Raw genomic sequence first — 142081 nt, forward strand, 5'->3', positions numbered from 1 at the left:
AAACCTTTTTCACTAGGAGGGTGGTGAAACACTGGAATGCGTTACCTAGGGAGGTGGTAGATTCTCCTTCCTTAGAAGTTTTAAGGTCAGGCTTGACAAAGCCCTGGCTGGGATGATTTAATTGGGGATTGGTCCTGCTTTGAGCAGGGGGTTGGACTAGATGACCTCCTGAGGTCCCTTCCAACCCTGATATTCTATGATTCTAAGGAGCTGGGAGAAGCTCGGGGAAGCTCAGGGGGGCTGTTTGAGGTATTGGGCAGGCAGCAAAGGCAAGGATGGCATGGGCTACACCTCAGCCAGCCCCTCCCAGATCTGTACATTGGGGCACTCAGTACAGGGGTCACGGGGAAGGTCTCGGTCTCTGCTGTGCAGGAGGCTGACGCGCCAATCCAGTGGGCCCGTCTGGCCTTAGACTCAATGGCTGTACAGATTCCTGTGGTAACCAGCGCTGACCCCCACCCTTGGGTGCCAAAATCCTCCTAGCTCTCCCACACGTACCCAGATCCTAATCCCTCCTCCCACAGCTGCCCAGACCCTCGGACTCCCCCTAGCATTCACTCCCGAGCCTCCATCTCCTACAGCCCAGCAGCCAAGTCCCTCTCAGCCCCGTCCAGCTTCTCATAGCCCCCCGCGTCTCCAGCAGTGAGCAGCCCAGATGTCTCCCACCCACTGAATCCTCATCAGTTGCTCGTTTGGGCAGCTCTGCGGGGAGTCCGGCAGCTGGGTCAGGACAGACCTAGGGTTGCCAGCATGATAATATTTAAAAACTGGACACTCCAGTAGGAGTGCTGGAACCTTTCCTGCCCTGAACCTTCCCCCGAGGCCCCACTCCAGCCCTGCCTCTTCCCCCAAAGCCCAGCCCCTGCCCTGCCTCTTCCCCTGAGGCCCCTCTCCAGCCCTGCCTCTTCCCCCAAAGCCCAGCCCCTGCCCTGCCTCTTCCCCTGAGGCCCCGCCCCGTCCACTCCTCTTCCCCTCTCCCCCCGTCGGTCAATGCTTTTCCCCTCCCACCCACTCCGCCCGGGTCAGGGAGCCACAACCACCCAACGCAAGTAGAAGGCAGCCCCGGCCGAGTAGGGGCTGAAGCAGATGATGACCCAGTGCCTCCCCCGCTTGAAGTAACCGGACTTTGCGTATCCAGTCAGTAGATCTGCCTGGACACTGCCAGGTCCCCTTTTTGACCGGACTTTCTGGCCAAAACTCGGGCACCTGACCACCCTAGGCAGAGCAAGTGTCTGTACTGGTCCAGTTCAGCCATGTCAGGCCAGGAGAGGGTCAGTGTGATGGGGGCACTGGGCATATTTCTGCCTGACATGGGACAGGAGCAGGCCAAACCAACTTCACATGGGGTAGGATGCTCTTCCCATAATGCCACTGGCAGGACTGACCGGGAAGCCTCCTGATAAACAGATCCTGGTGAATTGTTTTCTTCTTTCAATGGCACAGCATGTCCCCTGGGGCCAGTGGCATTCAAGTTCAGAACAGAAGGCTCTGGAGCAAACCGTGTGGTGGGGTGGAGGATACAGTCTTCTCTGTGTCACACTGCAGCTGCCAAAAGGACACAAGTGAAACCCAACTCCATGATGAATAGGCATGGCCCAGCAAAGGTCACATCTGCATACGCTGCCTGGAGCACAGAGACCTAAAGGGCAGGTAACACTGTGTTTCTTTCCACTGAAGACACAAACACACTCTCTTAGCTCTTGCAGTAAACAGCTAGGAGAACCCTGGGCTCACTCATGATCTGGGTGCCATCAAAATGGGCTAGGAAGGTCCAAACAACAAGGGAAAGCCCTGAAGAACTGCTCCAAGAATGAGAGCTTTTCTGAAGAATCCACGACCTCCCTGGGTGAGTCTCCCGGCGGGGGGCAGCATTCTCTGTTCAGTCACACAGGCTGCTTACAATAGATGGCTGGAAGCACTGCTCCGGTTGGCGAGGCAATGTGCACCACCTGGTATTTTTGTCATGGTGTCTCCTCTGCCCCAGACCACTTGTGCATCTCATGCGCTTGTTCAATCTTGTCTCGTGGATTGGATGCTCTTTGGAGCAGGGATTGTCACTGGTTCTATTTTTGCCCAGCGCAATGGGGCCCAAAACCGGTTGGTCTCTAGGAACTAGCATTATCTGAATGTTAAATAGTGTAAGCCCTGTGGCCAGAAACTCCAGACAGGAAAAAGCTCACTACTCCCTCTATTGATGAAGAAGGAAAAGTCATGCCATAGAGAACTTTGTTTGCATAAGCTATCTACTCACAATTCCTCTAGTGACACTCAGGGAGTCACCATAACTACACTTGAACTTGGATGTTGGGGGGCAGTGGTCTCCAAAAGAAGGCCAAAAGAAAAGAAAAGAGTTTTTACTTTATAATAAAAAGCTTTTAACTAAGGACCCAGAATTCTACTCCAGAGTCAAGAGTGCTTTTTGGTTCTTCTGTGGGGACTTCACTGTGAGAGAAAAGGCAGGTTGAGAACTTTGCTATGAGAGATGATACAATAAACAGCTATATAGTTACCCAGAGCTAGCACCTTAATAAGTCTGAGCTACTAAGGGTTAGGCAGTGACATCTCCAGACAAGCAGCCCCCTCAGGAATGAAGATGGACCTGCACAAAGACACACGGACTCTGCTATTTCCTGATCCCAAGCGTGCATGGTGCGGTGGGTGGGTGAAGTGGTGCAGCTACAGTAACTCCTCGCATAACGCTGTAGTTATGTTCCTGAAAAATCCAACTTTAAGCAAAACAATGTTAAGCAAATCCCATTTCCCCATAAGAATTAATGTGAATAGGGGGGTTAGGTTCCAGGGAAAAATTTTCACCAGACAAAAGACTGTATTTTTATGTATATATATATATAGTGACAAAGTTCCTCCTCTGCTTTAGTGGGTCCTGCGCTTATTGGTGGATTTTCTCGCCTCAGAGGTTCACGGCAGCCCTCAGTTTGGACACTTTCGTGGCTCAGATCTGCCGTTCGCTCAGTTAGCCTCATCACTGGCCAGCATGAGGAAAGGAAGAAGAACAATCCCCGCAGTCTCTGCTGATCCACCTAGTGGATCGGGGAACAGGCCAGAGACCTTCCCCTCCGGTGGAACCCACAGTCCAGTTCAGCTCCTCCAGTATCAAGTAGGGAATTGGGGGGATGGAGGGATGGGGGGAACCCAGGCCCGCCCTTTACTCCGGGTTCCAGCCCAGGGCCCTGTGGATTGCAGCTGTCTACAGTGGCTCCTGGAACAGCTGTGTGACAGCTACAACTCCCTGGGCTACTTCCCCATGGCCTCCTCCCGACAATATATATACAGTACAAGTTTTAAACAAACAGTTTAATACTGTACACAGCAATGATGATCGTGAAGCCTGGTTGAGGTGGTGGAGTCAGAGGGTGGAAGAGGGTGGGATATTTCCCAGGGAATGCCTTACTGCTAAATGATGAATTAGAACAGCTGAGCCCTCAAGAGTTAACACGTTGTTAATGTAGCCTTACACTCTACAAGGCAGCACAAATAGAGGAAGGGGAGACAGCAGGGCAGACAGAGACAGAGACACCCTGTGTGTGTGAGAGAGAGAGATGTGCATTGCCCCTTTAAGTATGCTGACCCCACTCTATGTACACTGCCTTTTTAAGTAGATCAGCAAGTTGAGACAGTCCCTGCTGCCAGAACGCTCCCTCCGTCCTGAGCCCTGTCACGTGTCTCCCCCGGCTCTATGGAAATGGGGTAAGCGAGGGGCAGGAGCAGGGGAGAGGGGGACACCCTGACATTAGCCCCTCTGCACAGCAAGGAAGAGGCTCCCGGGAGCAGCACAGTGGGGGGAGGGACAGCTGAACTGCCGGCAATTGGAAGCCCGCTGGGCGGCTGCCGCAAGGGAACTTAGGGGAGCTGATGGGGGACTGCCAGTCCACCCTGGTTCCAAGCTCCCACCAGCTCACTCCAAGGGGCTGCTCTTCCTGCAAGCAGTGGACAAAGCAGGCGGCTGCCAAACGTTATAAGGGAGCATTGCGCAACTTTAAACGAGCATGTTCCCTAATTGATCAGCAACATAACAACGATACATTAACCGGGACGACATTAAGTGAGGAGTTAATGAAAAGGACAATCATCTGGGGGATATTCTCATCGGCAGGTTACTGCTCAAAAGTTACTGGAAAGGGGGAGGGTATGTTGCTCTTATTTTGACCGCATGTTCTGTTGCTGTGTTTTCCCAAGTTCATGACTGTTCCCTTTCCTCTTGTCCAGATTTCCTTGTCTGCTCACAGTCCCAGAGAACTTGCAAATGAAGACATTCTGCCTATCAAGGGTATCCACAGAGGGTCTAATTTCCCCAGGTTTCTGGGAGGGTTGGTTTAGTTATTTGTCCAGAGAGACCAGAGCTCTATTGAACGTGGCTGAGTGCTGCCGTTCTCCCCCAGGCAGGAGTGTTACCTGATAAAAAGAAAGAAGCACTTCAGAGCTACTTCCAGAGACCCCTCTTTCATTTCTATCGGGCCATATGCGGCTCACCTCGGAAGCGCTCCAGGGCTTTCCCAGAAGGTTCCGATGGATTAGAGACAGGAGGACTCTGCAGGATATCAGCGATTCCAGCCTGTATTTCACACCCACACGCAGCGGCGCAGCACAGTGGACACCCGTCAGAGATGGTGCATGGCTACAGCTGGTCAGAGGTTTTCCCGTGAAACATTCTTCCCTTGGAAAATATCAATTCACCAGCCTCAAGGCATTCTGTGGAAACGTGGATTCCCATGAAATTTCAGTGGAAAGCAGGCAGCTTTCCTGCCAGCTCAGCCATCTCCCCGAATCCTAGGCAGCCTGCCTGGTGGGCTTCCAGGCTCCCAGCAGCCTGCCCAATCTGGGGCTCTCAGGACTTCCATTCTCCCCAGTTTCTGGGGCAGTTGGCTCCCTGTGTAGCCCCAACTCCCAGTTGATTGGTGGTTTACCAGGTGGGCTGCTGCAAGGCCAGGTGGGACTGGAAATTTTTGAATTCAAGCATCGGCCCCCCCTTGGCCATTGGGGCACCACATTTTTATAAAAGCCTTTGTTTAAATATTCCCCACGCACTGCAGCTGAATGCTGGTGCTGCTGTAACCTACCCCCAGAGGGGCACTCTGCCCAGGGGCTGCGTAGAGAGGTTGAGGGGTGTCAATCCCTCAATCACCATGTGTAACACCACACCCCTGGGGGGCTGTCGGCGGCAGGCAGAGAACGTGGGGCCTTGAGCCTTCACTGCCTGAGCTAAAAGCCCCCACTCTCTTAGCTAAAGCTGCAGCAGACTCCTCAAGGCCTGTAGGCCCCAGCCACCACTACAGGGGCCAGAGCCCCGCATGGAGTGGGCACAGGTCACACCCTGAGTTCGCCTAACCAGACGATCCAGCAGCAACTAGCACAAACATGAAATGACCCCTCCAGCCACGACACGTTACAGTGCACATGGGGTGGGAGCTGACCACCAGCACCTTTGGCGGCAGCGGGGAAGAGAGAAATTGTGGGATTGCCCTGCCCCCTGCGTTCCATCGGCACCGCATCAGTGCAGGGAAAGCCTGTGGCATTCGGGGGGGAGCTGTGCCTTTAAGGTCTGAGCTTCCCAAACAGAGGGTCTGGCCAGGGCGCTGGGAAGATCTTGTTGTTATGGACAGCCAATTGGAACCAGACCCAGAACAAAACAGACCTAGGGCAAGCACTGAGCAATCACTTCACACCACAGGGCAAAGGCAGGGGGCACCAGAACTGGGGGTGCTGGGGGTGCAACAATGCTCCCTGGCTTGAAGCAATAACAGCAACTAAATGCATGGCTTCAATCCCAGGCAGTGTTTGTGGTTTTGTTCGGGGCTTTCAGCACACCCCAGCAAAGGCCAGGCAGAAGTGCCACAAGTCTGTCTGAAACATGCGAAGCTGGAGAGGGAAGTGCCTGCCCAGTGCTGCGGGAGGTGGCTCAATGAATCCAGACTCATGCTGTTGCCTGCAGGAGGATCTGGCCCAAGGAGGCTACGCTTGTGTCACTTACACCTTTGTCGGTGTGCAAGGGTATGTCTGCACTGCAGTGGGAAGGTGTCCGTCCCAGCTGGAGGAGCCATACCCACGCTAGCTCTGATCAAGATGCTAAACACAGATGTGTAGCATAGCGGCAGGAGGGGCTGGCCGCCCTGAGTCCTGATGGGCCCTCCCGTCGCTCCTGCCACCATGGATACACTGTAGTTGTTAGTGCGTTAGCACAATCAAAGCTAGCGTGGGCCGGGCTCCTTGACCTGGAAATTACACCTCCAGCTCGGGCGTAGTGCGACCCGAAGGGAGACTTCTTTACACTCCCCTGCTCCTACTGACACATCTCTGCATCTGGCCCAGGGGTGGGGAAGATGCACTCAGCTGCATAGCCACGGCCCACATCTGAGTCTGTGCTAAACCAAGCCCCTGGGGCTGTCCCGGCAGGGCCAGATTTACATCGACAGGAAAGTCCTGTCTTGCTTCGCCAAAGCGTTGTCATTTTTAGCACTAAAGAAGAAGCCAGTCGGAGAGTTAGCAGCGTTTCTGCAGCCGCAGCTCAAGGCCGGGGCGTTGATGTTTTCCTGCCATTTTATCTCAGAAATGGCTTCTCCTTGCAAGAGTCTGGCAGCTCTCCGCACCCAGCTCTGCCTGTTAGTCCTGATCACAGGTAGGGTTTTCACGTGTTCTTTAATCTTACCGGGGCTATCGGCTGGTGCCGTCAGCATTAACTCTTTATGGGAATTATTCCTAAATGCAGATTCTGCCAACAGAGTATTGAAATCTCTCCCATTGCACCCGGTCCTGGGTTGGAACACTGAAGAACTTCACCCAGAAACGGGATCTCAGCTATCACTCACTTGTTTCTAAGCTTTTCAGCCCAAATGCCTTCCATCTTTCAAATCATTTCAGCATCCGTTTGCACACAGCAAACATTTCCCAGGAGGGCAGGACCTGGATTTCACAGCACATGCAACAAGGCAGGAACTCTGGCTGCAGGGCTGCCCAGTACGGTGAGACCCCAGGGAAAGAAATCAATAGCCTAGGTGATGCCCTTGGCATGTCCAGGCTCTGCTTGGTTTCAGTCCTTTGCTCGCTAAGGCGATAGCCGCGTTTTCACTGTTGGGCTCTGCAGTTCTAACCCACAAAACAACCAGCCAGCAGAGAGAAGGCTGGTGCCCCAGTTTAGGTCCCTGGCTTAAGATGTGTGAGATCCTGCTTCAATTCCTTGCTGTGCTACAGGCATCCTGTGTGTCCTTGGCCAAGGTATGTCCGGTTTCTGTGTGTTCTGTACAAGGGGTCTGGAGCCCTGGCCTGCTTCCCAGGGTGGAGGCTAGAGCCCCTGACGCTTGGGGGATGTTCAGATGCTGCGGTGATGGGAGCCAGGTAAGAGAAGCGAGACCCTGCCGAGTTTTTTCTTGGGAACCTTGCTAAGTAGGCAGTGTGCCATCCCCCTTGTGCATAGAGCCGGAGCCCCTCCAGGGCTGGGAAATGCTGGGCAGCTACAACTTGCTGTCCAATGTGGCTGGTGTATTGAGCTCTTGCTGTTAGAAACCTGGAGTAGCAGTGCATGAGCACTGGGCAGCTGTTGCTTGAATTAACTGGAAGCCCCACTCTTCCCACAGAAGGAGGAGGTGACAGATGGTTCGGGAACATTAATACACAGAGGCGTCCGCTCATACAAACTTTCACAAACAAGGTGAACAGCAGGGGCACAGCTATAGCCTGTCAACATTCACTTTCTATGATTAAACCATGACTATGAATTGTTATTACCGCAGCCGAAGGGGCAGGGAGCTGGCAGATAACCACGGAGCAAAGCTACATGTCATTTTGCACCTGACCACCCAGATCAATTTTCATAGAAATAGCAAAGGAGCGAGCCGGGCACTGGAGCGACTCAGTAAACAGAACAGCGCTTCCTGCCCACCTGCCCCACGGGGGAAGTGGTGCAGCCGCTGTAGGATGTCGGGGGAAATGCTGGGTTGGGGCTGGCTAGCTCAGGTTGCAGGGCGCAGGTTCTTGGCTAGGGAGGAGAGTTGCAGGCTACTTTGGGAGCTGCTGGTGTAGGGCACAATTGCTGCTAGGAGTCCAAGGGTGTGTCTACACAGTGATAAAAAACCTGTGGCTCTGAGTCCAGGGCAGTTGATTCAGACTAGGGCTGTGGGGCTAAAAATAGCAGTGTAGACAGTCCAGCTCGGGCTGGAGCCCAAACACCTATGCTGCATTCTCTAGCCCTGCAGCCAGAGCCCCGTGAGCCCGAGTCAGCTGACCTGGGCCAGTCGCAGCCACGCTGCGGGTCTTTTATCACAGTGTCGCCATGCCCTGCATTCCAGTCCCACACCAGCCCCTCCTGGGGGACGCAACCACGTTAATGATTTATTTACACAGTGCCCGCCAGGGCATTAGCACTTTGCACAACCAAGAGAGAGACTTGGCCTGGGCCCTAAAGAACTGAGTCTGTGCTTCTAAGTCAATTAAGCTAAACCAAATTCAGGCCACTTTAATTCTGAATAAGAGTGTCCACACAGGGATTAAATACGGTTTAACTAATTCACTGTAGAAGTTAATTTGGATTAACTTTGTGAGTGGCCCCATGTAGACAGGCCCTAAGACATACAAGGGGTGTGGGGTAAGGGTCATGGTAGGGAGACCAGGCAATTCCTGCCCTATGGGCTCCACTTATCTTGACGAGTCTGTTAAAGTTGGTTTTTGCAATGCTGGAGCTGTTGAAATAAGGCTGGAGCCAGACTCTAGAGAAGCTAGTGATGTGGGGTGCTTAGCTGGGCTCATGTGCTAATGGCTTTATCCTCACATCCCCCTGGGGGAGAAGGGCTCTCAGCCCTGGTTTACAGCTGGGGAGCCAAGGCCCAGACGGACTCAGTGACTTGCCCAAGGTCACACAGTCTGTAGCAGAGCAGGAGACGGCTCCCAGTCTCCAAAGTCCCAGGCTAGTGGCTGAACCATCATGCTAGCCAGCCTATATCAACCCCAGCACGGTGCAGTCCTGAGTTCACTCAAGCCCCAGGCCTGGCCTGCGTCCCACCCTGAGTCTCAGCCCTGTGACAGAGGACTGGAGCAGCTCCGCCCCGGGGCCGTGGCTGCTCAGTGCAGTGTGTGCTCACAGGTGTTAGCTAGTTAATGCTCAGGGCACCCGCTGAAGGTAGGTGAGCAAGGACTGTCCCCTTCCCAAACGCCAAAGCCAGCCAGTGAGTCAGTCCTGGAGCACACCTGACCCTCAGCCCCAGACGTGTTCCCCCAGCCCACGCTGCCTGCTGCCCCGGAGGAAGATTAGAGCCAGAATGTCTGGGAGAGTCAGGCCCCTGGCTCCCATAGCCCCTTGAGCCTCCAAATGCCAGTGACGTTTGCATGGTCCCTGCTGAGCCCGGGATTATCTGGCAGCGGAGGCTGCTTGCTGAGTGCTTCCAGAGAGACCTCTCTGTACTACACCAGCTCTGAGCTGCTTTTTCTGTTGTTCTCCTGTCTTTCAGGTGAGATCTCAGCCTCAAGAAACAACAGCCCGCGGAAGTCAGGTCAGTACAGCTGAATAATATTGTTACAGTGAATGCCCTCGTTTGTGACACTTGTGTTTTGCCTAGTGCACCTCTGAAAATGCAGCAAGGTTAAGAGAAAATGAGTGTCCCAGTGAAAATCCTCTAAAGCTGAAACTCAGCTGGTGGCTCCAACCTCTAGTCCCCAGCTGCAGCCACCTGGTGGACCCTAAGGGCCAGATCTTCCATTGGAGTGCTGCTTTACACCAGCTGAGGGTCTGACTCTCAGAGCTTGGGACTGGAGAGATTTGTCATTGCCTGGATCACTTTTATTCTGTTCTGCAACAGAGTGATTACACTGATGCAGTCCAGTGGAAAAGATGAAATGCTCTGCTACAAAGTACAGGACAGAAAAGCACCCAATCAAATGGAATTAGTAATGATCAAAAGTGATTTTAAAATACCCAGAATGACTGCTATAACACTACATGAAAACCACTCCTCGAGATATTTTGAGAGGATGAGTTAGCTAAGGTTCCTAGCTACTGCCTGTCTCTTTCCCATTATAGTAAATTCCCTATTTCATTCTTAAATATGTTTAATGCTTAAGCTGTTGCAAAAACTTATAACCCAAACCACTACCCATTTCTCTATTAACAATTTATAATCAATATGTTCCTTTTTGAATAGCCCTAATAATGTGAAAGCAATTCCCAGCCTCTGTAAAATTTGCATATTTTCCCTTACATTTCAGTTCCTTCAGCTCCACTTGTTGGTCACATGTGGACTTTGGCTACAGAATTTGCCATTTCCTTAGAGGAGGGGAACCACAGAAGACATTTGTATCTGAACCAGCTTTTGCTCTGAGACGGTGTTTACACGGGAAAGTTGCAACTATTTAACATAAATCTGTTCTTAATCCAATTTAATTAAATCGATGCAACCCCCTGTGTGGATGCTCTTATTTCAAGTTAAGGGACTGGCTTATTTTGGTTTAGCTTAAACCTGTTCCCCATTGACATAAGCAAAGCTGAAAAAAGCCACTGTACCAAAATAAGGATGTCTACAAGGGGTTTGCATTGGCTTAACTTTATCGGTTTAAATTCACTCCTTAGCTTAAATCAGTGCAACCTTCCCATGCAGACAAGCGATGAGACAGCCGCATTCATGAGTCTACATCTACTATGCTGCTGAGCAATGTCTGTACCAGTGCATGCTGAGGAAATCAGGGCAGCTCGCCCAGAGTGCCTGGGGGACATGCACACAGAGCAGCATGGAGGACAACGCACTCTGGGCTGTCTGGCTCTCTGCCTGCGGAGTCGGGGGGAGGAAATTTTCTGGGGTACAGAAAATCTCCCTTCAGTTCCCATATCAGCCAGTGGTCTCCTGTATGCCCTCAGGCAAGTCACTTGACTTGCCTCGCACCTGAGCTGCCCCTCTGTAAAATGGGGGTAAGAGTCCCAGCTCAGGGGTGTTGGGAGGCTAAGCTCTATTAGTGATTTGCTCTGGGTTTGTGCGGTGCCCAGGAGGGCCATGACTGGGGCTTCTAGATGCTACTATAAAACACAGTGAGGGGAGCTGTGTAACTACCGGCCACATAAGTTACACAGGCAGAGTTAAGAGTCTCGTCTGCACACTACCACTGCTACAGGCTGGCTACAGGAGGTCTGTCATGTGACTGGCAAGGGAGGCATGACTGGACTTTTCCCGGGGTGTTGATCCCAGGGCCAGCCTGGCTGGGGAGGGCAGATAACTACGGTAAGAACCAGAGACCCAGCTCTTTGTTCTGTGTTGGTACAGCGACACCTGGCACCATGCAGCCCCATGACTAGCCACAATGCAAATCAATAACAATGATCATAATAACAGAATTAGGGCCAATTCATATACCAGTGTTCCCTATGGTTCCTCTCCTCAGAGAAAATAAACACTGCAGTCCCAGTCAGCCTGGGACCGAAACGTCTTCAAGAGCTGCAGAGCTGCTCGTGAGACAGGAATGCTGGGAACGAGCTCTGACAGATTGTTCTAGGGCCATTTATGGATCGTCAAAGGGAACTGCAGTGCACATTTGAATGACTTGGGTTCTAGGCAGTGGTATCTTACACCAAAGGACCCTTAATGAGACACACTCCATAACAGAGAACTGAGCTAAGACTACTGACGATAAACGTAATTTTATGGTGCTTTTTGTTTGATACTGTTTAAGGCGTAAGCTTTGTTCTGTTGGTAGTGTCCTGCGAGATATCACGGGGGCTAGTAACAGAGGTTTTTCCTCTCTAATGCAAGCTGCTCGCAGTTACTAATTTGGCTATTTGACTTTCTGTCTTTTCCAAATTATTTGTTGTTTTATAATTATGAAAGGCAGGAATAACTTGGAAGCGATAAAATCAAATAGCTAAATTAGCAACTGCAAGCAGCTTGCATTAGAGAGGAAAAGCCTCCTTGAGTGTTTCAAATGAGTAGTGGTTATTCATGATTTTCTGAAGCAGCTGAATTAAATGCTACTTATAAGGAATAATTGAATAAAAGTACAAGACTGTGTATATGTAACGCAGCAATTTAGTATTTACTGCTAAAAATTCCTATGAATGGCTTCAGAATAAGCACAGAATGGATATATTTCTTCGCCACTTCATAGAAATGTAACCGTTGTGCAAACTGTAAATAATTAAACGTAGAGCTGGTCAAAAATTTTCCATTGAAAGTTTGTAATGGTGGTGTGCAGTGTAAGATGCAGTGAACACGAGTTAATTGTGCTGTGCAGTGCAGCGTGCAGTGCAGCATGCAGTGGGGTGTTCAGTGGCAGGGAGTTAATGGTGCTGTGCAGTGTGAGATGCAGTGGACATGAGTTAATTATGCTGTGCAGTGCAGCATGCAGTGGGGTGTTCAGTGGCAGGGAGTTAATGGTGCTGTGCAGTGTAAGATGCAGTCAACACGAGTTAATTGTGCTGTGCAGTGCAGCATGCAGTGCAGCATGCAGTGGGGTGTTCAGTGGCAGGGAGTTAATGGTGCTGTGTAGTGTAAGATGCAGTGGACACGAGTTAATTGTGCCGTGCAGTGCAGCGTGCAGTGCAGCGTGCAGTGCAGCATGCAGTGGGGTGTTCAGTGGCAGGGAGTTAATGGTGCTGTGCAGTGTGAGATGCAGTGGACATGAGTTAATTATGCTGTGCAGTGCAGCATGCAGTGGGGTGTTCAGTGGCAGGGAGTTAATGGTGCTGTGCAGTGTAAGATGCAGTGGACACGAGTTAATTGTGCTGTGCAGTGCAGCATGCAGTGCAGCATGCAGTGGGGTGTTCAGTGGCAGGGAGTTAATGGTGCTGTGTAGTGTAAGATGCAGTGGACACGAGTTAATTGTGCCGTGCAGTGCAGCGTGCAGTGCAGCATGCAGTGGGGTGTTCAGTGGCAGGGAGTTAATGGTGCTGAGCAGTGTAATAGCAAGTACGTGTGGTGTGGGGGAGTCACATCAGTGGTCTTGTGAGAACCTCGTGCACATATTGACTTTCTTTGCATTTAAGGCCCTAACTGCCAAGAGTGCTGACAAGCTTTGGCACATGCCCTGTGCCTGATGCACACCCGAAGCTGGAGCTGTGCTTGGTGCACACAGAAGCAAAGCCACAGTTTGCACACGCACAGCATTGTAGTCCTTCTTATTGCATTTTATGTCAACCTACATTTCTGCATTCGGTGAGAGTTTGCCAGTCGTTTGCCAGGAAGCATGCTGTGTTAGTAGCCCTAGGATGATCCCTGTTAGCCCACAGGCATCACAGGGAACCACTGGAGGAGCTAATAAGATGCAATGTTATCAATTTACCTCCTGGCCTGGTTTTGTCTCCTCCTCAGATATGTTCTGTTCAAACTTCCGGCAGCACCCTCGTTACATAGCTGCCAAAAAGAACACCCAAGTTCACTTCATCTGCCATTCCCGCAACTCAGCCGATGTGCAGTGGTACAAAATGACTGGACATGACAAAACCCCCCAGATGATCAATATGAATGACCCGAGGGTGAACGAGAACAGGAGTGAGTCATTTGTAATGATCACCTTCAGCAAAATCCAGCCTGAAGACAACGGCATTTACTTGTGTGAAAATAAGAGCCTGGCTCGTGATCTGGGACGGATACGCACGTGTGGGAGTGAACTGAGAGTAATAGGTGAGATGTGCTATCACTGTCCCTGCCTAGCCCCAGCCACACCCATCTGTCCCCATACACACTCGTCTCTCTCTCTCTCTCTCTATCTATCTATCCCTATACACACCCGTCCATCTATCCCCATACACCCTATCTATCTATCTATCTATCTATCTATCTATCTATCTATCTATCTCTTATGGATTTTTTCAAGTTTTCTACTTAAAACCTTTGGGCAGGATTTTCAGGGGCACCAAAGGGATGTTGGCATCTAGCTCCCACTCCAATGGGATCCCTTATGATTAAGGCTATGATTTTTTCAGGGAGGTCGACGAAGTCACGGAATCTGTGACTTAATGCATCCGATGAAGTGAGCTGTAGCTCACAAAAGCTTATGCTCAAATAAATTTGTTAGTCTCTAAGGTGCCACAAGTCCTTCTTTCCAGTCACCTCAGTGACTTCAGCCCATGGCGGCCAGGAGCTGCGGGGTAGTCCTGAAGCTCCTGAGTGCCACAGGTGGCAGAGGGGACCCTGGCGCTCCAAGCGGCCCCCACACATAGGTGCGGGAAGTAGGGGTGCGGGGGTGCTGCAGCACCCCCAGGTTTTATGCAGGGTCCCAGGTGCCAGCTGAGCATGTGGGGTCTCAGCTGCTGGCCCCGCTCCCAGCCACGCACACGGGGTCCCGCATCATGGCTGCTGTCCTGGTGCCTGGGGGCCCTGGGCAGGATCCTGCTGTCCCACTCCTGGCTCCGCACATGGGGTCCCAGCTTCCGGCGCCACTCCTGGCCACATATGCAGGGTCCTGGCTGCCAGCCCCACGCATGGGGCTCCGGTACTGGCCCCGCCCCTGCCCCAAGCCTTGGTCCCCTTATCCCTGTCTGTGTCCCCCTCCCCTCCTGGAGCCACGGCCCTGCTCCTGCCCTCAGCTCTGGTGGGGGGGGGCATGAGGTAAAAAGTTTGGGGATAGTTTTGCTGGTTTTCAGCACCTCCACTATAAAAAGCATTTCAGCACCACGGTCCCCGCAGCTGCCTAGCTGCTGCACGCAATGTGGGGACCCCGCAGCTGAGCTCTCCATTTTGTCATAGCTATTTTTAGTAAAAGTCATGGACAGGCCACAGGCTTTTTTTACTAAAAACAGCCATGACAAAATCTTAGCCTTAATGATGGTGCTTTGAAAATCCCCGTCTGACCCATTTACACAGCAATACAGAACCCCCTGAACACATTAGCAGCCACGCAGCAAGAAGGGGCTGCGACCCACATCCCAACAGCAAAGGAGCCCTGCATCTGACGCCGGGTATGTCAGGCTGGGTTTGAATTTCAGTAATGCGTTAGGCTCTTCCCAACCCTGGTTAATTAAAGGGACCGTTTGGGTCTTCAGCCATTCCCATTGTGGCAATTGAGCCCCCAAGGTTCTTTGCATGTTTTCTGACTTATTTCAGCTCTCATTTCTCTCTCTCAAACCCCCTTCAGAATATGCTCTCGTTCAACCACAAGCCATTGGGCTAGATGCAGGAATCCATGGGTCAGTTTCTCTGGCTTGTATGATGCAGGAGGGCAGACTAGAGGATCTAATGGCCTTTCCTGCTCTTAAAATCTATGGATGTATGTGACTCTATGAATCTATGTGCTGGAAGCTATGAAACACAGGAACAAATGAGCAAACCATTGCTGCGACTCTCAGCTGTTTCGGGCAGGGACTGTGTCTGCCTCTATTTCTGTACAGCACCTTGCATAATGGGGACAAGCAGGAATGAGGCCCATGAGCGCAATCCCAGGATACACAGGAAATGATAAGACTATTATCATTCCAGAAAGGTTGTGTAAAAAAGCCCCTTTTCACACTGTAAAATACAAGAAGTGCAGAGAACTCGCATTACGGGTGTGAATACTCACACTACAGGTCTAACTTACACCTACCAACCTGAGGACGTTCAGCCTGGAGCACCAGGTGTCTACCTGAGAACAGGCTGCTTACCCTGGAGAATGAAGGTGCCAGTCATCTCTGCAGTTCAATGGGGCAAGTACCATTGCTGGCATGTCCCCCATACTGTAAGCTCTTTAGGGCAGGGACCATCCCTCTGTTCTGCATTTGTTCAGCGCCTGGCACAATGGGATCCTGGTCCATGATGGGAGCACCCAAGTGCTACCACAATCTTCTTCCTTTCTTGCCACTTCCCTATTTGGGGTTGGGGACTTTTATAGCCTTCTTCCAAAACTCGTGATTGTACGGCTGGCTGTCATGCAAATTGGTGTCTCTAACATCTGCTGATGTCTGCTCCACGTACCTAGTCTTTGGCCTCCTCCTTGCTCGTCTTCCATCCACAATCACTGCAAAGGTCATCCTACCAATAGCACTCCCAGATCTCCACTGGACACAACCACACCAACATATCCTAGCTTCCATCAACTTGTCCTCAATTGGGGCAATCCGCATTAGGTCCTTCACAACCTCATTTCATTTCCTATCATAGAATCATAGAATATCAGGGTTGGAAGGGACCTCAGGAGGTCATCTAGTCCAACCTCCTGCTCAAAGCAGGACCAAGCCCCAACTAAATCATCCCAGCCAGGGCTTTGTCAAGCCCGACCTTAAAAACTTCTAAGGAAGGAGATTCCACCACCTCCCTAGGTAACTCATTCCAGTGTTTCACCACCCTCCTAGTGAAAAAGTTTTTCCTAATATCCAACCTAAATCTCCCCCACTGCAACTTGAGACCATTACTCCATTACTATCACAGCATGTCCATCCATTTAACCATCTCAACATCTTCATTCCCATGGTAGGGAACATACTTCCCCGTAATTGGCCAAGTCTCTGTCCCCTACATGAGGATGGGTTGAATTACAATGTTTATACACCCTACCTTTTAACTTGATTGCCATATTTTTATCACAGAGAACTGGGGTCAGCTCCTGCCATTCGCACCAACCAGCTAGTCACTCCCACAATACAGGTAATAAATAAATGAATAGATTCCCCAGGCCAAGAGGGACCACTGTGATCATCCAGTCTGACCTCCCACATAACACGGGCCAGAGCACTGCCCCAAAATAACTCCTAGAGCAGATCTTGTAGAAAAACATCCAATCCTGATTTAAAAGCTGCCAGTGATAACCAGGACCCTTGGTAGGTTGTTCCAATGGTTAATTACTCTCACTGTTAAAAACGTGCCCCTTATTTCCAGGCGGAATCTGTCTAGCTTCAACTTTTCCACCCATTGGATCCTGTTAGACCTTTCTCTGCTAGATTGTCTATTACCAGGCATTTGGTCCCCATGTAGGTACTTACAGACTGTGATCAAGACACCCTGAATCTTCTCTTTGTTAAGCTACATAGATTAGGCTTCTTGAGTCTATTGCTACAAGGCAGGTTTTCTAAACCTTTAGTCATTCTCATGGCTCCTCTCTGAACCCTCTCCAATTTTCAACATCCTCCTGGAATTGTGAACACCAGAACTGGACATGGTATTCCAGCCGTGGTCGCACCAGAGCCAAATACAGAGGTAAAATAACCTGTCTGCTCCTACTCAGAATTACCTTGTGTATACATCCCAGGATCCCATCAGCTCTTTTGGCCACAGTGTCACACTGGGAGTTCATGTTTAGCTGATTAACTACCATGACTCTCAAACCCTTTTCAGAGTCCCTGCTTCCCAGGATAGCCCCCCTCCCCCATCCTGTAAGTATGGCCGACATTCTTTGTTCCTAGACGTGCACATTTACATTTAGCTGTATTAAAATGCATATGGTTTGTATGTGCCCAGCTTACCAAGTGATCCAACTCTGCTGAAGCAGTGCCCTGTCCCCTTCATTGTGTACCACTCCCCATGTCATCTCAAACATCATCAGTGATGATTTTATGTTTTCTTCCAGGTCATTAATAGTATCATGGTAATTAGTGTAAGACCAAGAACCAATTCTTGCAGGACTCTGCTGGAAACACACCTGCTCGATGCTGATTCCCTGTTCACAGTTACATTTTGAGACCTATCAGTTACCCAGGTAATAGGAAACCCTAGCTCTCCTGGCCAATGGCTCTGTGACTGCCTCCAGTCGCTCACACTTCATGGTGCTGTTCTGGGTGCCGTCACACACACATGGGAGTAGCATGCCCAAGGCACTGTGCTGAGGGGACAGCGCCTGCTTTATGTCGGTGCCAGGTCTCTGGTGCAGATACCACCAGTTCACTGGAAGGCCAAGAAAAGTCATTTGGACACCTTGCACTTGTTGCCGTCCAAGCATGTCATGTTCAGAAAGAGCTGTTTGCTGCCCTGAGTGACCCATGACCTGGCTGCCCATGTGGTGGTGCTGACAAGGACCTTCCACTTGCAAGCCCAGCTCTATGTGGCATGGGGAGGCCGCTTGCTTTGCTCTCTGGGCAGCATTTCAGGGAGACATTCCCCATCCCCAGAGCAGGGCTACCCATGGAGCTGGCCATCCCTCAGCACTCACAGATCATCTGCCATGCCCCCAGATCACAAGATGGGCTTAAAATCATGAGATTTTAAACTGGAGTTCTTTTTATTTCCCTTCTGGGTCTGGATCCTTTAGGGTTCATGTCTTCAGACTTTTATCCATGACCAGGAGGGCATGTACTTACTTTTAAAAACAAACCAAGCAAACATAAAACCCCCCAAAGCTGACACTCTTATGTATTCACCTGACTCCCAGAGCTGGGATTAGCACCAAATATCATGAGACGCATGAGAAAATCGCAATAGCAGGTGACATTGCAGGCTAGTGGCTCCGTCCCACCCTTCAAAGTGGAGCCCTAAAAGTTCTTCACTTATTTAAGGCTAAAAGTCTGTGTCTTTATATCCCTATGTCAGATTATGAGTGCCCCCCATCCTGCCATGTTGCAGACAAACTGAGCTGGCTTCCTGCACTCGTGGAGAGCCAGACAGTGTTTTGGAAAGCACTCAGGACTTTAGGGCACCCAGTGGCAGCATTTTGGCAGGGATCACTATCTCCTGGGGCTCCAGGACTTTCTGAATCAGCTCATAGCTCCCCCCTAATCTGTAACAGGAGCTTTCACCCCAGGCTGAGGTACAAACAGGCATCAGCAGGTCATGCCCTTCCATATTACTAATTGTGGGGAGGGGTGTCCCAGCTGGATCTGGGCTAGATGGATGGGGCAAGGGGTCACAGTATGAAAAGGGTATGAATCACTACTCCTAAGGTAACAGGTATCAGAGTGGCAGCCGTGTTAGTCTGTATCAGCAAAAAAAACAAGGAGTACTTGTGGCACCTTAGAGACTGCCCAAATAAATTGGTTAGTCTCTAAGGTGCCACAAGTACTCCTCGTTTTTTTTACTCCTAAGGTAGGAGAGGGTATCAGCAGCAGAGAGAGGTAGGGAGAAGAGCCGATGGGAGGTTACAGCAAACAGCAGGTCAGGGAAGCTCTTGAATCAACGGGGAGGTTTTTCTCCATCAGAAAAGCAAGTCTGTGATGCTCATGGGGTGCAAACGGGGCTGTCGTGAAAGGAAAGCAGGCATTTTTCTTTCTTTCTTCCTTTCAAGAATTCCCTTTATCAATTTTTGTTTTCACCCGTTCACTCACTACTCCATGCAGAACCCTGGGATGTGCTCTGGAGCCAAAGTCAGGGGCTAGGCGGCCCTTTCACGCTAAGTTCCTCCTCCCAGGCCAGAGGTGGGCAAACTACGGCCCGCGGGCCACATCCGGCCCGCAGAACCCTCCTGCCCGGCCCCGGAGCTCCTGGCGCGGGATGCTCCTCCACGGCCCCTCCCTCGCTGTCCCCCCTCCCCTGCAGCCTCAGTGCACCGTGCCACCGGCTCAACGCTGCGGGCAGCCGGGCAGCGTAGTTGCAGAGCCGCGGTAAGGGTTGGGTAGAGGGCAGGGGAATTGCGGGTGGTGGTCAGGGGGCGGGGGTGTGGATAGGGGTTGGGGCGGTCAGAGGGTGGGGAACATGGGGGTTGGGTGGGGCAGGGGTCCTGGGGGAGCAGTCAAGAAGGAGAGGGGAGTTGGATGGGGCAGCGGGAGGCAGTCAGGCGCAGGGGTTCCGGGGGCAGTCAGGGGACAGGGAGAAGGGGTGGTTGGATGGGGCAGGGGTGCCAAGGGGGCAAGTCAGGAATGAGAGGGCGGGTTGGATGGCGTGGCAGGGGGCAGTCAGGGGTGAGGGGTCTGGGGGTGGTCAGGGGACAGGGAGCAGGGGGTGGTGGATGGGGCAGGAGTCCCGGTGGGGGCCGTCAGGGGACAGGGGGGTTGGCTGAGGCAGGAATCCTGGGGGAGCCGTCAGGGGGCGAAAAGCAGGCAGGGGGAGGGGCAGATAGGAGGTGGGGGCCGGGCCACGCCTGGCTGTTTGGGGAGACACAGCCTCCCCTAACCGGCCCTCCATACAATTTTGGAAACCTGATGTGGCCCTCACGCCAAAAAGTTTGCCCGCCCCTGTCCTAGGCCCTTACAGCTGTTCTGTAACAAAACTCCAGCCAGCTCCTGCTCCTCCCATCTGGGAGAGGCACTGAGAAGGGTTCAAAGCGCCCCGTCCTGCCGTTGCCCTGTTTGTAGGTTTCAGCACCATTAAGCAGGTCCAGAGACGGAACAGCGTGAAAGACATCATCATCATGATCCAGACCATTCTCCTGGTCATCTTCGTGAGCGTCCCCATGCTCCTGCTCCTGGAGAAAGTGAGTATTGGGCGCCTCCTACTGAAATGTGCCTTGACCGCCCCACACTGCGAGGCATCTTGGAATGTCTCAGCACGACGTCTTGGGGGACCATGTTCCTAGGCCTGTCTGGGCACCGTCATCCCAGGCTCCCAGCCATCGCTCTGAGACCTGCTGAGAATGGGGAGAGGTCTCCTGTATTTCCTAAGGGGCAGGGAGCTAATGGCCCTGGAGCCAGGACAGGCATATCGCCTTCGCTGGGGGGTATATAGCTGTGTCACAAGAGGCTTCATTTCCATGGTGTCTATTCAATCAATGCGCTCTTCCTGACAGCCTCCTCTGAGAAGTGGGTACCTGGGCTAGGTCCCCAAGACAATGCAAAAGATGGAGGAGGATAGCTAGTCCCTTCCACCCACTGCTTCGCAGCTGCGGGGGAGTTATACGGGATATTGCCATCTGGGCCCCACCCCAGCTGGCAGAGCCATGGAGGAACAGCAAGGGGTTGCACTGCCTCACCCTGGTGGCCCCTCGTGGCTGTCGAAAGGTGTAGGCCAGGGACGTCTACACTCCAGGGGCTACAGAGCCACAGCTACACTGCGGGAAGCCTGTAGTGTAGACACACCACAGCGACAGAAGCGGTTTTTCCGTCACAGTGGGAACTCTACCTGACATGACGTTAGCATGACGGAAGCAGTCTGCTATCGATCTCGCTGCGGCTACACTGCGGGTTAGCCTGGCACCGCTGCGGCACTCAGCGGCTGTGGATTTGTCACATCCCGAGCACCGCAGCTATGTTGACCTGAGTTTTAAGTGTAGACCAGGCCTCAGGGTGGAACATCTATCTTCCTTTGCTTGGAGAAATAAAGCGTTTAGCCCCAGGGAGCCCTGGAAGCATCTGGAATGCCCCTGGGAAGCTCTGGGTCTAGTGGGTTAGGGGTATAGGGCAGAGATAGTAGGGGGAAGGGGGCAGAGTGAGGGCAGCCGGCTTCAGCAGTGTTACTGAGCATGCTCAGCCCATGTGAGCAAATCTGGGGGATGCATGACCCTGCATGCCCCCCCATGTGTTGCCTCTGATAGGGGTTCAATGATGTCTCCTGGCTCTTCCAAGGGAAACTGTCATCAAGTGTCTGGGCACTGGCGGTGCATACCTCAGGCTTAGATCTGGGATGGGGCTGGCATGGCTGGGAGCGGAAGCAGGACGCCGGTACCCAGGCTGCTCACTGTTATCCCTGGCACCTGGGTTGTTCTGAGTGCATCGCGTAGCTTAACCCGGGTTGGTTTACATCAAGGATTCAGTGTAAATCCAGGACATCGCAATAGGAGACACGCCCAGGCCATTCACACACAACCGTGCTGAGCGGGTCTGTTCTTGGACAGCCCCACTTCACCGAGGGCACAGCTGCTTGGCCATGCCCTGGTTTTACACCCACTTGGGACACCTTTGGGGGAAACATTTAACGACACAGACATTCTGATAGCAGCCCACGGAAGAGCCCAGAAATGGCAGGACACAGTGGTAAGGAATATCACTGTATTTACCCTGCGCTTCTCCCCTCCCACTAGGGTGACGGCAAGGCCAGCTCTGATGAGGACCATACCTACGAGGTAAGTTAACAATATCATGTTAATTAGGTTAATAATAGTTAATATAATAGGAATATTTTTGAAGCAGTGAGCTGGGCAGGGCGGCTCATTTGTTAGGGGTTTCAGATGTACATTGCGAGCTGAAGGGGAGGAGGAGTGGATCTTTAAGACTGACGTCCTTTCTCCCAAGTGTGTGTTGTGTATTGGAAAAGTGGTGCTGAACAGTTTTTGGAGTGGGGGTGCTGAGCTGCACCACCACTTATCCCTGTCTGCTCCCCTCACCGTTCCCTAGAGCTGGGACCGGGAGCAGGGCTGTGGCTCTGGGAACGGGGCGGGACACAGACAGGGGTAAGGTGGCAGAGGCTGGGGCCACAGCTAGGAGTGGGTGTGGAGCCCCTGGTGTGGGGCCAGCGGCTGGGCAGGACCCCCAGGGCCGGCAGTGGAGCCCCCGGGCATGGGGCCAGTGGCTGAGTGAAACCCCGGGCTGGCAGCCAGAACCCTGCATGCAGGTGCCAGCAGCCGGTCCCACCCCCGGGTGGTACCCTGGAGCTGGCGGCCGGGACACCACATGCGGGGCCAGCAGCTGTGCAGGGACATGGGCTGGCGGCCAGGACCCCAGGCAGCAGGGACCGGCGGCCGGTGGCCAGGACACTGGGCATAAAATCTGGGGGTGATGCAGCATCCCACGCACCCCTACTTCCCATGCCTATGTATTGGAGATAAATAAATGCTAACAAAACCATGCAAAACTAAGCGTTTCAAACGGCCTGCCTCAAAATCCCCTCTCAGATGCAGCTCCCTGACTTTTGGGCAGTCAGTGCCACTAGTTCTCCGGTCATCCACAGAGTCTGCCAGGGTAGAGAAGGCCTGAATTTCTGTCTAAAATAAGCCGAGGGAAACAAATAAACCCTTTCAGGTTCTCTGTAAATCATGAAGGAGGAAAAAGAGGCACCAATCCATTATATCCCTGGGAATGAGCCTGAAGATGGCACTGCCAGGCCAGCCTTGGAGATGGGAGGGAGGGAGGGCTGGGGGCGAGGAGTCAGCTTTGGTAAAGCTCTTCTGCCAACTAACGTCACACTGAATTCCCAATTCTGCCCTAAGCTCAGCTTGTGCAGCAACAGGTGAGCCAAGGGAGGCGCCTGGGCATATCTCAGGGCCGAACCAGGTCTCTGGGAACGTTTCCTTCTCAGTGTCCCTCTTCTTTGCACAGGGCTTAGAGATCGAACAAACTGCCACCTACGAAGACATTGCACCTCTGCGGGATGTAAAAGCCAAGTGGACAGTTGGGGAGCATCCAGGCCAGGAGTGAGGGGCTCTGCACCCAGGCGACTTGCCTACCTTAGTGGCACAGCTTCTTGCACCCGCTGTGCCTGCGAGCTACCCACTGATGCCGGAGGGGATGGGATTCCTGGCTTCCTGCCATGGGCTGTGGCTGTTACAGACTGACGTGTGGCAGGAGCACATCACGAACTGCAACGAGATGATGAGACGCTGCCAGGAGCTCCCACCTCCCTGCCGCACCCAGCTGCCTCCCATGACTGTTAGTAGAGCTTGCTTGAGTTTTTGGTGTTATATATTCAGTGCTTGCTTTTCTGAGTCTGTACCCAGGTCTGGATGGGAACTGGCCAGGATGATTTTAGCCTGGAAGTTGCTGTTCTTATCTCAACCCACAAGCCCCTAGGTGCATGTACCGAAATTAGTAGCAAGCTGCCACTGACTGGCAGCAAACAGTGAGTTAACCTCAGCCTGAGTTAGGCAGCAAAAAGAAACTGGTACGTTTAAAGCAGCAAATCACTTGAATCTCTTAGGCCCTGGGCCTAGGAAGGAGAGACAGGTTTGCAGAGACGACACATTCACAGAGGGCTGGAATGTGATCGCTTTAGTCATGTTGAACCGAACCTTACACCGCGTGTGAAGTTATTACAACTCCTTGTAGCAAGGTGCTACTCAGCAGGAATGAAGTTCTACCAAGTGTGAGTTAGGGCATCCCAGCAAAGTGTGGAAATTTTGGGATCAAAATGTCCAACTGCTTTTTAAAGTTTTAATAAACACAATAAATCAGTGTCCTACTCGTCCTGTTACCACCGGCCGGAGTCAGACTGGCTCCTTACTGCACAGTGCGTGGGTGAGATGCACAGTCCAGGGGCTCTCTCATTGAGCCACTTGTCTAGGTGCGTGGGCCATTATCATGATGCTGGGATCTCAGAGAGGTGCTGTACTAAGGAACACCAACGATTATTTCACATCAACTCACACACCAGAAGAGGTTTTCCATGGACTGGAGCATGGAACATTCCTTCCGTGCTAATAATAAGCCTGCTTAATATCAATTAAAATTCACTGATTTCCTGCTCCGAGCAGCACTTTAGGCCCAGTCCTACAGTTTCTGCTGCACAGGCCTGTGACAGGTTGGGTCACAGAAACCCCCTTGGGACTGCCACCTGATGTGCTGAGACTACCTCTGAGCCTGTTTTCCCTGGCACCGTGGGACTTCAGTACCCTGCCTGGTTGTGCCAGACACACTAGCCTGCTGCAACACGGACCCAGGTCTGAACCACATCCCCCAAAAGCTGCAGGCTTAACTGAAAACACCTTAAGAAGTGCTCCTGTCTCTAGCACCCAGATACCTAGTTCCCAGTGGGGTGCAAACCCCAAATAAAACTGTTTTACTCTGTATAAAGCTTATACAGGGTAAACTCATGAATTGTTCACCCTCTATAACACTGATAGAGAGATATGCACGGCTGTTTGCTCCCCCAGGAATTAATTACTTGCTCTGGGTTAATTAATAAGCAAAAAGTAATTTTATTAAATATAAAAAGTAGGATATTTTTTCATAGATATTAAGGTCAGAAGGGACCATTATGATCATCTAGTCTGACCTCCTGCACAATGCAGGCCACAGAGTCTCACCCACCCACTCCTGCAAAAAACCTCTCACCTATGTCTGAGCTATTGAAGTCCTCAAATTGTGGTTTAAAGACTTCAAGGAGCAGAGAATCCTCCAGCAAGTGACCTGTGCCCCATGCTACAGAGGAAGGCGAAAAACCTCCAGGGCCTCTTCCAATCTGCTCTGGGGAAAAATTTCTTCCCAACCCCAAATATGGCGATCAGCTAAACCCTGAGCATATGGGCAAGATTCACCAGCCAGATACCCATGAAAGAATTTTCTGTAGTAACTCAGATCCCACCCCATCTAACATCCCATCACAGGCCATTGGGCCTATTTATCATGAATATTTAAAGATGAATTAATTGCCAAAATCATGTTATCCCATCATACCATCTCCTCCATAAACTTATTGAGTTGATTTAAGTGGTTCCAAGTAATAACAGTCAGAACGAAGTAAGTTACCAAGCAAAATAAAATAAAACACACAAATCTAAGCCTAATACAGTAGGAAACTAAATGCAGGTAAATCTCACCCTCAAAGATGTTCTAATAACCTTCTTTGACAGACTAGACTCCTTCCTAGTCCGGGTCCAGCAATCACTCACACACCCGTAATAACTGTCCTTTGTTCCAGTTTCTTTCAGGCATCTCTTTGGAGTGGAGAGGCTATCTTTCAAGCCAGCTGAAGATAAAATGGAGGGGTTTCCAGGACCTTATATAGTCTTTCTCTTGTGGGTGGAATTCCCTTTTTCTCCTGTGTAAAATACTCTCCACAAGATGGAGTATGCAGTCACCTGGGCAAGTCACATGTCTATGAATGATTCGGCTTTTTGCAGGCCGACGCCATTGTTTACGTTAGTTTAAACGTTCCCAGGAAAGCTCAGATGTGGATTGGCGTCTCCCAAAGTCCATTGTAGGTTAAGTGTTTCTTGACTGGGCACTTACTGAGAATAGTCCTTTCTCAAGAAGCTGAGAAAATGATTCACTGAGGCTACTTAGAATCAAAACACTTCAAGATATAAGTACATAGCCAATATTCATAACTTCAACTACAAAAATGATACACACATGCAGACAGCATAATCATAACCAGCAAACTACAACCTTCCCATAGACACCCCACTTGGCTTCCTCTGTACAAGACCTGGTGCAACCATAGGACCTTGGTTGCAACAATGATCTATATGATCACAATTCATGTCAATAACGTCACAGGACCTTCCATTGCAAGAGGAGAAATTTTACTGGGTGGAACGATACCAGCAAAATTTTGCATCTCGCTCACCTCCCCAGGCCCTTTAGGTTTGCCTGTACAGTCTGTTTAGAGCAGCTGCTCTTTGTAGCAGGGGCGTGTCTGTGAAGTGCCATGCAGGCTGGTGGGGCTGTACAGGCAGGGACCAAAATACAGTCGTGGGCACTGAGCTCTTATGAGACACATTAGAGCAGATGTTCCCCACACTGCACCAGTAAGATGCACACACCCATGCCAGTGATTTCCGAGGGGCTGGCTGGGAAGGGAGTGCTGGGCCTGTTTGCAGCTGCTTCTACAGGCTTTTGCTGCCAGGTGAGCCAGGAGGTCTCTAGCACCGCCTTGTATTCATGGAGGGCCCAGCAGCCCTGGCCAGGAACAAAGCCTCGTTGACCTAGGTGCTATACCGACACATGGAAAGGACAGTGCCTGCCCCAAAGAACGACGAGGCACAAAAAGTAAATGGAACAAACCACTGACCTGGGACAGAGCCGGGGGGTCTGTCATCAGAATATACAATCCTTTGCTGGTCGCCTGCCAACCCTCGTGGCCCATTTACCATCGGCTGCCAGCAGCAGTGAGGAGAGATCTGAAGGGAGACATGGCAGAGGCTTGTGGGATCTGGTCAGGGATGTTGCTTCCTGCACAAGGGGCAGTGCACAAGAGGCTGCAGAACTGCCGATGGGCGCATCAAAGAAGCAGCTGGTGTAGTGGAAGAGCAAAGGAAGTAAAGGAAGGCGGCGAGAGATGACATTTTACACAAGCAGGGGGATGGGCGAAGCTGTGCAGGGCCTTCCAAGTACGGCCCAGAAGCTTGTGTGTGAGACGCATGGATCAAGGGGGAGCAAGTGGGAGTCTCAAGGAGGGGTGTGACACAGCAGGGCAATGGGCCAGGAGGGTGACTGTAGCAGAATGGGCCGTATGAGGACCAGGCAGGTACCAGGGAGGTGGAGAAGAGGCTGCCCTGCTGCAGGCAGGAGGTGATGAGCGTTCTAGCCACAGGACAGGAAAGGGTTGCTCTTCGGGAGGATCTGCAGGAAGAAGCTGTAGGATTTGGAGGCATCCTGGGAATTCTTGGCTGCATTTTCTTTCCAACGACGCACATCTGCCCACAGCCAATACCTCGCTGTGGCTCTAAGGGATCCAAAGAGCTGCAGTTTCGGAAGCTTGTGCCTGGTTGCACTGAAGGGAGCTAAGCACCCGTCTGTGCTCTCCTAAGAACCTTTCCATGGGAGCCATTGCTATGTGGTTGTCCCAGAGAAGCTATGTGATTGCAAACATGTATGGGGAGGCGGTGTCCAGTAGATGCAGCCCACCCCAGGGCAATTTCCACAACCCTTGCCTACAGAACTGACTGAAAACTGGCCTCCACTTTGGTGAGTTTGTTTTCAGCCTGGGGTCCGGCTCTCAAGGCACGAGAGACCGAGTGTAACATTAAGCAGCTTTGGCTAAAGCATCTGGCCCTTTACACAGCCACCGTCTGTCGTTACTGCTCACTGTTGAAAGGGTCCTGGCCAGATGGTCCCATGCACACACTCCTCTCTTGGATTTACCCAGCACTTCCCAAATACAGCACAGGTGAGGCTGCTGACACAGTATCTGGTTTCCACGGAATGGGGCTTCTGGCAGATGGGTGGACAATGTCTTATTTCTGGAGCACAGATTTTATATTAACAGAACAATAACATGCAAACAACCTGTAATTGCACCTGTACCCTATCTGTCAGCAGCTGCCCACAACAACAGTGTGTAACCCTCCCCCCTCAGACACATGGGCCACATGCTGCCTTCGCTGCTACCTGTGTGGCCCTGCGAACTACCGGACCGAGAACATCTGCCAGAGAAGCAACTAGAAAGCCGGAAGCAAATGGAGTCAGCCAGCCAGGGCCTGCTTTGCACAGTGCTGAGCACTCCAGGCTCCCAGCCTGGACAGACAGATGGTTGCTCTGCTCAAGTTAGAATTACAAACGGAAGCGTGGCCGTTGTGGCCCAGGCAGTGACAACAACTAGTCACCCGAGTACAAGCCCTCCTGATCCCCGGGTCTGAGCTCTGGTGGCTAGCCCATACCGTCTCCCAGCTGCAATGGCCAGGCTGCTATTGTTAACACGCTAGCTCAAGTGGAGCTGGCATGTGGCTGCCTGCCCGGTGTGAGAGGCACATGCCCAGCTGCGGTGCAGATGTACCCACTGAGGCCAGCTTGCGCCTTCAGTGTTAGCACCCCCGAGAGTCAGGCCCCAGCTGCGCCCACTGGCCAGTAAACAGAGCATTTTCCCCTGGGCTTTCCCAGCACAATGTCTGCTTGGAGAGCAGGGGGTGGAGAGTTTGTCATTCAGAGCCTACCCCAGCCCCATTACCCAGCTGGGATCTTCGAGCCGGCTGTGGGGACGGCAGCACCAGCCGGAGGAAGGGGGGCTCTCCCCAGACAAGGTGCAGGGGCAGAGTGGAAACCTCGGGGCTGCAATGGCCCCACACTCACACATGCCATGATAAGGTACCCACAGGTCTGGGATACTGAGACGTGAGAGTAACAGACTTGACCCAGCCCCAGTGTGAACAGCTAATAAGGCACGGACTGACCCCTGCTCACACCGCGGCTACGCTGTGCTAAAGCAGATCAAAACAGCACCCTGGCATGTGCGATCCCCAGGGGTGGGGGAGGGGTGGGTTCCTGCTCTGTGCAGTGCCCAGGGGTGGGGGAGGGGAGGGTCCCTGCTCTGTGCAGTGCCCAGGGGTGGGGGAGGGGCAGGTCCCTGCTCTGTGCAGTGCCCAGGCTGGGGGAGGGGAGGGTCCCTGCTCTGTGCAGTGCCTAGGCTGGGGGAGGGGAGGGTCCCTGCTCTGTGCAGTGCCCAGGCTGGGGGAGGGGAGGGTCCCTGCTCTGTGCAGTGCCCAGGCTGGGGGAGGGGCAGGTCCCTGCTCTGTGCAGTGTCCAGGCTAGGGGAGGGGAGGGTCCCTGCTCTGTGCAGTGCCCAGGCTGGGGGAGGGGCAGGTCCCTGCTCTGTGCAGTGCCTAGGCTGGGGGAGGGGAGGGTCCCTGCTCTGTGCAGTGCCCAGGCTGGGGGAGGGGCAGGTCCCTGCTCTGTGCAGTGCCCAGGCTGTGGGAGGGGAGGGTCCCTGCTCTGTGCAGTACCCAGGGTGGGGGGGGAGGGTCCCTGCTCTGTGCAGTACCCAGGGTGGGGGAGGGGAGGGTCCCTGCCCTGTGCAGTGCCCAGGCTGGGGGAGGGGCAGGTCCCTGCTCTGTGCAGTGCCTAGGCTGGGGGAGGGGGGCAGGTGTGATGGGTTTCCCGGGGTGCAATCTAGAACTGGGGTACTGCTGAGCCCTCTGTATCACCAACCTGGACTCCCTCTCACACTGTAATGCTGTGACATGCTACAATCCTCTCCAGGTCCTGCACTTGCACAGCCATCCACAGGTGGGCACACAACCAGCGGAGTTACATGAATGATCTCCGAGACACTCATGAACCAACAATAGAGAGGCTCCAGACAATACCCTCAGCTCCCCAGGCTAGGACCCCACACTTGTACCATCTTGCCCTGGTCAGAAGCCTGGCCAGTGTAAGTTTATTTCCCAGTCCGCCACAGGTAGTGATCAATGGCTCCATGTCTAGTCGGCAGCCAGTATCAAGTGGAGTGCCCCAAGAGTCGGTCCTTGGGGCCGGTTTTGTTCTATATCTTCATTAATGATCTGGAGGATGGTGTGGATTGCACCCTCAGCAAGTTTGCAGATGACACTAAACTGGGAGGAGAGGTAGATATGCTGGAGGTTAGGGACATGATACAGAGGGACCTAGACAAATTGGAAGATTGGGTCAAAAGAAATTTCAACAAGGACAAGTGCAGAGTCCTGCACTTAGGATGGAAGAACCCCATGCACCGCTACAGACTAGGGACCGAGTGGCTCGGCAGCAGTTCTGCAGAAAAGGACCTAGGGGTTACAGTGGACGAGAAGCTGGATATGAGTCAACAGTGTTCCCTTGTTGCCAAGAAGGCTAACGGCATTTTGGGCTGTACAAGTAGGGGCATTGCCAGCAGATCAAGGGATGTGATCGTCCCCCTCTATTCGGCATTGGTGAGGCTTCATCTGGAGTACTGTGTCCAATTTTTGGCCCCACACTATGAGAAGGATGTGGAAAAATTGGAAAACGTCCAGCGGAGGGCAACAAAAATGATTAGGGGACTGGAACACATGACTTATGAGGAGAGGCTGAGGGAACCGGGATTATTTAGTCTGCAGAAGAGAAGAGTGAGGGGGGATTTGATAGCTGCTTTCAACTACCTGAGAGGTGGTTCCAAAGAGGATGGATCTAGACTGTTCTCAGTGGTAGCAGATGACAGACCGAGGAGTAATGGTCTCAAGTTGCAGTGGGGGAGGTTTAGGTTGGATATTAGGAAAATCTTTTTCACTAGGAGGGTGGTGAAGCACTGGAATGGGTTACCTAGGGAGGTGGTGGAATCTCCTTCCTTAGAGGTTTTTAAGGTCAGGCTTGACAAAGCCCTGGCTGGGATGATTTAATTGGGGATTGGTCCTGCTTTGAGCAGGGGGTTGGACTAGATGACCTCCTGAGGTCCCTTCCAACCCTGAGATTCTATGATTCTAAAAAAGGAAGTGGAGGTGCACCAGCTTTTGTACACTGAGCAGATTCCCCAGGCACTTCAACCAAAACACACTGTTTTAAGTAAGATATAAAACCAGGTTTATTAACTACAGAAAGAGATTTTTAGTGATTATAAGTAATAAATGTACAGATCAAAGTTAGTTACCTAAGAAATGAAAGTAAAACCGCAATCTGAATTCTATAAACTAGACAGGATTTGAATCAAGCAGTGTCTCACCCTGGTAGATGGTATAGTTCCTGCATATATAGGTTGGGATTCTCCTTTCCAGCCTGGGACCACCTCCCCCATTCAGCCTTTGTCCTCCGGAGGTGTTTCCAGGTGTTGAGTTGTGGGGGGAAGTGAGGCCAAATGATTAGGTCATTTCCCTCCTTTATAGGAGGAACTGTAGATCTTTTGCTAGGATTTGAGTCAAGCTATGTCCATTGTTTATGTGCTATCACTGAGAGGTTTTCATTGTACACAGCTCCTGTGATAGTCCTTGGTAGTGTGGATTCCCCTTAATGGGCCATCAGCAGCATCTGGCTGTTACATTATTGTACCTGAAAGGTTGGTTGTTGGTGTTCCCAACCTTACACCATATTTCAGTAACACACACATAGCAAAACTTCACATACAATGATAGCGCATATAATCCAACAGGATATTAATGTTTAACAGATCAAGACTTTTAGAATGATACCTCACAAGGCATACTTCGTAGCAAGTACATCATAATCATATCACCATGATAAATATGGGGGTGCCAGGGTATTGATTTGGGTACAGAGTGTCACAGTGGGTCCCTGCTCTGTGCGATGCCCAAGGATGGGGGAGGGGCATACTCCAGCTCTGTGCAATGCAGGAGGGAGGGGGAGAGGAGGGTCCCTGCTCTGTGAGATGCACAGGGGTGGGGGAGGGCCAGTATCAGAACTTCTCAACATTGTTTTAACTCTATAGCTGAATTAGTCAGTAATTCGTTGTAATTAAACGGTCACTGGTTCACACACCCAGTAATTGAGCACTGACTGATTCTGTAATGTAGTATGTAAATACTACAAGTCACTTACGGATGGGCAAATTCTTTCACCCAGAGTCCAGCCTGGGATTTGCAAGGGCCCCAAAGGAGTTAGGCACACAGCTGCCTGTGCAGGGCAATGGGATTGGGTACCTGAATCCCTTAGGCCTTGTCTGTGCACCCAACTTGCACCAGTTCAACTCAGTCATTTTAGAACTGGACTCAACAAGGCTGGTGTGAATGCTTTGCTCACTTCACATTGCGGGCATCCTGGAGCCATTGGTTTCACTGGGAAAGCTACACTGAACTGAGGTGCTCTTCACCTGAGATAGGAGCATCCATTGGGAGCTGGCGCGGATCTGACAGTACTCACCCAGCCCAACCCTTTCTCACCTCCACGGGCTTCCTTCAGTCTTTCCTTCAGACTGGTGGGGCCAGACGCTCATTAACGTGCAGGCCCCTTCACACTCTCCAGCAGCCTCAAAGGATGTGTTACCTGGGATTATCTAATTTGGGGTAGAACAGCAGCGAGGCTCGGCAACTCACTTCTGGCTCAAATTCAGCGCCAGGCTGCCCCACAGGCTTTGGCACAAGCTGCTAACCTGTGTTAAAAGCCAAGTTGCCGGGTCTTCACTTCTATTGTAACCTGGGCGCTAACCCAAGTTAAATACACAGCAGCTCTCTTTGCAGCGCAGACCTGCCCTTGCAGTGAGCGTACGTGGCCCCGGGATGGCCTTTGCCATTCACCCTCACTGCAAAGATCTCGCTGCCCGCTCCCCACCTGCTAACTGGAAGCAACCTGAGGCAGGGCTGACTCTTCCTGTGCGTGCACAGCACCCTGCCCAGAGGGCCCTGTTCCCGGGAGGAGCCTGTAGTCGCTGCTGTCACACAAATATACTGCGCCCCCACCCACCAGCGTGCTAGAGTGTTGGGGGCAGGTCGGAAAGATGCAAGAGAGATTTTGCACTGACAGTTGCTTCACGGGCTGGGCTCGTTTCCTGCGACTCACTGAACCCAAACCATTTCTTTCCTGTTGTTTCACAGAGCAGGGCTAACTCTGTCCCTTCCGCAGGCAGGAAACAGAGAGAAACTGCAACACGCCCTGTGTGTGCAGCACATCCTGTGTGTGCAGTGCGGCATCGCTGGGGGAAGAGACAAGGAGCAGCCACCTGCCCGCTTCCCCCCCAACCTGGGCCAGCAGGGGCGCAAAGCAGCCCAGGAGCCGCTAGGGCCTCTCTGCCATCCCCATCCCAGACACACCCTATCCAGAGCCTGGGGAGCGGGTGGCTCAGAACCTGCCTCAGGGTCACTAACTCCACGCATTCAAAAACCCCGAGGATGGCTTACAAATCATGAGATTTTTAACAAGCAACGAATGTGGGGTTCCCCGTCTTCGCCTTGATTGTGGAGCCCTTAGGGGCCATGTTTTCATCCTTTTCTCCAGATCTGGAAGGGGGGTTCAATGAGATTCTCATGTGCTTACATCATTCCTGGACCTGCGGCTTTAAGAAAAACACTAAACAGCATGAGACTCATGCAAACTGCAAAAGCTCGCAGCAATGCCAGGGGGATCTGGCAGCAGTCCCTATACTTGGGTTGCCGATTACTTTCCATTAGAAAGGATTCTTGTCGCCTCTCCTTTGAGAAGCTCTCCCGCCTTCCTTGTTTGCAGCAAGTCTTTGATACTCAGCCGGGGGACAGCCTTGGGACTCGTCTTTGTTTCATAAAATCCTGTTCTGCTATTGCTGAGATATAAACTGGAAAACAGCCTTTCTCAGGAAATTTTTGGCACCCCGCAAAAATAAGAACTAAATCCACATCCATTCAAGAGGGCTGGGCTCCTGCCTCCCCCAAAGCAGCAGCAGCAGCAAATGCGCTGGGCTGGGCACAGCTGGGAGCTGCCAGACGAGCTGCAGTGCCGAGGCTGGAGAGAGAGCAGGACTGGAAACCTCCCCCAGGACCAAGCCCTTGGCCCCAGTGGCCCATTCCCACCCTCTTGGGATAACACAAGGGTCTGGAGTTCCCCCAGTTCTGGAAGTCGGGGGAGACAGAGAGCACAGTGAGCCAGCTCCCCCCCACCCCCAACCAATCAACCACCTTTAGATCAAGCACCTGGGCCCAGCAGTCCATTCCCGCTGGAATAACCCCTTGCCTGGCCCCAGATAATGTAATCCTGTAGCCCCAGTGTGAGCAATCTGTGCGGAAATGCTGATGGCTCAGAGTTAAAACTCTGCTGATGATGCACAGTGAGGGGCTCATCACTGTGCATAACAGAATCAGGTTTTTCTTTGTAAAAAACCCCCTAGGATGTTGCCTGCAGTAAATCGACGTTACAAGACAGTTATTTCGGGTGCTTACAAGTTTGGAAATGCCAGCTGTACAGCTTCTGGTTGCTTGTACAGCCCTTGTTCTGCCCTTTGGGCGCACACACCCGGTACAGTCTATGATTACACGATCCCACACGGGTTTCCCATTGCACCCCTGCCTCATTCAATACCCAGGACACACGCACAAGGGGAAAGAATGAAGGTTGCATCAATCTGGCACTTCCAAGTGCTTGACTTAGCAACCTACAGAATGTCCTTGTAACGCAGGTCGCTGCCTTGGTGGTGTGTTTTCAGTACACTGCCGCTGAGTGACCCCCACTGCGTGAAGTGCCATACACACACAGTTATGCTGGCTGGACTTCCCAGCGGGTTCCCTCTCCCCAAGAGCTGAGTCTTACCCAGCACCTGACAGCTGGGCAGGGCACCTCCTGTCCTACATGCACCTGACACAGCCTGACATCTGCAAACACACTCTGGAGTGGCAGGAGAAAAACACCCCCAGATGCTGCTGGCTCCAGAGTTACCAGATACGCGGTGGCAGCAGGATCCAGCACTTTCCCTGCCGGGGGCCCTGACATTTACTCTCTGACATTGTCGCGCCTACAGGATACAAACACCGAGTGGCTTCCAGGAACACACTATACTCGTCCTCCCAACAGTGTTTATATTAACGAGCCTACGTCAAACCTTGCATCCCTGGATCCAGCACCTGCGGGGCTGCTTGCCCTGGATGATGAGCCCAAAGGAGAGTTGGATCACATGTGGGGGTGCAGACCAAACCAGATGGTCCCCAATGCTTTTGTCAGTAATGTCTGGTGGGCCCAGGACATTGCATGGGAGTGCCATGAGAAGGGCCCCAGTTCAATGGCCAGAAGCAGGGAAGACAGGGGCAGGGGGCCTTCAGGAGAGACCAAGAGAAGGGTGGCAAGAGATGGTGACTGCCATGCAGACCTTCTAACACCCCCCACCTCTCCGCTGCTCCCCCAGCTTCACCTGAATAGCAGAGGCACATGTAGATTCCCCTCCCTGCACTCTCTGAAATGAGGCCTAGCAGCTACTTTGACCAGCCACCTTCCCTCCCTCACTAGCCCTCTGTTTAGACTCAGTGAAATTTCACACTCATGGATGGAAGACTGGAAATTGCTTCTGAACTAGTCCTTTTTTCCCACTGAGCAAATACCAGGAAACCTGGGCAGACCCCCCTGCTGTGATGCCCCCAACACTCTGTATTCCTGATAACATGTCTTGCGCTGGGCTCTGGGAATTGCTTCGGGAAGAAGGAAGCTCACTGGCTGGTTTTGCCCTCAATTCACATTGCCTCCTGAAGAACAATGCAAGTCCGGCTGGCTGGGAGACTCCATCCCGCCCTGGCAGATGAAGACCTGGCCTCAGTTACTCACGTCTTCGTCACCTCTCGGCTGGACAGCAACAATGTCATATTCCTGGGCATGGAGACTTCTGCATGCAGAGAACTCCAACGAGCATCACACACTGCAACGCCTCCCCTCAGCCACACAGGCTACGTACGACCAGTCCGCCACTCTCCATGCTGGCTTCCCTACAAGAGCAAATCACATTCAGATCCTCACGGCGCTCCATAGCCTAGGCCCAGGATATCTAAAAGGCTGCCTGAAACTCCAGGGTGAAGACTGTAGTCCACATCTTCACTCCTCTGGCCCAGTGGAACTCTCTACAACGAGAGTAAAGCTTATTTGTGCAGGAGACGGAACTTTCTGTCAGTACTGATGCAAGACTGTCAAGCGAACTCCCCCAGGAACTAAAGCCCATCGCAAACCTCCCCACCTTCTGTTCCAAGTGCATGGTACATTTCTTTGACCTGCCATCTCTTACAAACACACAGCAACAGATGTATTTCAGAACAAAAACAAATCAACAAAGAAACAAAACAAAACCGTCCTCCAGAAATCCAAAACACCCTACCAAAGCAAGACACTCCTCTGCCCCTCTTCTCCCCTGGGGAGAGGATGAGAGAACAAACAGCACATGTCATTTCATGCACTACTGGAAGATGCTCAGATACAATGGTGATGAGCACAGTATCCCAAGCACTGATATAGACTAAAACAGAAGTCCCCATTTGCAGTGAAACTAAGTGCAGCTCCGCTACATAAATCCAAGGCTTTGTAACAGAATTTAGGTCTAAAATGCTTTAGAATACCAGGGGCCTAACTAATAGGTTTTGGATCTGGTTTTGCAATGTACAGGGTGAACAATAGACAAGCACGTGGGGGGAAGCGGGGGCCCCTTTTGCTGGATCTGTCCCTCCATCCACACTGCCCATGTTTTAATACACAGTCATTCTGCTCTGGAGAGCGGCTGACATGTGTTGTCCCAAGCAACAAATACTGCGCAGTATCCCATTTGCTTCTTCTGAAGGCTGCCTTGAGAAATCAGCTGTCCCTGTCAGGTCAGAGCAAGGTTTGCCCCATCCAGCTAGGAGGAGGGTACATTTTCTACATGGCACAGTGAACAATGTGGAGGATGAGTTACTCAGTGGTTCCTGAAATTGGGGATGAACATCTCTGTTAGATGACCTCTATTTACAATAAACAGAACATGGGGGGATCATTCAGTGCTAAATTTAGCACTAGGCAAACATCCATGATACACTTTACATTTATGTATAATACAATTCTGAGTAGGTAACACCATTGTGAACACCTGTGCATTTATGCATAGACCAATATGGCAGGGGGGAATGGTGTCTCACGTTCATGGGAACATGCATAAATATTACAATGACCCCCAGTATATAAGAATGGCTCAAAGGTTCCCACTATCAGCCTAGAAACATCCAGCTTCAAACAGCACCTGAGCAACTGCAACTTACCAAAGAGAAATGGCTTCAGGTACCTTTTTATATCTGAATTGTAAAGTACTGTGAACATCAGTGCAGGCTGGTGGGACCCAGTGCAGAGAGAGGACAGTATTGCCGTGTAAACTCAATGTCTATGGTAAAAGATGGGACTTTCAAACCCGATAAAGGAAATATGTTTTCACACAATGCGTAATTAGCTTGTGGAACTCACTGCCACGGGAAGATGTGGAGGCCAAGAATTTAGCAATTTTAAAAGGGGATTGGACATTTCTATGGACACAGGAATATCCAGAGTTATAATTTCTATTACTAACAAAAATTATGAAGGCATATTAAATCTGCTGCTTCAGGGCTTAAGCCAATCTCTCACTATTAGAGACCAGGACCTTTATGTGGGGGCAGATTATTTTGTACCTGCTAATGCAGAGTCCTTGCACCTTCCTCTGAAGCAGCTGGTGCTGGGCAGTGTTAGAGCCAGGATACTGGAACAGAGGGGCCTCAGGTCTGATCCCCCCTGGTGATTTCTGTGTTCCTAAGCAACAGGGAGGTTATCATTTTAATCACACAAGTCAGGAAGTTCTAAATTATGTTTTTTAAAGCTCAGCTCCATTGCACTAATCCTAAGGACCTTAGCCAATGTCGAGGGGGTTGTAAGCTTATTGGGGCAGGGATCATCTCTCCTGTGTTTGTACAGTGCCTGGCACAAGGAGGTCCTGGCCCATGACAGATAATAAAACAGCTGGTTTGCTGGGGCGTGTGGGTATGTTCAGGGGTGCTGGAGCAACAGGGCATAGCTGCCCCATCTATCACATCCACACCCCTGCTGCAGAGAAGCCTTGCTCCACCCCTTGCTGATCCCCAGCCCTGCAGCTGTGGGAGGTCAGCAGCACCTGGGATGAATACTGCCTGGCTCCATGCTGACCAAGATGGCTGATGGGGTAGGTCTGGCAGGTGGGGTGCAGGAGGCTCTCTCCCCTTCGTCAGCTCCTGTGCGGGAAGGGGCTCTCATTCAAGGAAGAGGCATGAAAGGGGAAGGAGGAGGGAAACTGCAGGAGACTAATAAGACTCATTTGCTCCACTCCTATCCCTCACCTTAAACTCATCTTCAGGCTCCTAAGGGTTAAACCCTGCTCCATATGTGCCAAGAGAGTCAACCTGGCAGTCTTAGAAGACAACGCTCGAGTGGGTGTTTTCCCCCTTTCATTAGCAACACGTATTTACTCCGATTCCAGGTGTTTTGTCTGGGAACATCCTTTGTTCTGGGCTCAGTGATACCTCATGTTCACTATGGTTCGGGATATACCCTTAGCTCTGCCCTGCCTCAGCCCCACTCTTCAAGTTTTCTCTCCTTTCTCAAGCCATATACACTTTGTCTGGGCTGGATCTGCTGGGCTGGGGCCCCCCAGGTTCAGACGCCGGCTGATCTCAGATGCAGGGAGAGTTGCCGGCTTTCCATGGCACTGCATTGCTCTGCCCAGCACAGTAGTTCAGTCTGCTGGGATGCCTCTCTGGGAAATGGTTTGTGACGACCTGGGGTTTTGCCCGGTTTGAAGAGCCTGTGACAGTTTCAAAAGCGTGACTGACAGACACGAATGTGATCCCCCATGGGGAAGCTGAGCCGTAGCAGTAGAGCAGGTGCTCTATGCTGGCTCACAAGACATCAGACCTCAGGCATCCCATTATTCTGACTACACCTTTATCACTCCACTTCAGTTCCGAGCTGCTTCTCAAGGCCCCTCTCTCAAGACCTCAGGGCTAAAAGCAATGCCCCATGCAACCTGGCAGACTAGATCCCAGGGTACAAAACAGCATGGACAGGTTTTGGGGATGGAAACGAAGGCTACAAATAACTGCCTGCTATTTTGCTCCTGCAGGTATTCTCACACGATTTAGATCACCCAGACGTCTGTGGCCACAATACGTGGAATAATCAATGGCTTGGGTGTCTAAGTGACACAAATTGTGGGGTCAAAATTGTGCCCCAAAATACTTGCACCTGAAAAAATGGCAGCCAGGTGAAGACCAACCTGAACATGTGCGCATTAATCCCTGACTCAGGGAACTCATGAGATCTTTACCTGCTACAAAGTAGCTGGAACTGAAGCCAGTCCTCCGAATGACCAGTTTATGAAGCCTGGCTCTTGTCTCATTTGTTATTGTAAGGACTGTGCTCATTATTACCGAATATTAACAATGCAAGATTGCTCGGTAATTTCACTAACCCAAAAATGCTTGTATTTGTCCCTCACTTACTGTTCCCTTGCCCAAAGAAGCCATTTGAGACTCATGGTGTCGAGGGATGAGAATTTCCTCTTTTTTATGAGGAAATCCACACTCAGGTACACACTAGGAGAAAGGTGTGTTCTTCTCTGGTGTTAGCTAACACAAGGTAAAATCACAGTGAAACCATTGCTGTGTATAGTTTTCACATGCATTAGCAGGTTGAGAGAAACAGGATTAACATGTGTTAATCCTACAACTGGCTCGTCCTCACTAGGAGTTTACCTCATGTTAGTCGCCAGCTGTTAGCTATACACCCTTCTTCTGAGTGCAGACAAGGCCTGATGGAGAAAATATTGGACACAGTGGGGGAGGGATGATGAAACCCCTTAGGTTTCATAGGGCCATGACGGCTCCTCCTCAGCTGGGAAAGAACAGCGGCTTACAGAAACAATGTCAGCTGCGTAAGACTCAAAGGGCTTTGGTGGGAGAGGGGCGAAGAGATTTTCAGTGTGTTTGGAGGAACTTTTGAACACAGTTAACATCCAATAAAACAAAAATATTGAGAAGAGGAATGTAGCCAGTGAGATGACAGCCGGGCTTTCAGGTCTGGTGCTCTAGGATTTGCCAGGGCAGAGATGCACTCCCCTGGAACCTGTACACATGATGTCAGGATCAATAAACATTTCTAAGCAGTAGTCTTTAGATCATTGATCAGACAGAAACATAGTTTATCCCAAAGCCCCAGTACCACCCACTGGCAACACCAACTCCCCTTTGCATCCATAATGCCTTAGCGTCACCCAGCTCCCACCTGTACCCAGAACTTCCAGCACCACCTACTGGCATCACCCACCTCACCTCGGAACCCATGACCTTCAGCACCATCCATTGGCATTAGACTTTGCACCTGGCACCACTCGCCAGCCTTACACCCCCCCCCACACACCCACACACCTGCCCCAGCACCCAAGAACCTCATTAGAGCTGTTTCTGCTTGCCCTGGACAGGCACGGGTGAAAGAGACTGGCTTTATTTCTGCCCTTGGGGGGGGAAGAAGAGGAGGTGGGTGTTTTTCTGGCTGCAATGCTGGGGAGTATGTGTCCACTGAAGCCTGTGATCGTAATGTGCAATCCACTCCACCCCTTGAACCAGTGTGTGCTCCGATAACAATTACAGAGTGTCTTACATTTTCAAAGCACTGCCCCAATATTAACCAAACCTTCCCCAGTCCCCCAGGAAGATGTGTATCGGTAGCCCAGCTGGCAAGGGGGAACTAGGACACAGAGATTAGGACCAACACGTTTAAATCTGGCTGTCTAAAGTCAGGCATTGTAAATCCATATTGAGGCTCCTAAAGAAGCGCCCTGAATTTCAGGCATGCTGGGTGCTGCCACTGATTGCAGGGGAAGCTGTGAGGGCTCGGCCCTTCGGAGCCAGCCCACTCGTATTTAGGCGCCCATGTTTGAAAGTTTTGGCTTTCATCTCTCAAAGGCTGTTTCCCCATCTGTAAAATGGAGGCAAGGATTCTCTGCCCCTTTGTAAAGCACCAGGCGAGCCCTGGGTAAGGAGGAGGGCACGCTGGCTCAGCAACTCTGGAACAGAATTTCCACAGTCACCACAGAACAGGCCAGAGGGAGAGAGTGGGGGTGGGGGATGAGCATGAGAGAATCTTAAAAATACAAGAAAAGGTCTGTCTCTTTGGCATTGTACTTGCATATTGGTGTCTAATCTGGTTTATTTTATGCAGAAATAACCTCATGGTAATACGAATGGGTAAGTACAATGAGTGCAAAGGCCAGGGTTCAGAAAAGAGCTACAAGAATGATTCGAGGTCTGGAAGACCGGCCTCTCAGTGAAAGATTCAGTCTGTTTAGTTTGTCCAAGAAAAGGCTAAAAGGTGACTTGATCCTGATCTGTAAAGATCTCCAGGAGGTGAAGATTTCTGATCGTAGAGGGCTCTTTAATCCAACAGGCAAGGCAGAACAAGAGCCAATGGATGGAAGCTGAAGCTGGATAAATTCAGACTAGAAATAAGGCGCACATTTGTAATGGCAAAGGTAATTAATCATGGGAACAGCTTATCCAGGGAGGTGGGGGATTCTCCATCACTTGCTGTCAGTCAGTCAGAACTGGATGTCTTTTGGAGAGATACTCTTGAGCTCAACCAGAAGTTCTGGGCGTGATGCAGGAATCCCTGGTTGAGGTTGTTTCGCTTGTGCTACGCAGGAGTTGAAACAAGATGATCAGAATGGTCTTAAATGTATGAAGCAGTCACCAGCCGCCTCTTTGAACCCCAACACACCATCAGCTTACCCTATATGCCAGCCCTGGAAAGAACAAAAAGGATGAAAGGGGCTTCATTGTAGCCTTCCACCCCCCACCCCAACAGTAATTAGGCCACTGCCCCCAGAATTACTGACACCTCCCCTTTCTTTTGCAGGGTCATATTTTTCTCCTCTGCTCTTTGCTGCAATCATCCTGGGGCTGCAGTGGCCCCGGGAGGCAGCAGCCTTCCCTGCCATGCCCCTCTCCAGTCTGTTTGCCAATGCCGTGCTGAGGGCCCAGCACCTCCACCTGCTGGCTGCTGACACATACAAAGAGTTTGTAAGTATCACAGGGTTGTGACATTGGACTCCCATGTTATTTGAAAATGGGATAATCTTTCCCCACAGACGCAGACATGTTCAGTTTATGGAGTTCTCTCCAATCCTGGGCAGGGGTTCTGAACTCATTTATGTCCCAATCTCCTATTCCCGTGCATCTCTCATGTCCCCCACCTTCTCCCCACCTTTCCCAGCAACAACCTTTAGTCTCCTTCCTGCACCCCAGTTCCCCCTCTTCCTCACATTCCCCTGCCCTCCCCCCATTTCTCTTTCTCATCCGCCACATTTGCTTGTCCCCTCATGGTGACCGGCATTACAGTTCAGTTTCCAAAGCCCAGAGTGGCTCAGACACCTTCACTGAGGGGAACCTGGCGTCAATGCCCCTGGAAGCCATGGGAGATGACACATCTTTACAAGACTTACTGCGTCCAAGGAGTGTATAATTTACTTATGGAGCTGGCAGACCGTGGGCTTTCCAAAATTGTCTGGTTTTCTGCTACCTTAGCTTGCAGAAATACAAATGGGATTACATGTCCATGTCCTTCCTTTGAGAAGCTAAACTGAATACTGCATGTGTTATTCCATAGCACAGACCTAGTCAGAGGCTGATCTTTAGCCTCAGTAACTACTTGGCCAATATGCTGGCTCATCAATGGAATTGCATGCCATTTCCCACCTGCCAGCCCTTCACAGCATCTGTCACCTTTTCTTTCATTTTCCCACCTTGTTAACAGTATGGTTCAGCCTGGGGAGAAGGGTCCCAGGCCCCTTCCCAGGGCACTAGAAAGAGCAGTTCTCAGTGTGTTTGGGATGTTTTCACAGGAACGGACCTATATTCCAGAGGAGCAGAGGCATTCCAATAAAATTTCCCAATCAGCATTTTGTTATTCAGAAACCATTCCGGCTCCCACAGGAAAAGATGATGCCCAGCAGAAATCAGTAAGTTCTCTTCACCTGGCAAATACATTCTGACAGCAGAGCCGCTTCTGAAAAGAGGGTTTCCAACGGGACTCTACATTGTCTGAGGTAGCTCCTTAGCGCCTGCCCAGTAAAACTACAGCTAAGCATGATGTGCTAAGCTAAAGAGGGCTGGGCCTGGACAGTACCTGAAGAGGAGACCTCTGAGGATCAAGTTCAGGTTACTGAATGAAGTAGTCAGCTGCACATTCCATCAAAGACAATACTAAATGCAGTGACCAAGCATGGTACTCGGGGGAGGTTGCTAACTTCCCAATGGGAGATAAAAGCAAGAGGCGCTTAGCTTAGCCTGTGGCATTTTTCTGAGCAGGAGTTGTTCCAGGTGTCCTGGCCAAATTCTAGTTTGGAGAATTCCAGTCTATCTCTTTAAACTCCCCTTGTAGAATCATCAGGATTCCTCACTTCCTTTCCCAAGCTGTCACGTAGCATAGCTCTTAGCCACATTCCACTTCCTTTGGGGGTAAAGCAATTCCAGCATATGTAAGGTGCATAAAATGCTCTGGGATGAAAGGTGCTTTATGAGAGACGCTGCTCTTTGCATCACCCTTTTCACCATGCGTGACCCTGGAGGGTACTGCATAGGGAGAGGACAGGCTTTAAGCACATCAGTGCTCCAGAGTTCCTTTCAGACACATTCTGTTTTAGACTGGAAAGCACATGCCTGTTGCTTAGAAGACACCTTTCCTGCAGAGCTCTGACCCCAATTTATTTTCATTTCAGGACATGGAGCTGCTTCGGTTTTCACTGATTCTCATTCAGTCCTGGTTAAACCCCGTGCAGTTCCTAAGCAGGGTGTTCACCAATAGCCTTGTGTTTGGCACCTCAGACAGAGTCTACGAAAAACTGAGGGACTTAGAAGAAGGTATCCAGGCTCTGATGAGGGTAAGCAGCAGCATGTGACATGGTTACAGAATCATATTGCTCTCCTGGACTCCAGCAGACAGAGCTTTCTTGGGGGCTGGCTCAAGACTATGGAATGAACTCGCCCAGGGGACTAGGGACCATCCCAAACCTCCCCACTTCCTGCTCCAAATGCGAGGTGCATTTCTTTGACCTTCCTTCTCTAACATAAACATACGTGTAGACCAGTGTTTTCCCCAAGAAATAAAAGTATAGAGGCAGTGTTTGACTTTACAGGGGGGGTTGGAAAATGACTAAATTAGCAACACTGTTAACTAGGGCAAAGAGTCCTGTGGCAGCTTATAGACTAACAGGCATATTGGAGCATAAGCTTTCGTGGGTGAATACCCACTTGGCCGGATGCATGTAGCGGAAATTTCCACAGGCAGGTATAAATATGCAAGCAAGAATCAGGCTAGGGCTAATGAGGTTAGTTCAATCAGGGAGGATGAGGCCCTCTTCTAGCAGTTGAGGTGTGAACACCAAGGGAGGAGAAACGGCTTTTGTAGTTGGCGAGCCAGTCACAGTCTTTGTTTAACCCTGAGCTGATGGTGTCCAGGCTGAGGCTGATGGTGGGTGGCATCTGTTGAAATCGTGGTGGAATTCTTCCAGGGTTTCCTTCCCATGGGTCCAGATGATGAAGATGTCATCAATGTAGCGTAGGCAGATCTACCGCAAACTCAGCCTGGGCTCTGAGGCCCAGATCTGTAAGAATACTTAGGTGCCCAAAGATATAGACAGCAGCTGAGTGGGATTTTCAGAAGTGTCTTGGGAGTCCTGTGGGAGTTAGGCACCTACATATCCAGCTGCATCTTTAGGCAACTAAATGCCTTTGAAAGTCTGGCCCTGAGAGTCAAGCTGGGTTCTTTCCTTCTCACACATCAAGAGCACTTCACATACACTTGTGCAACCCCCCCCCCCCCACCCTGTTTTCACTTACACTTGTACTCAATTCCTGGGCAGAGTGATGCTGAGAAGCCAGTCAAATAAACAGGTTTCCATTTCAAGCAGTGCTTACCTGGCCAAAAAAGCTCCAGCTGGTGCACAAAGCTTTTCAGTCAGAAGCAGCAGGAACCTGGTAACATCAGCTAAAGATTTCTCCACTGGGACTGCAAAGTGTTAAAGAGAAAAGAGATTTATTTCACCAGTGTACCAGTTCCCCTAAGCCAGCACTTTGGCCAGCTGTGTTACTGAGACACCTAGACAGTCTCCAACCTGTTTCACACATCCCTCCCATCACCACTGTGTCTTGTCCGGGGCCTGTCCAGCTTTCTTCATGCAGACTATAGTTTAATATGTCCACAATCGTACATGTATAATTGTTCTTCTTGTGAAAATGTGTATGTGAAAGAATGTGCACAAGTGGAACATGAGCTCTGAACAGCAACCCAGTACCCACCTCCTTTATGGCTAGATGGGAAACTATCTTCTGGTGTAACATGGGGCGCTGGGTTGAGAACCATGGATTTTAAACATATGTGCTTGTAGTCTACAAGAAGAAAACGGAAGTGGGGAGGGAAGCAGCAGGTAAGGGACCATCCCAAGGTTGACAGGAATCCAAAAGAGGAGCTTTCATCCTGCACACCCTTTGGTAACATTCATAGAGGGCGATCCACATCACCTACTCCCTTCTGCCCCTCCTTTCCAGACCCCATCTCTCCCCCTCCCTCCCAGTTGCCTGTCTTGGGTAGCTGATGAGCTCACCTATGAGAGGGGGTGTGCTGGGTTTGACAGTAGCTCCTCTCCCCAGCATACTCCCTCTTGCAGGCTACCTCCCAAAAGCACCCATGCAAGTGTGCTAAGCCAGCTCCACACCACCTGCCTGAACCCTGTCTCCGGCTTTCTGTGCCTGTGAAAGCCCCTTCTTCAGGAGTGCTGAGACTGGGAGGCACTCCGCTGTGCAGGTGCCTTGCCATTTGTTTCCATGGTCCCAGGCCTTTGGGCTCTGATGTGCCAGCCCAAGAGCCATTCCCTCCCACCTAAGCTGCCATGTCCCCACAGGAGCTGGAAGATGGAAGCCTCCGGGGATTTCAAGTCCTCAGACCCACTTATGACAAATTTGACATCAATCTCCGGAACGAAGACGCCTTGTTAAAAAACTACGGCCTGTTGTCCTGCTTCAAGAAAGACCTGCACAAGGTGGAGACCTATCTGAAACTGATGAAGTGCCGGCGGTTCGGAGAGAGCAACTGCACCATTTGATGGCAGAAACACTGTTCTGTTATCCCCGAGCACTAACACAAGACGAGGTTAGCATGCTCCTGCCTGTGTGACCCCCTTTGTGAAGAGAACCTCAGAGGCTGATGTGTCTGTGCGTGAACATACTCTCCCACTAGCTGTGGTGTTTTGGAGGGGCTGCATAATGATGCTCCTCCCCCTTTGTAAAGAAAACCCTTTTTGCCTACAGAGAATAAACGAGCTAGAAGCCCCGCGTTGTGCCACAGCGTCTCATTGCTCGGTGCGCTTGCTTCCTCTGGCTTCTTGCAGAGGGGATGTCTGAGGAACCACAGCCCGCGGGACGGCAGCCAGAACCCCGCTCCCATGAGTTGGTTCTCCCACCACCACCACGCTCACGTTGACATTGGATGGAGGGGCCTGGCAGCCCGTTCTCCACCAAGCTGGGCCGAGGGCAGTGAGGACCACGGGCCTGGGCATGTGGAGGGCAGCGGAGGGCGGGCGGAGGCCAGGGCAGCCCGGGGCCGTTCCTGAGACAGGCCATCGAGAGGCCCCTCGCATCCACCCCTTTCTGACAGTTACAGCTCTTGCTCTCAGGGCCCTGTTCCCCCCGGCGCCCTCCCGCCCCCCAGCGTGAAACGCCACGTCCCTCCGAGGGGCGCGCCGCGCCCTGGGGTGCACTGGCCCTGCCGGGGGGCGAGGAACAGGGCTCGCAGCTTCCCGGGCCTGGGAGGCAAGAGGCAGCCAAGGCAGGACCAGGCTGGGGAGGAGGCTGAGCGGGGCCAGGTGGGGGTTGGGGGGGTCGGGCAGGCGGGGGCAGGGCAGGAGGCTTAGGCTGGGCGGGGCCAGGTGGCGGGGTCGAGGGTGGGGTGGGGCGGGGCTTAGGCCCGGCAGGGCGGGGCCAGGTGGGGTTGGGGTCAGAGAAGGAGACGGGGCTTAGGCTGGGTGGGGGCGGAGCCAGGTGGGGTTGGGGCGGGGTTTAGGCCGGGCAGGGCGGGGCCAGGTGGGGTTGGGGTCGGGGGGCAGGAGGCGGGGCTTAGGCCAGGTGGGGGCGGGGCCAGGTGGGGTTGGGGCGGGGTTTAGGCCGGGCAGGGCAGGGCCAGGTGGGGTTGGGGTGGGGGGGGGGCAGGAGGCGGGTCTTAGGCCGGGTGGGGGCGGGGCCAGGCGGGGTCGAGGGTGGGGCGGGGCTTAGGCCGGGCCGGGCGGGGCCAGGTGGGGTTGGGGGCGGGGCTTAGGCCGGGGAGGGCGGGGCCGGGCGGGGCGGGGCTTAGGCCAGGCCGGGCGGGGCGGCCGGGCCGCTGGTGCTGCTGGCGGCCCGCATGGCGCTGGCGGGCGGCCCCGAGGTGCTGGGGTTCCGGGTGCCTGCGGAGAGCGGCCAGGCCCTGCTGGTCTGGGGGCTGGAGGAGGGGGCGGAGGTGAGGCCCGGCCCGCTGGGGGCCGCTGGACCCAGGGGAATCCCGCTCCGTGCGCCTGACTGGCCGTGGGGCGCCCCCCCCCCCGGAGCAGCAGAGCCGGGTGGGGCGCCCCCCCCCGGTCACTGCTGGAGTCGCTAAGGCCAGGGGGGATCGGGGCTGGGGCAGGGGTGGGGGTTCGAGCTCTGGGGTGGGCCAGGGATGAGGGGTTCGGGAGGTAGGAGGGGGATCAGGGCTGGGGGTTGGGTTGTGGGGGGGCTGTTGCGGGCTCTGGCTGAGGCAGAGGGGTAGGGTGGGGGTGAGGGCTCTGGCTGGGGTGCGAGCTCTGGGGTGGGCCAGGGATGAGGGGTTTGGGGTATAGGAGGGGGCTCTAGGCGGGGTTCAGGGGGTGGGAGGGGGATCAGGGCTGGGGCAGGGGGTTGGGTTGTGGGGGGGGGCTGTTGCGGGCTCTGGCTGAGGCAGAGGGGTAGGGTGGGGGTGAGGGCTCTGGCTGGGGTCCGAGCTCTGGGGTGGGCCAGGGATGAGGGGTTCGGGGGGGGTAGGAGGGGGATCAGGGCTGGGGCAGGGGGTTGGGTTGTGGCGGGGCTGTTGTGGGCTCTGGCTGAGGCAGGGGGGTAGGGTGGGGGTGAGGGCTCTGGCTGGGGTCCGAGCTCTGGTGTGGGGCCAGGGATGAGGGGTTTGGGGTGTAGGAGGGGGCTCTAGGCGGGGTTCAGGGGGTGGGAGGGGGATCAGGGCTGGGGCAGGGGGTTGGGTTGTTGTGGGGGGGCTGTTGCGGGCTCTGGCTGAGGCAGGGGGGTAGGGTGGGGGTGAGGGCTCTGGCTGGGGTCCGAGCTCTGGGGTGGGCCAGGGTTCAGGGTTCAGGGGGGTAGGAGGGGGATCAGGGCTGGGGCAGGGGGTTGAGGATGTGTGAGGGGGGGTATGGGCTCTGGGCTAGTGGGTGCAGAAATGAGGGGTTCAGGGTGGGGGGGGGTCTCTGGGCTTGGGCAGGAGGTTGGGATGCAGGGGGAGGAACGAGGGCTCCAGCTGGGAGTGCAGATTCTGGGGGCGGGCCAGAAATGAGGGGTACAAGGGGTGTGGGGGGGTATCAAGGCTGGGGCAGGGGGTTGGGATGGTGGGGGTGAGGGCTCTGACTGGGGGTGCAGGCCCTGGGGTGGGGTTTGGGGCATAGAAGAATGCTCTGGGCTGGGACTGAGGGGTTGGGAGAGGGAGTGCAGGCTTCGGGAGGTGCTTATCTCAGGCAACTCCCAGAAGCAGTGGCATGTTCCCCCTCCAGCTCCTACATGGAGGCATGGCCGGGTGGTTCTGTGCACTGCCCTGTCCTCAGGCGCCACCCCCACAGCTCTCATTGGCCACGGTTCCTGGCCAGTGGGATCAGCGGAGCTGGCGCTTGGGGGCGGGCATCGTGTGGAGCCCCTTGGCTGCCCCTACGCCTAGGAGTTGGAGGGGGCACCTGCTGCTGCTGCTTATGGGAGCTATGGCAGGCAGGGAGCCTGCCTTAGCCCTGCTAAGCCTCCGACCAGACTTTTAACAGCCTGGTCAGCAGTGCTGACCGGAGCCACCAGATTCCCTTCTCGACTAGGCATTCCAGTTGAAAATCGAACACGTGGCAACCCTAGTTTTACACTGGTCTCTCAATGTTATAGGTGACAATTTCCTAAATCAAAAAGTGTTGTTGTACGTGATGCAAGAGAATACATTAGACCTCGTCATGACGCACAGGAATTAATCACAGAACTAAAAATTAATAGGTTTCAGAGTAACAGCCGTGTTAGTCTGTATTCACAAAAAGAAAAGGAGTACTTGTGGCACCTTAGAGACTAACCAATTTATTTGAGCATGAGCTTTCGTGAGCTACAGCTCACTTCATCAGATGCATACCGTGGAAACTGCAGCAGACTTTATATATACACAGAGAATATGAAACAATACCTCCTCCCACCCCACTGTCCTGCTGGTAATAGCTTATCTAAAGTAATCTTCAGGTTAGGCCATTTCCAGCACAAATCCAGGTTTTCTCACCCTCCACCCCCCCACACAAATTCACTCTCCTGCTGGTGATAGCCCATCCAAAGTGACAATTCTTTACACAATGTGCATGATAATGAAGTTAGGCCATTTCCTGCACAAATCCAGGTTCTCTCACTCCCTCACCCCCCTCCAAAAACCCACCCCCATACACACACAAACTCACTCTCCTGCTGGTAATAGCTCATCCAAACTGACCATTCTCCAAGTTTAAATCCAAGTTAAACCAGAACATCTGGGAGGGGGGGGGGGTAGGAAAAAACAAGAGGAAATAGGCTACCTTGCATAATGACTTAGCCACTCCCAGTCTCTATTTAAGCCTAAATTAATAGTATCCAATTTGCAAATGAATTCCAATTCAGCAGTTTCTCGCTGGAGTCTGGATTTGAAGTTTTTTTGTTTTAAGATAGCGACCTTCATGTCTGTGATTGCGTGACCAGGGAGATTGAAGTGTTCTCCGACTGGTTTATGAATGTTATAATTCTTGACATCTGATTTGTGTCCATTTATTCTTTTACGTAGAGATTGTCCAGTTTGACCAATGTACATGGCAGAGGGGCATTGCTGGCACATGATGGCATAAATCACATTGGTGGATGTGCAGGTGAACGAGCCTCTGATAGTGTGGCTGATGTTATTAGGCCCTGTGATGGTGTCCCCTGAATAGATATGTGGGCACAATTGGCAACGGGCTTTGTTGCAAGGATAAGTTCCTGGGTTAGTGGTTCTGTTGTGTGGTATGTGGTTGTTGGTGAGTATTTGCTTCAGGTTGCGGGGCTGTCTGTAGGCAAGGACTGGCCTGTCTCCCAAGATTTGTGAGAGTGTTGGGTCATCCATTATTAAGGATCTACAACCTATCCTAAAGGATGACCCAGTGGGGGAGGTTTAGGTTGGATATTAGGAAAAACTTTTTCACTAGGAGGGTGGTGAAACACTGGAATGCGTTACCTAGGGAGGTGGTAGAATCTCCTTCCTTAGAGGTTTTTAAGGTCAGGCTTGACAAAGCCCTGGCTGGGACGATTTAACTGGGAATTGGTCCTGCTTCGAGCAGGGGGTTGGACTAGATGACCTTCTGGGGTTCCTTCCAACCCTGATATTCTATGATTCTATGATATACCAGGAGTTGTAGAAAATTAGTAGGGGAGCAAAGGGGACAGAACGAGAAATCTACAACCAGCAGAGTTCAGGACACTAAGGAGGAATATTTTTAAGTATATTAGAAACAAAAAGAATCTTAATAATGGTATTAGGCCATGACTAGATGGCAATAGTAGAATTCTCAATAGTAATAGAGAAAAAGCAGAAATATTAGATAAATAGTTCTGTTCTATGTGCAGGGGGGAACAGATGATGGCGTCATGTCATATGATAATACTCTTCCCATTCTACTTGTATCTCAGGAGGGTATTAAACAGCAGCCACTAAAGTTCGACATTTTTAAATAAGTCCATATAACTTGTTCCAAGAGTGTGTTGGTTTTGCCTTTTTTAAATCTGGCTGATGACCTGATGGACAGTTAATGTTGATTTTCAATAGTCTTGAGACACTGGGGAAATTCCAGAAGACTGGAAGAAAGCTAATGTTGCACTAATATTTGTAACGGTTAAATGGGAAGACCTGGATAATTATAGGCTTGTCAATCTGAAACTGATCCCGGGCAAGATAATGGAGAGGCTGTTATGGGATTTGATTAATAAAGAATTAATGGAGGGTAATAGGATTAATATCAATCAACGTGGGTTTCTGGAAAATAGATACTGTCATACTAAACTTGATAACACTTTTTTTTTTTAAATGAGATTACAAGTTTGGTTGACAAAATTTGGTTGAAGGCATTTGACTTGGAGGCATAGTGCATTTTGATAATTTTATAAAAAGAAAAGGAGTACTTGTGGCACCTTAGAACTAACCAATTTATTTGAGCGTAAGCTTTCGTGAGCTACAGCTCACTTCATCGGATGCAGCCTAGAGCCCCCTCCTACACCCCAAACCCCTCATCCCTGGCCCCGATGAAGTGAGCTGTAGCTCACGAAAGCTTATGCTCAAATAAATTGGTTAGTCTCTAAGGTGCCACAAGTACTCCTTTTCTTTTTGCGAATACAGATTAACACGGCTGCTACTCTGAAACCTGATAATTTTATATCATTCTAGTTTTTAACATAAAACACTTGTGACAGGATCCCCAGGGTGCAGCCTGGAACTGTGGGACTGCTGTGCCCCCTTAACTCTCTCCAGCCTGGGCTGTCTCTCACAGTGCCTTGCTAGTGGCCAGCGGCAAACCCCTCCAGGTGCTGTGATCACTCAGCACAACCGCATGTGGAGCCCCACTCCCAGCTAGAAAGTGGCAGTGTAGACAAGGCCTCAGTTGCTTGCAGTGTAGGTGGGGGCAGGAGAACTCTCCAGTATGTGTCCACTCTATCTGTTTTATACCCTCGGTCCACGTGCTTGGAAAACACAAGTCCAGGCATGTCTGGGGGCATTGCTCAAGGCTTGTCTGTACTGCCAATTTACAGCGCTGCAACTGTCTCTCTCAGGGGTGTGAAAAAACACTCCCCCTGAGCGCAGCAAGTTTCAGCGCTGTGAAGACAGTGCACCAGCACTGGGAGCTGCACTCGCGGCGCTGGGAGCTATGCCCCTCTTGGAGGTGGTTTTTTTAGAACTCTCTCCCACTGCTGCGCCGCGACCACACAAGACATGTTAAAGCGCTGCCAGTGTAGACTAGCCCTCGGTCTCCAGGCAGTGTTGAGTAATTCCCCTGGTGTGGCCTCATGCAGCTGAGTCGCTGACTTGTAGCTCCCTTGCTGTGCAATGGTTGTTGATGGGTTGTTTGAAGCCCTGCCCAGGTGTTGGTTATTTTCCTTGCTGTTGCCTCTGGGGAGATAATATCTGGCTGATTCCCCAACTTATATCATGTTTTAGTGACGACCATACAACACATTTCTCATGACTTCATATGCATTAATGATATGCATGTGTGGATAGAGAAGAGACTTTCAGCAGGTCATAACCTTTCCCTGATACCTTACAAGGTATGCTTTATATGTAAGATAACGATTATATAAAAATGAGGAATATGGGGGTTACAGGATGCTCCCCCAAGGTATAGAATGTCACAACACTCCAGATAGATTAAAAACTGTCTAACTGATAAGTCTCAACGTAATTATAAATGGGGAATCATCATTGATCAGGTATGTTTCTAGTGGGGTCCTGCAGGGAATAGTTCTTAGCTATTTAACATTATTATCAAGAAGAAGAAACAAAATCCTCATTGATAAAAGTTTGCAGATGACACAAAAATCAGGGGAGATGTAAATAATGACAAGAACAGGTCACTGATACAGAGTGATCTGGATCACTTGGTAAGCTGGGCACAATGTAAATATATACCTATAGAAACAAAGCCTGTAGGCCATACTTACAGGATGGGGGGCTCTATCCTGGGAAGCAGGGACTGTGATACAGATCTGGGGGGCCATGGTGGATAATCAACTGAACACCAGCTCCCAGTGCTAATGTGATCCTTGGATGAATAAATGGGGATCTCTTGTGGCCACAGTCTCCAGCAGGGGTTGAGCCTTGTCCCCTCTGAGGAGACAAACACTGGAGGAGCAAGCAGCCAGTGAGTTTCCCCATCTTCCTAGGGGTGGTGGGGTCAGGCTCCAGCCACAGGGCTTCGGCCTCCATCTCCAGGTTCTGGGGTCTGTCTCCAGGCTCAGGGCTTCTGGCTTTATCCCCCAGCCGCACAGCGGCGGCTTCAGCTCCTGCCAACATAGCTACCGCCGCTCATTGGGGGTGGTTTAATTATGCCACCGGGAGACCTTACAGCAGTGCAGCTTCAGCCGTACAGCTCTGCCGCTGTATGATACGTAGCGTAGCCGTAGCCCTAGTAGCTAGCTGGGTAGCTGGGAAAAGTGATATTAACATACAAGTATCACTTTTCACAGCAGCAACTTACCAGCCAGCAAGTCTTAAAAAAAAAAAAAGAAAAAAGAAAAAAAAGACGGGGGGGGAGGGGGGCAAAAAAAGCGAAAGAAAAAACAACAAAAAAGACAAGAACATGCAAAGCACCTTATTTGTGTTTCTAGTCTGTTTAGGTCCAGAAAAGAATAGAAACAACTGCACATAATTTGTATTATTGAGTCTGCAAAAAAAAAAACCAAGGATCTGGACATGCAACTGTGCATATTTATTGGTTTTTCCTAAAGTTAATTAAGTATTTTATGAAAAATTGTCAGAGCGGCCACCAGCAAGAATTGGTGGCTGCACTCTGAGGCCACCAAAAATTTGTTGACCACTCCTGCACTGGATGGATGTTGGGTCTGATCCAGCCTGGCAGTTCCTGTATTCCTGTGTAAAGAGTCAGAGACAATATCTGTCCAAACCAAACACTCAAGTTATATTTTACCCATGTTAATTACTCAAGCGGTTTATTATTGTTAGAGGAAGAAACTGATTGTCGGAAAAATACTCCCTAATTAATAATCAAAGTTGTGCATAGTCCCTGTTCACAGTGCTTCTTGGCTGCTGCTCTATCTCCTTAGCACTGATCTTTGTTTTCCTCTTTTTTTCCTCAGCATTCTCTGTTTTCAGCATTTTCTGAGTTTGGGTTGCTGTATTCAGTTCGAGTTCACAGAAATGCTGCAGTTGCGGGGCCTGGGTATTATGCTCTGGTCAAGTTCTATTCAGCTAGAGATGCCAGCAGAGCCCAGCGCGCATGCCACAGGCAAAGATTATTTCAGAAATCTCCCTTAAAGGTAAGTGAATTAAAACAAGGTGTAACTTCCAATTATTGGCAGAGAGGTGTCTAGGAATAGGGTGGTATCCTGGATTAATCTTTAATTAGAGATTGTCATGTAATGGAACCTCCAGGCAGATGTCCAACCAAAACTGGCAACCGCAGGGTATCCCTTTAAATAGTTTTGAACCCTCTAGTGGCACTCAGTATGTTCTGTAGTTTAGACACCACACAGAGCAGTAGTGTGTATATGTAACTAGGTGTTGCATGTTGTGTATAGTTAGTAAACATGGTTCTTTGGCCCCCCGCGATGGCCATGTGGTTCCTTCATATGTATAAAGAGCAGAACACACAACAGACTGTTACCTAATTCCAAGTCAGGACTCCTTCACGTGGTTAGTACGGTCTCTGTCGGGAAGAACGGGGAAGGGACATAGGCTGGGGACCTGAGATGTCTGCCTTAGGTCCTAGGGTGGTGCTGGCGCAGGGAAACACAAGTGGCTGTCGAGTCTTCTCCATTTGAGGGTGGGGCTCCCAGACCGTGAAGCCCTGAATCTCAATGGCACGTTAGGGTCTTGCTGGACCCTCACACAGATCCAGCAGTAAATCATTCCCTTTATTTCCGCTCTCTCGAGGGGTAGCTGCTGGAATGCTCAGGGGTGTCTGTTACACTAACATCCTACCGCTCCCTCCTCTAACCACTGCTTCCATGGGGTGGGGCATCATGTCTCACAACCAGGGGTGGCAAGTCTGCATTTGCCACCTCCCAAAACCACTGCTGCCTCTGAGGAGGACGGGGAGTGGGGTACCATCACCCTTGTCCTCCCAGAGCTATCAATGCTGGTTCCTCAGTGGGACCCTGGAGCACTAAGGGCCTGGTCATATGGAACAGGGAGAGCAGTGCTAGGGAATACTTACAGCTCCCTGCCTGCAAAGCCAGTCTCACCTAATCCATGTAGGGCTTTTCTCCTCTGGGCAGGTTTGCATTTGCACCAGACAGAAGACCTTTAAGCAGCAAGTCCTTGCTCTGAGGAGTTACAAGTGTAAGGAATTAGCCAATTACTACCTTGGCTTCAATGGCTGGTCAAACCGTATCATTATGGTAAGAAGCCCTTCTTGTATTCTTTTGTTCCCTCCTGGTCCCTTATTCCTGATCTGGGGAGCTGATGGAGGGATTTGAAATGGGGGAGTGACTTGGTCTGATCGGGCAGTGAAGAGAGCCTTAGCAGCTGTGTTTTGGACAAAATGTCAGAGAATTACCTGGCTATTGGGTAGACTGGCCAGAAGGAGTTGCTGTACTGAGCGAGGTAATGAGCACAGAAGCTTATTCTAGTGCTGGGGCCAGACATGGAAGTACCAGATCTTCAAACTGTGGGGAAGAGAGAAGAGCCAAGATTTGGCAATACCCTGCATGTGACACAAGCGGTCAAAGACAACTTGGAGATTGCAAGCCTGATTATCAGAGAGGGTGGTGGCTGCTGGAGCTTCTTGAAATAAAATGCATGGCCCTCGGGGTAGAAAGTTTGGACACTCCTGCTATGGCTTCACCATAGTTATTGGGCTCAGTGTTTATATCACAGTCATCCCTTCTGGTCATAAAAATCTATTCATCTCTTTTTCCTACCATCCCTGCCCTCACCAGGTCTCACCTAACAGACATCCTCTCGTACACAGATAAAACTAGCTCCCTGGATGGACCCCATGCCATCTCTCTGGCTCCCCTCTCTCACTGCTATCTCCAACTCTTCAACCAGTTGCACTGTCACGTGGATACTAAAACACCGGTTTTAGCACCACTTCCGAAGGAAACCACTCTTGAGCCCCATATGCAGCAGCTCCCTTCCATGTATCTGAAGTATCTTTTCTCAGCCACAAAGGTTCCTGTTGCCGATCTCCTAGTCAGTGCCGACATTTATTGTCTAAGTATTGAGAAATGCACAGTAAAAGCTATGTCAAAATCCTTCTATGATGGTTTGGAAATGCAAATCCCAACAGCTGCAGAATATTTCTGGGTTTGACCTGGAGAATGAGGAGCTGGGAGGCTTGCCAGAGAGGAGGTGCCTGAAATACCTGTGCGTTGTGGAAGTAACGCTGCCCCACCATGGGATCTGCACCAGAGGACTTGGCGTTGCTGAGGCATGTGTAGAAAATGGCCGAGGTACGTTGGTAACTTTGTGATTGTTAGTGTTGATCGCTTCCATGCTGCTGGACGCTCAAAGGCACGAGAATGTTCACTGCTGTTGGACTTTCTGCAGGGGGGGCCTGTGGACTACCAGCTTGTTCAGCGAGGTGTTGGTAACAAACGTTGTGGAGTACCAAAGCTACAGGACCACCACTGTTCTCTCCCTTCCTCTCCTCCGTTTTGTATCTCTCTCTCTCTCTCGTCTCCTTTCCTTTCACGTCTTTCTTTAGTGCTCATTTGCGCTCCATCACAGGCACTTTTCTCGGATGCATTATGTGTAAGGCTAAGTTTTTGTCACGGATACTTTTAGTGAAAGTCAGGGGCAGGTCATGGGCAATAGAAATTCACAGAAGCCGTGACCTGTCCCTGACTTTCACTACGAATATCCCTGACAAAAGGGGTAGACAGGTTCAGCACCCACTGCTGCTGGGGCTCCCGGGTCCCCCACCACTGCAGTGCAGGGAACTCTGGGGTCCCCCGGCTTTCGGGGCTGGGCTGCTTGGAGTCCACCCCCCGGGGGCTGGGCAGCTGTGGGGGGGTCCCCCCGACCGGCATGGGAGCTGGGAGCTGCAAAGGCGGGGCTGGCTGGGAACTCCGGCCCTGGGGCAGAAAATGTCACAGAGGTCAATGGAAGTCACGGATTCTGTGACCTCCGTGACATAATTGTTGTACTTAAAGTACTGCAAAGGATCTTTTCGGGGGGAATAAGGCAAAGCGCCACATTCATTGGTAATCCGTGTATCAATCAACACTGTATCATAGGCATATGACATATATTACACTCCTGCACTCACGCATGCATGCACGCACTCACACAAGCACACGCCGTCTTGTTGTTACCAACTAGTTGCTCCCCTTAATTTCACTGGCCAGGTGAGTTAGATGGGGGCGGGGTGGAGCCAGGCTTCTGCCGATCCAGATCGATGTTCCCATGTTGACAAGACAAGACCCAGGGTCCTCTGCAAGACTCCTCAGATTTATAGCTGCTTCCCTCTCACGCAAATCTGTACCAGATGCAAAATCTGTGTCTGTGTCAGTTGGTCCTTTGTGCTGCTTCCTTCTGGGTTTTGTCCCAATGCTGTTCAAAGAGGGTGTTTTCAAAAGAAGGTGATCGCTTCTAACCCCCAAGGTCGTCAGTATGTCTGCTCTTCTTTAGTGAGCCCACTTGACAAGTTTTATTGTTCTTGGGTCTGGCTTCCATCTGCTCTCCAACTGTTGCAGCTGTCTGGAGGTGCTTGCCTTCCACGCCTTACTCATTCACACCTTGTTCATTCAACAGGGCAATTGATTAAAAGGGCGGAGGGGGAGGAAATCTTATTCTACTCCTAGCAAAAAGACATTTTTTTTTTTAACATTATTCCAAGGCTCAATACAAAGTTTTCTATATAAGGATCTTATACAAAGTTGTGTGAAAATAGAGGCATAATACAAAGTCATATGAAATGTATGTGAAGATGCTTAATGCAGAGATTTATCTACATAATCGTAGCCTTAATTATGTGAAATGGGTTTGATACTCATCCAGTTCTTAGTGGGCAGAGTGTCTGCGTCACGCACACGAGCTGGCAGCAGGACTCCACACTGTCAGGTTGGCTGCTGTGGGCGTTAGATGTAAACTCTTTGGGGAAGGAATGGTGTGTCACTATATGTCTGTACGGTGCCTAATGCCATAGGGCCCTGATCAGGACTGAGGTTTCACGGCACTACCATGTTATAAATAATTTTAAAAGTGCTGCAATAAACAGTCTTCCTACCAGAGTAATATGAGTTACTGGGTGAGCGTCTGCTTATCAGAAGGGATTTAACTGTGCAATAAGCTCTTGCTAGTACTGTATGACCATCATGCTTTCAAATGTAATCTTTGAAAATAACACCTTTTTGGGTTTAGATCCCCTTGAGTTTGTCATGAAAACAGGAAATGTTCAGAAACTTGCAGTTGAGAAAGCTCTGTCGGCTGCATTTCAGAAGATACTTCTCATAGTTTTAGGTAAGGCATTTTTATACATTGATTATAAATATCTGGGGGTTTGGTCTGAGAATAGCTGTGTTGTAGGTTTCATGATAGTGAATATGAACTATTATAAATATATTTTCTCAAAAGTGTTGTTTAGGGTTGAAAGTTTCCTTGTTTGGTCTTGGCTCAAAGTTAAATTTGTGTGTGTGTGCAAAGTTTGCAACAAATAAGTCAGCCATTTGAGTTCGCTGAGTGGAAGGAAAATATACTTGGCATATTGTAAAGGAAAAATTAGATATTTTTGGTCTATAGATAGCTGAAACCCCCAAATGTCTGAAAACCTGGAAACTTTCAAGTGCAAACCCTGCATTAATACTATATTAAGGTTGTAATTGGAACAAAAATCCAAGAGTTGAAGAAGCTAAGGCTCCAAAAGCAACGGTAACCCAGCCACACCGATACACATGATTTTTGACTACTGGCTAGCTTTCTGCCATCTCTGGCCTGCAGTGTGGTGAGTTGTGTGTTTTGTAACTGTTTTGCTCGGTGTTGTACCTGTTAACTGGGGCGCTCTCTCCCCCTTGAGCTTTAGAGTTGTAGTTACAGAACCTGGCTCCTAGCCTACATAGGAATTGTGGACACCTTCTCTCTTCTTGACCGGCTGCTCACGAACAGGGAAAAATTGGTAGGGGAAGTAGAAGTGGGTGGCAACCTGGGCAGCAGTGACCATGAGATGGTCGAGTTCAGGATCCTGACACAGGGAAGAAAGGAGAGCACCAGAATACAGACCCTGGACTTCAGAAAAGCAGACTTTGACTCCCTCAGGGAACCGATGGGCAGGATGTCCTGGGAGGCTAATATGAGGGGGAAAGGAGTCCAGGAGAGCTGGCTGTATTTTAAAGAAGCCTTATTGAGGGCACAGGAACAAACCATCCTGATGTGCAGAAAGAATAGCAAATATGGCAGGCAACCAGCTTGGCTTAACAGAGAAATCTTCGGTGAGCTTAAACAGAAAAAGGAAGCTTACAAGCAGTGGAAACTTGGACAGATGTCTAGGGAGGAGTATAAAAATATTGCTCGAGCATGCAGGGGTGTACTCAGGAAGACCAAAGCGCAATTGGAGTTGCAGCTAGCAAGGGATGTGAGGGGTAACAAGAAGGGATTCTACAGGTATGTTAGCAACAAGAAGATGATCAGGGAAAGTGTGGGCCCCTTACTGAATGCTGCGGGGGGGAGGGAGGTGGGAGGGGCAACCTAGTGACAGATGGAAAAAGCTGAAGTACTCAGTGCTTTTTTTGTCTTGGCCTTCATAGGCAAGGTCAGCTCCCAGACTGCTGCACTGGGCAGCACAGTATGGGGAGGAGGTGAGCAACCTTCAGTGGTGAAAGAACAGGTTAAGGACTATTTAGAAAAACTAGACATGCACAATCCATGGGGCCAGATGCTCTGCATCCAAGAGTGCTGAGGGAGTTGGCGGATGTGATTGCAGAGCCATTGGCCATTATCTTTGAAAATTCATGGCAATCGGGGGTGGTCCCGGACAATTGGAAAAAGGCTAATGTAGTGCCCATCTTTAAGAAGGGGAAGAAGGAGAATCCGGGGAAGTACAGACTAGGACTGTCAAGCAATTAAAAAGATTAATCGCGCTATTTAAAAATATTGATCGCGCTATTTAAACAATAATAGAATACCATTTATTTAAATATTTTGCGTGTTTTCTACATTTTCAAATATATTGATTTCAATTACAACACAGAATACAAAGTGTACAGTACTCACTTTGTAGATATTTTTGATTACAAATATTTGCACTGTTAAAAACAAAAGAAATACCATTTTTCAATTCACCTAATACAAGTATTGTAGTGCAATCTCTTTATCATGAAAGTTGAACTTACAAACAGAATTATGTACAAAAAATAACTGCATTCAAAAACAAAACAATGTAAAACTTTAGAGCCTATAAGTCCGCTCAGTCCTACTTCGTGTCAGCCAATCACTCAGACAAACAAGTTTGTTTACACGTGCAGGACATAATGCTGCCCATTTCTTGTTTACAGTGTCACCTGAAAGCGAGAACAGGTGTTCGCACGGCACTGTTGTAGCCGGCGTCGCAAGTTATTTACGTGCCAGATGTGCTGAAGATTTATATGTCCCTTGATGCTTAAATCATCATTCCAAGGGGCATTCATGCTGATGACCGGTTCTGCTCAATAACAATCCAAAGCAGAGAGGACTGACATGTTCATTTTCATTATCTGAGTCAGATGCCACCAGTAAAAGGTTGGTTTTCTTTTTTGGTGGTTCAGGTTCTGTAGTTTCTACATCAGAGTGCTGCTCTTTTAAGACTTCTGAAAGCATGCTCCACATCTTCTCCCTCTCAGATTTTGGAAGGCACTTCAGATTCTTAACCTTGGGTCAAGTGCTGTAGCTATCTTTTGAAATCTCACATTGGTATCTTCTTTATGCTTTGTCAAATCTGCAGTGAAAGTGTTCTTAAAACGAACAACGTGCTAGGTCATCATCCGAGACTGCTATAAGACGAAATATATGGCAGCATGCGGGTAAAACAGAGTAGGGGACATAAAATTCTCTCCCAAAGAGTTCAGCAACTAATTTAATTAACACTTTTTTTTTTTTTTTTACCTAACATCATCAGCATAGAAGCATGTCCTCTGGAATACCTTGCAATGCCGGCTAGAAAAATACCATGGGAATGCCTGTTCTCACTTTCAGGTGACATTGTAAATAAGAGGTGGGCAACATTATCTCCTGTAAATGTAAACAAACATGTTTCTCTTAGTGTGACTGAACAAGAAGTAGAGCTGAATGGAGGCTTGGAGGCTCTAAAGTTTTACATTGTTTTGTTTTTGAGTGCGGTTATGTAACAAAAAAAAAATCTACATTTGTAAGTTGGACTTTCAAGGTAAAGAGATCACACTACAGTACTTATATTCCCCCCACCATTCCTCAGACTGCTGGAAATGGCCCACCTTGATTATCACTGCAAAAGGTTCCCCCCCCCCCCCCCCCCGCTGGTACTAGCTCATCTTAAGTGATCACTCTCCTTACCGTGTGTATGATAACACCCATTGTTTCATGTTCTCTGTGTATATAAATCTCCCCACTGTATTTTCCACTGAATGCATCCAATGAAGTGAGCTGTAGCTCAAGAAAGCTTATGCTCAAATAAATATTTCTTTATCATTTTTACAGTGCAAATATTTGTAATAAAAAAATACAAAGTGTACAATGCTCACTTTACATTATTATTTGTGTTGTAATTGAAATCAATATATTTTAAAATGTAGAAAAAATCCAAAAATTTTTAATAAATTTCAGTTGGTATTCTATTGTTTAACAGTGCGATTAAAACGGCGATTAATGAAGATTAACTTTTTAAAAGGTGATTAATTTTTTTGAGTTAATCACATGAGTTAACTGCAATTAATCGTCAGCCCTACTACAGCCTCACCTCAGTCCCCAGAAAAATCATGGAACAGGTCCTCAAGGAATCCATTTTGAAGCACTTGGAGGAGAGGAAGGTGATCAGGAACAGTCAACATGGTTTCACCAAGGGCAAGTCATGCCTGACTAATCTAATTGCCTTCTATATCCACTGGCTCTGTGGATATGGGGAAAGTGGTGGACGTGATATACCTTGACTTTAGCAAAGCTTTTCATACGGTCTCCCACAGTATTCTTGCCAGCAAGTTAAAGTAGTATGGGCTGGATGAATGGACTATAAGATGGATAGAAAGTTGGCTAGATCAACGGGCTCAATAGATAGTGATCAACAGCTCGATGTCTAGTTGGCAGCCGGTACCAAGCGGAGTTCCCCAGGGGTCGGTCCTGGGGCCAGTTTTGTTCAACATCTTCATTAATGATCTGGATGATGGGATGGATTGCACCCTCAGCAAGTTCACGGGTGACACTAATCTGTGGGAAGAGGTGGATATGCTGAAGGTAGGGATAGGATTCAGAGGGACCTAGACAAATTGGAGGATTGGGCCAAAAGAAATCTGATGAGGTTCAACAAGGACAAGTGCACAGTCCTGCACTTAGGATGGAAGAATCCCATGCACCACTACAGGCTAGGGACCGACTGACTAAGCGGCAGTTCTGCAGAAAAGGACCTGGGGATTACAGTGGACGAGAAGCTGGATATGAGTCAGCAGTGTGCCCTTGTTGCCAAGAAGGCTAACGGCATACTGGGCTGCATTAGTAGGAGCATTGCCAGCAGATCTAGGGAAGTGATTATTCCCCTCTATTTGGCACTGCTGAGGCCACATCTGGAGTATTGCATCCAGTGTTGGGGCCCCCACTACAGAAAGAATATGGACAAATTGGAGAGAGTCCAGCAGAGGATGACGAAAATGATTGGGGGTGGGGCACATGACTTATGAGGAGAGGCTGAGGGAACTGGGCTTATTTAGTCTGCAAAGAGAAGAGTGAAGGAGGATTTGATAGCAGCCTTCAACTACCTCTATATAGAAAAAGATCTCACAAAACTAAGTGATTGGGCAACAAAATGGCAAATGAAATGTAATGTGGATAAATGTAAAGTAATGCACATTGGAAAAAATAACCCCAACTATACGTACAATATGATGGGGGCTAATTTAGCTACAACTAATCAGGAAAGAGATCTTGGAGTCATCGTGGATAGTTCTCCGAAGACATCCACACAGTATGCAGCAACAGTCAGAAAAGCGAACAGGGTGTTAGGAATCATTAAAAAAGGGATAGAGAATAAGATGGAGAATATCTTATTGCCCTTCTATAAATCCATGGTACACTCACATCTTGAATACTGCATACAGATGTGGTCTCCTCAAAACAGATGTACTGGCATTAGAAAAGGTTCAGAGAAGGGCAACTAAAATGATTAGGGGTTTGGAACGGATCCCATATGAGGAGAGATTAAAGAGGCTAGGACTTTTCAGCTTGGAAAAGAGGAGACTAAGGGGAGATAAGATAGGGGTATATAAACTCATGAGTGGTGTGGAGAAAGTGAATAAGGAAAAGTTATTTACTTGTTCCCATAATATAAGAACTAGGGGCCTAATTAACTAATTAATGAAATTAATGGGCAGCAGGTTTAAAACAAATAAAAGGACATTCTTCTTCACTCAGCGCACAGTCAACCTGTGGAACTCCTTGCCTGAGGAGGTTGTGAAGGCTAGGACTATAACAGGGTTTAAAAGAGAACTGGATAAATTCATGGAGGTTAAGTCCATTCATGGCTATTAGCCAGGATGGGTAAGGAATGGTGTCCCTAGCCTCTGTTTGTCAGAGGGTGGAGATGGATGGCAGGAGAGAGATCACTGGATCATTACCTGTTAGGTTCACTCCCTCTGGGGCACCTGGCATTGGCCACTGTTGGCAGACAGGATACTGGGCTGGATGAACCTTTGGTCTGACGCAATATTGCCATTCTTATGTACCTGAAGGGGGGTTCCAAAGAGGATGAAGCTAGGCTGTTCTCACTGGTGGCAGATGACAGAACAAGGAGCAATGGTCTCAAATTGCAGTGGGGGAGGTCTAGGTTGGATATTAGGAAAAACTATCCCACTAGGAGGGTGGTGAAGCACGGGAATGGGTTCTCTAGGGTGGTGGTGGAATCTCCATCCTTTGAGGTTTTTAAGGCCCGGCTTGACAAAGCCCTGGCTGGGGTGATTTAGTGGGTGTTGGTCCTGCTTTGAGCAGGGGCTTGGACTAGATGACCTCCTAAGGTCTCTTCCAACCCTAATATTCTATGATTCTATGTGTTTTAGCTTAGCTATCTATTATACTTATATGGCTACCATTATCATAGTACCTGGGTCTACACTCAGAGCTAGGGCTGATATTCTGAGCTCAGGTAAACATATGGTAGGTCTCATCAAGTATAACTAGCAATGTAGCCATGGTAGTGGTCGCGGCAGCATGTGAATATGTACACCCAGCAGTTCCAGGCGGATTTATGCTCGCTGTGTTTCTGTTGCACGTGCTACCGGAGCTGCGCTGCTATTTATGCTTGTGCCAGCTTGATGAGAGCTAGCCCCAGTATGTCTACACAAGCTGGGACTCCCGCCCTTAGCTCACAGTCTAGACGTAGCCGAAGGGTGAAATTTTCAGACAGACTTGGGCTGCTGAGTCACTTGGGCCCTCTTTAGAATTTTACTCAAAGGGCCTTGCCCAAGGTTGCAGGAATTCTGTGGCAGAGTGGGGAATCCAACCCAGGTTTCCTGAGTCCCAGGCTCCCTAACCCTGGGCCTTTCTTAAAATAACACATACAATAACTGCACCGTCTACAGGGAACCCAGAGAGACACCCCAGTGTCTGTGTGCTGATACAGAAAGCCTGGCGTGACCTGTGGCGAGGCTCTCGAGATCACTCAGGTGGCCTGTGCTCTCCTCCTTCCCAGGTTTGTCATTAGGGCCAGAGCAGGGCCCTCTCTGTGTTGGGAGCTCCTCCATGGACATTCCTGAAGATGAGTGCTTTTGTCCATGAGCATTTAACTTATGCCTGTCACAAGTTGCATGGAAGGGAAGAGGGTTTGTGGAAGGGCATTTGGGCCTGACTTTTGATTAACTATTGAACTGGACACACGCCCACCATCTGAACATAGGTGCCTCATGGGTGCTGATCCGTCAATACTTTGTTTAAATGAATAACTCTTAAACCTGCATTAGATATCAATTATTATTTTTTGCATTTAAGCAACAAAGTCGGTTTCCAGTCTGATGATTTTGATGGAGCAGATTTGGTGTTTAGTATTTTTCATGAGCAGAGGAATACGCTGCAATCTTTCCAGCAAACATTGATTCCCACTCTCGGGCCCTGATAAAGCAAAGCACTTAAACGTGGGCTTAAGTTCCATGAAATCAGTGAGATTTAAATATGTGCTTAAGTGCTGTGCTGAATTTAGAGCCTAAATTCCCACGACTGGCTTAGACTTTTAAAATGTCATTTAGGCCATGTCTATCCTACAAAACTTGTGCCGGCATAGCTCCCTAGTGTAGACGCAGTGTATGCTGACACAGGGAGTTCTGCTGCCACGGTGACACCACTTCCCCGAGCAATGTTAGCTAAGCTGACAGAAGCACTCTTCTGTTGACATAACTGCATCTACACTGAGGGTTTTGTCAACATAGTTATGGTTGGTTTTGTGAAGTGACTTTTTTCACACTCCTAGCCGCTGTACTTATAGACCAGGTCTGAAGTGTAAATATCTGGTGGATTTCCTGCTGTCAGACCTGACACTTGTGCAGAGGCAGGTAAATAGCATCCTCTTGTTTGTTTGTACCCTGCTTTCCACAGATTCTGGCTCCTCTGCTTTTCCAGTCTCTTCTTGGCCTAGTTAAGTGCCTTTTGTTTTTCTGCCTGATCTGGAAAGCAGATGCTCTAGACCAGCGGAAGGAATGGGGTACGGAGTGTACAAAGTAATTTCACAGCCTGGCATTGTCAGACTAAGTTGTGCAAAGTGTGTTCTCAAATGGGGGGCATGAGAAGTAGCTTCATAAATCATTGGATTCTCTTCTTAGCAGTGCTCTCAGATCTCCCATATCTCCGACTCCCCACAAAAGTCTAATCCCTTAAAACCTAATCCTGCTCCCACTGAAGTCAGCTGGAGTCTTTCCACTGATGTTAATGGAAGCAAGATTGGGTCTTTAATCCTCAATCCATATGTGAGAGCAGCGCCCACAGACTCTTCCTCTTACCCTGCATGCAATGTGGCAGTTACTAGGTTTTATTTGCATCACTGTGGTCAGTTTTATCTTACACAGTAAAGGCATTTGCATTCCTTAAAGGAACGAATGAGCTATAACCCCCATGCCTACCCCGTGCCAACAATGGGAAGATAAAATTAGTACCTGCTCCATCTCTGAACTTTTTAAACTGCCTGTCCCCATGGGATTGATGCTCCTGGCTCTCCAGGCAGTTATAAAGCTCAGTTCAGTCTTGAGACAGTATGGAACCATTTTGTGGTCACTAAATCTAGTGGTAAGAAAACACCTCCTTAATTCTCATGTTGCATGCTTGTTTCAGAGAATGGTAAGGTGGCTGTGGAGTACAACTCTGCCCAAGAGGATCCCATTGACTCCCTAACAGACGAGGAGCTGAAGGGACTTATTCAGGTAAATAGAGGCTGTTTTGCCTTGCACTGGCCCACGACAGGCGAGCTCGGCACTCCACTACGAAGGAAGCAGAACGAGCAAGAGAATAGCGTCGTGCCACTTCAGCCAACAGTAGGAGGGAACATAGACACCAACTTGCCCGGGCACATCTCCTAAACCCAGCATGTGGGAACTGATTTCCAGTTTGTCATACTCAGATATGAGCGGCAATCATTACAAGTCCCTTTATCATGTATCTAGTAGATCCTCAAAATGCATTTCTTCATACCATGTCCTACAGTATGGTTGCAGTACTCAATTCCTGAAATTATTCAGTATACTGAGATTTTAAAACTTTATTTTCTTGATATTATTACGCAAAATTATGTATTTTTTAAATAGAATAGGAGACACTAGGGATGCTGTGTAGAGACCATGTTCTCAGCCACACTGTAATGGCCCCAGCAGTATAACTCATGACAAAGCCAAGGCCCACACTTCCTGTAGCATTGTGTGGGAGCGACACTCTCATTAAGGTTGAAAAGGCACTTCACTTCCAAATGAGTCTTTAGAGCAGTTTTAAAATAAACCTCTCCTTTGGGTTGCACTTCATCTACTTGCTCTGAAGCTGACAGCAAAGAGTTAACAAAGGGATCTCAGTAAACTGGGTGAATGGGTGACAACATGAAAGTGATTAAGTGCAAAGTGATGCACATTAGAAAAAATAATTCTAACTACACCTAGAGAACGATGCGGTCTAAGTTAGCTCAGGATAGATCTTGGCGTCCTGTGGATGGTTCTCTGAAATATCTGCTCAATGTGCAGCAGCTGTCAGAAAAGCGAACAATGTTAGGAGCCATTAGGAAAGGGATCGATAATAGAAAATATCATCATACAACTAGATAAATCCATGGTGCACCTAAAACTTGAGTCCTGCTTGCAGTTCTGGTCACCCCATCTCAAAAGATATTGGAAACGGTGCACACAAGGGCGACGACATGATTAAGGGGGTGGAACAGCTTCTGCACCCCGAGACATTAAGGCTGGGACTGTTCAGTTGAGAAAAGGTGACGAGGGGGAGGATAAGACAGAGGCGCACAAATTCGTGACTGGTGTGAAGAATGTGACTAGGGACGTGTTATTTACCCCTTCACGTAATGCAAGACCTAGTGGTCACCTTGTGAAATTAGAAGGCTTCCAGTTTAAAACAAACATAAGGAAGTTCTTCTTCACGCAACGCACCATCAACCTGTAGAACTTATTGCCAGGGAATGTGTGAAGGCCAAAAGCATAACTAGGTTGAAAAAAGAATTAATTAAGTTCAGGTCCCTGAATGGCTACTGGCCAAGATGGTTAAGGATGCGACCCCGTGTGCTGGGTGTCCCTAAACCACCAACTGCCAAATCTGGGACTGGACCACTGGGGATGGATCACTGGAAAATTGTCCCATTCTGTTCATTCCCTCTGAAGCATCTGGCACAAGCCACTGTCAGAAGACCATATACTAGGCTAGATGGACCGTTGGTCTGAGGCAGTCTGGCTGTTCTTATGTTCTCTAAGCTCAAAGGTGATTACTTGTAGAGGGTTGAAAGCTGTTAATTGTGAGTTATGTTATCATAAAAAGGAAATCTTTTCAATGTAAAAAAAATCATAATTCTTATGCTGGACTTAAAAAGAGCTGAACTTTTAAATTCAAACTTTACATGTAGGCTTGAATAAGGAATAGTCGCCTTGCTTAATCTGAAAGCAGTAGGACTTGCTGGGGATATTCACCAGATCTGTGACAACACAGTCATCCCACAGCACATCTGGGCATTGTGCAGCACCCCAGCAGCGTGGGTAGAGGAAATGTCTCAGTGAATCTCCTGATGCATTAGTCCTCTTAAGGTGCACGTAGGCAAAGCAGTGTTTTTGTAATTACAACATTCAAACATGGTTTGTTTTAGTTCTGGATCTAATATATTTACAGTGCGAAGTGCTGTGGAATTGCCTTAGGTTATTTTTTATCCTTTTTGTTAAAGAAAGATATGGATCTTCTGCTATGTAGAGCTATTTTGTTCTCCATTTAAATCTTCCTTTCCATTGCCCCTTCCATCTGAGTATATCAAAGGGCTTTAAAGCACCCAGAGTAATTGGTTTACTCATAGTCAATGGGAAGTTTGTGGTAAAGCAAAGAAACAAAACCTAAATCTGATCTGTCCTGTGCTTTAACCACAAAATTGTCTTCCTCCCTTGGTGGCTTGTGGAATTTGAACTAATAACATCTCTCAGGGCTTGTCTTCACTACCGGGGTAAGTCGACCTAAGTTACACTACTCCAGCTACTCTGGAGCACTTAGAGGAGAGGAAAGTGATCAGGAACAGTCAGCATGGATTCACCAAGGGCAAGTCATACCTGACTAATCTAATTGCCTTCTATGACAAGATAACTGGCTCTGTGGATGAGGGGAAAGCAGTGGACGTGTTGTTCCTTGACTTTAGCAAAGCTTTTGACACGGTTTCCCACGGTATTCTTGCCAGCAAGTTAAAGAAGTATGGGCTGGATGAATGGACTGTAAGGTGGATAGAAAGCTGGCTAGATTGTTGGGCTCAACGGGTAGCGATCAATGGCTCCATGTCAAGTTGGCAGCCGGTATCAAGCGGAGTGCCCCAAGGGTCGGTCCTCAGGCCAGTTTTGTTCAATATCTTCATTAATGATCTGGAGGATGGTGTGGATTGCACCCTCAGCAAATCTGCAAATGACACTAAACTGGGAGGAGAGGTAGATACGCTGGAGGGTAGGGATAGGATACAGAGGGCCCTAGACAAATTAGAGGATTGGGCCCAAAGAAATCTGATGAGGTTCAACAAGGACAAGTGCAGAGTCCTGCACTTAGGACGGAAGAATCCCATGCACTGCTACAGACCAGGGACCGAATGGCTCGGCAACAGTTCTGCAGAAAAGGACCTAGGGGTTACAGTGGACGAGAAGCTGGATATGAGTCAACAGTGTGCCCTTGTTGCCAAGAAGGCCAATGGCATTTTGGGATGTATAAGTAGGGGCATTGCCAGCAGATCGAGGGACGTGATCGTTCCCCTCTATTCGACATTGGTGAGGCCTCATCTGGAGTACTGTGTCCAGTTTTGGGCCCCACACTACAAGAAGGATGTGAAAAAATTGGAAAGCGTCCAGCGAAGGGCAACAAAAATGATTAGGGGACTGGAACACATGACTTATGAGGAGAGGCTGAGGGAACTGGGATTATTTAGTCCGCAGAAGAGAAGAATGAGGGGGGATTTGATAGCTGCTTTCAACTACCTGAAAGGGGGTTCCAAAGAGGATGGATCTAGACTGTTCTCAGTGATAGCAGATGACAGGACAAGGAGTAATGGTCTCAAGTTGCAGTGGGGGAGCTTTAGGTTGGATATTAAGAAAACCGTTTTTACTAGGAGGGTCGTGAAGCACTGGAATGGGTTACCTCGAGAGGTGGTGGAATCTCCTTCCTTAGAGGTTTTCAAGGTCAGGTTTGACAAAGCCCTGGCTGGGATGATTTAGTTGGGGATCGGTCCTGCTTTGAGCAGGGGGTTGGACTAGATGACCTCCTGAGGTCCCTTCCAATCCTGATATTCTATGATTCTATGTGAATAACGTAGCTGAATTCGACATAGCTTAAGTCAATTTACCCTGGTGTCTTAACTGCGCTGTGTCAATGGGAGCCACTCTCTGTTCGACTTCCTTTACCCTTCTTGGAGAGGTGGAATACCGGGGTCCACCAGAGAGCGCTCTGCAGTCAATTTAGTGGGACTTCACTAGACCCATTAAATCGACACCCAGCTGCATCAATTCCCCCGTAGAGAAGACAAGCCCTCACTCTCAACACACAAACCAGAGACCAGTGAGCCAGCTACTCATGATAAACTTGAAAGGGGCAGCTTGGGAGGAGAGAGATTCCTTTTGTTTCATTGGCTTGTGGCGCTGGTAAGTCAGAGAAATTAGCAGAGATGCTAGCTACCCAGAATGGGAGAGCCGATAGTTGACAGGTTCCCAGTCCAATGTTTTTGCACTGACATGATTCAAGACAGGGAAGTGTTTTCCTGAAATGTGATTAAAATACAATGGTTCATTCTGCATTTCCAGGAAATGGTAAAGAAGGTTGAACTATGGTGCTGAGTAGCAAATACACTCTTAATTTCTCTTTCCAGGTCAATGACTTGTCCTTGGAGCAGCTGAACCTTGAAGAAGAAGAAGAAGAATTTTTGTCTGATTTCAGTTTTGATGAAGAACACCTGCTGGAGGGGAGACAATCTAATTAGTGTGGTTTAAAGTATTCTGGGAGTTTTACAGTATTTATTTCAAATTGTTGCTCAGGAATGAAAGCATAAAGTTTTGACATTGCGCATGCTAAATGTTTTAGATGCTTTATTTCTTTGGATTATAAAGTGGTGGAAAGAAATGATTAATCTATTGTTACTAAAATAAAGATAGACAAACATAGCTAAGGATCCCCCAGTTCATTCCTTCCTTCATGGGCCCTGAGAACACCAGGATTGCCTGCGTTGCCTTCAGCTTGGGCATAACACTTGCAGCTCTGCATTAAAATAGATTATAATCAAATTTCATGCTGCAGGGTTTCAGCAGGTCAACCTGTGGGGGTCAGGAAGATATTTTTCCTCTCGGTGTACAATTGGCCAGGTGTAGTCTCTGAGAGAGCATCAACAGGTGAATGCCCTGCCACAGGAGACCTTAAGTAGCTGCAGAATTTACACACACACACACACCTGTTTGCTCACCTAAGAAACATTTCTTTAACTCTCATGTAACCTACCAAGCCAGTCAGTTGCGAGATAAAAGCGGTTTTCCTATGTGCCCTTTCCTTCTTCGTATTAACCTGCCATAGTGCCAAACAAAGGCCCTTTTTTGCTTAGAAAGTGCAAGTTTTGCATTACATTGACATTAAACTGCAGCATGAGGCTTCTTGTTTTAACAGATTCCCCAAATCATAGAAGTGTAAGACTGGAAGGGACCTCAAGAGGTCATCTCGTCCAGGTCCCTGCACTCATGGCAGGACTAAGTATTATCTAGACCAGGGGTCCACAACCTATGGCACACATGCCAAAGATGGCACGCAAGCCGATTTTTTTTTAATGGCACGCTGCTGTCTGCCAGGTCCTAGCCGCTGGACCCGCTCAGCCCGCTGCCGATCCCAGGCCAGCAGCGGGCTGAGCGAGGCCGGCGGCTGGGACCCTGGCAGGCAGCAGCGTGCCATTAAAAATCCTGCCCGCCCCGGCCCGCTCCTTTCCACCCCTACCCCTCCATGTGGGGGCAGGTGAAGAAGCTTGGTCCTGCTGGCTGCTGCTGCAGGGCAGGCGAGCTCCCACCTCCCCCGCCTCTTCCCCCAGCGTGCTGGGGTCCTGCCCCTCCTCCTCTCCCTCCCTGCCGCTGATTAGCTGATGGCCCTTGCCAGGGAGGGGGAGAAGCGGGGCCGCAGCCCACTCGCTGCTCCAGGGAGGAGGTGGAGACAAGGTGGGGATGGGGTCTTGGGGAAGGGGGATGGAATCAGGGCATATCCCCTCCAGGCCCCTGCCGTGAGCCACTCTGGGCAGGGGGCTGGGAGCACCCCCACTACCCCAGCCCACCCCCCCAGCCCTCTGCCCTGACCTCTGCACCCCCTTCACATACCCCCAGCCCTCTGCCCTAATCCCCGTACCCCCACACACACACACCCCAGCCTCCTGTCCGGACCCCTGCATCCTCCCATGACCCCAGCCCTGACTCCAGCACCCCTCTCACATGCCCCCAGCCCTCTGCCCTGACTCTTGCACCCCCCACATTCCCACCCCCACCCTGAGCACCAAATGGGAGCTCCTGCACCCCCCTCCCCCCCCACATTCCCACGTGCACCCTCGTACCAAATGGGAACTGCCCAGGTAAGCGCTCCACACCCAAACCTCCTGCCCCAACCCTGAGCCCCCTCCCTCATTCTAGCTCCTGGCCAGACCCTATACCCCAACCCCCAGCCTGCTCTTTCACCACCAGCCCTGTGCTCAGTGCATTCCCACCCTCAGCTCAGTGCAGAGAGAGAGGAAGAGAATGGGCTAGAACCAGGGAGAAGGTAGGTACCCACTCTGTGTGGGTAGGGCCGGGATCCCAGACTGGCAGCAGGCTGAGCGGGACCGGCAGCCGGGACCCTGGCTGGCAGGAGCCGGCGGACAGAACCCCAGACTGGCAGCGGGCTGAGCTGCTCAGCCCACTGCCGGTCTGGGGTCCCGGCCACCGGCCCCGCTCAGCCCACTGCCAGTCTGGGGTTCTGGCTGCCAGCCCGTTGCCAGCCAGGGTCCCGGCCGCAGGCCTCGCTCAGCCTGCTGCCGGCCTAGGTGAACGGAACCCCAGGCTGGCAGCGGGCTGAGCAGGCCGGCGGCATAAGATCAGCATTTTAATTTAATTTTAAATGAAGCTTCTTAAACATTTTGAAAACCTTGTTTACTTTACATACAACAATAGTTTAGTTATATAATATACAGACTTATAGAGAGAGACCTTCTAAAAAACGTTAAAATGTATGACTGGCACATGAAACCTTAAATGAAAGTGAATAAATGAAGACTCGGCACACCACTTCTGAAAGGTTACCGACCCCTGATCTAGACCATCCTGGCAGGTGTTTGTCTAACCTGCTCCTAACCTGCTCTTAAAAGTCTCCCATGATGGAGATTCCACAACCTCCCTAGGCCATTTATTCCAGCGCTTAACCACCCTGACAGGAAGTTTTTCCTAATGTCCAACCTAAACTCCCTTGCTGCAATTTAAGCCCATTGCTTCTTGTCCTAGCCTCAGAAGTTAAGGAGAGCAATTTTTCACTCTCCTTGTTACAACTTTTTTGTTACAACTTTTTAGGTAGTTGAAAACTGTTATGTCCCCTCTCAGTCTTCTCTTCTCCAGACTAAACAAACCCATTTTTTTCAATCTTTCCTCCTAGGTCATGTTTTCTAGACCTTTAATCATTCATGGTGCTCTCCACCAGATATTCTCCAGTGTGTCCACATCTTTCCTGAAATTGTTGAGGCCTTGTCAGTGCAGAGTAAAGCAGAAGAATTACTTTTCATGTCTTGCTTACAGCATGCCTGCTGATGCATCCCAGAGTGATGTTTACTTTTTATGCACCAGAGGTACACTGTTGACTCAGTTAGCTTGTGATCCACTATGACTTCCAGATCCCTTTCTGCACAGCACGCCTTCCTAGGCAGTCATTTCCCATTTTGTATGTGTGCAACTGATGGTTCCTTCCTAAGTGGAGTCCTTTGCATTTGTCTGTATTGAATTTCATCCTATTTACTTCAGACCATTTCTCCAGTTTGTCCAGATCATTTTGAATTTTAATCCTATCCTCCAAAGCACTTGCAACCCCTCCCAGTTTGGTATCGTCCACAAACTTTATAAATGTACTCTCTATGCCATTATCCAAATTATTGATGAAGATATTGAGTAGAACCAGACCCAGGACTGATCCCTGCGGGACCCGACTCAATATGCTCTTCCAGCTTGACTGTGAACCATTGATAACTACTTTCTAGGAATAGTTTTCCAACCAGTTATGCACCCACCTTCTAGCAGCTCCATCTAGCTCAGAGGTGGGCAAACTATGGCCTGTGGGCCACATCCGGCCTGCAGGACCCTCCTGCCCGGTCCCTGAGCTCCTAGCCTGGGAGGCTCGCCCCTGGCCCCTCCCCTGCTGTTCCCTCTGCCCCGCAGCCTCAGCTCACTGCACTGCCGGCGCAGTTCTAGGATGTATTTCATCAGGCCCTGCCAACTAGAAGACATCTAACTTGTCTAAGGTCTGGTCTGCCTGACAGACCTTTATCGATATAACCACGTCACTGAGGGGTGTTAAAAATCCCCATCCCTGAGCGACGTAGTTATACTGACCTAACCCCCCATGTAGATAGTGCTATGACGACAGGAGAGCTTCTCCCGCTGACATAGTTACCACCTCTCAGGGAGGTGGATTAACTCTGCCGATGGGAAAGCTCTCTTCCATTGCCTTAGAGCATCTTCATTAAAGCACTACAGAGGCACAGCTCGCCAATGCAGCATTTTCATAGAATCCTAGAATACTGGGGTTGGAAGGGACCTCAGGAGGCTACCTAGTCCAACCCCCGACTGTTACATGTCGACTTGCCCTAATTAATTTTTAACTTGTTCTTTCCCTATTTTAGCCTCACGTCCTACCTCATTTTCACTGGTGGTCACTGTGTTAGATGTCCAATCACTACTAACCTTTTTGGTGAAAACTGAAACAAAAATGGCATTTAGCACTTTTTGCCATTTCCATATTTTCTGTTATTGCCTTTCCTCCCTCACGGAGCGATGGGCCTGCCATGTCCTTGGTCTCCCTCTTGCTTCTATTTATTTGAATGTTTTCTTGTTACCCTTTATGTCTCAAGCTAGTTTAATCTCCTTTCAGAGTAGCAGCTGTGTTAGTCTGTATTCGCAAAAAGAAAAGGAGGACTAGTGGCACCTTAGAGACTAACAAATTTATCTGAGCATGAGCTTTCATGAGCTACAGCTCACTTCATTGGATGCATAGCTCTAGCTCACGAACGTTTATGCTCAAATAAATTTGTTATTCTCTAAAGTGCCACAAGTACTCCTTTTATTTTTTAATCTCCTTGTGTGCCTTGGCCTTTCTGATTTTGTCCCTACATGCTTGTGTTGATTTTTTATATTCATCCTTTGTAATTTGACCTAGTTTCCACTTTTTGTAGGACTCTTGTTTGTTTGTTTTTTCAGATCATTGAAGATCTCTGTATTAAGCCAGGGTGGTCTCTTGCCAAACTTCCTATCTCTTCTACACAGTGAGATAGTTTGCTCTTGTGTCTCTTTGAAAAACTGCCAACTCTCTTGAACTGTTTTGTCCCTTAGACTTACTTCCCATGGGATCTTACCTACTAACTCCCTGAGTTTGTGAAAGTCTGCCTTCTTGAAATCCATTATCTTTAATCTGCTGTTTTCCCTTCTGCCATTCCTTAGCATCATGAACTCTGATCACTTTCACCCAAGCTGCCTTCCACTTTCAAATTCTCAACCAGCTACTCCCTATTTGGCAAAATCAAATCTAGAATAGCCTCTCCCCTAGCAGCTTTCTCCACCTGCTGAAATAAAAAATTGTCTCTTATACATTCCAATAACTTGTTGGATAATCTGTGCCCTGCTGTGTTATTTTCCCAGCAGATGTCTGGGTAGTTGAAGTCCCCCCTCGCCACCAAGTCCTGTGCTTTGGATGATTTTGTTTAAAAAAAGCCTCTTCCACCTCTTCTCCCTGGTTAAGTGGTCTATGCTAGACCTCCTCCCATGACATCACCCTTGTTTTTTACCCCTTTTATTCTTATCCAGAGATTTTCAGCAAATCTGTCTCCTATTTCCATCCCCACTTCAGTCCAAGTGTGTCCATGGTTGATGTACATGGAAAAACCTCCTCCTTTTTCCCCTGCTTGTCCTTCCTGAGCAAGGTGTGCCCTTCTGTGCCAATATTCCAGTCATGTGTTGTCCCACCAAGTTTCTGTGGTGCCAACCGTGTCATGTAAATTTTCTGGGAAACAGTGATTTACCTTTCACTTAACCCCTTTGTCTGACATCTTTTGGCATTCACACTTGAAAAAGGCTGTTGAAAAATTGGAGAAGGTTCGGAGAAGAGGTACACCAATGATTCAAAATCTGGAATACATGCCTTCCAATGGAGGGCTAAAGGAGCTTGCTCTGTTTCGTTTGTCAAAGGGATGGTTACAAGGTGACTTGATCACAGTCTACACGGTGCCTGAACACAGGGAAAATATACTAGTATTGGTATATACGCCTGTTTGTTAGCCTAAGATAGAATTTGGGGGCTGATTTTTGATACTTTTATATCCTTACTAATAGGTGTGAACAAAAAACAAAGACGCTGTGTGTTGCTTCTGCCCAACAGAAAAGTATTACTGGGCAATGTTTCCTCTATTTTTTTTATATCCATGTGCGGAATGAATTTTAATACGTGCACCAATATGGAGGTAATGTGTAGCGGGGGTGGGACCAAGGGGTTCAGAGTGTGAGAGGTGGCTCAGGGCTGGTGCAGAGGGTTGGCATGCTGGGGGGTGAGGGCTCTGGCTGGGGGTGTGGGCTCTGAGGTGGGCCAGGAAGAGAGGTTTGGGTTGTGGGAGGGGGCTCAGGGCTGGGGCAGAGGGTTGGGGTGTGGGGCTGAGGGCTCTGGGATGGGGCTGGGGATGAGAGGTTCAGGGTGCGGGACAGGGCTCATGGGCTGGGGCAGAGCATTGGAGTGGGAGGGGTGAGGGCTCCAGCTGGGGATGCGGGCTTGGGGGTGGGGCCAGGGATGAAGAGTTTGGGGTGAGGGCTGCCCCGGGGCTGGGGCTAGAGTACTCCCCCAGCTCTCTTCCCGCCGGCAGCACAGCTCTCAAGGGGGTGGGGAGGCCCACAACAGCCCTGCATGCCCTAACTTGCTCCCTCCCCAGTCGCCGCCCACCCCCTACCTCTCTCCTCTCCAAGCCCCTGTGGCTGTGCGGCCCTTTATAGCCTGCTGCACAGCTTAGAGGGAACTTAGTTTGTGGGTGTAGCGGGAGTTTAATACACGACCATACACTGGAACACAGTGTTACCAGATTTGCCTGTTACTTTGGGGTATGCTCATTTATTAGGGTTACTCTTTGGGGCAGGGGGTTCTATAATTCTATTAATGTACTGCTTATGTCACTTGTGTGTTCATATGGAGCTCTACTCCTTCCTTCTGCAAGTCCCTCCCAATGGAGCTGTCCTGCCGGACCTAGGTTCCCCAGGACTGGGTTCCTCCAGCTCTAGAACCAGATGAATACGCACACACACACACACACTAACAGAGCAAGTCTGAGCGGACCGGGTCAATCAGCACTCTGAAGCTGACCCCCTTATATGCCACAGGTTTAACACGTCCCTGTCCCCACTTTCACATCACAATTGTACGGGTCGTAACCCACTGGATGAGCAAACCCCACGGTATTTTGGACGCTGCAGGGATCTTTAGCTTAGGTAAGAGAAGCGTTGCTGCAGAGTAAATGGGGGAAGCTAAAAACACAAAAGAGTAAAGTTCAGAGAGAGAAGCAACCAGCTTAACCATAAAAGTTATTTATTGAATAATAGTAATAACTACCCAAGGAGAGCCTAAACCAACATAACAGTTACATTATTAAAGGTTAATACCCGAGGTAGAAAAGAAAACAGAGAGAGAGAAGAGAGAGGGATCTCACCCACTCCATGGAGCTTGAACTGGTCGGGGTTCCCAGGTGATGGTGGTAGCTCAGGGTCCTGAGGGCAGGAGACAGGCAGAGCCCCCAGCACGATCAGTCAGGAGATGGAGTCTGTTGGAAGAAGAACAGGCTGACTCAGAGGCGGATTTGAGTAGATGGGCTTCTTTATTGCGATACTTGTTCCCCTGGACCCAATTGTCCAGTAAGCCCTGGATTAGTTGCATCATACTCTTTTTATCTATATTAGTATGTAAATTCCTACATTTATTACAACACCCCTGTCATAAACATACAGCTAAGGGTAACATAAAATCCCTCCTTTACCTGTAAGGGGTAAATAACCTGGTTGGTACCTGACCAAAAGGACCAATAAGAGAAGAAGATCCTTTCAAATCTGTGGCGGGAGGTTTTGTTTGTGCTTCTCTTTGTTGTTCTCTCTCAGACAGAGAGGGACCAGGGCAGAAAAAAACATCTCCTAAAACCCTACCTGAAATAAGCATGTAAGATTACAAAAATTGTAAGGAAAGCAAGGAAATGTGTTAGATTATTTTTTGTTTTAGCTTGTGAATTTTCCCTATGCTAAGAGGTAGGTTTTTTCCTGTTTTTGTAACTTTGAAGTTGAGCCTAGAGGGGAATCCTGTGTGTTTTAAATCTTATTATCCTGTAAAATTACCTTCCATCCTGATTTTACAGAGGTGCTTCTTTTACTTTTTTTTTAATAATAAAATTCTTCCTTTAAGAACCTGATTGGCTTTTAGTGTCCTAAAAACCCAAGGGTTTGGTCTGTGCTCACTTGGTTAACCTATTGGTTGGTATATTATTCTCAAGCCTCCCCAGGAAAGGGGGTGAAGGGGCTTGGGGGAGATATTTTGGGGAAATAGGAACTCCAAGTGGTCCTTTTCCTGAATCTTTGTCTAACTCACTTGGTGATAGCAGCAATACTGTCCAAGGACAAGGAAAGGATTTGTGCCTTAGGGAAGTTTTTAACTTAAGCTGGTAGAAATAAGCTTAGGGGGTCTTTCATGCGGGTCCCCACATCTGTACCCCAGAGTTCAGAGTGGGGAGGAAACCCTGACAACCCCCAAAACCCTTATGGAGTAATATGAACGCCCATACAATGAATATTGATAACCGTATACTGAATATAATCATCCCCGCCCCAATTACTATTTACCTCCTTAGCATATTCTACTCATAAGTTTTACTTTGAAGAGACACTTCTTTGCTATATTTGCAGTCATGGACTCCTTGGATCAGCAGTTTGCAGGGAAGGGGGAAAGGGGCCATGACCCCAAACTCACCTGTGCAGCTGAGAAACAAAGGGAGCGGGAGATAACACTACGTTACCCAAGAAGGCCTCCTTTTGATCCCCACCTTCCTTAGGCAGCTGTAACCTTATCAAACCCTTAACCAGGAGAAGGGAGGGAAGAGAGGTAGCCCTAAATCTATTAAACACAGAAAGACGCTGCACTTTATCAAGCACAGAAGCGGTGCTTGCCTGTGCCTTTTACTCCCCAGTGCCATCTCTGTTCACCAGCAGTTTCCCAGTTTTCTGCTTTAACCCTTACCTATCCCAACAGAGTCCCAGTAGAATTGATGCTGAGTTTGGGTCCATGCATCAGAACCCTTACTTGAACATAGGTAGGGCTTTTTGTAGAGAAACAACAATGGTTCAAGGGAGAACACTAGATTTGTTTATGGGTAAACTGATTACTCAAGGGTTTTCTTTAGGCTAGACAGTAGGAGCTGATCACTCCTGGCTATGGGTGGTGTTTTCTTCCAGGGAGCTCACAAGGCAACGAGGCTGCTTCCGTATTTTGGATATCAATCAAGGATTCATTACTAGAATTGGTCTGATAACTGCTGAGCTGGGTGTGTGCAGGTGTAGGTTCATTAACATCTGGAACAGAGGTCCCCCATGATGCAGTGCTTCCCTGCTTTTCTCGTCCCAGAGTTCAGTGCAGTTCTCTGTTCTCCATTCTGAATGCAAATGGAGATGTCTCCCTGTCCCATCTTTAATGCAGATGAGGCTAGGGGAGTTGTCTCTGTATGCTAATAGAGATATCTTAATCTTGTCACCCTTGTCAGGAGGGGTCTAGGTGTGTCTCCCAATGCCCTTCACTGCTCTCTGCAAGCCTTTTCTCTGATCAGTTTGGTACAGTTTGGGGTGTCTTTCATGAGTCAGACAGGCTAGATACTGCGCCCTGGTTCCCTAAAAACACAGAGCTGATTGGTCAGGCTGGCTCCTCTCTCAAGCCAAGGTCAAGCAACCAGTTGGGAGGGGTAAGAGGAGATGAGGGGGAGGCATAAGGAAAACTAAAATCCAAAGAAAAGCCGATCCCTGACCGAAGCACAACCTAACTCCTCACCCCTCCCATCGGATATAAAAGAGGTGGTACCAAGCCCGCAGACTCACAACCCCCCAGAACAGAACATGACCATAAAGTATAAGGGGTGGGGGCAGGGGCGTGCACTGCAGTATATTTGGGCCTGCTAAGAAAGAGGAGGTGGGAATGGGACACGGATAAAGGCTCTGTGGCTTCAGAGCTATGGACATGTTTGCTTGAAGCTGTGAAAGTAGAATGAATTATACTGAAATTATAACTCATTAAAGAAATGCTACTTGAAGGGTTTGTTGAAATATAGTTGTCACGAAGAAAAACATTAAGGAGTGTGAGACAATGGGTCCTCAAACTAATTAACTTAGCCCTGGTCTACACTAGGACTTTAGGTCGAATTTAGCAGCATTAAATCGATGTAAACCTGCACCCGTCCACACGATGAAGTCCTTTATTTCGACTTAAAGGGCTCTTAAAATTGATTTCCTTACTCCACCCCTGACAAGTGGATTAGCGCTTCAATCGGCCTTGCCAGGTCGAATTTGGGGTACTGTGGACACAATTCGACGGTATTGGCCTCCAGGAGCTATCCCAGAGTGCTCCATTGTGACCGCTCTGGACAGCACTCTCAACTCAGAGGCACTGGCCAGGTAGACAGGAAAAGAACCGTGAACTTTAGAATCTCATTTCCTGTTTGGCCAGCGTGGCAAGCTGCAGGTGACCATGCAGAGCTCATCAGCAGAGGGGACCATGCAGAGCTCATCGGCAGAGGTGACCATGATGGAGTCCCAGAATCGCAAAAGAGCTCCAGCATGGACCGAACGGGAGGTACGGGATCTGATCGCTGTATGGGGACAGGAATCCGTGCTATCAGAACTCCGTTCCAGTTTTCGAAATGCCAAAACCTTTGTCAAAATCTCCCAGGGCATGAAGGACAGAGGCCATAACAGGGACCCGAAGTAGTGCCGCGTGAAACTTAAGGAGCTGAGGCAAGCCTACCAGAAAACCAGAGAGGCGAAGGGCCGCTCTGGGTCAGAGCCCCAAACATGCTGCTTCTATGATGAGCTGCATGGCATTTTAGGGGGTTCAGCCACCACTACCCCAGCCGTGTTGTTTGACTCCTTCAATGGAGACGGAGGCAACACGGAAGCAGGTTTTGGGGACAAAGAAGATGATGATGATGATGAGGTTGTAGATAGCTCACAGCAAGCAAGCGGAGAAACCGGTTTTCCCAACAGCCAGGAACTGTTTCTCACCCTGGACCTGGAGCCAGTATCCCCCGAACCCACCCAAGGCTGCCTCCTGGACCCGGCAGGCGGAGAAGGGACCTCCGGTGAGTGTACCTTTTAAAATACTATACATGGTTTAAAAGTAAGCATGTGAAAGGATTAATTTGCCCTGGAATTCGCGGCTCTCCTGGATGTACTCCCAAAGCCTTTGCAAAAGGTTTCTGGAGAGGGCAGCCTTATTGCGTCCTCCATGGTAGGACACTTTACCACTCCAGGCCAGTAACACGTACTCGGGAATCATTGTACAACAAAGCATTGCAGTGTATGTTTGCTGACGTTCAAACAACATCCGTTCTTTATCTCTCTGAGTTATCCTCAGGAGAATGAGATATCATTCATGGCCACCTGGTTGAAATAGGGTGCTTTTCTTCAGGGGACACTCAGAGGTGCCCGTTCCTGCTGGGCTGTTTGCCTGTGGCTGAACAGAAATGTTCCCCGCTGTTAGCCACGGGGAGGGGGGAGAGTTGAGGGGGTAGCCACACGGTGGGGGGAGGCAAAATGCGACCTTGTAACGAAAGCACATGTGCTATGTATGTAATGTTAACAGCAAGGTTTACCCTGAAAGAGTGTAGCCACTGTTTTATAAAATGTGTCTTTTTAAATACCGCTGTCCCGTTTTTTTCTCCACCAGCTGCACATGTTTCAATGATCACAGGATCTTCTCCTTCCCAGAGGCTAGTGAAGATTAGAAAGAAAAAAAAATGCACTCGTGATGAAATGTTCTCTGAGCTCATGCTGTCCTCCCACACTGACAGAGCACAGACGAATGCGTGGAAGCAAATAATGTCAGAGTGCAGGAAAGCACAAAATGACTGGGAGGAGAGGTGGCGGGCTGAAGAGAGTAAGTGGCGGGCTGAAGAGAAGGCTGAAGCTCAAATGTGGCGGCAGCGTGATGAGAGGAGGCAGGATTCAGTGCTGAGGATGCTGGAGGACCAAACCAGTATGCTCCAGTGTATGGTTGAGCTGCAGCAAAGGCAGCTAGAGCACAGACTGCCACTACAGCCCCTGTGTAACCAACCGCCCTCCTCCTCAAGTTCCATAGCCTCCTCACCCAGACACCCAAGAACGCGGTGGGGGGGCTTCTGGCCAACCAACCACTCCACCACAGAGGATTGCCCAAAAAACAGAAGGCTGGCATTCAATAAATTTTAAAGTTGTAAACTTTTAAAGTGCTGTGTGGCATTTTCCTTCCCTCCTCCACCACCCCTCCTGGGCTACCTTGGTAGTCGTTCCCCTATTTGTGTGATGAATGAATAAAGAATGCATGAATGTGAAGCAACAATGACTTTATTGCCTCTGCAAGCGGGGACGGAGGAGGGGAGGGTGGTTAGCTTACAGGGAAGTAGAGTGAACCAAGGGTCGGGGGGTTTCATCAAGGAAAAACAAACAGAACTTTCATACCGTAGCCTGGCCAGTCATGAAACTGGTTTTCAAAGCTTCTCTGATGCGTACCGCGCCCTCCTGTGCTCTTCTAACCGCCCTGGTGTCGGGCTGCATGTAACCATCAGCCAGGCGATTTGCCTCAACCTCCCACTCTGCCATAAACATCTCCCCCTTACTCTCACAGAGATGGTGGAGCGCACAGAAAGCAGTAATAACAGTGGGAATATTGGTTTCGCTGAGGTCTAAGCGAGTCAGTAAACTGCGCCAGCGCGCTTTTAAACGTCCAAATGCACATTCTACCACCATTGTGCACTTGCTCAGCCTGTAGTTGGACAGCTCCTGACTACTGTCCAGGCTGCCTGTGTATGGCTTCATGAGCCATGGCATTAAGGGGTAGGCTGGGTCCCCAAGGATAACTATAGGCATTTCAACATCCCCAACAGTTATTTTCTGGTCTGGGAATAAAGTCCCTTCCTGCAGCTTTTGAAACAGACCAGAGTTCCTGAAGCTGCGAGCATCATGTACCTTTCCCGGCCATCCCACGTTGATGTTGGTGAAACGTCCCTTGTGATCCACCAGAGCTTGCAGCACTATTGAAAAGTACCCTTGCAGTTTATGTACTCGCTGGCTTCGTGCTCCGGTGCCAAGATAGGGATATGGGTTCCGTCTATGGCCCCACCACAGTTAGGGAATCCCATTGCAGCAAAGACATCCACTATGACCTGCACATTTCCCAGGGTCACTACCCTTGATATCAGCAGATCTTTGATTGAGTGGGCTACTTGCATCACAGCAGCCCCAACAGTAGATTTGCCCACTCCAAATTGATTCCCGACTGACTGCTAGCTGTCTGGCATTGCAAGCTTCCACAGGGCTATCGTCACTCACTTCTCAACTGTGAGGGCTGCTCTCATCTTGGTATTCTTGTGCCTCAGGGCAGGGGAAAGCAAGTCACAAAGTTCCATGGAAGTGCCCTTACGCATGCAAAAGTTTCGCAGCCACTGGGAATCATCCCAGACCTGCAACACTATGCGGTCCCACCAGTCTGTGCTTGTTTCCCAAGCCCAGAATCGGCATTCCACAGCATGAACTAGCACCATGGTGCATGCATTGGCAGGGCCCATGCTTTCAGAGAAATCTGTGTCCATGTCCTGATCACTCACGTGACCGCGCTGACGTCGCCTCCTCGCCCGGCATCGCTCTGCCATGTTCTGGTGCTGCATATACTTCTGGATAATGCGTGTGGTGTTTAATGTGCTCCTAATTGCCAAAGTGATCTGAGCGGCCTCCATGCTTGCCTTGGTATAGCGTCCGCACAGAAAAAAGGCGCGGAACGATTGTCTGCCATTGCTCTGACGGAGGGAGGGGCGACTGACGAAATGGCTTACAGGGTTGGCTTACAGGGAATTAAAATCAACAAAGGGGGTGGCTTTACATCAATGAGTATTTCAGGCAGGACTTCACAGAGGGTTCCAATAAGAAATGGTGCACCTAAGTAACTGTTCTTATTGGAACAAGCAGGTTGGTCTGGCCTCTGATTGATACATGGCTAGATTTACCTCGCTGCACCTTCTCTGTGAGTGACTGCAGTGTGACCTAGAGGAATGAGTCCCCCAGACGGGGGGAGTGGGGGAAGCAAATGAGTAGAAAACAAATCTGGTCTATTTCTTGTTTTGATCCACTCCATCTATCTTTTACATCTTTGGCTGGCAGCAGAAGGTGCAGAAGGATGGCATGCCATCCACGTCTCATGGCTGCTTGGCAGAAGATGGTACAATAGGACTGCTAGCCATCCTCATCTCTTGCCTGCCTGGCAGAAGATGGTACAATAGGACTGCTAGCCATCCTCATCTCTTGCCTGCCTGGCAGAAGATGGTACAATAGGACTGCTAGCCATCCTCATCTCTTGCCTGCCTGGCAGAAGATGGTACAATAGGACTGCTAGCAATCCGTATCGCCTGCCTGCTCACCATAAGATGGTTCAATAGGACTGACTGGAGGACTGAAGAGACTGACCTGGTCAAGTCACTTCTAATGTAGTCCCTGCACCCATGTGTGGCCAGGAGCACCTCGGACATGACGATGACGGCTACCAGTCCTATTGTACCGTCTGCTGCCACAAGGGAAGGGGTTGCTGCTGCTGTGTAGCAATGCAGTACCACGTCTGCCAGCACCCAGGAGACATACGGTGACGGTTACCTGAGCGGGCTCCATGCTTGCCATGGTATGGCGTCTGCACAGGTAACTCAAGAAAAAAGGCGCAAAACGATTGTCTGCTGCTGCTTTCACGGAGGGAGGGAGGGAACGGGGGCCTGACGATATGTACCCAGAACCACCTGCGACAATGTTTTAGCCCCATCAGGCATTGAGATCTCAACCCAGAATTCCAATGGGCAGCGGAGACTGCGGGAACGGTGGGATAGCTACCCACAGTGCAACACTCCGGAAGTCGACGCTTGCTTCGGTACTGTGGAAGCCCTCCGCCGAGTTAATGCACTTAATGCACTTAGAGCATTTTCTGTGGGGACACACACACTCGAATATATAAAACCGATTTCTAAAAAAACAAATTCTATAAATTCGACCTAATCTCGTAGTGTAGACATACCCTTAGAGCTCCTACTGAGCTAGGAGATTGGTAAACGTTAGTATGCAAATAAGATATGTATGTATATTTGTCAATTTCTGCTTCCTTTTGTCTCTTATGTTAAATTGGCTTTGGCTTAATTGTATAAATAAGTTAGCATGAGCCTCAGAGAGAGGCTCACATATATCTGGGTGCATTGGCAAAGCGCTTTGCTAATAAACAGAGTGGTCTGACAAATTCAGTGAGTCTTGAATCTGACTTTGACAAAGCTAACCCAATAAACATTGCATTGCCTGCACTTCGGACTTCTGGTGTTCTGCTTTCTGTCTACATGACAAGAACCTGGGGAGGGGTGAAGAGAAAGCACTTAACAAGTAGGGGTCTCTTTAGAAGGCAGAGGCATCACAAGATGGAAGCTGAAGTTAGAAAAATTAAAATTGGAAATAAGATGCAGCTTTTTTAAACGGGATAATTAACTACTGGAACAGACTCCCCAGAGCTGTGGTAAGTTCTTCATGACAAGGAATTTTTCTGAAAGAGAAGCTGTAGTTCAACGTCAAGTTTATGAACGTTTGCATTCCTATTCCCCATGTTGAAATGTGTGCTGGATTACTGGAGTTAAACTAAAGCTTCTCTTCTCCCCATTTCCTATGTAGTGTATGACCTGCTTAAATAACCACGGCCTGTAACACAAGAAGCTGGTAGCCTCCACTGAAGCAACTGGGGATCTACCAACTTCAGTCTCCTTCTATGACAGATTGTAGTCTATTGCACTGGGCGTCTGGTAGTTAGCTTCCACTTTCTTTACTGGCATTTACACCTGTGAGGGTCTCTCATGCCCTGTTAACCGTGCAGTCACAGTTTGATCAGTGAAACTAATCTAATAAAATCATTTTCAGAGCAGCTGGACATTCTTCAGCCTCTTTAGGACTTGAGCTTTTATCAACTACCTCCATTGTTGCCAGCACTTATTTGGTGGTTTTATTAAAGCCAGATTCTTCTTCGAGTGCTTGTTCACATCAATTTTAATTAGTTGTGTGTGCTCTGCATGCATGGTCGTTGGAAACTTTTCCCTTAGCAGCTCCCGTTGGGTTGGCTAGGGAGCCCCCTGGAGTGGCACCTTCATGGCGCTCAATATATGACCCAGTTCCTTCTTGGGGCTACTCCGACAGAGGGGAAGGAGGGTGGGTATTGGAATGGACGTGAACAACACATCTTGAAGAACAACAGTTACAGGAAGATGAGTAACTGTTTTCTTTTTCGAGTGCTTGTTCACGTCGATTCAAATCAGGGGACTCCCAAGCTCTCCCCTGGAGGTGGAGTCAGAGTTAAGGAACCACTGTTTGGAGAACTGCCCTGACAAAAGCTGCATCCTCTCTGGCATGCTGTGTGATGGCATAGTGAGTAGTAAACGTGTCCACAGATGACTAGGTCACCACCCTGCAGATCTCCTGGATGGGCACCTGGGCCAGGAAAATGGTGGATGTGGCTTGAGCCCACGTTGAGTGTGCCATAAAAGGGGGGAGCTGGAACCTTGGCGAGGTTGTAGCAAGTACGGATGCAGTCGTGATTCATGATGAATTGAGCATCTCTTTGTATTTGGACGTAGCGTCCCAAGAGTTAAAGTTATACCTGCTGAGGATAGCCTGCTGGTTGGCTGTCCTGAGCTGTAGGCCCCAGCAGTATACACTTTCCTGCCAAAGAGGTCCATACGTTTGGCCTCCGTAGCCTTGGGAGCCGGTGCCTGTTGCCCCTGGCACTCTTTTTCATTCACCACCGAGACCACCAGGGAGCAGGTAGTGGGTGAGAGAATAAAAACTCCAGACTGGAATGGACGTGAACAACACATCTCGAAGAACAACAGTTACAAGAAGGTGAGTGACCATTTTGTCATGTGTGGAACTCCGCTTAAGGACATTTTTGGCCTCAAGGTTGCATAGAAAAGTTTGAAAACATTACCTGAGTGACCCCTAAAGACTCAGAAACTGGAAGGCAAATCAAGAGTCCCCTTCCCCATTTATTATGTTTTAAAATCTCATGATGTGGGCGGTGGGGGCTGACATAATTTTTTAACTCTGGGAGTTGGCAATGCTGTGCCTCATGCTGCAACCTTCAACTCCCTGTTCATCTTGCAGACCCTCCTGGTTTGAGGAGGCCAGGGATTATCAGATTGTTACATGGCATTCTTCCCTTCTGAGTGCCTTTGGGTGAGGGTGGTTTTGGGATCAATCTGTCAGTGTTACATGAGCAGATATGTAGTCACAGTGACTGTATTCTCCCTCTCCTTGTGCTTAACATTGGGGGTGCTTGGATCCATTACCTTCTACTCCCTTCTCTTTTCTTCATTTATCTTCAGGGTTTAGAAACTGAGGCCCAGGTATTTAGGCACCTAACTCCCATTGATGGGGGTCTGAGCTCTCCTTGAACCATTATTGTGAGAAAGCAACTGAAAAGAGACGAGTCTTACTTCTCTCTTTGCATACAGTGAGATCCATGGTTCCTCTAGGACAGATCCACAGTGGTGGGCCATTGCTGAGAAACCTTGATGCCCTGCTCCCAGGTGTCTCACTGTTGATGCTAGTACTTCCACCATCCCCAGGGCTGTCCCTGATTTGGCAGGCTCAGGTGAGAACAGTATCTGCAGCATGGGGCTTCCCCTATTTGGTACTCTCAGGGAAAATGGGGGTTAGATGGGTTGCCCCCCCCTGCTTTGATGAGCTCAGGTGAGAGGGCAGCTACACAACTGGATGCTTTTGCTTCGGTATTTTAGTCATTCCTGTTTGTTCATGTAGTGCCCCAACGTGTGCAAAGCACTGCATGTGAACCTGGGAATGATACAGCCCTTTCCTGGAGGAGCAGACAGTGTAACAAGACAACTCACTGAGAAGGCTGGGGAGAGTGAGGCCTGGTCAGACAAATAATCAAGATGCTGCTAGGCAAACATTTAGTTAATGCCATTTCTTTTGGTTATGTTTGGTATCCATTCTGCCTCCCACACAGCAATCTGTTCATTCCCTCTCATTAATCTGCCCCAGCCCTGCACTCCACTTTCCCAACGCCCACAAGAGGCAGGGAGCACCAGCCCATCAACAAAGAGAAAACAAAAATGTGAAATATTGCAAAGGCTCTGAGGGCCACCTACCCGCACCCACCCTGCTGCCCAGCTCCCCCTTTTCTGGACAGGTGCACAAACCCCTCGCATGGCTGGCAACATCCCACTCTGTCCAGTGGGTCTCTGCCATTGCTTACCCTGACTGGAAAGGGGGAGGGACAGGAGCCTTCCCTATGGATGCTCCACACATGGCCCTTGTCCACCAGTACCTGAGGCTTCCTTCCCCCTTTTCCATGTGTGTCTCCATCCTTGCAGTGGGGCAGAGGAATCCCACCCCAGCCCCACCCACCACGGCCCAGGAGGCGGCTACCTGGAGGGATCTACTTCCTTGGTGCCCTCGGGGCGGGGGTATGGGGCTGGGTCCCCTCCCCTTGCTGGCACTGTGGCCCTTCTCCACTGGGGGAGGCTTGCGCAGGTCTCCCAGTCTCTGGAGTGGGGAGACCTGGGGGGCTCTGCTGAGCTCAGGGGCTGCTCTGGAATAGTGGCGACCTCACTGCCGGGGGGGGGTCACCGGCAGGCCATGGCTGTTGATGGGGTCAGAGGCTAGTGGGTCCAGAGGTCACATCGGCGGCAGGGGCAGCCCACGGGGGCCATGCGGTGCCTCGTGCGTGACGAGCGTGAGGGTGTGGTTGCTTGGTAACCACGGGGAGCAGCCGCCGTTCTCCCAATATCCGCTGAGCCCCGATGGGTGAGGTGGGCCCCCGGCCGCCTCTGCTCCTCCTCCTGCCGCTGGTGGCTGCCACCGCCTCCCTCGCTGGGCGGCACGGCAACGCCTGCCCGGCCCCGTGCCTGTGCCCCCGGGGGCTGCTCAACTGCAGCAGGGCTGCCCTGCCCGCCAGGCGCCTTCCCGCCGGGCTCCACCGGCTACTGCCGCCTGGGCCCGCTGCCCGCAACCAGCCCTTCTTCTTCCTGTGAGTACCGGGACGGCCCGCCGAGCGAGAGAGCCCCCGCGGCAGCCCCCGCCCCCGGAGGGGAGACCCCAGCCGGACCCAGACACCCCGCTCCCGGTCCGCTCTGTGGGGACAGAAACCAGCACCCGGATCGCTCCTGCCCCGGCAGGCATCCTTCCAGCACAGACGCTGTGGAGGCTCATGGCAGTATCCGAGCGTCTCACGCTCACGGGTTCCCCCTCCCAACCCTGTGGGAGGCAGGGGAATATTGCTACTATCTTCATTTACAGATGAGGCCCAGAAAGCGTCAGGCCAAAATTGCCAAATTTGGGAGTCTAAAGTTAGGCAGCTGAGGGAATTGGGAGCATAAATCTCATTGGCTTTCAGTGGGGCTTGTGGTCCTAAATCCCCTAGGTCCCTAAATCTACATTTGGGGCTGATGGTTGAAGGGCCTGCAGCTCTTGTTGAGGTCAATAGAAGGCAGGCCTGTCTGATTTAGTTCCCTAAACGTGCCTTTCAGTGCCTAACTTCAGACACTCGGGTTTGAAAATGTTGGCCTAGCTGATGTGTCCAAGCTCCCCCTCCCACAACCATCTGCTCTTCTTTCACTTGTTATTACCAGGGTCAGGGTCACGGGCCTGGGTACAGGCTCAGGGGAAGGAGAGAATCTGCCCCTGCCTTGTCCTCCCACACTTAGGGTTTGTGTACATGGGGAAATTTACCAGCGTAGCTGTGCGTTTGAACAGGAGATGAGCTAACCTGGAAAAAGGCTCTTCTGGATTAAGGGTGTCCACACAGGGAATTAGACAGGGTATAACTATAGCAGTGTATATCCACACCTTACCTTTACCATCTGCCTGTGTAGATAAGCTCTTTCTCCCCCGCATCCCAACCCCAAAGAAGATTTGGCTGAGCCCGCCAGTAATGGCTGTGGTCCCCGAGGACACCAAGAATCTCTTGGGAGTTGTCATTGCTGCTGTAGCTCACGTGAGGGCCATGCCAGCCCCTTGGCAGCTCTGGGGAATGAGGGAGCTTAAAGCTATTATTATTGTTATTATTTACATGTATTACTGCAGCACCTAGGAGCCCTAGTCATGGAGTAAGACCCTACTGTGCTAGACAAATAGAGAACGAAAAGATGGAACTGGCCCAAGGGGCTACTTTTGCTCTCTATCCCCCATTGCACGTGCACTCTAGAAAGTGGGACATTTACCATCCTTAAGTTAAATGTAATTGAGCAAAGTACACAGTAGCAAATAGCGAGGCGGAGGAAGCTCCTGCCTTTCCTGTGAGGATGTGAAAACTATCTCCAAAGCTGTAGCAGAAAACTAGGCAGGAGATGGCCTGGGAAAGTTTGAGGCAGAAGCTCTGCACCAAACAGGGAGAGAGCATGGCAGTATTTGGGATAATACTGTTTCCCAAATACTGGCTGTATTTTAAAGAATCCTTATCAAGGTTAGAGGGACAAATCATCCCGATGTGTAGAAAGAATAGTAAAGATGGCAGGCGACCAGCTTGGCTTAACAGTGAAATCCTTGCTGATCTTAAACACAAAAAAGAAGCTTACAAGAAGTGGAAGATTGGACAAATGACCAGGGAAGAGTATAAAAATATTGCTCGGGCATGCAGGAGTGAAATCAGGAAGGCCAAATCACACCTGGAGTTGCAGCTAGCAAGAGATGTTAAGAGTAACAAGAAGGGTTTCTTCAGGTATGTTAGCAACAAGAAGAAAGTCAAGAAAAGTGTGGGCCCCTTACTGAATGAGGGAGGTAAACTAGTGACAGAGGATGTGGAAAAAGCTAATGTACTCAATGCTTTTTTTGCCTCTGTCTTCACGAACAAGGTCAGCTCCCAGACTGCTGCACTGGGCAGCACAGCATGGGGAGGAGATGACCAGCCCTCTGTGAAGGAAGAAGTGGTTCAGGACTATTTAGAAAAGCTGGACAAGCACAAGTCCACGGGGCTGGATGTGCTGCATCCGAGAGTGCTAAAGGAGTTGGCAGATGTGATTGCAGAGCCATTGGCCATTATCTTGGAAAACTCATGGTGGTCCGGGGAAGTCCCAGACAACTGGAAAAAGGCTAATGTAATGCCAATCTTTAAAAAAGGGAAGAAGGAGGATCCTAGAACTACAGGCCAGTCAGCCTCACCTCAGTCCCTGGAAAAATCATGGAACAGGTCCTCAAGGAATCAATTCTGAAGCACTTAGAGGAGAGGAAAGTGATCAGGAACAGTCAGCATGGATTCACCAAGGGCAAGTCATGCCTGACTCATCTAATTGCCTTCTATGACGAGATAACTGGCTCTGTGGATGAGGGGAAAGCAGTGGACGTGTTGTTCCTTGACTTTAGCAAAGCCTTTGACACGGTCTCCCACAGTATTCTTGCCAGCAAGTTAAAGAAGTATGGGCTGGATGAATGGACTATAAGGTGGATAGAAAGTTGGCTAGATTGTTGGGCTCAACGGATAGTGATCAATGGCTCCATGTCTAGTTAGCAGCCGGTATCAAGTGGAGTAGTGCCCCAAGGGTCGGTCCTCTGGCCGGTTTTGTTCAATATCTTCATAAATGATCTGGGGGCTGGTGTTGATTGCACCCTCAGCAAGTTTGCAGATGACACTAAACCGGGAGGAGAGGTAGATACGCTGGAGGGTAGGCATAGGATACAGAGGGACCTAGACAAATTAGAGGCTTGGGCCAAAAGAAATCTGATGAGATTCAACAAGGACAAGTGCAGAGTCCTGCACTTAGGACAGAAGAATCCAATGCACTGCTACAGACTAGGGACCGAATGGCTAGGCAGCAGTTCTGTGGAAAAGGACCTAGGGGTGACAGTGGACGAGAAGCTGGATATGAGTCAACAGTGTGCCCTTGTTGCCCAGAAGGCCAATGGCATTTTGGGATGTATAAGTAGGGGCATTGCCAGCAGATCGAGGGACGTGATCGTTCCCCTCTATTTGACATTGGCGTGGCCTCATCTGGAGTACTGTGTCCAGTGTTGGACCCCACACTACAAGAAGGATGTGAAAAAATTGGAAAGCATCCAGCGGAGGGCAACAAAAATGATTAGGGGACTGGAACACATGATTTATGAGGAGAGGCTGAGGGAAATGGGATTGTTTAGTCTGCAGAAGAGAAGAATGAGGGGGGATTTGATAGCTGCTTTCAACTACCTGGAAGGGGGTTCCAAAGAGGATGGAGCTAGACTGTTCTCAGTGGTAGCAGATGACAGAACAAGGAGTAATGGTCTCAAGTTGCAGTGGGAGAAGTTTAGGTTGGATATTAGGAAAAACTTTTTCACTAGGAGGGTGGTGAAACACTGGAATGCGTTACCTAGGGAGGTGGTGGAATCTCCTTCCTTAGAGGTTTTTAAGGTCAGGCTTGACAAAGCCCTGGTTGGGATGATTTAGTTGGGGATTGGTCCTGCTTTGAGCAGGGGGTTGGACTAGATGACCTCCTGAGGTCCCTTCCAACCCTGATATTCTATGATTTTATGATTCCCCATTCTAGTAAAGTTGTTTGTTCAGTGTTAGTACAAATTGACTCATTCTGTGATGCTTTACCACAGTCACATGACAGTACGCTTCCCCAAAGCAGATAACCAGTCATCCACAGATGTACCCAAAAGCAAATCAGAAACTGAAGTTACAGAACTCACATTATCCAATCTACCGCACCACCTGGTACAGCTGTAGCCTTTGTGCAGACCCACACTCTTTTCTTGGCTATCTCCTGTTCAGATAGAAGATAGACTAGATAATCATAATGGTCTCTTCTGGCCTTAAAATCTATGAGTCTATGGAAAACAGCTGAGGGAGCATAATTTAACAATGAAATGGTTCTGATCACTGTGATAAAGGGCAGGCACAGCACATTAACTACCTGACCACTGTCCAGTATTCTGTAGGCATCGCAGCAGAGCGGAGTTTTAAGAAGAGATCTGAAGGAGGACACTGGGCTTTTTGATTTTTACAGGGAGCATCCCCCAAGCACTGGGGTTGGTGTAGGGGAGAGAGCGTGGTGGTGATGCTTGTTGGAAAATCTGACAAATGGTCAGTCCAAACAGGCTTCATTTCCAGAACAAAAGTGGGGGTTAATGTCTCCATACCATAGAAGAGATGGTAGGTAGGGCAGGGACAGGCTGTGAAGAGCTGTAACTCTGAAAACAAGTAGCTGATGATTAATTTTGATGCAGTGGAGAGGGGGGAGCGAGCGGAGGCCTGCAAAGAGGGGGATGGGGTGGTTGAAGCCAAGAGCCAGTAGAATGATCTCTGTAGCAGCATTTTGAAATGAGACCTCCTCAGGTCACGTTGCGTTTGTCCTGCAGCTACTGCAAGATTACTGCCTACGGGACATCTCCAAGAGCTTCATCTAGTCTCGTTTTTAAAGTTCCAAACAATGGAGCGTCCCAGGATACTATTAAACCACCTAATACAGCTCACGGGTGTGATGTTTTCTCCGATTTTCAGCTTCAGTTTTCTCCTTCCATTCCCCTTGTTATACCCCATGGAACATGCTGAATGATGCATCTCCATTCTTTGCATTAACACCCTGGCAAAATTTGTAGTCCCATTATTTCCTCCCCATTAGTCAGTGGTTAGCCATGCTTATGGAAGTGGCTGTGACCATCACTTGCCATCTTAACTGCCTGTTTTCAGTCACTCACAACTTTCTGAAACTTTTAGCTCTTGAGCTGAAAGTTTCCAGGTCTGATCTCTGCCCACAGGTGATTTTTATTTTAAATTCTGATCAGAAACAGTGCTGTCAGTTTTGAGAATGAGGTGATTGAAAAAAAGAATACACTCTCCATTAAAAAAGACAAAATCTTTCCCGGATTTCCCCGTTGTCTGAACAGCTCTACAACCACAGTGGCTGGGGGTTGAAAGGTGACATATGGCCTGAAAACAGCCTTCAGTCAGAAGAAGGAATGGATGCAAGGGGCAGAAACAAAGTAACCTAACAAACAGACAAAACTCCCTCCACCCCCAGCCACCCTCAGTGAAATCCAGTGGAGATTTTTAAACTCCCAGATGAGATTTGGGTGGAGTTTCCCCCTGTGATTTCCAGGGCCTTCAGGGAGCTAGGAAGGATTCCATCTAGGCATTGTTGCTGGAGAAGAGATGTCAAGAAAGACATGGTACTGTAGTCTCATTTAGCAGGGGGAAGAAAGGGAATGCTGTTGGCTTGTTAACTGGGGGACCCCAAGAGGATTTCTGAAGCTGGGAGATGGAGTTATGAGCTGTTAACGGATGGCTGGCATCTAAGAGGAGGTTTGTGGGCTTGTCCCGAGGGGAATCAGAGGTGATTTCTACAGCAGGGGCTGATGACTCTTTTGCCTTGGCTCTCGAAGGGCTTGCAGAACATTTTGGTGCTGATCCCACGTGGAGTACTATAAACTGTTGTGCTGAGATCACTGCCTGCCATGCTGACCAGCATTTATATGCTCCCCTATCTGTCTGTTCCACCTGCAGCCTTTTGCCTTAGATTGTAAGAACCTTGAGATAGGGATCTTTTTGTTGTTTGTTTGTACAGCACCTAGCACCCTGGGGGTACTGGCCCCAATCCTGGGGCCCCTGGCCACTACACAACACAAATAATCCACACCATAAGATTCCAGGATCATCCCCTTTCTGTGTGTCACTGAAGAAGTGGGTTTTTTACCCATGAAAGCTTATGCCCAAATAAATCTGTTAGTCTTTAAGGTGCCACCGGAATCCTTGTTGTTTTTGTGGATACAGACTAACACAGCTACCCCCTGATACTTGTGTGTCACTGTGCAGCCTAGAATGTCTGCTAAGTCAGTGTGAAGCGACAGTTGAGAGCTCTCTTTGTCTGGAATATCACCAGGTCTAATCCTCAGTGGAATTCATGGTCTGTTACTGTACAGTTTTTAAGTTCTCAGCCACTTTTGGCATTTTTACCCTTTATGAATTACACTTGTACGACCACACGGGCTTTCAGCTCATCAATGATCATAAACTGTAGGCCAGATTCTGCTCCCATTGATGTCAATGGGAGTTTTTCCACCGACTTCCATGGGAGCATTATCAAACATCGAGGGGGATTCCATGGGTTCATTGCATCCTTGATTAGGAGGCCTCCACAGCAGGTGCAGAGCTAACATAGCCAGTTCTACACCTTCCCTGAAGGCACCCTGGCACAGGATGCATGCTGAAGTCATGCCAGAGTGCACTGAGGGTGGGAGGGAGCATGGCTGCGGTGTTCCTATACCCCAGCTATTGCAGCCAGGGTGTAAGTGAGGTCAGCCCTCAAGCCTGCTCAAACTAGTGCCAAAGATCAAATCAGCCCCCAGTATAGGGGTGGTGTAAGCTGCACCAGTACAGGGACGAATTCCTTCTTAAACCTGACAGTTCCACTGCAGTGTAGCTATATTACCTCAATGGTGGGAGCGTAGCCCTGCAGAGCCAGCATGTTGCCCACTGTGAGGGGGAGGGGAAATGGCAACCAAAGATTGTGGGGCCAAACCCCTATTTGTATGAGAGAGCTGAATGGATGAGCATTGCAAAGGTATGCGCTGCATCAGTGGGGTCTGGTATTAGCACACCGCTCCCACCTTCCAAGTGACATGTCCAGCAGCTTGAGAGAGCAGGTAGAAGGGACAGGACCACCTGGGAAAGGCTGGGAATTTAAATGAACACTATGCCAAGGTGGGGTGAGCAGCAGAGCTGGATGAATAACGGATTTTTTGGTTTGCTGGCAGGCCCAAAAAACCCAATTCTGGGCCAGTCAAAATGAAACTGAAACTTCCAAAGAAATGTGGGGATTTGACAAAGTCCACACAAACTTTGTTTTGTTTGAAAGAAAGTTTCATTCCCAGAAATGAATGGCCAGGTTCACAAACTAGCCATAGGAGAACCTGTTTCCTTATAAAGCTTTGTCCAGTGGCTGGCTAGTGCCCTCTCCCAGGGTGATTTACACACAGGTTTCCGGTCCCTCAGGACAGTGCCCTAAGCACTGGCTATGGGTTGCCTGAAACAGGGCTTTTTCAGTCTCACCTGTTAAAGCTTTTCCATGTTGGATAATTATTGGAGCAGGGCCTTGAACTGGGATCGCTGACATTAGAAAAAGAGCATGTCCTAACTAGCAGGCTATAGAAGTATTCTCGCACACGCTCTCTGGCCCCATGACTATTCAAGTGTTTGATACACCATGGAACATCTTCAGTAGGAGAGAAAAACTATTAATCAAAAAACTTTCACCCAGCTCTAATGGGCAGAGAAACACCAGTGCCCTATCAGAAGACGGGCTGGTCCAGGAAAACCCAGCTTGGAGAACAGACACAAAGAATCCATCTCTTGCAGAGAGCAGGGAGGGGAATAAAGATACCATACTCACAATACCAAAGGGGTTTGTTTTCTTCTTCCCTTATTAGTAGCAGAATTTGCAGGCAAACAGGTTCCTTTGTTCCTTACAAGTTGTTTTGTCCCTGCAGCTCATTCCAGCCATAGCCTTCTGTGACACCTGCTTCTCCACACAGATCAGTGGTGCCATCCCAATGAAGAATTGTGACTTTCAGGAGGGGGCAGCAGACTCAGTCTACATGCAAAGCTTTCAGGGCATGAATGTGCTCCATCAAAGTCAATCGGCATTTTGCCTTAGGGGAGCATGATCACGCCCTTTTGTGACTAAATACTGGCATTGAGAAATACAGGACAGAGGGGAACTGTTTGCAAAGTATTCTGTTTAGGAACATTTCTCCATGAAATTATCAGCTTTTAAATTAATTTGCTAAATATAATAGTGAAATGGCATTTATTTCTTCACAGAGACTTCAGTGGGAACTCTATTTCTTCCATTGAAAAAAGAGTATGGAAGGGATACCCTTGGGCTGAGTATTTGTGAGTATTTTCTAGCATGTTATATATTGAGGGCTAAAGGTGTTTTCCAGGTATTTAATTTAGTTCAGTCTTTGAGCCAGAAACTGTAAGGAAATAAACAACACACACACATACTTCCATCCCAGTTCCGAGTGAGTGGTGATAAAGAAATGGGTGAGGATGTTAGAATGGGTGATAATCAGTTCTCTGATCTAACGTTCATCTTTTCACACAGTGAAATCTGGAAGCCCTGCTAGCTTTATTGGCCCCTGACTCTAATGCCATTGTTTATGAACACAGAGGCATCTGAAGGGTTAGGTAGTTGGTATCCAAAGCTGAAATTGGCTCAGCTGTGCCCTTAACGAGGCGTTCACCTTAATAGTGAAGAAAATCTAGTATGAACAAGGGAAGTACATGTGGGGGAGGGAGGGAGGTTTGCTTAAATTTTATTTCTTAGTGATGTCTTTTAAAAAACTTACCCAAGTGATTGCCCATTGTGAATAAGCCATATGCTTGTTATATATATTTGTGTGGGTGTCATTTACTAGAGATAAGTTTATGAAAAGAAAAGCACTTTCATATACATTATTGTAGCATAGTTTGATTTTCTCTCTTACTAACTAAAAAAGCAGCTTCTCAAATTTAACATGTAATTAACTTTCCATGAGCAGTGGGGCACAGACATATCTGAATAGACATACTTAAACATGCTGAGTCTTGGAAGCATGCTGGCATCGGTCCCTGGGACCAGGCACACACACCCCTCGTGGAACTGAATGTTAGAGTAAAGGTTACAGAAGGACTTTGGGTTATTCCTTCTCTCCCAAACCACCATACATTGACTTTTAATATATTTTCTCATTTTGTTTGTACTCATGAGCTCAGTTTACTGTTTTATAGAAGTTGTTAATTGTTACAGTTCTTTTATAAAGAGATTGAACGTGATTTTGCAGCTGTGTTCTCACCATTATGTGGTTAAATTGGACAGAAATGACTGGCCCAGTTAGACATCTCAAGCTGCAAGCAGCGTGCTTCTTTCCAGGATAAGATGTCTGGGAACAATATGCTTAGTGGACCATATCTAGATTTTTCAGAGTATACTCTCCCCGTAGCCATTCTTGTAATTTCTTGGGAGGCTTTCATGGGGCTGCAGGGTGTGATAAGGAAGGGGGAGGTTTAGAACGGTAGATTCACCTTGCATGTTCAGTTCCATGCACACAGCCCCAACAGTTACTGCTTGTAAATAGCTTGAGGACTCACTGCTCCAAGAGTGTGGCTCTGCAGAGCCAACCAGAGAACTCCAGTTACAAGTCATTTTCCTTTATTACTTTCTGAATTCCTTCGGGTGATGCATCCGATGAAGTGAGCTGTAGCTCACAAAAGCTTATGTTCAAATAAATTTGTTAGTCTCTAAGGTGCCACAAGTACTCCTTTTCTTTTTGCGGATACAGACTAACACTGCTGCTACTCTGAAACCTTAGGGTTCAGTTACGCCTCAGTTAGGGCTGAAAACTGGTCTCCATGGTGGATGATAATGTCCATTCTCTCATTCTCACAGGGGACAGGAGACGTTTGCTCCTGTAAAAGCAAATCCTATTTGAAGTATCAGTCCCCCCGCAAACGTGAGACACACACATACACACACATCTCATTTCTTCCACTGTCTGATTTCCTTCAAACTTAAAAAAATAACTTCTGCCTTGAAATTACAGGCTGAAAGGAATAGGGGGAGGAATTTAGCACCAGGTCAACATCCAAGAGTTTACAATGGGTCTTACCATCTTATCTATGGAGTCACAACCAGGACTGCCAGGTACAGGGACAGACTGGAAACTTTCTCCCTCCTAGCTCTTCTCTCTCTTGCTTCAGTCTGAGGAGCAGGAAGTCCTGTCTATCTTGTGAACTAATACTAGTCAGCAGTTATGGACCTGATCTCTTTTATGGACTAACTAAGAGAGAAAATATAAAATCACCCCGACCTTTTGAGACATGCAGTCCTGGACAGGAGTGACGTACCCAGACTATCAAGGTATTAATTCAGAACTCATTAAATGTAGCGATGTGATAGATCTAAAGATGAAAGGGGAAAAAATACAAGCAGAGGATCAGATTCTGCTAGTTCTCCACAATTCAAGAAGGATGTTGAAGAGCCATAAGCATGATTAAAGGATGGGAAAACATGCCATATAGGGTATGTCTACACTGCAGTTGGACACCCAGGGCTGGCCCATGCCAGCTGACTCGGGCTCACAGTGCGGGTCTATTTCATTGCAGTGTAGATGTCCAGGCTGGGCTGGAGCCTGGGCTCTGGGACCCTCCCACCTCACAGGGTCCTAGAACCTGGACTCCAGAACAAGCCCAAAAGTCTACACAGCAATAAAACAGCCCCAGAGCCCAAACCCCATGAGCCCAAGTCAGACATACCCATAGTGATAGACTCAAAGAGCTCAATCTATTTATCTTAACAAAGAAAAGATTAAGGGGTGACTCCATCAGTCTATAAGTCTATAAATACCGACATGGAGAACAAATATTTGATAACAGGCTGATTCCCCACTTTGGCACTTTGAGTGCAGAAGGTGGGGGCCCGCAATGATTTTAAAAATTAATACTGACCACTCCAGGCTTGTATTAAACTCCCAAGGTTACAGGTTTTCTCTGACCTTGGACGGGTAGATGCTGCCACCACCCAAGTGCAAAAACCTCTTTTAGAACCCAGGAAGGCGCACTTGGGAATTCCTTCCTGTGGGGTACCCTCAAGTACCCCCACTCCGGGGAAGAGCTGAGAAAGAAAACAAAGGAAATCAGCTGTTGCCACCAGCTAATTAAACAACATGTGCACAAATCTCTTAGGGACACAAAAATTCAATCCTGTTCTTAAAAAGGGTAAATTTTATTAAAAACAAAAAGAAAGAAAATACATCTGGAATTTAGGCTTTTTGCTAGGTTTTAAAAAAAAACAATTACAAGGATTAAGCACCAAGAAAGCTTCTTGAGGTCCAGCTTAAAGGTTACAAGCAAAACAAAAGCACCTGGGGTTAACACATAGGAGTCCACAAGCCAAAAAGAAATAAAAGAGAGAAAACTCATCACGTCTCCCTAGACATTTCCTGATCTACTCACATATCTGGGGTTTCAAATGAGTAGTTTCTAGGTATGATCTGATGATTTTCCATACCTGGCCCAAAGCTTTTTACAGCATAGTCCCAGCCCTGTCTCTGCTCTGCCCATCTCTCCAGAGAACAACAACAGACAGACAAAAGGGAAGTTTTTTCCCAATTTTAAAAAGTTCAAGTCTTCCCATTGGCTCTTTTGGTCAGCAGTCCATTCCCTTCCTTTTATTTATGGACATTTTTAACCCTTTACAGGTAAAGCGAGTAGAGAATAGCTATTAATAGGGATTTTATAGCTAACTGGCTGGCTGGGTGTCCATAAAAGGGAGCTCCCTCCCCCGCCCCCCTTCATTTATCACACGGGCTATTCAGTCTATTCACAGACAAAGGTATAACACGATCCAATGGCTGTAAGTTGAAGGTAGACTGAGTAATTAAACATGGGAACAAGATTGCTTGTGCACCAACTCAGGGCAACCACCAGGCAAACAAAGAGAGCCTTTGAGAGATGCTATTTGAGCTTTGAGAGACTAACACGGCTGCTACTCTGAAACCTGTCATTATTTTAACATAGTTTTCTTTTGAAGAGATTTGTTTCTCTCTTGATTATTGTTGGTATAGCAAGTAAAATACCATTTTGTCTGTGTTTTCAGAGTTCTCAAGGACAATGACTTAAGCAAACTGCAGAAAGATTCATTGGAGGGCTTGCTGTCGCTAAAGCACCTGTATGTGTTTATTTCCAGTAGTACCTTCATTTACAGAGTAATAGACAGACTGCTATTTGTTCCTGAATCCCTTGCTGCTGTCAGCAGTGCTCCTTTGGGTTATTTTAAAGCAATTAATGGTTTTAAAGCTGGGACCTTGGGGACAACTCAGGTCTGGTCTCCACTACACAGTTAGGTCAATGTAAGGCAGCGTACACACTACAGTGTTGCTACCACTGAATTAAGTACCATACTACACTGACATCATAACTCCACCTTCATGAGAGGCATAAGGCTAATGCTGGTGTAGTTAGGGTGAGGCAGTGTCTGTGTAGACACTGTGTTACTTACATGGGCTGTTGGCTGTCTTGTCAATTTCAGGACTCCATGCTGGAGCTGTGAAATTGACAAGAAAACCAGGCAGCTAGAGACTGGCTGCCTCTGGCTCCCCACTCCCGCCATGCTTTTAACATAATTTATGGTATATAATATGGTAAATAATAAAGAGGTTTTTAAAAGAGAAAATATAATCTTTATCACTTGCAACAATAGCAACTCCAAAGATGAGTCCACTAAGCCTAAGAGAGGAGGTGCTGTTCATCATATTATGCCTGGCTTCAACAAGCAGGCAAAGAAAGAGGAGGGGACCTTTTGTGACTGGAGTCCCTTCATGTAACTCCTGTCCACATAATTGCCAAGAGTCACTTGCCACTCATTGGTGTGATGATTAAGAAGTGACAGCCTATGCCCCTTTAAAGGCACAATCTATTCCCATGGAGGAAGGTCAGACCTGAAATCATTTGTGTATTGGAAGCCAAGGAGGTCACTGAGATCAGAGCAAAATAGAAATAATTAAACTGAAAGAGTGACGAATAAGGTCCTTAACAGAGCTGTCCAAATACCTGATGTTTCTATTTTGTGGCCAAACTGAAAAATGGGGGGGAGGGGCAGAAGAATCACTTCAGGTTGGCCTGAAAATAATTTTTTTCAAAATGTTCAGCAAACTGAACAAATTTTGTTCACACTAAAACAAAACATTTTGTTTTGTTTTTGAGAGTAGCCTTTTTAAAAATAAAATTGAGGTACAATTCAAACAAAAAGTCATTTCGAACCAGAAAAAATGTTTCAGTCAGCCCAAATTTGCATTTTTCAGCAGAAAAAAGTTTCAGATAAAAACTTTCACTCAGGTCTAGCCCTTGAAGACCTGTTTGCTTTAAGTCACATGGGTTATCAGCAGTTATGCATTCATGCAAGCTGATATTGAATAGAAATACCCAATGAAATCATACCTACCTGTAATCTTTGCCATTTGCGTCAAGGTGAATGAAAGTAAATGTTGTTCAAGTGCGATTTCCATAATCTCACTGTGTTATTTTAACAGGGATTTATCCTGCAACAAAATCCTGTTTATTGAGAAACAGGCATTTGAGCCTCTACCTTTTCTGCAGTATATGTAAGTTATAAAAATGACTTTATAGCAGAGGGGGGCAAACTGCGGCCCACGGGCCACATCCGGCCCGTGGGATCCTCCTGCCCGGCCCTTGAGCTCCCGGCCGGGGAGCCTAGCCCCTGTCCCCTCTCTGCTGTCCTCTCTCCCCGCAACCTCAGCTCGCTGTCAGCTGCCGGCCTGCCCCGGTCCGCTAGACTGTGCGGTGGCGTGGCTGGCTCCAGCCAAGTGGAGCGGCTGCCAGTCCTGGTGCTTTGAGTGGCATGGAAAGGGGGTGGGGAGAGGGGGGTTGGATAAGGAGCAGGAGGTCCTGGGGGGCAGTCAGGGGACAGGGATCAGGGGGCTGTTGGATGTGGTGGAGGTTTGGGGGGCGGTCAGGGGACGGGGAACAGCGGGGGTTGAATAGGCATGGGAGTCCCAGGGGGCTTGTCAGGGGGTGAGGGTGTGGATAGGGGTCGGGGCAGACAGGGGACAGGGAGCGGGGGGGTTGGATAGGGGGTGAGGTCCAGGGGGGGTACTTAGGGGACAAGGAGCAGGGCGGGTTGGATGGGTCGGGGGTTCTGAGGGAGGCAGGAAGTGGGAGGGGGCAGATACGGGGTGGGGGCCAGGCAGCCTTCCCTACCCGGCCCTCCATACAGTTTCGGAACCCCGATGTGGCCCTCAGGCCAAAAAGTTTGCCCGCCCCTGCTTTATAGTGTACTGCAGGGGTGGGCAGCCTGAAGTTAATATGTGGCTCCTTGTAGAGGCACTGACTCCGAGGCTGGAGCTGCAGACACCAACTTTCCAATGTGCCGGGGAGTGCTCACTGCTCAACCCCCTGCTCTGCCCCAGGCCCTGCCCCCACTCCACCCCTTCCCCCAACGCCCCCGCCCCTTCCCCGCACGTGCTGTGCCCTTCCTCCTCCCCTCTACACTGCCCCCCCCCGCCCTCCTGCACATGAAAAACAGCTGATCACGGCAGGCGGAAGGCATGGTGGGGTGGGGGAGGTACTGGGGGCTGGAGCGGGGGAGCAGATGGGGGGCTGCTGACGTATTACTGTGGCTCTTCGGCAACGTACATTGGTAAATTCTGGCTCCTTCTCAGGCTCAGGTTGGCCACCCCGGTGTACTGCATAGTAAGCCATGTTTACTGAAGTCTGTCTACATCTATGTAACCTGTCTAGTGATAGAATCAATTCTAGCGGTAGTACTTTGTCCCAATTAGCTTTATAAGTGTGACTAAAGTTATACTACTGGAATACAGACTGATATTTAGCTAGAGAGACACCTATAGATGGTTGTCCATATACAGATTTAGCTGAGGTTGTTTCTTAAAGGTTTACTATATCCTGGAATAGAAAGATATTAACTGCATGTGCATTTCACTTCCTCTATTTGATGAGTTAAACAAATGCAAAAAGTAACAGAATTTCCTCACTAATCCACTTGGGATTTGCATATTCCCTACCAACCAAAATTGTTCACTACTAAATTCCTATCCAACAGGCTGGATTTATTTCTACAATTGTTTCTTTTCCCAGAAACCTTGGCGGTAATCTCATTACAGAGCTTCATTATGGGACATTCCAGGCCTGGCATGGGATGCAGTTTTTGCAGAAGTTGTAAGTGTAACAAAATTGACAAATATATCAGGGCATAAGATTGAGATTATTTGAGGGTGGGCTCTTTTTACAAGATCTTTGGTTCTCCAATGGCATTCCTCACATGGCTCAGCACGCTGCCGGACTCATGTGAGACAGCACAGGGAGTTCCTAGCAAATCTGCTGCGGGAATGGGCACTGCCTAGGGTTGTGCCTGTGCCAGGTGGGAGAGCGGAAAAAGGAAAAGGGTGCTCACAAGAAGAAAGGGAGGATGGAGGGATACAGAAAAAATCCCCTCCCTCTTGAAAACTAGGAGAGAGCAACAGCCTCTCCCTAGGAGAGTAGTTGCAGAAGGACCACCAGTCTCAGGGCCTTCAGCCCTTGCCTACAGCAGAAGCATTTATTTCATAGCCCTCAGCACCTGGGGGCAGGCCCGTGTTTAAGGCTTCAGTCTCAGGTTTCAGCTCATTCTCAGAAAGGAGCATCCGTGCAGTGCAGAGGGACTTTATACTCTGTGGTGGCTTCCACAGGGTGCGCGGCTCCCTTGTAACAAGGGTCAAGGGCTGACTGTAGCCCCAACCTCCACACAACAGCAGAGAGCGAGAGAAGCTCGGAGGTGGCCAAGGAAGAATGAGGAGAGTCAGTGGGGAGAGATGGGGGATGTGACCCAGATGTCAGAAGCTGCAGGGCAGCCGGCCACCCCAACAGCCCTGCGAAGTGATAGAGGGCCCAACTGGCTAAGTGGGGGAAGCACTAAGGAGGGAGTGGAGACAGGCCAGAGGCTGAGGGAAGCTGAAGGTGTAGGGTGGCTTGCAAATGTTCCATCAAAATGTTTTTTCAACAGGAAATTGGGTTTTTGACTGAAAGAAATTTTCAAGAAAGGTGTCTGCTTTCCTCAAAATGCCAGTATTTCATCAGAAAACCAAAAATATGTGGCCAAAACAAAAACCTATTTTCAACAGCTTTGGGCCAAAACTTTTCATTTTTGTGGTCTTCAGATTTTCAACAAAATGTCCATTTTTTCCACAGAAAACATCAATGAAAACAAATATTTATGTTTTCACTGAAATTTTTTGTGGAAAACCCGCCTCCAATTTTCCAACCAGCTCTATAAAGCAGCATTTTTAAAAGCAAAGATGGCAGTTTTAGACTGCACCCTGAAATATGCAGAGAGTCATTGGACTTTGAAGACTGAGCGTGATGTGGCCAAGACTGATATGTACAAGGGGGTAGGCGACAGCTTTCTGCTTGCACTGGAGACTGCAAAGCCGGAATGTGAATTGTTGCAATAAATAGCAGATGAAGGTATGGAGGACAATTCCAGCAGAGGTATGGCATACTTGGGGGACAGGCAGGTTTGCAAACTGGGGAAATGGCTCCATGTCTAGTTGGCAGTCGGTGTCAAGTGGAGTAGTGCCCCAAGGGTCGGTCCTCTGGCCGGTTTTGTTCAATATCTTCATAAATGATCTGGAGGATGGTGTGGATTGCACTCTCAGCAAATTTGCGGATGATACTAAACTGGGAGGAGTGGTAGATACGCTGGAGGGCAGGGATAGGATACAGAGGGACCTAGACAAATTGGAGGATTGAGCCAAAAGAAATCTGATGAGGTTCAATAAGGATACGTGCAGGGTCCTGCACTTAGGACGGAAGAACCCAATGCACAGCTACAGACTAGGGACCGAATGGCTCGGCAGCAGTTCTGCGGAAAAGGACCTAGGGGTGACAGTGGACGAGAAGCTGGATATGAGTCAGCAGTGTGCCCTTGTTGCCAAGAAGGCCAATGGCATTTTGGGATGTATAAGTAGGGGCATAGCGAGCAGATCGAGGGACGTGATCGTCCCCCTCTATTTGACATTGGTGAGGCCTCATCTGGAGTACTGTGTCCAGTTTTGGGCCCCACACTACAAGAAGGATGTGGATAAATTGGACAGAGTCCAGCGAAGGGCAACAAAAATGATTAGGGGTCTGGAAAACATGACTTATGAGGAGAGGCTGAGGGAACTGGGGTTGTTTAGTCTGCAGAAGAGAAGAATGAGGGGGGATTTGATAGCTGCTTTCAACTACCTGAGAGGTGGTTCCAGAGAGGATGGTTCTAGACTATTCTCAGTGGTAGAAGAGGACAGGACAAGGAGTAATGGTCTCAAGTTGCAGTGGGGGAGGTTTAGGTTGGATATTAGGAAAAACTTTTTCACTAGGAGGGTGGTGAAACACTGGAATGCATTACCTAGGGAGGTGATAGAATCTCCTTCCTTAGAAGTTTTTAAGGTCAGGCTTGACCAAGCCCTGGCTGGGATGATTTAGTTGGGGATTGGTCCTGCTTTGAGCAGGGGGTTGGACTAGATGACCTCCTGAGGACCCTTCCAACCCTGATATTCTATGATTCTATGATTCTATGAAATGGGGGAAGGCAGAGAGTTCAGAGTCAAAGATGACATCAAAGACATGGACAATGGAAACAAATGAGCTGAGGAGGAAAGTAGAAGAATGTGTATTTTCCAAGAGAAGCATTCTGTTTTTTAGTTCTTTAGCTGACTATACCCAGGGCCAATGTTCCCTCTAATTTTTCCCATCCATGTGCATAATGAATTTTGCTATGTGCACCAATTTGGAGGTGATGTGTGGTGGGGGTAGGGCTGAGGGGTTCGGAGTGTGGGAGGGGGCTCAGGGCTGGGGAAGAGGGGTGAGGTGCGGAGGGTGAGGGCTACAGCTGTGGGTGCGGGCTCTGGGGTGTGGCCGGAGATGAGGGGTTTGGGGAGGAGCCGGGGAGAGAGGACTCCCCCCAGCCCTCTCTCCCCACAGCAGCACCTGGGCTGGAGCCGGGGGAGAGGTGCCTCTCCCCGCCTATGTTCACTCTAAGCTGTGCGGCCATGCAGCAGGCTATAAAGGGCTGTGCAGCCACAGAAGCCTGGAGAGGAGAGAGGTCGGGGGTTGGCGGGCACTGGGAAGGGGAGCACGCTGGGGCATACAGGGCTGCCGCGGACCTCTCCCCTGGCCCCGGAGCTCTGTGCTGCCAGCGGGGAGAGGGTGGCCCCTCCCCCAGAGCTTGCTGCTGCCGGCGGGGAGAGGGCTGGGGGAAGTCCTCTGGCCCCAGCCCCAGGGCAGCCTGCACCCCAAACCCCTCATCCCCAGCCCCACCCCAGAGCCTGTACCCCCAGGTGGAGCCCTCACCCCCCACACACACCCCAACACCCTGCCCAAGCCCTTGAGCCCCCTCCCACACCCTGAACCCCTCATCCCTGGCCCTATCCCGGAGCCGTCACCCCCAGCCAGAGCACTCACCCCCCCAGACTCCAACTCTCTGCCCCAGCCCTGAGCCCCCTCCCACACTCTGAACCCCTTGGCCCCACCCTCGCCACACATCACCTCCATATCAGTGCACATAATCAAATTCATTCTGCACATTAGAGGGAACATTGCTCCCCGCCACAGCAGCTTCGGGGTTGGGGCTGGGAGAGAGTGAACTCTCCCCGCTAAAGCAGCTCTGGGGCTGGGGAGTCCTCCTCTCTCCCCACCACAGCCCTGGGGCTGGGAGGGAGAGGCGTGTCTCCTCCCGGCACCTCAGCCCTGGGATTGTGCGCAGCCCTTAGTGGCCTCCTGCAGGGCCATGCAACTGGGAACTTAGCCTAGGGCCTTGTGTCTTTCCTGATTCTGCATCTGTGAATTACCTTCTGAAGTCATGCCTCACTGCAGAATTGAGTTCCAGCTTTTAAACTTTCATCCGAAAGCCTTCCTCAGATGCTTAGAACTTAGACAAACTTTTATCTTTCAGGCTAAAATTTCCAGATTGGTTCTCAGTTTGAGAGTGAATTCTTATGGGAAATCTGAGCAAAAACCATGCAGCCATTTTTTAATATAAAAAACCATGAAAAAAACCCCACTTCTACCATTCATACATATAGGCCTTGTTCTCATTGACTTCTTTACATTGCGCTGGCAGCATAAAGGAGCATTTACATAGGGCCTTAATCTACATCAGAATCAGATCCTACGTGTACAACGGTTTTTGGAAGCTCTAATTTCAAAGGTTAGAAACTTGCCCTCTGGCAGGGAGGAAGTCCCGGGTCCCAGATGCGCCTCTCAGTGGTTCAGTAGAAATGCACTGTGATTTGGGTGAGTTATAGGGTTTGAAAAGCACCATTGCCTTTGTCCTACAATGAGCTTTTTCTATCTCCTACTTTTACAGTGGCCACGGCACATCTCATGGGACCTGAGTGGATTTTTTGTTTCCAGGCATGCGGATTTGTGTATCGGGGGGAGAAGGGGCGCACATAGATGCAGTCTTCATCACAAACCATACCATACACACGCACAGCATGCAGGCTTCTCCCTATGACACAAACACATGCCATCTGTAGGCACCCATACATAAGCTAGGCAGGCACAAAGCACATGTACACATGCTCCACACACACTATACCTGCCAGCCCATATGCACCATGCTCCCACCACGGTCTCAGCTTCAGCCCTGGGGTTTATCTGTGCAGCGTGAACATGCTGAGGGCGCCGAGCTCTCCGGCCTTCTTGGCCAACAGGCAGGTAGTACTATGGAGGAAGGCTCAGACTCTGGCAGAATGTTTTCCCCAAGATGCTTGCAGGTGATACAGAACATCACACAAGAGGGCATCCACCTGCCCTGGCATCAGATCCACCTGGCCTTTGATGTAGGGGATTTGGTGTGGAGAGTTACTGCCTCTGAGTAGAATGCTGCAGATGCACATGGGTGCAGGCCGCTGACCTTTGCTCTAAGGTTTGGCAGAAGCTCTTGCCTCAGCCCTGCATTATTCTGGACAGAATTTGTTAGGGGAGCAGGGAGAGGCCAGCTGCACAAGACAAAGGAGACCAAGGCTATCCTGCCTTCTCCTGGATCAGGGTATTGCCTCTCCATCCCTAAGCACAGAAGAAGTTCTGCAAAGACGCCAATTTTTGCTCTGGCTGGATTCAAGGTTGTTTCTTACTACCCCTCAAGGAATTCAGCCATAAAAGCAATCGGAGCAAAAGTCAAAGGGCCCTAACCCCCCCCACCCCCACAGGCAGCCAAAAAAGGCCAGATGTTTTGAAGTAGGTGGCTAGCATTAAGTTCCAGGATCCATAATTAGGCACCTAAACAAGTGGGCTGATTTCCCCAAGTGCTGAGTGCCCCCCGCTGCTCCAGACCCAGTGATACGTTCATTTTCAGGCAAATGTACAGAAGAAACAAATAAGTAACAGAGGAAAAGGCCTGAGTGATGTGTATGAATGTTGTTAGCCAACACACTTGCTTTCCTAGCTCACTCAGCTCTGGTGCTGTTTCGTTGATTTTTCAGGGTCCTAAGCCATAATCCGTTGTCAATCATTGCTGACACATCATTTTTTGAATTGCCCTCACTGAAGTATCTGTAAGTATTGACTTGACTCAATGTTACCCTCATTTATAAAGCGATCTTTGGCTCTTTTTCTCCACTCCCATGCATGGGACAGGCCCCCTATCCGCCCCTACAGTCCTCAGAGCACACGGACTGGCACAAATAACACTGAAGGGAGCAGAGAGAGGTAGGGGCAAAGTCATTCCACTCCATCCCCACACAGGCCATGCTGTAAATGAATAAGGCTGGCCCAAAGAGATCAGATATCTTGCAGCTGAAGATGGTACTTCACAGCGGGTCTTGGAGACTAGGAGGTCAGTACTGTACTGGACAGGAGGCCTCTGCGAAGGGAATGCTCGTTTTTCTACTTGGGCTGATTGAAAGATGGGAGTCTGGGTGCTCTTGACGATTCCAGAGGGTTAATGTGAAAGGAAGTACATGCTGCTCTGTGTGTGGGGGGGATGGCTAATTAGTTTTGCCTTTAATTTTGTTTTCATACCACTGTTCTTGGTTGGCTACTGTTTTTGTATTGGCGCCCCCTTGTGTCAGTGCATTTTATGCCAGGAGCTCTGGTGATCATGCTCTCCCCATATCACAGACCCAAAGCACTGAAGGGGTACAAGGCGACAACTACCTTTCTGTTGTCCTCGGTTGATGATTATACTGAACATTTTCAGCTCCCACAATCCCGCAGGCCAGGGGTTCAGGCATTCTATTTGCAGAGGTTCTTTTATCTCTGGGATATCTACTTCCACTGCACGAACAGATCATGGGTTTCCATTCTGTGCATTTCTCCTCTTAACTGATATCATTTTGCTGTGGCTGTTGAGAGATGGCATCATACCAGTTGTTTGATCTCACTGCATGGAACTTGATTCAGACAGTGCATGGGGCTCTTGGGAAAAGGTTATTGTTTATAATTTATACAAAGGGGTTAGTAAAAACCATAATCGCACGTGCACAGCTCTGAATTTCTTGGCAGCCTCTGTCTATCTAAGATACTTAAATGGCTCCCATGACCGTGATGCCTGCTCCCCTCACGCTCTCACATATTGATCGGCACACCCCGAGAAGGTAGGACAGCGCTGTTCTCCTCATTGTACAGAGGAGGCAGAGAGAGAATAAATGACTGCCACTGTCATGTACGGAGTCACTGGAAAGCAAGGAACGGAATCTAGGTCTCCTGGCTGGCATCCTAACCAATGAACCATCCTTCTTCCCATAGGCAAGGCTCTGTCACAATAAAAGAAAAGGAGTACTTGTGGCACCTTAGAGACTAACCAGTTTGCTCACAAAAGCTTATGCTCAAATAAATTGGTTAGTCTCTAAGGTGCCACAAGTACTCCTTTTCTTTCTGTCACAATAGCATTTCTTATTCCTTTCTCAGTCGTCAGCATGCAGTACCCTGGAATAGAAACAGATTCATCATCTTCCTTTACTATTTTCAGAAACTTTGTTCATTCATCTAGGATGTGTAGGAAACTTGAAGCAACGGGTTTTCCTTCACCTTGTCCCATATTCTTTGTTTTGCTCCATGCATGTGAGTCAGTGTCATTTTACTGCATATCTTTTATTTCATTCCCATGTGTAATGTGCCCAGCCCCTTATCTGTGGACTCCACACTTATAGCTAGCGGAGAGGGATCTTCAGGGTTGAGTGGAAAAGATTTGTACCTTGTGATTTTGGGGAATTTCTGCATTCAGACGGAACATAGTGTCCTGTGCAATACAAGTCACATGCCTTCATTTCTCACTCCATTCTGCTGATTCAAAGTCAGGCTTTTGGCTGTGTATCATAGGTCTAGTAACATTAGTGTGACAGATTCTAAGCTGCTCTAAATGGGCATAGCTCCACAGAAGCAGAGAAAGGCATAACATGAGCCAATGGCTGGAACTTGAAGACAGACAAATTCAGACTGGAAATAAGGTGTACATTTTTGACAGTGAGAATAATTAACCATTGGAACAATTTACCAAGAGTGGCGGGGGATTCTACAACCTGACAATTTTTAAATCTAGATTGGACGCTTTTCTAACAGACCTGCTCTAGGGATTATTTTGGAGATGTTCTATGGCCTGGGTTATGCAGGAGGTCGGACTCGATGATCACAATGGTCCCTTCTGGCCTTGAAGTCTGCGAAATCTGTGGAACTAAGCCTGCTACTGCAGCAGTGGCGTAGCCTGGCGGAGAAACCAGGGGGAGCAGAGATAAAAAAAGGCGCCACCCGCCACTTCGGCGTCGGGCCCTTCACTCCGCCACCGCAGTGCCGCCGAGCCAAGGCCCCGCCGCCGAAGACCCGCAGCTCCGCCTGACCCGCCGCCCAAGACCCGGCGCGCCACCGGGTGAGTAAAAGTGTAAAAGACGCCAAAGAATTAAAAAGACGCCACTTCTGCTGGTGGGGGAGCGGCCGCTGCCCCGCTCCCTCCCTAGCCTCCCTACTGTGCTCCAGCTGTGGCTCTGTCCTGCTGCCCCTAGTCGCAGTAACAGAGTCGTGCTTGCCACACACTGTCTTCAGCATCTCGGGCACCGTTTTCTTTCCAACGTGTGACTGTTTCTTTTTCTTCCAGGATATCTTCCATGAACATTCTTTTTATCAGACTCTGAATTATGAGACAATGCTCAGTGATCTTTTCAACTCTCTCTTGGATAAAATACAGGCTGTTCTTACATTTCTTATGGATTTTAGTGGTTGGGGTTGGCCATTCGTCTTGTGAGAAAGGATTTGAGAAAATCATTTACTTCTTTGCTTAGCCGTGAGAGAGCCCTCCAAGAGAGGAAGGGGGATCCTGGCAGTAAGGCCCTGCACTGGGTGGGCTGTAGGAGACATCGCTTCTGTTCTCAGCTCTGCCACAGACTCCCTGTGGGAGGCTACACAAGTCACTTCCTCTCTCTGTGCCTCAGTTCCCCATCTGCTAATAGATCTGATACTTCTCCAGGGAGTTGGGTGGGTTTATTCAGTGGCACAGAGGAAGCGCTCAGGTGCTGTGGTGGCTGTTAGTCTTCACGTAGATCAAATAGCTACTCTTCCTCCTCCTCCTCAGACTTCCCCTCCTCCTGGGAATTGAATCTGAGGCCTTCTCAAGACACCTTATGGGTCTTTTGCTCCTTGGCTGGAGTGGCCTATGAGGAAAGAAACTGTTTTCTTGAATCATGCCTTGTCTACACACATACGGGCACTGGTTTAACTGAAGGTGTGTTTGTAAACCCATTAAACCAGAGAAAATTTGATGCTCTGATTGTGGATTAAAAGCAGCTAAATAGAGATTATTCCTCTAAAAATGGATTATAATAAACCACAATATAAAGCACTCAAACCAAACTAAGAGCGTCTGCTCCTGACCCAGTGCCCCTTTAACCACATCAGTTAAGAACACAGCTCTGGTTAAACCAGTGTACATCTGTGTGTGGACAAGACCTCAGCTGGGGTGTGGTCCTTCGGGAAGAGTATTTAAACATGGAGTGTGAAATACTGGCGAAACTCCCATTGACACAAAGGTTTCACTCTGAGTCCTATTTCCCTTCTTCTGGCTGCCCCAAGGAGAGAGTAGCTTCATCTCCTCCACGAGAAATGTCCTCCTTCAGTCCACTTGGATGATGACCTCTTGGATTCAGGGATGAAGATGAAAAAGAGAGTGGAGCCTACCCCTGTCTCACCTACCTCCCCTATATCAGCAGGATTCTCTCCTCCTCTTCCAGGCCTGATGATTTTAAACAGATCTAATAGGCTGGACCATAAAGGTTTTCAAATATATTGGTGCAGTTGACTATGCAGAGGTAGGTCTAAATGTAAATGATGTTAAGAGCAGATGTTTGTAATTGTCCTCGGGGCAGAATTCCAATAACCAGGGCTGCACTTTTAGTTTGTTTGTTTTTTAAATCTTTTTCAGGGACCTAGGTGCCACACAAGTGACTCAAAAGACATTTCAGACTCTTCTCATGACATCGCTTCGGCTAGAAACACTGTAAGTACTCTCTGGATTTTGTTTCTATTCGTTGCAGATTGCAGTTGCTAGAAAAATTACTTGCCTGAAAAGCAAACAAACAAAAACAAACAAAAGTGCAAAGTAAAAATGGTGCCTTTAAACCCCAACTTCTGACTGCTAGAGTTGTTGATTTTTCTGCAGTAATCAAAGGCTTACAGATGTTAGTTCCCCTGGAGAAATACTGACACTAGCTCCAGTATATCATAACTAAAACATTCCCACAGGGCCTTGGGGAGAGTTTGTTCCAACATACAGCGTCTGCACAGATGAAGTGTGCTTTCTACCACTATTACCTGCCAGTAAACTAGGGCCTGGTTTGCACTTAAAAGTTAGATTGACCTAGCTACATCACTCAAGGCAGTGAAAAATGTTGTGAAAAATGAGTGCCGTAGTTAAGAGGACCTAACCCCCAGTGTAAATGCAGCTACGTCAACAGTATAATTCTTCTGTCCCACTTGCTAACCCTTCTAAAAGGTAAATTAACTACATTGATGGAAAAACCTCTCCTGTCAATTTAGACACATCTATGCTACAGCGGCATAGCTGCAGCCCTGCAGCTGTGCCCCTGTAGCAGCTGTAGTGTGGACATAACCTCAACCAAAGCCATCCCCTAAGAGTACATCCCCTTTAAGCGTGTCTTAAAGAACAGCCATGTGCGAACATTACCTTTTGGTCCGTCACCTTTTAATCACAGAGGCAAACTGAAAACCAGGCTGCCATCAGCAGTAATGAGCTATCTCTGCAGGAGAATTTGTTTAACTATTTTAAAAAGCCATTTGTAGGTTAAGGAAGTGGGCAGAGCACTAACCTAGGCCTGGATGCAAGGCTGTGCTCTGCCACAGACTTCCTATGTGCCTTGGATAAGTCACTTGGCCTCTCCATGCAGCCACAGCTCCCCATCTGCACTGTGGGGATAGTAGCAGGGCTCTGCCTCACAGGGCTGCTATGAAGATAAATAATTAAACACTGAGAAGTGCTTTGAGATCTACTGGGGAAAAGCACCCTGTGAGAGCTAGGAATCATTAGAATGCCTGATGATATTATTCTATTAAAAAGTCAATGTCAGATGCCCTTCATCTGGAGCCTGGAAAAACTGTAAGGTTTCCATTCTTATTATTTTTGTTATTATTTTCAGAGGGGTAGCCATGTTAGTCTGTATTAGCAAAAACAATGAGGAGTCTTTGTGGCGCCTTAGAGACGAACAAATTTATTTGGGCATAAGCTTTCGTGGCTATAACCCACTTCATCAGATTCATTGAGTGAAAAATACAGTAGGCAAGTATAAATATACAGCACATGAAAAGATGGGAGTTGCGTTACCAAGTGGGGAGGGTCAGTGCTAATGAGGCCAATTCAATCAGGGTGGATGTGGCCCATTCCCAACAGTTGACAACAAGGTGTGAATATCAACAGAGGGAAAATTAGTAGAGGGAAAATTACTTTTTGTATTGACCCAGCCACTCCCAGTCTTTAGTCAGGCCTAATTTGGTGGTGTCAAGTTTGCAAATTAATTCCAGTTCTGCAGTTTCTCATTGAAGTATGTTTTTGAAGTTTTTTTGGTTAAAGAATGGCCATTTTTTTTAAGTCTGTTATTGAGTGTCCAGGGAGATTGAAGTGCTCTCCTACTGGTTTTTGAATGTTACAATTCTTGATCCCTGATTTGTGTCCATTTATTCTTTTGTGTAACGACTGTCCGGTTTGGTCAATGTACATGGCAGAAGGGCATTGCTGGCACATGATGGCGTATATCACATTGTAGATGTGCAGGTGAACGAGCCTCTGATGGTGTGGCTGATTTGGTTAGATCCCATGATGGTGTCCCTTGAATAGATATGCGGACAGAGTTGGCAACAGGGTTTGTTGCGGGGATCGGCTGCTGGGTTAGTGTTTCTGTTGTGTGGTGTGTAGTTGCTGGTGAGTATTTGCTTCAGGTTGGGGGGCTGTCTGTAGGCGAGGACTGGCCTGTCTCCCAAGGTCTATGAGAGTGTGGGATCGTCCTCCAGGATAGGTTGTAGATCCTTGATGATGCGCTGGAGAAGTTTTAGTTGGGGGCTGTAGGTGCACTACATTGATGACATCTTCATCATCTGGACCCACCATCAACCTCAGCCGGGACCAGTCCACACAAGAGATCCACTTCCTGGACACTACAGTGCAAATAAGTGATCGTCACATAAACACCACCCTATACCGGAAACCTACTGACCGCTATTCCTACCTACATGCCTCCAGCTTTCATCCAGACCATACCACATGATCCATTGTCTACAGCCAAGCCCTAAGATACAACTGCATTTGCTCCGATCCCTCAGACAGAGACCAACACCTACAGGATCTCTACCAAGCGTTCTTAAAACTACAATACCCACCTGGGGAAGTGAAAAATCAGATTGTCAGAGCCAGAAGGGTACCCAAAAGTCACCTACTACAGGACAGGCCAAACAAAGAAAGTAACAGAATGCCACTACAATCACCCACAGCCCCCAACTAAAACACCATCAGGGGTTTGTTCACCTGCACATCTACCAATGTGATATGTGCCATCACGTGCCAGCAATGCCCCTCTGACATGTACATTGGCCAAACCGGACAGTCTCTATGCAAAAGAATAAATGGACACAAATCAGACATCAAGAATTGTAACATTCAAAAACAAGGAGAGCACTTCAATCTCCTTGGACACTCAATAACAGACTTAAAAGTGACCATTCTTCAACAAAAAAACTTCAAAAACAGACTTCAATGAGAAACTGCAGAACTGGAATTAATTTGCAAACTTGACACCATCAAATTAGGCCTGACTAAAGACTGGGAGTGGCTGGGTCAATACAAAAAGTAATTTATTTTCCCTCTGTTGATATTCACACCTTGTTGTCAACTGTTGGGAATGGGCCACATCCACCCTGATTGAATTGGCCTTGTTAGCACTGACCCCCCCACTTGGTAAGGCAAGTCCCATCTTTCCATGTGATGTATATTTATACTTGCCTACTGTATTTTTCACTCCATGAATCTGATGAAGTGGGTTATAGCCACAAAAGCTTATGCCCAAATAAATTAGTCTCTAAGGTGCCACAAGGACTCCTCGTTGTTATTGTTATTATTTGTATTCTTACTTATTCCTGTAGCATCCAGGAGCCCCATCATGGGCCAGGACCCTATTGTGCTAGGCTCTGCATAAGCCCAGAACAAAAAGATGGTCCCTGGCCCAGAGGAACACCTAGGGCTTGTTAATTGTGCCTAGCAGCACTGCAGAATGCAACCGACGAGGCAAGCTATAAAAATCACACTGAAGCCAAAGCCCTGTTTTGTAACATGCTGTAGCATTAAAATAAACCCTTTAATAAAAGACATTCCCTGACATATGGATAATAACACATTAGCTTTTATTCTTCGTTGAGATAAAGACAGAATAATAAAAATAAAATAGCATCCAAAACTCTAACCATTCCTAATGAAATAGCTGGACTGGACAGCTGGCGCCATGCTGAAGGGCTTTTAAGCACCTGCAGCATGATGCAGGCCTGGAGACTTGCCGCGTTGTTCACTTGCTTCACTCTGGTAATGAGGTCAGCGGGAGCTCTATAGGACCATCTCAGGCCTCTCTAAGGTGGAGTGGCTCTTTGAGGTAAGAGAGCTAGAGGGAAAAGATGTGGGATCAAACAAAGCAACCAAGAGAAAGTTTGGGCAATAAGCTATGGAAAAGCAGGAGTACAGTCCTGTCAGGCATTTGATACAAGGGTTAAGGGTCTGAAGCAACAATCAAACCAAACTGAAGAGCAGACCCAGTTTTGCACAGGAGTCAGATCCTTCAGTCTGGCTGATTGGGGAAGGATGAGGGCAAAGTGACAAAGGTGTCTTAAAGTCTCTCCTGATCACAGGGGCACGCTCTTGTCCCTGACACACCTTCTGTGCTGGGATCAGGGAACTCAGGATAGGGTGAGGTAGAGCCAGTTATGCCAGCTGTCCACCTGCCAGGGATTCCCTACACCTGGGAATTTCCCAGCTCCCTGTTCAGTCAGTTTTCTGGCCCCTTTGCATCACAGGAGCTGTGCAAAGGGTGAAGCAGGTGCTGGGGATCTGGCCCTTTGTGTGAGGGAAGGAGAGAATGGCATGGGGGCCTGACACAGTCACCACACGGAAAACAAGTTAACTAAAAACAACCTTTTGGTGAAAGGGTGACATTGCCAAGTAACTCCCTGAATGGTGAGTGCAAAGGGACACAAACTCCAGGCACACGGCTGGACAGAGGGTTCCACACACCTAGAATCCATGGGTCTCATTACTTAGGTGGCATAAGTGGGGAGACTATGCCTACCTATCCCTTAATAGCTCTGAATGTATACCCTGTCTGGCCTGCGGGCATGCCACTTCCCAAACACTCTGCTATACCCTATCTGGCCTGCAGACATGCCCCTTCCCAAAGACCCTGCTATACCCTGTCTGAGCTGCAGACATGCCCCTTCCCAATGACCCTGCTATACCCTGTCTGGCCTGTGGGCATTCCCCTTCCCCAAGATCCTGCTATACCCTGTCTGGCCTGCAGACATGCCCCTTCCCAAATACCCTGCTATACTATGTCGGAGCTGCTGGTATGTGTCAGCTTTTCCATAGGTCCTTTCCCACTGGCATGCTACCAAGCACAGGAAGCAGGTATTTAGTCTGAAAAAACAAGTGAAAACCACACACTCACCTGTTCAGCTAACTTAAGAAAGTCGAAGCCTGGGGATGTGTACAGAAACGTACACTAAGGAATTCTGGTTTTTCGGTTTGTTTCCTGTACCTAGTCCTCTGATGCTAAACATGCTGGTTTGCCCCTACACTAATTTTAGCTGTTTTTCTGTAAACACTCTAATTTCATTATCTATGCTGATAAGGTTTGCCCGTGGAGATCATTAGCTTTGTATCTAATAACTCAGCAATAATTGAGAGCTGTATGGGATCGAGGCAATGCATTCAGAAAACAAAAGTTATTTCAGTTAGTAACTTTTCTGTACTGTGTTTACAAAACCCTTTTGGACCTTCATTATACATCATAAAAAAGAAAAAGGCAACCAGCCCAATATCATAGAATATCAGGGTTGGAAGGGACCTCAGGAGGTCATCTAGTCCAACCCCCTGCTCAAAGCAGGACCAATCTCCAATTTTTGCCCCAGATCCCTAAATGGCCCCCTCAAAGATTGAACTCACAACCCTGGGTTTAGACCAATGCTCAAACCACTGAGTTATCCCTCCCCCCAAATATTTCCTTTTGCAAGTCCCTGTTAAAGACAACACATATTTAGATCAGTTAGGTTCTTCTTTTTGTTCTGAGTTTGTTCATCACTATGGCTTCTATGCACTGCTGCAATGCAACTAATAAATAATAGAAATATTATAATCAAATAATAGTAAGAAAAGCTACCTGCTGAATGCGTGGAGTTTTGTCAGAAATGTTGTTTCTGACTACATTTTTCAATGAGAAATTTCTAAAGGAAATGAAAACATTTTTTTGTTTCCAATTGCATTTTTCAGTTCAGTTTTTGAAAAATCAAAATGAAAACTTTGATTCAAACTGAAAATTAATGCTTCCCTTCAGAATGTCACACCATTTTAAAAAAAAATTTCAAATGGAAAATTTTGAACAAAAAAATTTCAGCTGAAATTTTAGTTGGAGGGGAAATAGCTTCCCATGCAGCTCTAGAATAAACACACACACAAATGTATGGCTGGGGTGGCTGGGTATTGCTCAATATGTAATACAAGGGAAGGAATGAAATACTGGGATTTTGTTCAATCATGTTTTTGTCTGCAGCATACTGCCCAACAACATGGCTTGCTGCCTCTGCCAGATGAAAGAGAATATTGAAATTCTGTGTAAGACAATCAAGTTACACTGTGAACATTTGTGTGCCACCAACTCCTCCCTGTGCGGTAGGTTTGCAGTTAACATATATCATTTTGAACATAGACGCCTTAAGTGTGACCATTACTCCATTAGCTGTGAAAGATTCTGTACAGGAAAGGCTCAGTTGGTCCTCCACTCCCAGCACTCAGCACTTCACAAGACTGTGTGCAGCACTGGTCACTCCATCTCACAAATGATATTGCGGAATTCGAGGGGGTTCAGAAAGGGTGATGAGAATGATCAATGGCCTGTGAAAACTCTTTCACGAAGACTGAAAAGATGAAGATTTCTTATCTTAGAAAGGAGATGATAAGAGCGGACATGATAAGAGTCTATAACATAATGACTGGTCTAGAGAAGGGAGATCAGGAGCTTCTGTTTTCCCTGTGTCATAACACAAGAACAAGGGGCATTCAGTGAGGTAAAAAGAGGCAAATACAAAATGGAAAAAAAGAAATACTTTTTCACACAATACATGGTTAGACTATGGAACTCACTGCCTCATGAAGTTGAGGCCAAGAAGGTAGCAAGATTCAAAAAGGAACTGGACATGTCTATGGATACCAGAATATTCAGAGTTAGAATACTTACTGATAAACATTTGGGAAGGGATATTAAACCTTGTGCAAGGTGCTTAAGCCGATCTCTAACTATTAGGTTAGGGCTTGTCTACACATGGAATTATTCAAGAGCTATTCCTTATTAACTCCACATGTGGACACTGTTCTACCTCTGTGCCAATTCCAGGGGCATCCCTGCTGGGGTGAGACCAAGGCAGCCTCAGGAGTGACTGGTTTAGAGCCCTGTCAGTGTGAGCCATTTAAACTCCCTGAAAGTCTGCTGAGCAAACAGCCCCAACCGACACCAGCAGCTGGCACCCAAGAAGACATTTAACTAACAGTCCTCTCCCCCACCACCACACACACACAGAGCATGGAGAAATGTGGAGCTTTTCTGACTAGAAAGTGGGTTTGAGGCAATGAAGGCTGAAGAGTGTTTTGGAATTAAAACTTTAGTTGGTGTCAAATATCATCTTGGGAAAACTGGCTTGTTTGGTTAATTGTCTATGGTTGGTTCCATCCAACATGGTGTTTCCTTTAGCACTGGTATCTGCACGCCAGTGCGATTCAATTGCACGTGCTGAGTTGCATACCACAGCCTCAGTCGTGAACCTCCCTTGTAAAATATGAGCCTCAGAACTGACAAGAGATGCCATGAATTCTTGTACTCGTAGTCAGGCTGTTCACACTCCCACTCTTACCTATGGCCCGAAATCACAGAGGGGAGCAAGGAAATATCAGTTGCGCCATTGAGGCCTTTTCTCTCCCTCTCTGGACTGCACTAGTGCTACAGTTGCATCTAGTCTACAGGTTTAAATGTCCTGAACAAACAGAGAAGCCGTTCCACAGCCTGATCGGTCTCTGTTACATGGTCACAGGCTGCTCTCAGAGTGCCCCTGTCTCGCACAGTGCGACATGCAGCACCAGGCCACTGCATGCACCACTTCGGTTTGATGTACCTCATGAACAGTGTTGCCTACTAGGTACAGCACTGCACTGGGACTTGGGAGACCCGGGTCATATTCCCAGCTCTGCCGCTGACCTGGTGGATGACCTTGGAAAAGACACTTCCCTGCTCTGTGCCTCAGTTTCCCTACCTGTAAAATGGGGATAACGATGTTGACCTTTGTAAAGCACATTGAGATCTGCTGATGAAAAGTACTATAAAGAGCTAGGGATTATTAATAAGTAAGACTACATTTTAGTTCCGGGTATTTTTAGTAAAAGTCATGGCCAGATCACAGGCAGTAAACAAAAAAATCATGGCCCGTGACCTGTCCATGACTTACTTGTAATATACCCCTAACTAAAACTTGGTCGGGGGGGGGGCCATGGGTGCTCTGAGGGGGTGGCCTGGGACTCCCGCTGGTGCAGAGAAGGGGGGCCAGGTGGCAGCACGTGGCCCGGGACCCCCGCTGGTGCTGGGGGGGAGGATTGGCGGGGCTGGCAGGCTCCCTACCCAGCTCTGCGTGTCCCTGCAGCTCCTAGGGGGAGGGAAGGCCAGGGGGCTCCGTGTGCTTCCACCGCCACAAGCTCTGGCTCCGCAGCTCCCATTGGCTGGGAACTGCAGCCAATGGGAGCTGCGGGGGCAGCGCCTGTGGGTGGGGGCAGTGCACAGAGCCCCTTGACCCCGCCGCCTAGGAGCTGAAGGAACACGCCAGCTGCTTCCAAGGAGCCGCCCCCCTCCCCGAGGTAAGCGCCACCCTGAACCTCAACCCACTGCCCCAACCCTGAGCCCCCTCCCAAACCTAAACTGCCCCAGCAGTGGCCAGTGCAGCTGGCCCAGGGGCTGCCTGATATGCTCAGGCCCACTCCTTCCACTTCTACTGGGCGTGGGGGCCACAGATCTGCCTCTGATAGCTGAACACCAGCAGGGAGTCTGCTTGCACTGGGGAGTTCTCAGCTGGCCTGGTGACTGCTTTCAGGCCACTTTGCACTGGATAATCTAGTCTGTCGTTTTCCGTATGGAATGTTCTATTAGCAGTGACTGCAAGTGGTGACCAATATTTCATCCTCATTCAGCTGGTCTGATTCCATGCTTTGTCTTGCTTTCCAGGATTTGGGTTTTTTGGTTGGTTTTCAATTTGAGTTAATTTTATTCAGCTGATTCTGAGTTTGGCAAGAGTGAAAAAATACATTTACACTTAGCTAAGGGCAATGAGATATAGCTTTGGAAGAGAAACAACCAGAGAGTGAGAGGTCTTAGGGTGTGGAAAACTCTCCCAAGGAAAGCTTGGTCACATGGGACACTTAAAATGAATGTGGACAGAGCCTTTTATATATCCTCTGGCTCCAAAAGAGGGACCGGTTGATCTAGCAAGTCTTTCCCCCTAACTTATCTACTATACATTTCAAAACGGGTTTCTCTTTAGCACACATTTCCACTGAGTTGTTACACTGTGTCTCTGGGTTAGGGTAACCCTGTGACCCCATATTTTTGAAGCAATCTCTTCTTGACATAGAGAGATACAAATTTGCTCTCTTGTGTTTTGAACAGTTCATGAAGAACCTTTAGAAAAGATGCAAGAGGAATTAATGAAAGTGTTACAGTCCAGGAAACTGAATGCCAGCATTGTGTTAAATCTTGAGCCTGAGGAACCTTTACTCACCAACAGCGATAATAAAATCACAATGCTCACAGATAGCCAGTATCAACCTAAGATTGATATTAATCTTAATAAGTCAGGAGAGCTTCTTCCTGGAGTAAATTACCTTTTCTTTAAACACCTGACCAAGAAGGGAGAAATAAAGGATGTAGGACTGACAGTCCTGCCATATTTTAAACTGTTCAATTTTAATTTACACAAAGGAAAAGTTACCCCAGGCCCTTTCAAACTTCCTACAGCTCAGTCCAGTATGTTGGCATTGACTGACTTTCAGCACGTGGACGGGGCCAATGAAAGTGAATTGAGGAAACTCTATATTTTGGCGAACTTGCTAGCAACAGAGCTCCAAGAAAAATTATATAATGCTGAAAATGGCAATGGTGCAAACAAGATCAAATCTGTGCTCAAGTCATTCCTGAAGACTCCTGCCATGCGCAAAAGCCAAGCACATGGAACTGAGCAGCAAACTCCAGCAATGCCCGGGCGTCTGAGAGAACATTTGAAAACCAGAGGGATATGTAGGGAACTCGCAGAACAATGCGACAAGGTTTTATCCAGAAACACACATGGAAGGAAGAAAACTCCAGAGAGAACAAAGGAATGTGTGGATTATATGATGAAATGTACAATGGAAGGGAAGGAAAAACAATCAAAGAAGATGAAAAGAGAGACCTTGCAAGCTAAAGAAGAGAGAAGCAAAGGAACAGTTTGCTGTTTTAGCAGAAAAAGAAGAGAAACTAAGAAGGCATTTAAGAGTCAGATGCAAAAGCAAAGTGACTTAGATTTGCACCGTGTGGCACAAAGCAGGAAGAAAGTGGCTAGGAGTTTAAATCCCTCTAGCACAGTTTCTGTCTTCAGACATCACAAAATATCCATTCCCTCCTCCCAGAGACATTCCCTTCCACACTTGCCCACACAGGCCTCTCACTTGACTGTCTCATTTAAGGTTGAAAACAATTCTGAGGACTTAACAGGTAAAATCATTATTTTCTTGGAACATGACAATAAAACTGGTAGGAAGAAAGATCTGGACGCTCTAAAGGCAAAGCATGCACCCCTTACAGAACCTAAAAAAGTTCTTATTTTCAGAAAACACGGCCAGAAAGGGAGCCCGCATTTCAGTAGAAATAATCATCTTTTCCAGAAGGCATTTCATCGAGTGAATTCAGCTGTAAGCCACATGCTAGTGGAAAGAAAACAAAAGCACAGGATGAATAGTAAAGGTGCAATCAATAGGTTATCACACAGAAAGAGTGCTGCTTTGACTGATGCTGTCTTGGAGAAGCCATCAGAAAACAAAGACTCTTCACTGGATGATATCTTACCCAGCATACACCAAGTCAATGAAACACACTGGAAGCATCAAAAAGAGAGCTCTGGTTTTCCATATGCACTTAGTGGTTCATCATCCCCAGATAATTACTCTGTTCAAGGAGACCTGTTTGAAGCTGAGCTGAATAATCGATTGCACTCCCTCATCCCAAACCAAGCTGTGAGAAACCTCATCTCCCATGTGATCCGAACCCTGAAAATGGACTGCACTGAGCCCAGGGTGCAACTGGCCTGTGCGAAGCTCATCTCTAAGACAGGCCTGCTCATGAAACTATTCAGTGAGAGAGAAGATATCAAAGAAACCTCCTCTTTGTGGCGAACGTACCTCTGGGAAAACGGGAACGTGCCCAACAAAAGCGCCCACCAGAGGAAAGCCAGCAAGAAAGATTCAGAGGAGGTAAGCATCACACGATACACTGGAAATGAGCAATAGAAAACTCAGAAGTAACTATCATTCCCATTCTGTTTGAATGTCTTTCTGTTACATAGTTATCCCCAGAGCCTCCCCAGTACAGCTACGGCAACAAGCTGCTGCTGGCGATTTCGGTGACAGTGGTCATAATGATTATCATTGCAGTGATTTGTCTCATCGAGGTAAGCCAAAAAAAAAATCAATTTTTTGCATAGCCATTGTTCCAGTCGTCCTTGCAGCACTGTGTAGGAGATTGGCAGTATCCTTTCGAACACTGTATGAGCCCTCCGTGGTTTAGAAACTGCCCAGAACCAGCCAGAGCAGCCATATGTTGGTACTTATGCCTCACCTGCTGGGGTCTCTCTGTGCAGCAGTCAGGAGATGTGGCTGCAGCCACAGGCGCTGACCTGAACTCTGCCCCCTCCCCGAGGCCCTGCCCACACTCTGCCTCTTCCTGCCCCCGCTCTGCCCCCTCCCCGAGGCCCTGCCCTCACTCTGCCTCTTCCTGCCCCCGCTCTGCCCCCTCCCCGAGGCCCTGCCCTCACTCTGCCTCTTCCTGCCCCCGCTCTGCCCCCTCCCCGAGGCCCTGCCCTCACTCTGCCTCTTCCTGCCCCCGCTCTGCCCCCTCCCCGAGGCCCTGCCCTCACTCTGCCTCTTCCTGCCCCCGCTCTGCCCCCTCCCCGAGGCCCTGCCCTCACTCTGCCTCTTCCTGCCCCCGCTCTGCCCCCTCCCCGAGGCCCTGCCCTCACTCTGCCTCTTCCTGCCCCCGCTCTGCCCCCTCCCCGAGGCCCTGCCCTCACTCTGCCTCTTCCTGCCCCCGCTCTGCCCCCTCCCCGAGGCCCTGCCCTCACTCTGCCTCTTCCTGCCCCCGCTCTGCCCCCTCCCCGAGGCCCTGCCCTCACTCTGCCTCTTCCTGCCCCCGCTCTGCCCCCTCCCCGAGGCCCTGCCCTCACTCTGCCTCTTCCTGCCCCCGCTCTGCCCCCTCCCCGAGGCCCTGCCCGCACTCTGCCTCTTCCTGCCCCCGCTCTGCCCCCTCCCCGAGGCCCTGCCCACACTCTGCCTCTTCCTGCCCCCGCTCTGCCCCCTCCCCGAGGCCCTGCCCACACTCTGCCTCTTCCTGCCCCCGCTCTGCCCCCTCCCCGAGGCCCTGCCCTCACTCTGCCTCTTCCTGCCCCCGCTCTGCCCCCTCCCCGAGGCCCTGCCCTCACTCTGCCTCTTCCTGCCCCTGCTCTGCCCCCTCCCCGAGGCCCTGCCCACACTCTGCCTCTTCCTGCCCCCGCTCTGCCCCCTCCCCGAGGCCCTGCCCACACTCTGCCTCTTCCTGCCCCCGCTCTGCCCCCTCCCCGAGGCCCTGCCCGCACTCTGCCTCTTCCTGCCCCCGCTCTGCCCCCTCCCCGAGGCCCTGCCCCCGCTTTGCCCCCTCCCCGAGGCCCTGCCCGCACTCTGCCTCTTCCTGCCCCCGCTCTGCCCCCTCCCCGAGGCCCTGCCCCCGCTTTGCCCCCTCCCCGAGGCCCTGCCCTCACTCTGCCTCTTCCTGCCCCCGCTCTGCCCCCTCCCCGAGGCCCTGCCCTCACTCTGCCTCTTCCTGCCCCCGCTCTGCCCCCTCCCCGAGGCCCTGCCCTCACTCTGCCTCTTCCTGCCCCCGCTCTGCCCCCTCCCCGAGGCCCTGCCCACACTCTGCCTCTTCCTGCCCCCGCTCTGCCCCCTCCCCGAGGCCCTGCCCACACTCTGCCTCTTCCTGCCCCCGCTCTGCCCCCTCCCCGAGGCCCTGCCCTCACTCTGCCTCTTCCTGCCCCCGCTCTGCCCCCTCCCCGAGGCCCTGCCCTCACTCTGCCTCTTCCTGCCCCCGCTCTGCCCCCTCCCCGAGGCCCTGCCCTCACTCTGCCTCTTCCTGCCCCCGCTCTGCCCCCTCCCCGAGGCCCTGCCCTCACTCTGCCTCTTCCTGCCCCCGCTCTGCCCCCTCCCCGAGGCCCTGCCCGCACTCTGCCTCTTCCTGCCCCCGCTCTGCCCCCTCCCCGAGGCCCTGCCCTCACTCTGCCTCTTCCTGCCCCCGCTCTGCCCCCTCCCCGAGGCCCTGCCCGCACTCTGCCTCTTCCTGCCCCCGCTCTGCCCCCTCCCCGAGGCCCTGCCCTCACTCTGCCTCTTCCTGCCCCCGCTCTGCCCCCTCCCCGAGGCCCTGCCCTCACTCTGCCTCTTCCTGCCCCCGCTCTGCCCCCTCCCCGAGGCCCTGCCCTCACTCTGCCTCTTCCTGCCCCCGCTCTGCCCCCTCCCCGAGGCCCTGCCCTCACTCTGCCTCTTCCTGCCCCCGCTCTGCCCCCTCCCCGAGGCCCTGCCCTCACTCTGCCTCTTCCTGCCCCTGCTCTGCCCCCTCCCCGAGGCCCTGCCCACACTCTGCCTCTTCCTGCCCCCGCTCTGCCCCCTCCCCGAGGCCCTGCCCTCACTCTGCCTCTTCCTGCCCCCGCTCTGCCCCCTCCCCGAGGCCCTGCCCTCACTCTGCCTCTTCCTGCCCCTGCTCTGCCCCCTCCCCGAGGCCCTGCCCACACTCTGCCTCTTCCTGCCCCCGCTCTGCCCCCTCCCCGAGGCCCTGCCCACACTCTGCCTCTTCCTGCCCCCGCTCTGCCCCCTCCCCGAGGCCCTGCCCACACTCTGCCTCTTCCTGCCCCCGCTCTGCCCCCTCCCCGAGGCCCTGCCCTCACTCTGCCTCTTCCTGCCCCCGCTCTGCCCCCTCCCCGAGGCCCTGCCCTCACTCTGCCTCTTCCTGCCCCCGCTCTGCCCCCTCCCCGAGGCCCTGCCCTCACTCTGCCTCTTCCTGCCCCCGCTCTGCCCCCTCCCCGAGGCCCTGCCCCCACTCCATCTCTTCCTGCCCCCGCTCTGCCCCCTCCCCGAGGCCCTGCCCGCACTCTGCCTCTTCCTGCCCCCGCTCTGCCCCCTCCCCGAGGCCCTGCCCTCACTCTGCCTCTTCCTGCCCCCGCTCTGCCCCCTCCCCGAGGCCCTGCCCGCACTCTGCCTCTTCCTGCCCCCGCTCTGCCCCCTCCCCGAGGCCCTGCCCCCGCTTTGCCCCCTCCCCGAGGCCCTGCCCTCACTCTGCCTCTTCCTGCCCCCGCTCTGCCCCCTCCCCGAGGCCCTGCCCTCACTCTGCCTCTTCCTGCCCCCGCTCTGCCCCCTCCCCGAGGCCCTGCCCTCACTCTGCCTCTTCCTGCCCCCGCTCTGCCCCCTCCCCGAGGCCCTGCCCTCACTCTGCCTCTTCCTGCCCCCGCTCTGCCCCCTCCCCGAGGCCCTGCCCTCACTCTGCCTCTTCCTGCCCCCGCTCTGCCCCCTCCCCGAGGCCCTGCCCTCACTCTGCCTCTTCCTGCCCCTGCTCTGCCCCCTCCCCGAGGCCCTGCCCACACTCTGCCTCTTCCTGCCCCCGCTCTGCCCCCTCCCCGAGGCCCTGCCCTCACTCTGCCTCTTCCTGCCCCCGCTCTGCCCCCTCCCCGAGGCCCTGCCCTCACTCTGCCTCTTCCTGCCCCTGCTCTGCCCCCTCCCCGAGGCCCTGCCCTCACTCTGCCTCTTCCTGCCCCCGCTCTGCCCCCTCCCCGAGGCCCTGCCCTCACTCTGCCTCTTCCTGCCCCCGCTCTGCCCCCTCCCCGAGGCCCTGCCCGCACTCTGCCTCTTCCTGCCCCCGCTCTGCCCCCTCCCCGAGGCCCTGCCCTCACTCTGCCTCTTCCTGCCCCCGCTCTGCCCCCTCCCCGAGGCCCTGCCCTCACTCTGCCTCTTCCTGCCCCCGCTCTGCCCCCTCCCCGAGGCCCTGCCCACACTCTGCCTCTTCCTGCCCCCGCTCTGCCCCCTCCCCGAGGCCCTGCCCTCACTCTGCCTCTTCCTGCCCCCGCTCTGCCCCCTCCCCGAGGCCCTGCCCACACTCTGCCTCTTCCTGCCCCCGCTCTGCCCCCTCCCCGAGGCCCTGCCCTCACTCTGCCTCTTCCTGCCCCCGCTCTGCCCCCTCCCCGAGGCCCTGCCCTCACTCTGCCTCTTCCTGCCCCCGCTCTGCCCCCTCCCCGAGGCCCTGCCCTCACTCTGCCTCTTCCTGCCCCCGCTTTGCCCCCTCCCCGAGGCCCTGCCCTCACTCTGCCTCTTCCTGCCCCCGCTCTGCCCCCTCCCCGAGGCCCTGCCCTCACTCTGCCTCTTCCTGCCCCCGCTCTGCCCCCTCCCCGAGGCCCTGCCCCCGCTTTGCCCCCTCCCCGAGGCCCTGCCCTCACTCTGCCTCTTCCTGCCCCCGCTCTGCCCCCTCCCCGAGGCCCTGCCCGCACTCTGCCTCTTCCTGCCCCCGCTCTGCCCCCTCCCCGAGGCCCTGCCCACACTCTGCCTCTTCCTGCCCCTGCTCTGCCCCCTCCCCGAGGCCCTGCCCACACTCTGCCTCTTCCTGCCCCCGCTCTGCCCCCTCCCCGAGGCCCTGCCCTCACTCTGCCTCTTCCTGCCCCCGCTCTGCCCCCTCCCCGAGGCCCTGCCCCCACTCTGCCTCTTCCTGCCCCCGCTCTGCCACCTCCCCGAGGCCCTGCCCACACTCTGCCTCTTCCTGCCCCCGCTCTGCCCCCTCCCCGAGGCCCTGCCCTCACTCTGCCTCTTCCTGCCCCCGCTCTGCCCCCTCCCCGAGGCCCTGCCCACACTCTGCCTCTTCCTGCCCCCGCTCTGCCCCCTCCCCGAGGCCCTGCCCTCACTCTGCCTCTTCCTGCCCCCGCTCTGCCCCCTCCCCGAGGCCCTGCCCACACTCTGCCTCTTCCTGCCCCCGCTCTGCCCCCTCCCCGAGGCCCTGCCCTCACTCTGCCTCTTCCTGCCCCCGCTCTGCCCCCTCCCCGAGGCCCTGCCCCCGCTTTGCCCCCTCCCCGAGGCCCTGCCCTCACTCTGCCTCTTCCTGCCCCCGCTCTGCCCCCTCCCCGAGGCCCTGCCCGCACTCTGCCTCTTCCTGCCCCTGCTCTGCCCCCTCCCCGAGGCCCTGCCCCCACTCTGCCTCTTCCTGCCCCTGCTCTGCCCCCTCCCCGAGGCCCTGCCCCCACTCTGCCCCCTCCCCCAGGCTCTGCCCTCACTCTGCCTCTTCCTGCCCCAGCTCTGCTCCTTCCCCGAGGCCCTGCCCCCACTCCATCTCTTCCTGCCCCCGCCCTCCCCCAAACACCTCCTGCCAGCCACCTAACAGCTGATTGGTGGGGCTGAAGAGCTGGTCAATGGTCCCACTGAACAGCTGATCCACAGCCCCGCTGAACAGCGGTGGCTGGTGGGTGCTGAGCACCCCTATTTTTCTTCCAGGGATGCTTGAGCCCTGGAGCACTCACGGAGTTAGCGCCTCTGGCTGCAGCCCTGGCAGACACCCCAGCTGGCTTAGATCTAGCTGGGATGTTTTGAGGGCTCATGCTGCCATGGCTGTACAGCTCTTGTTACTCAAGCGAGCTTTGATCCAGCCAGATCACGCTGATCTCACTAAATCATCGCTAGCTCAGGTATATCTGCACGTGCTGCAAACGCACCTCCCAGCTGCAGCGTGCGCTTTGGGTCCTCGGTCACTGGGGTATCTGGGACTAGACCGGCCATGCCGGTGTGGTTTCGCGCATTATTTTTGTTGCATAAAGAGCACAGCTATAGCCTACTCCTCCCTTGGGAGGGAAATATTTAATAAGCCCACCCACTTCTTCCACACTACCCACATGCAGGGTCTTAGTTCAGGAGTGCTCAGGGAGGAGCTGAAAGAGGGCACCGTGGTAATGGTTGCAAAGGGGGCTCAACCCTGCAGTCCCTACTCAGGCAGAACTCCCACCATTCATTATCTCACATCCGCCCTTCCATGTGTTGTGTCCAACCATCACCTGTTGACACTTTCATTTGGGCCCGAGACTGTCTTGCTGGTATCTACTGTTTGGACAGTGCCCAGCACAACAGGGCTGTGGGGCAGCTAGGCATTACCAGAGTGCAAATTACAGCAACAGTAGCATTGTACCCGTCATTGGGACAGGCGGGTCCCTCCAAGAAAATGGCAGGAATAACTGTCCATTGAAGTCAATGGCAGCTTTACTTGTGTGAAGACTGCAGGATCCGGGCACAGGATCACAAGCAGTGTCCTGATGTCATCACATTGTTGCTTAGATATATCAGTAAAGTGTCCGGTGATAGGACAAAGCCAAGAGTGTCTGTCTCTCTTTCTCTTTCCTGGTGGCTAGAGTACTGGTCTAGACAGGGGTTCAAATTCTGTTCTTACTTCAAATCAGGTTGAGAAAGGACTTGTCTGTCTCGCTCAAGCCAAAAAAATTTCAGGCAGATATTTCATGGAAACGATAGGTTTCAGCTTTAATGAAAGAATATTTCACCAAAGTGACCAGCTCTAGATGGTAGTGGCTCCTCCCTCTTGTTTTCATTCTCCTCTATAGACTCAACTCCTGGTTGGACTATATTTCCCATGATGCACTCTGATCTCTCCTCTTGGAATGAGGACATGGTCCATCATGTGAATTGCTGGCCGTGGTGCATCATGGGACATGTAGTTCAGCTAGGGAGACCAGTCCATTGAGAAGAATAGGGACATGAGGCAACCTAACTAAAACTATCACAAGGAAGTGTGGCAGCATTTTCAAATAAAAATATTTCAGTTTTGGGTTTTTCAATGAAAAAATCTAACTTTTCTGCAGCAAACACTTTTAGTGAAACATTTTGTTTAGTCGAAGAACAATTTCCCAGTGAAAAATCGTTTAGATAGAAAATTTTTGTTTAGCTCCTATTTAATAACCAGTATCTTGGTGTTTCTTGTATGCAGCATACAGGGAGAAAATGCCTGGCAGCTGTTGTTTAACAGTCATTTTTTTTTCTTCTTAAGCAGATTTGTTCCCAAAGATCCGCAGCATCTTCTCAATCAACACATGATAACAAACCACAGTCAATATGGTAATTGTTCTCTTTTCCCCTGCCAGTGTTGTGTAACACAGACAGCTGTTTTCTCTCCTTTAGACAATGCCTAATCTTAGACTGTTCCAAACCTTTCAAATATTGCATGTTGGAGAATCATAAGGCACCCACTTGGATATTTAAAAAACAATGCTTCACTTTTAGCAAACACAGAGAAGACACTCCAAAGAGTGAGAGATCCCAGCTGCTGACTAATAAACTTAGACATCTGCAAACCTCTCACCAGCAGCTTGCAAGCTGCTCTTCTCCACAGTAATTATTAATCGCATGTGACAGCTATGCCATTTGCTGTAACAATGTATCACCACTGTCTCTTCCCAGGCCCTACTAGCCAATACTAATGCAGCAGTTTGCCCGGGATCCCAGTGTTGCTCACATGCATATTGTGATTCATTAGCTCTGTGCAGTTAATATTTACCATATTTATTCAGAAAAAAATAAGTCTTTCCTGCAAATGCCCTCATGATATGATGCCCAGTGGTACCACCTCCATATCAAGTCATGGGAGCGTTTTAATTTAAATAAATGAGCAGATTTCCTTGCCCCTCCCCTTGCACACACTCTCCTAGGGCCCAGGGTTTGCCACTGGGGAGAAGACAGGATATTTGTGGATGCCCCTTACCAGCGCATCAGTGCTCAGAGACCCAGGCTTCCCCTGCTGCAGTGTACCTCTCTGCTTTAAGTGCATGAAAGGACATAGCTGAAGTCATCCACTCACGCTCCTCCTCCAGAGCAGCATGAAAGGAAGGTTGGGTTGATCGACTTGATTGTTTCAGCGTCATTCATTGCAGGGGCTCTAGGAGACGTTGCTGCTGTTTGCTGTGCAGCAGTGAAATCTAGGGGGCTTCGAAGAAGGGATTTTCTGAGCCTGTCTGCTTGCTGCTTGTGCCCTGTGTGGGACATAACTGGGGTCACACAGGCACAGCAGGCCTGTAGCACCTCTGACTCTCTTCCTCAGGCATCCGTGGAGGATTCTACTCTTGCCCATTGCATCCACTCAGTCCTAGCAATGCTTCTGCCTGGGGCACTGCGGGCAAGCTGAGGGCAGGACCGACTCTAGGCACCAACAAAGCAAGCATGTGCTTGGGACGGCACAATTCCAGCCATCCTTTTTTTTTTTTTTGCTTGAACAGTTGCACTCTCGGAGCTTGGGGTGGCAAAAAACCTAGAGCCGGCCCTGGCTGAGGGTTCTGAGCCTTGTGTCCCATGTTCACAAGTCAGAGCTGCCTAGCTGAGCCCTATGAAAAGCACACAGGCGTGGACTCATCTGCTGCTTTGCACTGCCCCGGGGGCGGGACCATGTGTTTTCCATTCTGTGGCCTGCGGGCTAGATGGCAGGCCTGCTTCCCCAGGAGTGGCACGGGGACCCATCTTCTCGCTCTCTCCCTCCTACGTGCAACAACTCCCGATGCAAAGGCATCTGATCTCTGTCTCTCACCCCGAGAGCTGAACCATCTTCAAGTTTCCCCATCTCCCCCTCCAACTCTGTGCTCCCCATTTCTGCCCTCCTGCTCCCTGCCACCCATTCTTGGCCCCGCCATTTCTACTTCCCCTGACCTTTCTATCTGCCCCTACCTTCTTACTCCCACTTTTTTCCCCACCTCAGTTTCCCTCCATTTCTCTGCCCCCCTTTTCACCTGCCTCCCAACCCCAACAAAGGGGTAACCATTTCACTACAAGGGGGGAAAAGGGGCTCGGGGCTGCTGATCTTCCTCGTGGTGAATCGCCCTCTGCAGGGAACTGCAAGAAGTCCTATTGCTACCCCCCCTCCCTCACATCATCTTCATCCTCACTGCCTTCTCCCTGCCCTTCGTCTCTCTGTGAGCTCATCCCCTCCCCGCACAACCAACCCAAACCTTTATTTAAAGTTACTGGTGGCCCTACCTTGCCATTTGCCACTCATGCCACTGGTCGCGCTGCTTGGCATGTAGCCTTCTCCCCAGCTCATGGCATGTGCCTATTCCAATGGCTGGCTCTTCTGTGCTGGGCAGTCTCTTACGCTGTGTGTGTGCAGAGCCCAGTGCAGCGGGGTCCTGTCAGGGCTGATTCCCCCACTAGCACTTCGAGTGCAGAAGGAGAGGGTCTGCAAGGATTCTAACAATTAATACTGGCCACTCCAGGCTTGTATTAAACTCCCAAGGTTACAGCTTCTCTCTGAGCTTGGATGGGTTGATGCTGCCACCACCCAAGTGCAAAAAAAAAAAAAAAAAAAAAAAACCCTTAGGACCCAGGAAGGCGCACTTGGGAATTCCTCTCTGTGGGGTACCCTCAAGTCCTTTCACCACCACCCTCTCCGGGGAAGAGCAGAGAAAGAAAACAAAGGAAATCAGCTGTTGTCACCAGCTAATTAAACAACATATGCACAAACCTCTCAGGACACAAAAACCCAATCCTGTTCTTAAAAAAGGTAAATTTTATTAAAAACAAAAAGAAAGAAAATACATTTGGAACTTAGGCTAGTGCTAGATTTTAAAAGAGCAAATATAATAATTAAGCATCAAGAATGGTTTTCTTGAGATTCAGCTTAATGGTTACAAGCAAAACAAAAGCATTTGGGGGTTAGCACAGAGGAGTCCACAAGCCATAAAGAAATAAAAGAGATAAACCTAATCGCATCTTCCTAGATCTTCCCTGATCTACTTACATATCTAGGATTCAGGTAAGTAATTCCTAGGTATGATCTGATGATTTTTCATACCTGGTTTAAAGCTTCTTACAGCATTGCTGTTCTGTGTCTCCTCTCTCCGGAGAACAACAAAGGGAAAGCTTTTTCCCAATTTTAAAAAGTTCTAGCCGTCCCATTGGCTCTTTTGGTCAGGTGCCCAGTCCCTTCCTAGCTGCTTTTTTAACCCTTTACAAGTAAAGCAAGTAGAAAATAGCTACTAACAGGGATTTTATAGCTAACTGGCTGGCTGGGTGTCCATAAAAGGGAGCTATCTCCCACCCCTTCATTTATCACAAGCCCTGGTCACAGCTGGGGTCCCAGGCACTGCGATAATACTCACAATTACTAAATACCGTATGAGGCGGCTACACACTGCCATGGGAACAGACACTCTGGGTCACATCCAAAGCTGACGGCCCGGGAGTCCCACGTTAGCAGGTCACTGCACAAGGGGCTCACTTGCATGCACAAGGGCCTTCTCGGACAAGCTGAGCCTTGCTTCTCTGCTGCATTGCCCCAGTGTAATGCCAGTGACATCAGTCCCACTTACACAGGGGAGAAAGCATTGCCTGACAAGGCTGTCTCTCCTCCTGCACGATGGAGGCCCACACAGCGTACGGGGGTGCCCCATGCCACCTTGCTCCCCTGCGTGGGCACGAGGCGGGTTGCTATTGTGGCCTGTCTTTGTGCTGTGCTTTGGTTGTTTATCTTGTAGATTCAGGATGAAATGTTACCAGTAAGAGAGTGGATGTTTTCGTACTGGCAGGAAAGGGCTACCTGAGGCCATCTGTAGCTGCACCATGGTGAACCTTGTTTGTAAAAGTACTAAAAAGAGGGAATTCTTCAGGGAGAAAAATGCTTGGAGGCTTTCCATCTCCCTTGCAGCCCCTTTATTTCCAATCTGTTAAGTCCAAAAGCGTCACAACAGTTTGAGTGGCAATTGGCTGGCTTCCAAACCCACTGCTCACTGTGCCATGTCAGCTGGAGCAGGGTAGCAGCGCATGGGGAGCGAGATTTAGGAGGAGTCACTAACTTGCTTTATGTGATGTTCTTTTTTTAAAAGGTCGTTTCAGAAACTCTCCCAAGAGAGAAAGAGCAAAGTCTCTTCTGAAGCGATCCATCAGGTAAGCACAGACAGAAGTTTCAATGTGCCCAGATAATTGTACTTACCAAATGTGCCAGTAATTGACACTACAGCACAGTATAAATGTCTCCGCTCTGTCTTCCAGGTCCCTGGTGTATCAGAGACTTCAAGTATGGAGAAACCGCTTTGGCTTAGAGACATGTATCTCCCACTGGATTCTATACGTAAAAAATCCATGGCCCAGAAGTTATATGACAGAGACTCCTCGGATGAAGAAGAAATTTTCAACAGGGCTGATGTAAGGTAAATCAGGGAATATTAGCAATGCCTAGAGTTATCACTGCATTTCCCCTTGAGCTCCTGCTTTGGAGCCACATCATCCCCCACCCATGCAGGGACTAGGAGGCTCTGGGACTTCCCCTTTGCTCACTTGCCATCAGATCATCCCTGAAGATGTCCCATGATGCACTGGGAGAGTGGCCATCTTGGGACAGCTCCATAGGACAGTTGCCTTTGCCCATCCTCAAAGCCATATTGCAGTGCCCCTCTGCACATGTGATCCAGAGCCCCCTGGGCTTGAAGAGAGAACACGACAGAGATCTGCTATCTCCTCGGGCCGACCCTTCACGCTCCTCACCAGCCCCACATGCTGGGACCAGAGGCATCCCTGAGATCAGAGAGAAGGGAAGAGCATGATGCTGAGCTGCTGCTGCTCCTCCCCTCTGCTCATGTGAGTGGGGGCAGAGCACAGGGGCTTTAGTCCCTTTCAGAGGATAACCCATTTTCATCTAAAGGTTGTCATTACAACTGGCTTGTTGCCACGGTGCTCAGCTTCCATCTCCACATCTCAGTAATCAGATAAGGGTTTTCGTGGGACTGTCTTCCGTGGGACTATCTAGGGTCTTCTAGAAGGATGAGAACAGGCCACCGAGATGCTAGATGCATATGAGCAGTTGTTCAGTTACGCCTGCTTTCGGCTGGCTAGGGCCGAGGCCTGCAAGATCTCTCTTTTACTCTCAGTGGGGTACACAACTTGAGCTGTAGCTCTGATCCAGCAAAGCCCTTACACAGTTGCTGAAGTCAGTGAGACTAAGGCCCAAGCCCTCAAAGATATTTAGGAGCCTAACTCCCAGGAGAGTCAGGTGCCTAATACCTTGAGGATCTGGGCCTTAGCCCACAACTTTGCTGGATAGGCCTTAGGTCCTGGTCCAAAGCTCATTGGACTTTGAATCAGACCCTTCCAGAGCTTTTATCCTGCGTAGAGAGAGCTCCTCAAGCTGAGCTCAGGGGCAGGAGCAGTGCTGCATTTTGCATCAGTAGCACGTACCGATGAAGTGGCAGCACTGGAAGAGGGGAGCTGAACAGTTTCTAGATTCCTGTAGTGGCAGCCCTGCGTCTTACTCTGATACTTAGGTAACAGAAGGAAGAAAATATTGCTGTGCATTAAATGAAAATCCAGCTTTTCCTGTAGCTAGACAGAAACTTTTTAAATCTTTCCATGTTTGTCTTTTTCTATTTAGAAGACAATATGAGTGGTCGTCCAGCAAAGAAAGCTACTAACTTGTATTTTTGTGAATACTACTGTATATCAAGAGTACTGTATAAAGTTATAATGTTGCTCTGTGTGACATAGATAAAACGGGAAGCCATCCTCTCTGTCGCCTTCAGAACTGATGATTAAAATGCATACTTTTTCACAGAACAAGTGTGGGCTTAGTGCTAACCCTGCAAGCTGGGAGGGTCCCAGAGCTTGGGCTCCAACCTGAGCAAAGTATACACAGCAATGAAGCAGCCCCGTGAGCCCGAGTCGGCTGACATGGGCCAGCCACAGATTTTTCTTCCCTGTGTAGACATACCCTATGTGTCCCCCATTCCCCACTTTTCCCCATACCAGGGTCCGGCATTCTCTTCCTCCATGCCAGAGCTCTGTGTACTGCCCCATTCCCCCTATGCCAGGGGTTCTGTGTGCCCCCCTACCAGGGTCACCCCTTCTCTCCCCCATGCCAAAGACTTTGTGTGCTCCCCCATTCTCCCTTCCTCCCTACCAGGGTCTCCCTTTCTCCCCTCCCCCACCACCCAATGCCAGGCCTTTCCATTCCCCACTTCTCCCTCAGGATTATTATTTCTTTTCTTCCTGCCTGGGAGATACATTATTTAAGGTGTCACCACTTTTAACCCTACTGAGACAACGGGCAGAACTGACATGGGGGGCTTGGTTATGCTGGAAGGTGTTAATGGCTGTCATCAACCAGTTCTTTGATCTGTAGTCAATTACAGCCCTGGCTAAAGGCAATGGGTCTGCTAACCCGCTGCCAGGGGCCCCAAGTGTCCCTCCTTTCCCTCTGCTGTTCTCTAATGGTCACCAAAAGGAATAGGGTTCTGCCCACTGATACCGTGAAATATTGGAGTTGATCCTATGCTCTGTTCAAACCTGACTGTATTATGTCCAAACAGACAGAGAAATGCCATCAAGTTGAGCACCGGCCTTGATTCCCTCAGCCAGCTAGAGAGAGAGCAGGCCCATTAATCCATGAGTGATGACTGAAAGGTTTGAGAGGCTGCACTGGCTTGAAATCAGTCATTCACAAGAAGAGAGGTCTAGCCAAGCTGAGATTGTTGGAGGCCTGGTCAAAATAGGTGTTTTGAGGAAACACAAAGGGTAATTTAGAAACTATGATCCTATAACAGGTTTCAGAGTAGCAGCCGTGTTAGTCTGTATTCGCAAAAAGAAAAAGGAGTACTTGTGGCACCTTAGGTCCTCCTTTTCTTTCTATGATCCTATAAAACTCCCTGAGCCTAGCTGTTGGCTCTCTACTGATGCATAGTAGCACTATAGTGCCAGAGTGCCTCACAAGCATTAATGGATTGCTTGTCCCAAGGGCGGAAAGGTGACTTTCTCATCCTTAAAAAGAAAAGGAGGACTTGTGGCACCTTAGAGACTAATCAATTTATTTGAGCATAAGCTTTCGTGAGCTACAGCTCACTTCATCGGATGCTGTAGCTCACGAAAGCTTATGCTCAAATAAATTGGTTAGTCTCTAAGGTACCACAAGTACTCCTTTTCTTTTTGCGAATACAGACTAACACGGCTGTTACTCTGAAATTTCTCATCCTTGGTACAGAGGGAGAGCTAGGGCTCAAGACATTAAATGATTTCCCCAACGTAACACAAGGAGTCTGTGATAAAGTTCGGAATCTAGTCCAACCCCCTGCTCAAAGCAGGGCCAATCCCCAACTAAATCATCCCAGCCAGGGCTTTGTCAAGCCTGACCTTAAAAACCTCAAAGGAAGGAGATTCCACCACCTCCCTAGGTAACCCATTCCAGTGCTTCACCACCCTCCTAGTGAAAAAGTTTTTCCTAATATCCAACCTAAACCTCCCCCACTGCAACTTGAGACCATTACTCCTTGTTCTGTCATCTGCTACCACTGAGAGCAGCCTAGATCAATTCTCTAGCAGATCGAGGGACGTGATCGTTCCCCTCTATTCGACATTGGTGAGGCCTCATCTGGAGTACTGTGTCCAGTTTTGGGCCCCACACTACAAGAAGGATGTGGATAAATTGGAGAGTCCAGCGAAGGGCAACAAAAATGATTAGGGGTCTGGGGCACATGACTGATGAGGACAGGCTGAGGGAACTGGGCTTCTTTAGTCTGCAGAAGAGAAGAGTGAGGGGAGATTTGATTGTAACCTTCAACTACCTGAAGGGGGGTTCCAAAGAGGATGGAGCTTGGCTGTTCTCAGTGGTGGCAGATGACAGAACAAGGAGCAACGGTCTCAAGTTGCAGTGGGGGAGGTTTAGGTTGGATATTAGGAAAAACTTTTTCACTAGGAGGGTGGTGAAACACTGAAATGCGTTACCTAGGGAGGTGGTAGAATCTCCTTCCTTAGAGGTTTTTAAGGTCAGGCTTGACAAAGGCTTGGGTGGGATGTTTTAGTTGAGGATTGGTCCTGCTTTGAGCAGGGGGTTGGACTAGATGACCTCCTGAGGTCCCTTCCAACCCTGATAGTCTATGATTCTTTGGAACCCCCTTTCAGGTAGTTGAAAGCAGCTATCAAATCCCCCCTCACTCTTCTCTTCTGCAGACTAAACAATCCCAGTTCCCTCAGCCGCTCCTCATAAGTCATGTGTTCCAGTCCCCTGATCATAGTTTGCAGGGGCTCAACCTTGGAAGGGCAGCTTTAAAGTAGCTCTCGCAGGGGATATGCTAAATCACATCCTGGCCACGCTGGCTCCCTGGCCAGGCTCATGCCCTTTGGGCACTGCATTGGCTAACTCCGAGGCCTGCCCATGAAGCAGGGTTTTTGGGCACCATGTGTCACTGCATGGAGATGTTCCAGGCAGATGTTCTGGGATGCACCGTGACCAGGGCTGAATGGAGTCCCAACCCTGTAACATTCAAGGCTAATGGAGCAAGCAGCCGGGGGGGGGTTAAACAAGGTGAGTGACCGATAGGTGCCATCTCTAGGTTTTATTGCATACCACAGAACTATACGGTGACACTTTTGGGGATTACCCGAGGTGTCCAGGGTGTATCACCACCACCAGCTCACAGTAGGAGTAAGCCTGGTCCCTACTCCCCAGGGGAGACCTCCCCAACTACCGGCTGCTGGAAACACAAGCCCCACCCTCTCCCAATACTGGCTACACATACCATTTTGCTACACTCGAGTGCCCAGTCCCTTAGCTACTGGATACCCACAATGTTCACCGATCCACTGGCTCCGTGGAAGCAGTGCACCCCAGCTCACTGGTTTCACCTCACTTTAACACTCCTTAGCACAAAGCCCGTAGACACATCTACAGAAAAAAACTGAAGTTTATTTTACAGTCTGGGGTTGAGATTCAAATAAAAGCAAATGTAAGGGTGTGGAAACATAGTTACAGGTGAAAGCAGAACATAACACACAATCTATAGCCTATACTTATTAAAAAGTTACTTTCCTGTCTTATAAGGTCTCTCACCCAATGGTCAGTCCTAGTTCAGTCTAGAATGCTGGCATCTACCTTTCGTGAGAGACTGCCACTGGCAGAGTTTCTCCTCAGTAACAGATAATAATCTGCGTTCTTTCTTCATCTCTTATACAATTACAGACCACTGTCTCTTACCCAGCCAGAGGTCCCCGTTTCAGAGACTTTTCTTGGGGTTCTTTTGTCTTTGTAAATCCTCAAGCCTACACCTGGTTCAGACAACAAACATGGCTGGCTCCATGGATGTCCATTCTTCTCAGCGTTGACTGAGTTAGCCAAGACCGCACCTGGTCTTTGGTGATAAGTTCTCACTTAAACAGTTTTGAAACCTAATATTCTATATTTTACATATTTCTTAAACTATTTACCATCAAAACCTTTCCCAATAACCACGACAATCCGTTGGTTCTTTGTTTTTGACAGAGCTACGATGGCCCCCTTTGGTGAAATACTGAGCAGATGGCTGGTCACACACAGGACCGTACCTGCCTGGGCATGTCGGCGTCACACATACCAATAGCTTCAGGGACAAGCGGTGACATTGGGTCTGTCAACTGTTTGAACCACCGCAATAAAGGGGACTGCAAAATGGCAATTTACTATTTAATAATGTAGATGGAAAAGCCCCATTTGATCACCACACCATTGTTAGTGCCACTAGTTTTCAGTGCCTCCAGGACTGGAATTCCCACTTAAGTCACCTCCTCTGATTTTTCAAAGTAATTTAACATTTTGTGTCGTCCTTTCTATGGCAAAGGCCAATGCTCGGGGCTGGGTCTCTCCCCCAGCCCCACCTTCTGCGCCCACATGCCTCCCCCAGAGCATCCCTGGCCCTGCCACCACCGCTGGCAGGGCAGTGGGGCTAAAGCGGCTTCCTGCCCGCCCTCACTCCACTCGGTGCCACCCCCCTATCCCGCCTCCGCGCACTGCCCCTGCCTCGAGTGCCAACTCTGGCACGGGAACGGCGGCCAAGGGGAGCAGCCTGGCCGGTCTCTGTGGGCAGCGGCGTGCGGAGACCCCTCCAACTCCCGCCTCACACACACTGCCAGAGGGGCATGCGGGTCGCTTTCGGGAGCCGCTCGAGGTACGTGCCACACCCCTCACCCACTCCTGCACCGCAACCCCTGCCCCAGCCCCGAGCCCGCCCCCCGCACCCAAACTCCCTCCTAGAGCCCCCCCCACCTCCTCCTGCACCCCAACCCCGCCCCAGCCCCGAGCCCGCCCCCCGCACCTCAACTCCCTCCCAGAGCCCCCCCCACCTCCTCCTGCACCCCAACCCCCTCCCCAGCCCCGAGCCCGCCCCCAAACTCCCTCCTAGAGCCCCCCCACCTCCTCCTGCACCCCGAGCCCGCCCCCCGCACCCAAATTCCCTCCCAGAGCCCCCCCACCTCCTCCTGCACCCCGAGCCCTGCCCCAGCCCCGAGCCCGACCCCCGCACCCAAATTCCCTCCCAGAGCCCACCCCACCTCCTCCTGCACCCCAACCCCCTCCCCAGCCCCGAGCCCGCCCCCCGCACCTCAACTCCCTCCCAGAGCCCCCCCACCTCCTCCTGCACCCCAACCCCGCCCCAGCCCCGAGCCCGCCCCCCGCACCTCAACTCCCTCCCAGAGCCCCCCCACCTCCTCCTGCACCCCAACCCCCTCCCCAGCCCCGAGCCCCCCCACCTCCTCCTGCACCCCAACCCCGCCCCAGCCCCGAGCCCGCCCCCCGCACCTCAACTCCCTCCCAGAGCCCCCCCCACCTCCTCCTGCACCCCAACCCCCTCCCCAGCCCCGAGCCCGCCCCCAAACTCCCTCCTAGAGCCCCCCCACCTCCTCCTGCACCCCGAGCCTGCCCCCCGCACCCAAACTCCCTCCCAGAGCCCCCCCACCTCCTCCTGCACCCCAACCCCTGCCCCAGCCCCGAGCCCGCCCCCCGCACCCAAACTCCCTCCCAGAGCCCGCCCCCCACCTCCTCCTGCACCCCAACCCCTGCCCCAGCCCCGAGCCCGCCCCCAAACTCCCTCCCAGAGCCCCCCCCACCTCCTCCTGCACCCCAACCCCTGCCCCAGCCCCGAGCCCGCCCCCCGCACCTCAACTCCCTCCCAGAGCCTGCCCCCCTCACCTCCTCCTGCACCCCAACCCCTGCCCCAGCCCCGAGCCCGCCCCCCGCACCCAAACTCCCTCCTAGAGCCCCCCCCACCTCCTCCTGCACCCCAACCCTGCCCCAGCCCCGAGCCCGCCCCCCGCACCTCAACTCCCTCCCAGAGCCTGCCCCCCTCACCTCCTCCTGCACCCCAACCCCCTCCCCAGCCCCGAGCCTGCCCCCAAACTCCCTCCCAGAGCCCCCCCACCTCCTCCTGCACCCCAACCCCGCCCCAGCCCCGAGCCCGCCCCCCGCACCTCAACTCCCTCCCAGAGCCTGCCCCCCCACCTCCTCCTGCACCCCAACCCCTGCCCCAGCCCCGAGCCCGCCCCCCGCACCCAAACTCCCTCCTAGAGCCCCCCCACCTCCTCCTGCACCCCAACCCCGCCCCAGCCCCGAGCCCGCCCCCCGCACCTCAACTCCCTCCCAGAGCCTGCCCCCCTCACCTCCTCCTGCACCCCAACCCCCTCCCCAGCCCCGAGCCCGCCCCCAAACTCCCTCCCAGAGCCCTCCCCACCTCCTCCTGCACCCCAACCCCCTCCCCAGCCCCGAGCCCGCCCCCAAACTCCCTCCCACAGCCCGCCCCCCTCACCTCCTCCTGAACCCCAACTGCCCCCATCCCCGAGCCCGCCCCCCGCACCCAAACTCC

General features: G+C 50.1%; 3 protein-coding genes across 5 annotated transcripts; all 3 read left to right on the forward strand.

The window, feature by feature from the left end:
* The first annotated feature begins 6469 nt into the window (after positions 1-6469).
* On the forward strand, positions 6470-23865 carry CD79B (CD79b molecule). The gene is made up of 6 exons (XM_077806447.1): positions 6470-6634; positions 9456-9497; positions 13296-13607; positions 20117-20235; positions 21778-21819; positions 23012-23865. The coding sequence occupies exons 1-6, from the start codon at positions 6541-6543 to the stop codon at positions 23108-23110; spliced, it is 708 nt and encodes a 235-aa protein (XP_077662573.1). The 5' UTR covers positions 6470-6540; the 3' UTR covers positions 23111-23865.
* A 17598-nt stretch (positions 23866-41463) lies between these two features.
* LOC144258008 (somatotropin) lies at positions 41464-45626 on the forward strand. Its single transcript, XM_077806308.1, has 4 exons — positions 41464-41547; positions 42369-42485; positions 43245-43406; positions 45426-45626. The coding sequence occupies exons 1-4, from the start codon at positions 41464-41466 to the stop codon at positions 45624-45626; spliced, it is 564 nt and encodes a 187-aa protein (XP_077662434.1).
* Positions 45627-46905: 1279 nt separating this feature from the next.
* Positions 46906-70471, forward strand: RDM1 (RAD52 motif containing 1). Of its 3 annotated transcripts, XR_013344622.1 has the most exons (8): positions 46906-47014; positions 53614-53793; positions 54754-54876; positions 55770-55932; positions 57845-57943; positions 58296-58424; positions 65945-66033; positions 70194-70215. XR_013344622.1 is itself a non-coding variant. In XM_077806260.1 (7 exons), the coding sequence occupies exons 1-7, from the start codon at positions 46919-46921 to the stop codon at positions 70302-70304; spliced, it is 861 nt and encodes a 286-aa protein (XP_077662386.1). In that variant the 5' UTR covers positions 46906-46918; the 3' UTR covers positions 70305-70471. The 3 variants fall into 3 exon arrangements, 2 of the variants coding, with proteins under 2 accessions (XP_077662386.1, XP_077662387.1); XM_077806260.1 differs by lacking the exon at positions 58296-58424 and having other exon boundaries at positions 70194-70471; XM_077806261.1 differs by lacking the exons at positions 55770-55932; positions 57845-57943; positions 58296-58424; positions 65945-66033; positions 70194-70215 and adding an exon at positions 55449-55728.
* Positions 70472-142081: the final 71610 nt, after the last annotated feature.

The sequence above is a fragment of the Eretmochelys imbricata genome, chromosome 27 (assembly GCF_965152235.1).
Source record: "Eretmochelys imbricata isolate rEreImb1 chromosome 27, rEreImb1.hap1, whole genome shotgun sequence".
NCBI classification, from domain to species: domain Eukaryota; kingdom Metazoa; phylum Chordata; order Testudines; family Cheloniidae; genus Eretmochelys; species Eretmochelys imbricata.

What these genes read in the sequence shown, in the direction of transcription:
- CD79B (XM_077806447.1), top strand. Translation starts at nt 6,541, where the DNA reads ATGTTTTCCTGCCATTTTATCTCAGAAATGGCTTCTCCTTGCAAGAGT. An exon ending in CAACAGCCCGCGGAAGTCAG is followed by an intron (nt 9,498 to 13,295) that starts GTCAGTACAGCT and finishes TCTCCTCCTCAG; the next exon opens with ATATGTTCTGTTCAAACTTC. An exon ending in TGCTCCTGCTCCTGGAGAAA is followed by an intron (nt 20,236 to 21,777) that starts GTGAGTATTGGG and finishes CCCTCCCACTAG; the next exon opens with GGTGACGGCAAGGCCAGCTC.
- LOC144258008 (XM_077806308.1), top strand. Translation starts at nt 41,464, where the DNA reads ATGCCCCTCTCCAGTCTGTTTGCCAATGCCGTGCTGAGGGCCCAGCAC. An exon ending in ATGATGCCCAGCAGAAATCA is followed by an intron (nt 42,486 to 43,244) that starts GTAAGTTCTCTT and finishes TTTTCATTTCAG; the next exon opens with GACATGGAGCTGCTTCGGTT. An exon ending in GTATCCAGGCTCTGATGAGG is followed by an intron (nt 43,407 to 45,425) that starts GTAAGCAGCAGC and finishes ATGTCCCCACAG; the next exon opens with GAGCTGGAAGATGGAAGCCT.
- RDM1 (XM_077806260.1), top strand. Translation starts at nt 46,919, where the DNA reads ATGGCGCTGGCGGGCGGCCCCGAGGTGCTGGGGTTCCGGGTGCCTGCG. An exon ending in TTCAGAAATCTCCCTTAAAG is followed by an intron (nt 53,794 to 54,753) that starts GTAAGTGAATTA and finishes TCCTCTGGGCAG; the next exon opens with GTTTGCATTTGCACCAGACA. An exon ending in AGCTGAAGGGACTTATTCAG is followed by an intron (nt 66,034 to 70,193) that starts GTAAATAGAGGC and finishes TTCTCTTTCCAG; the next exon opens with GTCAATGACTTGTCCTTGGA.